General features: G+C 40.2%; 3 protein-coding genes across 4 annotated transcripts in view; 2 read left to right on the top strand and 1 right to left on the bottom strand.

Annotated features, from left to right (window-relative positions):
* The window catches only part of LOC121975553 (G-type lectin S-receptor-like serine/threonine-protein kinase RKS1), an 80,489-nt gene extending 38,701 nt beyond the window's left edge, over positions 1 to 41,788 (top strand). The window contains exons 3-8 of one of the 2 annotated variants that reach the window (XM_042527269.1): positions 39,964 to 40,095; positions 40,184 to 40,314; positions 40,408 to 40,618; positions 40,842 to 41,079; positions 41,188 to 41,338; positions 41,440 to 41,788. In XM_042527269.1, the coding sequence (XP_042383203.1) occupies positions 39,964 to 40,095; positions 40,184 to 40,314; positions 40,408 to 40,618; positions 40,842 to 41,079; positions 41,188 to 41,338; positions 41,440 to 41,781 (1,205 nt within the window). In that variant the 3' untranslated portion in view covers positions 41,782 to 41,788. The remainder of the gene's footprint in view (positions 1 to 39,963; positions 40,096 to 40,183; positions 40,315 to 40,407; positions 40,619 to 40,841; positions 41,080 to 41,187; positions 41,339 to 41,439) is intronic. The other variant, XM_042527270.1, reaches the window with a different exon arrangement.
* Positions 41,789 to 73,358: 31,570 nt separating this feature from the next.
* LOC121975551 (receptor-like serine/threonine-protein kinase SD1-7) lies at positions 73,359 to 97,124 on the bottom strand. Its single transcript, XM_042527266.1, has 9 exons — positions 96,904 to 97,124; positions 75,409 to 76,202; positions 75,133 to 75,330; positions 74,939 to 75,055; positions 74,742 to 74,860; positions 74,453 to 74,663; positions 74,128 to 74,368; positions 73,896 to 74,046; positions 73,359 to 73,807 (listed from the first exon to the last, which is right to left on the bottom strand). The coding sequence occupies exons 2-9, from the start codon at positions 76,151 to 76,153 to the stop codon at positions 73,532 to 73,534; spliced, it is 2,058 nt and encodes a 685-aa protein (XP_042383200.1). The 5' UTR covers positions 76,154 to 76,202; positions 96,904 to 97,124; the 3' UTR covers positions 73,359 to 73,531.
* On the top strand, positions 96,811 to 128,815 carry LOC121978401 (G-type lectin S-receptor-like serine/threonine-protein kinase At4g27290). The gene is made up of 7 exons (XM_042530752.1): positions 96,811 to 97,034; positions 125,567 to 126,768; positions 127,221 to 127,351; positions 127,445 to 127,655; positions 127,879 to 128,116; positions 128,225 to 128,375; positions 128,474 to 128,815. Exons 1-7 carry the CDS (start codon positions 96,811 to 96,813, stop codon positions 128,813 to 128,815), a joined length of 2,499 nt encoding a protein of 832 aa, XP_042386686.1.
* The last annotated feature ends 15,364 nt before the right edge of the window (positions 128,816 to 144,179 follow it).

The following is a 144,179-nucleotide window of genomic DNA, read 5'->3' as shown; positions in this document are numbered from 1 at the left end:
TACTTCACACTAGGATTAAAGAAATTTTGAATGGACTAACAAGTGTAGGTGAGAAACTCTCAAACTGAGATATCTTGATGAAAGCTATCAATGTTTTCCCAAGAACCACAACTTGGAGCTCCATTATAGATTTATTCTACATTTTAAATGATCTAGAGAAGAGCTCTCTAGATGAATTCTTTTCAACCATGGAGCTTCACGAGACTCGAGTTAAAGGATTAGATGGAGAAGCCAATAGATCAAGAGGAGTAGCCCTTGTGGCAAACAAGGGAAAGGATAAGAAGAAGAAGTCTTCATCCCTACCATCCTCCGACTCCGAAGAATCAAGTGCCTCAATGGATAGCGATCAAGAGGCGTATATGGTAAGGAAAATAAGAAGGGCATTTAAAAGGTTTTCAACTAACAAATCTCATGCTATGAAAATCTCAAGAAGCAAAAGTAGAACAAGGAAGGTTATTTGCTACAATTGCCAAGGAGAATGGCACATGAGGGATGAATGCCCTCTCTTGAAGAAGAAAGAAGAAAGGAAGAAGGAAGAGAAGAGGAAGTCAAAAGAAAAGGGGAAGAATGTCAAAAATCTAAAAGCAACATGGGATGATCCATCGTCATCGGAGGAAGAAGAGCACCCTGTGTCCCATTTTTCTCTAATGGGAATTGACAATGTAGCCTCCACCTCATCCGAACAAGAAGGAGGAAGGAGCTCAAGTGAAGATGAAGAAGGGAGCTCAAGTGAAGGGGGAGGTCAAACATCGGATTCAGACATCTCAGTAAGTGAGGTACATTATCTTCCTCCCCATGTTTTAATTAAAATTATTGAAAGTATAAATGATGATTTGTTTAAGGCTAAAAACAAAAATAAATCCTTGAAATATGATATTTGCATGCTTAAGAAAAAATTAGAATCCATGCCTATTAGGGATAATGATATGCATGCTTCTTCTACAAATTCAAATTATTCATGTTTAGAAGAAGAAAATAAGGCTTTAAGGGAAAAGATAACATACCTTACCAATACCATCAGAAAATTTGAAATTGAATCCAAAACCCTAAACATGATAATTGGGAGCCAAAGTGCAAGTTTCAACAAAAAAGATTTAGGGTATAAGGAATCCAATAATGAAAAAGTCTATCATTGTCTAATTGCTAGGGGACAACTCAAGACAAAGACCATAGATAGGAAATGGATTCCTAAGGAGTATTTGGTAAACCCAATTAAGAAGAACCTCTATTGGGTACCAAAATTAATCCTCAAGGGTTAGAGGATTTTAGGTCAAGTCAACCATGGAAATCATAATTCCAATTTTTTATGGTTGACTTGAGACCTTAAGGGGGAGCACTTAGCCTTGATAGAAATTCATGATAAAGAAGGCTAAGTAGAGGCTACCTTTATTATATCTCACAATGAATTACATTCTATTTCTAAATATAAATATGAGATGATAGGATGATACTAATAATTCACTTATGCTTATGGTATTTTGATGAGTTATAAAATATATCAAACGTTTGAGTAATCATAGACTAACTATGAGAAAAGAAAATGTTTAATTAATGGGCATCTTGCCCATAGATCATATTTAGACATTTCAAAAGTTTTGAAAATAATTCTATGTTTCATTTATAGTGAATAGTTATTTTGAAATATATGATTGCAAAACTGGTTTTAAAATTGATACATAATTGCATGTTTTTGAGATTTGGCCAAAATTTCAAAAAAACTTTGAATTTTCATGAAAATATATTTTTCCTAGTTAAAAGACATTTCAAGAAATATGTTTCCAAATTTTATGATTTTTTGAAAATTTTTATGTATTTATGAAGTTACTGCAGAAGGCTGAAATTAGATTTCAGAATGTACTAGTCGACTGTGTCAGCTACCAGTCGACTGGTACCAACTTTTTAGCATACTGTTTCTTTATGAAATCAAATTTTTTGGTTAAAATTTGGTCAGATTTGATGCCATAGAATGTATGATTGTTTGGTACAATTTTTTTTGATGGTTTCAAAGGGGGAGAAATGGATAGGTTTTAGTTAGAAACCTTTATTTCCATACTTGTGTCCAAAACTTGAAAATTAAGGTTGAGAGCATATGTTTAGAGGGAGCTTGGTTTTATGCTTCATGTTTACATATTGCTTATAATTTTCATCTTGTTATTTATGTCTAACTTAAACATATTACCACACATAAAAAAGGGAGAGATTGTTGGTGCAATCAACGTAGGTTTGATCGGTACGATCATGGTTTTGATGTGTGTGTCAAAGAGTTTAAGTTAGAATTTCATATGTATTTGATATGTGTTTGAGTCTTGCAGGACTTGGTGAAACACACATGAGGAGCTTGGTGCGGCTAAGATTGGGAAGCTCATCCTATAGCTCGGGTCCTTGAGATCGGTGAAGGATGGTGCATCTGAGGGACTGCGGATGAGGAGCAACGGAGTGAAATCAAAGGAAGCGGACTTCAATGCAATGTGAAGGATCACACGGAGAGGAGCCAGAGGCTTGGGTGCATCTGAGGGACGAAGGCCGAGGAAGAGGGCTTCAAAGGTGACTCTGGAGATGATGAGTATGAGTGAATATAAGGTACCAGTCGACTAGTACTTGGACCGGTCAACTGGTCCAAATTCACGAAGAGCACAGAATGCTTCTGTGCTTGTCAGCTACGGGGATCAGTCGACTGGTCTCGAGACCAATCGATTGGTACATAGTCGTTGGTAGGATCACGAATTCTACGGAGTGCTGTTGGCTGTGTCCAACGGTCACACCAGTCAACTGATGCATGGATCAGTCGACTGGTGTCGGGTTGAGTTGATTTGTTGATCAACTCTCTCCACTTATAAAAGAAGAGCTTTGGGGGCATAAAGGATGTTATTGATTATTGTTGAATCACTCCTTTGTTATTGTCCAAAGCTTCCAAGACCACTCTTTCTCTCCAAACCTAAGTTCCATCTTGTAAGAGGAAGAGAGCTTTGTGAGAGGTTGTACTCCACCGAGAAGGAGTAAGATCTAGCCGGAGATTGCCGGGGACTGATCCACCGAAGGATCAAGGTTTCGTCCACCTCAAGGACATGCCATGGAGTAGGAGCAAGCAATCTTCGAACCACGTAAAGGAATCGTGTTAGCTTTTGTATTCTCTTGTTTGCTCTCATTATTTTAGTTTTCGTATTTCTGCTATGCACTAACCTTTTGTAGAGAAGAAATCGAAGTTGGGGGTGACTTAGCTATCCAACCCCCCTTATAGCCGGCCACCGATCCCCTACAACTAATCCAAGGATCTGGCCCTCACTCAATCATCCACTATGAAAATACTCCTTTACGGTAACTACCAAAGGCAGAAAAGTCTTGTACAAGCTCACACACAAAGATATACAAGAAGAACAAAATACAAGCTAATACAATATCAAATCTTACAAGATTTACACGGCAGAAACCCTAGCTTGCTTTTCTTCTTGCTTGAATACACCTCTTGACTTGCTTGGAAGTGCAACAACATCCTCTCTAAGCCTCCAAGATCTGGTGTGTGTCGGTGAGCTTAGTGGAGAACAGATCGTGAAGATCGGGGAAGAAGCGCTCGAAGTCATGTTGAAGAAATCGCTCACAACAGCTTTAAACCTGCGCAACGGTCGGATCCCAATCGATTGAATGACTCTCAATCGATTGAGGAGGCTTTGAATCGATCGGTCGATCAATTCAGAGCACCTCTGTGCTCTCTTGAAATGGCTGAATCGATCAACCAATCGATACATCCTTTCTCGCGTCTGCGCGTGAGAAATCCAATCTCCAATTAATCAATCGATCTATTAGAGATGCCCAATTGATCGGTTGATAGATTTGGAATGGCTCTGTGCTCACGACAATTGTTCCCAATCGATCGACCGATCGATTGGGCCAAACCTTCTTCGCAGCATATATCCAATCGATCAACTGATCAATTGGACTATGGTTCAATCGATCGGTTGATCGATTGACCCACCTTTGACTTGCCTAAATCAAGTCCAAGGTTCTCAAACTCAACATCCGATTAACTGTGACATGTTGGAACCTCATGTCTAGCATCTGGTCAAACCTGATCTGCTAGGTCTCCTTCACAAAGTGTTCGGTCAATCCCTTTGACCCACTTGGACTTTTCTCCTCATGCCAAGTGTCCGATCAACCTTGACCCACTTGGACTTCCACCAGATGTCCGGTCACCCTTGACTCATTTGGATTTTCTCGTGCCATGTATCCGACCAATCCTTTGACCTACTTGGACTTCCACCAGATGTCCAGTCACCCTTGACCCATCTAGATTTCCTTGTGCCTGGCTTCAATCACGAGGACTTTCCATCTGCCTAGCTTCACTCACTAGGACTTCCCATCCGCTTAGCTTCACTTACCAAGACTTCTTATTTGTCTGACTTCACTCACCAGGACTTTCATCTAACTTCACTCACTAGGGTTTTCACCTGGCTTCACTCACCAGGATTTTTCCACTGCCCGACTTCACTCACCGGGACTTTCACCTGCCTGGCTTCACTCACCAGGACTTTCAACTGCTTAACCTCCAGTTAGGACTTTCCCAGTCAAGTATCCGGTCAACCCTTTGACCTACTTGACTCTTCTTCATATCTAATTGGTCAACCTTAACCAGAGGGGAATTGTATCAACAATATCCCCAATCAGACAATTTGCACCCACAATCTCCATGTATTGTTAAACATCGAAACCCAAAACATCAAGACTCAGGCGAGCCAACTCAAGCCTAGTCAACCTGGTCAACCTTGACTCAAGGGATATTGCACCAACACACCCAAGTATGATTAATCAAACATCTATCTTTTTTTCACTAATTTATCCATTAACTTGTTTATTCACTAACCCTTTAGCACTTTACAGTCAGTTTTTTTTTCTTTTGGAAGATGATCTAGTCCAAAAATCATGAAGAAGACTGGTCGAGGATGTGACTTCTGGGTTGACTGCATGTAGACCTTGCTTCACTGTGCAACACAAGAATCATTAGTGCCGGGTCGGGGAAGGAGTCTCCAACGTTGATCCTCTGACGCTCAAGTTAATCACTGAAAAAATGAAAATGGTTGGAGCAACAATAAGCGCAGGCGTGAATACTGAATAACACGTACCTTCACCAGTGCTTGGACTCCCCTTTATATAGAACTCCTATAGCTTACGTGCTCGCTTCCCAAGGTAGGTATGCTTTCCCAAGATTCTTATGAAAAGACTTGTTCTGAAGGTGCCTTTGAAACTATACCTTAACAAGGCGTGCAAATATCTGATGAGATAGTGGAAGCTTTCATCGTATGATCCGCTTGTTGAACATGCTTGGTGTTAGTAGCCCCATCTCCCAAAAGAATATTAGAAGATACAACAATGATTCTGCTACTCGGCTGAGTGGGGTAGCCGCTCCGCTGAGGGCTCACCCACTCTGTCAACTCCGACTGCTCTTCCTTGCGGTAATTAGGTACAGTAGATTGTCTCCTCCTGACCAGACAAGCATTCCAGCCTGCTTAATGTTTTGTTGATCTGTATTGAGAGTCTGACAATTCTTCCATATGGTCCCAACTATTTATCGATAGGGCATTGCCTTCCTGGTCGGCAATTGTAGCCGACCTCCGTTCGACCACCATGGGTGAGCTCGTTGACTTTCTAGCGTTGACTTCCTTGACTTTGACCTCCACGTTACCAGCTAACCCCACTTTTAACCCGAACTGGACGGGCCCTCCTTTACCACCGCATCACAAGCCTTTCCCTCAAATCTAGTCGAAGGAGGCTATAAGTTCGACTGACTGGACGTGTAGTGCCTCAGGTGACTTCCGCCGATCGGGCATTCTCTATGCTCTGGTCATCGGTCAACCCATATCTTCTAATCGCCATTCGGACTTCTCTTATTAGCTTGAGCTCCAAGCATCGTTCGGCTATAATGAGCATCAAAGTTTTATTGTCGACTCGGAGATCTCATATGCTGATCGACTCTTTCTATGCTAAGCTGACCGAGATGGTTAGTGACAACACTTGGTAAAATTTTCCACATCTCTATGCTTTCTTGGATGAGCACCCAATGATAGTGACTGACGTCATCTCCATCTCTAGAAGACCGTGCAAATCTTTGATCATTATGACTGGGCACACCGCCCTTGTCCCTTAATTAAGGCCCATTAATGCTTTCCTGTAGCAAGTTGCCATGTGTCCCACTTTCTGGCTCCGCACACTCAACGTGACATGCGGATATCCGTTGATGATGTGACAGGTGCCTTTTCAAATTCCACGGCCGGATCTCCTCCTGATTTTTTGTACCCCTTGATCTGAAAGTTTGGAGCGACCGTCCGTGAGGTTTATAAACCCTCGTTTGTGCGCCGTCATCTTCACTCATTCTTTTGCTTTCATTTTTGAGCACGTTCTGTGACTCTTCTCCTTCTCATCTTTGCAGGCGACATTTCTTAGTAAGATTCTCCTTTCTTTCCTTCACTAAATCTGTTCTTCGCTTCTTCTCGATTTCTTTGTTTTCGATGGCCAATTCTCCGCAACCTCTTGTGTCCATCTCCAAGCCCTGGTATACTTTTACCGAGTTGAAGTTCAATGGGGATGAGATAGACCAAATGAGATCCACCTACCATTTTTCCTCTGATTATCAGCTTGCCATTTCGTCCACCTATGACCGGTCCTATAAAACTCTCGCTGGCTTCATACCCTTCTTCAAGGACTAATTCTGTGCCGATCTTCAATTTCCTGTCCATCCTTTCTATTTTACCATCTACAAATATTTTCACATCTCCTTGCATCGTTGTCGTGTGATTTCATCTGCACGACATCCCTTTAGTGCCTCGGGTCTTCTATTATTTTTATTATGCTAAGTTGTCCGAGTTGGGGATCTTTTTGTTCTAAGCCCGAGTGAGCTCAGTCTTTTTTTGACAAAATGTCGACCTCCAATAAGCACTGGAAAGAGCACTATTTTTTCATTTGCTTTCCCACTCGACCAGACTTCCCGACCAGCTGGTAGATGGAAGTGATGACACCTCTGTCGCTGAATAGATATCGTAGCTGGTCGGACTATCTCCAAGCAGCCGCTAGTTTGACCGGTCAGAAGCATCATATCCACTGGCTACTATTGGAGAGCGTCTTATACATGTTCGGACTAAGCCTGATCTGAACGCGATTGCCGTCCAGCCTAGGTATGCTCTTTCTTCTACTCATCATTGAATCTAACTGATTTTTCTTTCTTTTTTGCAGCTCAAATCATGCCGAGGGCGTGCTTGAGAGGCAAGAGTAGGCTTGCGGATGCAGAGATCAATGTCGTGGGCACGACCGAGTTAGAGAATCGAGGGTTACAGCCGATCAACCACTCTAATGATCCGTTCGGCGAGGTTGGAGGAACACATGTGCTGACCAGCAGGGTGGAATGAGTCGGACAGCGATGTCTTTAGAGTCAGCCACCTCCGGTGAGCCTTTAATACACCTTAAAAGGCACTGCAGGGAAGCCTCTTCTCGATCGGCAGCCTCAGCCTTACAGACCCCAATGCTTACTGGTTTGCGCCCTTCCTCCGAGCCAGGGGAGACTTCATAACCCACCTTTCCCGAACCGACGGCTGTTGACATCCCCACATCTGTTTCATCCGATCAGACACTATCATTGTCCGAGCTACCGCCGAGGACTATATGCCAGCTACCCGTTGCCTTTATACCTCCCTACTCCTCTTTGTTGGCTGCCTAGGTGTCTTCCGTCTAGCCATCATCGATGCCCAAGTCCATCGACAAGGCAACCTCCGAGCCCTTCGGTCCGAGCGGCCATAGGCACATAACGGCCATCATACACTTGCCCACTAATAAATGGCGCCTACCGGAATACACAGATCATTATTCCCCCGAGCATCAAATTCGGATCCAAGGGTCGCTAGCATAGGTGTGGGCGGATGCTAGGGCCCACATGGCGATCGTCTCTCTGGGGGAGCTCGCGGATAACCATACTCAGATGGCTACTAGGGTGTGTATGTTGATCTTATGTTCACTTGAAAATTCATGCTTGTCACTTACTAACTTAGTGTCGCTATAGTTCTGGATCGAGAGTTTGGCCATGTGCCAAAGGTAGCTTTCTTGGAGCATGAAGTCCAACAACTGCGCGATTTGAGCGGCCAGTCAGAGGCCTCCTACGTGCATATAGAGGAGTTGACTTCAGAGGTGTCTTGTCTACAGGCCGATCTGGCTAAAACCTTCCAGCATCTGATAGAGTCCGAGCGGGCGCTAAATGCATAGAGAGGCAAGAGTAGCGAGCATGCCTTGTAGATTGATCCGCTACTCAAGCAGGCCAGCAGCTTTGAGTCCAAGATCAATAACGCCAACACTAGAAAATTTCAAGCCATCAAAAACTTAGACCTCAAGAACAAAGAGGCTCTAGTCTTGGACAAAAACTTAAAGGAGGCAGAAGCTAATCTTGTGACTGAACGGACTGTCCAATAGGAGGAGCAATCAGCTGCTAAACTTCAACTCGACGTCAAAGATGCTGAACTGGCTTCTTTGAAGACCGAATTGGAGGCCTCCCGAACGGCCTTCCAGAAATTTCAAGAGGAAGAGTCTGGACGACTAGAAATTTTTAGGCACAACTATGTTCTCTCCGATCCCTTTAATGACAAGCTCACCGATCAGGCTCTTCGCCTCTTCAGCTGCACTATTGATGGGACCCTCCAGTAACTAAAGGACGGTGGCTATCTCTCTCCCATGTTGACCAACAAGATCATCAATAGGATGAAGCTGATCGAGTCACTGCCGGATGACATGCTGGATTATCTCGAGTGACCTCCCATTCTGCTTCACCTACTTCCTTTTGTACTCCTCCCCTCTATTATGTATAAGCGTTTGTGTTAATGAATGAACGTCCGTCTAATACTTTTTTCTTCCTGTCAGATTTCGCAAGTGTTAATGAATGTATTGCCGTTTGACTTAATTGGGGCTAGGCACCACTTAGTGTTTTGTGAAACTTTTCTAAGTATATTTCCCCGCCTTCTAGATCGGCGATGTAAATAGTCACTGAGATGTCTAAGTGATCACCTTAATAGTGTTGAATGGACACATTTTAGCAAAGAGCTGTTGCTTCTAGCCATGGCTTGACTTCTTGTCAGCTTTAATCGTCGCTTTTGTAGCCGTCGCTAGGCTTTATTTGTCATAGACTTGGGTTTATAGCCGTCGCTCAGCTGTTATTGTAGACATGGGTTTATAGCCGCCGCTTGATTGTTGATGTAGACAATGATTTATAGTCCTCGCTCGACTGTTGACATAGACAAAGGTTTATAGTCGCCACTCGACTGTTGACGTAGACAAGGGTTTATAGTGGCAACTTGACTTTTAACTTGGTCGATCGACGCAAGAGTCTGGAACACTTGTATTTTTATTTATCCGCCCCTGCACTTACAGGATACACACATATATTTACACAAGTGTATCAAAATTGAATCACGCACCTCTCATCCGACCCTATAGGGATGGAGATGGTTTGCACTCCAGGACCACTCTAACTTTGTCCCATCTTCGTCCTACAGGTAGTAGGCTCCTGAGTGGAGCTTCTGGATGATTCTGTTAGGCCCTCCCCATGGGGCTTCTAGCTTGGTAACATCGCCAACTGGCTTCACTCTCTTCCACACCAAGTCGCTGACCTGGAATGATCTTGGGATCACCCTCCAGTTGTAGTTCTACTTCATGCGTTACTTGTACACCATGAGCCAGATGGCGGCCTTATCTTGTGCTTCATCTACCAAGATGAGCTCCATGAGTCTCCGTTCGACGTTTCCATCATCGTAGAGCTGCACCCGGTTGGACTCTAGCCCGACCTCCACTGGAACTACCGCTTCACCCTCGTATACCAGATGGGACGATGTGACGCTGATCGCCTCTCTTGGTGTGGTGAGTGGGCCCATAATACGCTGGGAAGCTCATCGACCCAACTGCCTCCAGTGTGATCGAGCCGAGCCCGTAATCCTCTAAGAATTTCCCTGTTGGTGACTTCCAATAAGCTATTGCTCTACGGGTAGGCCACTGAAGTGAAGGCCTGCGCAATGCCATAGCCTACGCACCACTCCTGAGCCTCCGTCCTGCGAACTGTCTTCCATTATCTGAGATGAGCCGACGGAGGATGCCGAACCGACATAGGATATTTTGGCATATAAATTTGATAACCATATACTCAGTTATCTCAGCTAGCACCTCGGCTTCTATGCATTTTGAAAAATAATCTACTGCAATGAGTAGAAATCTTTGCTAACCGATTGCTATTGGAAATGACCCAACAATGTCCATGCCCCATTGGTCGAACGGACAAGACACCGTAGATCCTTTCATCTCCTCGATAGGTCAGTGTAGGATGTTATGATATTTTTGACAGGACAAGCAGGTGGCTACTGTCCGATCGACGTCATCTTGCAATGTGGGTCAAAAATATCCCGCCAACAGGATCTTTCGTTCTAGTGATTTGCCACTTGGATGACTTCCGCAAGAGCCCTAATGTACTTCTTGAATGATGTATTCAATGTCCTCCGATCCGTCACATTTGAGCAGCGGCCTTAAGACAGCTCTTTTATATAGCTGATCCCCGATCAGGGTGAATTGCCCGGTTCTCTTTTTCAACAAGTGAGCTTCCTCTTGATCGGCTAGTGCGACGCCCGATCAAAGAAACTCTACCAGTGGCATCTGCCAATCGCTTGGGAAGGTTATTCCTTCCATGCCATCTATGTGTGCTACTAGTGAGACTTGTTCAATCGGCTGATTTATCACGATCGACAATAATGAACTGGCAAACTCAGCCAGCTCATCCGCGACCTGGTTGTCCGATTGAGGGATCTTTTATATAACCACTTCTTGAAAGTTTGACTTCAACTTCTTGAAATCTTTAGCGTATAGATTGAGTCAGGAGTTGTTTATCTCGAACGTGCCCAATAGCTGTTGAGCTGCCAGCTGGGAATCTGAGTCGATGAGGACTCTTGTAGCTCCCACATGTTGGGCTGCCTGCAAGCCAACTATCAGGGCCTCATATTTAACTTTGTTGTTCGTAGCCCGATAATTATTCCATACGGGCAACTGCATCCTGTCTTCCCATAGTGAAATTAAGAGAATGTCGATCCCGCTAACTCGGCAAATGGATGAACCATCTATATATATTTTCCAAGTAGCATCCGTCTTGGTGTTCTGGACTTCGGTGACAAAATCAGCTAAGGCCTGGGCCTTGATCGTCATTCGTAGTTGATATTGTATGTCAAATTTACTCAGCTCGGTGATTCATTTGATCAACTGTCTGGAGGCTTCTGGGTTAAGGAGGGCCCTTCCCAGTGCACTGTTGGTCATCACCACGATCGGATGTGATAAGAAATACGACTGGAGTCTCAAGGATCAAGTCAAAATGGCACAGAAATGCTTCATTAGCAGAAATTCTGGAAGTTTTTTCTTTTATGATCTTCTTTGAATTTCTGGACAAACATTGAGCTTTAACCTTCAAAAGACTATCTTTTTTATCATCCAATCATCGTTAGTTTTCCCTTCAATTCCTTCCAATCGAAAAGATCATTATGCCCATTTCTGCAATTCTACAAAATTCAGCACAGAATTCACTTTCATCATTTGTTTTCTTCTTTGCATTATGATATATAACTATAATACCTTTGATCCTGTCCGAAAGTTGAAGAGACGGATGCTGCGGACGTGGTGCTCTAGCTGACCTCCGGTGGACTTCACTCCTACTTACAACACAAGCAGCGTTAGTGCCGAGCCAGGGAAGAGTTCCTCGGCGATGGCCCTCTGACGCTCAAGTCAGTCTTCGGTGAAGCAAGAAGAAGCAAAGAGAACTGTCGCGCAACAGTAGCAAGCGTGTAAAACATACCTCCGCCGATGCCTAGACCCCCTTTATATAGGGCTCCTGTCACGTGCATGCACACTTCTTAAAGCGATCACGTTACCTCAAGCTTTCCCTGAAGAGACATGTCAGTAAAGTGCCCTGACACAGTACCTTAATGGCCCGAGCATATCTCTGAAGCGATAGTGAAAGCTTCCGTTATACAATCCTTTGTCTGACCATGCCACCTATAGCGGCCAAAAGGATGTCCAAAGATATCCTACTGTGTCTGTTGCTTGGTCGAGCGAAATGACCGCTCGACCAGAACTCTGATACCCTTGCGTCTGCTGTCACACTGAGAGGGATAGTCGCTCAGTTGAAAGTCCTCTATCCAAGTGTCATTCATTGCTGGACCGAGCGAGATGGTCACTCGGCCGGATGTCCACTATCGCGCTGAGCGGGAGAGTCGTTCGGCCGAAAGTCCTTGTTCCATGTCGGCAATCAGTTGGCCGAGCGGGAGAGCCACTCGGCTCGGCTTCTACGCGTCCCTTGAGTGTCAGTTTGATTACTCTGTGTCGGAGTTAGTGGATCAGTGCTTATCCACAGTCAGAATATGTCTTACCTGACCAGCTAAGACCGTCCATCTTGACTTTGACCTCCACCGTGGCAGCGGGATGGGGCCCCTCATCATCATCGTATCACAAGCCTCCCCTTCAAGTCTAGTCGAAGGAGGTTGTAGTCTGACTGACTAGACCATTGTGTGAGCAGATTCCCTACCAATTGGCCTTCATCTCTGTATAGACTCCGATCAGGATAGGCCCTATCCTTGCTGATCGACCTTTTGAAGCTTGTCGCTCGGTCATAAGCACGCTCCCTCGATCCGATAGTGCAGACAAAGGTTTACACTTGTAGAACTTTTTCCTCGAGCTATCTCGGCTGAGTGCGGGCTAGGCTGACGTCACTCTGATTTCTTGGGAATCATGCAAATCCCCTCTCATTAAGGTAAAATAGGTTCCCATTCCTGCATTAATTGTCGACCCGTGGTAGCATGCCACGTGTCATTCCCACTGCCACCTCACGCTTGACGTGATAGGCATTAATTGCGACGTTTAGTGGTTTAAATTCGACGGTCGGATTCTGGCCTAGGTTTCTGTGGCCTAGATCTGACGGTTCTAGTTGGCCAAGCTCGGGGTTTATAAACCCGCTTTGTCACCGCTTCTTCACGCATCCTTGTTCTCGTGTTCTCCGGCTGTGCTGCTTCGATGTTTTCCCAGTGACCTTCCCCGACGATCCTTCGTTCCCTTTCTCTGGTGACCTCCTCTCCTTTCCAGTAAGCTCTCTCCCCATCATGTATGCTTTTGGGCATTTTGACTCATCTTCAGGTTCCGATGAAACCCCTAGCAGTTCTTTCCTCCGCCAGTTGTATTTCTTTCCTTCGACTGCCCCTTTTTTCCTGTGTTTTTGCTATGACCAGCTCTTCACAGCTGTCGGCTCCCATCTCTTGACTCTGGTATACCACCATGGAGTCTAGATTTGATGGGGGTGACGATGAGGGCCTTAGAAATGCTTTCAAAATTCTGCCTGACCACAAGATTATTCTGCCTTCTTCATCTGATCAGCCAAATACCCCACTGACTGGATGCATCTGTTTATTCAGGGACTATTTCACCGCCGGTATGCGGTTCCCTATCCACCCTTTCATCATCGCAGTTTGTAAATACTTCTACATCTCTTTTACTCAACTCGTGCCAAACTCCTTCCGTCTTCTATACGACGACGTCATCTTGTTTCACCTGCACGACATCCCTCTTACACCTCAGGTCTTCCATTATTTTTACTACCCGAAGCTTCCCGAGCTGGGGACCTTCCTCTTCTAGTCTGGGTTCGGTTTAGTATTTTTTGATAAAATGCTGACCTCCAATAAACTTGGAGGGAGTACTTCTTTTTCATGCATCTTCCCGAGCGGCCGGAATTCTCGACCTGCTGGCAGCTCGAAGTGGCACCTCAACCCTCACTGAAAAGCTACAAGAGCCGATCGGACTATCTGAATGCTACAGGAATGCTGGCCGGTCAGAAGTACGACATCCACAAGTTGCTATTTGAGGGTGTCCTCTACATCTTTCGCCTCAGTCCAATCCGCACCCGGCTCCCGACCAGCCTAGGTATGCAACTACTTTACCTTTTCCCTTTGATGCTAACTGATTTTTCTTTTTCTCCTGCAATCGAAGTCATGATGCGAGCGTGGATGACCGGTAAGACGAAGCTTACAGACTCCGCAATTGAGGCGACGACTACCGAAGAGCTGACGAGCCGAGGTCTGCAACCGATCGGCTCGCATAAAGATCCGTTCGGCTTGAGCGAGGAGGCGCCCATGGAAGTGGGTGAAGGTAAGGCCAGCCATGCGCCGAGCGAAGGAGCTACCCCGGGCTCACAGCCTCCGGCCGTGCAGCGCCCCATAATTCCTGTTGAGGAGCCATCGGGCTCGGCCTCCTCGGACGTGTCGCTGACTCGACGCAAGAGGCGAAGGGCCGAGCCTTCTGCTACGTCAGTAGCACAGTTGGCCAAGCAGGTCGGCACTTCGACTCTGGCTCCACTTCTAGCAACTGCGGAGGCTTCCTCATCCAATTGGACGCCTTCCTTAGCCGAGCTACCGCAGGGGGCCATCGCTTCATCACCCATGGCCTTCATGCCGCCACCACTGAAACCACTAAAACCTTTGAAGGTTAAGTGGTCTGGCATTTTACCGGCTTCGAGTCGGGAGGCCTCAGCTCACTCGGCCCCGAGAGGCCGACGGTCTATTACGACGATCCTCTATCTGCTAATGGAGGACTACAGTGAGTCGAGCGCCTAGTCCCGGACCCCTGAGCACCATATCCTCATCCGGGGGTCGCTCGCTGAAGTCTGGGAGGATACACGAGCCCGTGCGGCAATATTACCTCCAGGCACCCTCGCCAACAGTCACACCCAAATAGCCATCGGCGTAAGTATCTCAATGTAAATCCATGGCTTACCTCCGTTTTGGCGCTAACCCTTTTCCTGTTCATCCGCAGTTCTGGGTGGAGAGCCTAGCCATATGCCACAGGCTCGCATTCTTGGAAAATGAGTTCAAGAAGCTCCAAGTCTTGAGTGACCCATCCTCCGTTGCTCAGATGAAGACAGATGCTGAGGTGGCTAGGCTCCAGGCCGCTTTGGAGAAGAGCGAGAAGTTGTTCGAGGCTGAACGGGCCAAGAGCGCCGGCCAAGCCACCATCTTGGAGTGACTCAACAAACAAGTCACCACTTTTGACAACAAAATTGAGTTAGCAAATTGAGGAAGAACCAAGCTATCGTCGATCTGGATGAGAAGAATAAGGAGGCTCGGGCCCTTGCCAACAGATGACACCAAATATGATTCTATCCGAAAGACGAATAGACAGATGCTGGGGACGTGGCGCTCCCGCTGACCTCTGCAAGAGCCTTGGTGCACCTCATTCAGGATGTAATCGACGTCTTTTGGTCCGACGCACTTGAGTAGGGGCCGGGAGAAGGCTTTCTTATAGAGCTGGTTGTCGATCAACGTGAACTGACTGACTGACTCTCTTTATCAAGTGAGCATCCTCCGAATTGGCAGATGCAGTTCTCGAATGCAATAACTCTGTCAGGTCCGTCCTCTAGTCATTCGAGAAGGTGATTCCCTCCATACGATCGATGTGGGCCACCAGTGAGACTTGCTTGATCGACTAACCTATGACGATTGGTGTTAACGAACTGGCCAACGTCGCTAGCTCATCCGCCACTTGGTTCTTTGATCAGGGGATCTTCTGTATAACCACTTCTTAGAAGTTGGTCTTCAGCTTTTCAAAAGCCTCTGCATAGAGCCTTAGTCATGCGCTACTTATTTCAAAGGCCCCGGATAGTTGCTGGGCGGCAAGCTGGGAATCCGAGTGAATGAGGACTTTATCCGCTCCCACATGCCGAGCTGCTTGCAGGACAACTATCAATACCTCATACTCTGCTTCGTTGTTAGTATCTCGGTAGTCTAGCCAGATGGATAGCTGCATCCGGTCTTCTCGAGATGGGATGTGGATTAAGCCGATCCCGCTGCCCTGCCGAGTGGACGAGCCATCCACATATATCTTCCACGTTGCTGGCGGCTTGTTACTCTGAACTTCTATAACAAAATCTGCCAGGGCTTGAGCCTTGATCGCCGCTCGAGGTTGATATTGGATGTCGAACTTGCTAAGTTCGGTCGTTCACTTGATTAGCCATCTAGACGCCTTTGGATTGAGGAGAACTCTTCCCAGAGCATTGTTAGTCATCACTATTATTGAGTGCACTAGGAATTATGGGCGAAGTCTCTGCGCAGTGAGTACCAGTGCATAGGCCAACTTTTAGAGATTGGTGTAGCGAGATTTAGCATCCTTCAATATATGACTCGAAAAATATACTGATTGCTGATCCTGGCCGTTCTGCCTTACCAAAGCTGATCCAACGACATGTTCATTGGATGACAAATATATCCAGAGTGACTCACCCGCGATTGGCTTGACTAACACAGGCAGTGAGCTCAGATACTCCTTCAGCTCATCCAGCACCCGGTCACACTCGACGTTCCATTGGAATTTCATGGCTTAGTGTAGTATCTTAAAAAAGGCAAGCTTCGATCGGATGATTTGGATATGAACCGGGACAACGCCGTGATCCGACTGGTCAACCTCTAAGCTTCCTTCAAATTCTGAGGTGGATGCATGTTCTGTAAAGTGTGGACCTTGCTAGGATTGGCTTCGATGCCTCGCTAGGTGATGATGTAGCCTAGGAAGCGACCACTCTTTGCGCCGAACAGACACTTGCTCGGGTTCAACTTTATTTCGTATGCCCTTAGCGTCCGACAGGTTTCGTTGATATCTGCGCATAAGTCAGCAGCTCAGAGGGATTGATGAGTATGTCATCAACGTATACCTCCATATTATGGCCGATCTGCCGATGGAACACTTTATTCATTAGCCTCTAGTAGGTGGCTACGACGTTCTTCAGTCCGAACGGCATGACATTGTAGCAGTATATTCCATCGGCCGTGATGAAGCTGACCTTCTCTTGATCTTAGTGGGTGAACGACACTTGATGGTATCCTTGATACGCGTTGAACATATAAATCAGCTCGTAGCCCACCGTTGAGTCCACCAATTGATCTATCCTGGGCAGTGGATAGAAGTCCTTCGAGCACGCCTTGTTTAAGTCACGGAAGTCGATGTAGACCCACCATTTGTTGTCCGGATTAGAGACTAGTACCACATTGGCTAGCCAGCTCGGGAATTGGACTTCCCTGATGTGGCCGACCTCCAATAACTTTTCTATCTTTGCCCGGATGATCATGTTCTGCTCCGCGCTAAAATCCCTTTTTCTTTGTTTGATCAGGAGAGCGTCCGGTCGGATGTGAAGCTCCTGGTGGGCCATGCTTGGGGAGATGCCAGGCAACTCATGTGTCGACCACACGAACACATCGTGATTCTGTTTGAGGCAGGTGATCAATTCTGCCTTCTTCTCTTCCTCCAGGTCGGCGACAACGAAGGTCATAGCTTCCAACCGACTTAGGTGGATCTGAACCTCCTCCTTTTCTTCATATACAAAGGTGGGAGGTTTCTCGATAATAGCATTTACCTCTAACCGTGGCGCCTTTCGCGCTGCTTTGGCCTCGACTTTGACCATCTCCACGTAGCAGCCCCGAGCAATTAGTTGGTAGCCCTTGATCTCGCACACCTGGTCATCTACTGGGAACTTTATCTTCAAGCAGTAGGTGGATACTGCAGGCCAAAATTTGTTGAGGGTCGGTCAGCCCAAATAACAGTGTAGGCTGATGGTGCATCCACAACTATGCAGTTGGTGGTCCGGGTCCTCCTCAACGGCTCCTCTCCCAGCGAGATAGCTAATCTTGCTTGGCCGATCGGTAAGACTTCATTGCCTGTGAACCTGTACAATGGGGTTGCCATGGGCAGCAGTTCACTGCGATCGATCTGCAGCTGATCAAATGCCTTCTTAAAAATGATGTTCACCGAACTCCCCATGTCGACGAAGGTCCGGTGAATGGTGTAGTTGGCAATCACCGCCCGGATGATCAAAGCATCATCATGAGGGATTTCGACCCCTTCTAGATCACTGGGGCTGAAGCTGATCTGAGGCCTTTCAACCTTCTCCATGATCCACCCTACGGTATGGATCTCCAACCGCTGAACGTACGACTTTCTAACCTGGTTGGAGTCGCCGTGGTCGGCCCTCCGGCGATCATGCCTATCTCTAACCAAGAAGCGTTGTTCCTATTTTCCTCTTCCCAGGCAGACGACCTATTTCGCTCGACCAGGATCCTAGAGGGATTGGTTTCCTCCTTCCGCTGATGGTGATGGTGCTCGGGCTCCCTCCTTTCTTCTCGTCGCTCGATCGAGCGGTGATAATCTCGTCGATCAGGGGATGGGGAGCGACAGTGATATCCCCTAGAGGTCGGTTGGCTGACGATTAATGTTAGTCCTCGACAGTCCCGTGTGTTGTGCATCACTGATTGGTGGAATGAAGAAAACATAGGCGTCCATACCTTGCCCTTCGACGCCTTGGGTTGATCGGACACCACATGTTGTACGGCGTGCACCTTGGTCTCTTGGTGCAGCCGTGCTCCTTTAGCCCTCGACCCCTTGGGTGGCAGATGGCTGCTAGTAGGCCAACACTCGGTTGGCACCGAATGTTCGGTCGACACCTCCTTTCTTTTGGATGCGTGGGTCTTTTCCACGTTGATGTATTCGTTGGCCTTTTTGAGCATGTGGTTGAAGTCCCGAGGTGACTTTCTGATGAGCGACCGAAAGAAGTCCCTGTCGGCGAGCCCCTGGGTGAAGGCATTCATCATGGTCTCAGACGAGACCTAGAGGATATCAATGGGCACTTAGTTGAAGCGCTGGATGTTTGCTTAGAGCACTTCCTTGGGCCCTTGTTTCAGGGCGAAGAGGCTGACACTTGTCTTCTGGTAGCGTCGGCTGTTGGCGAAGTGGTGCTAGAAGGCTGCTCGGAAGTCTTTGAAACTTTGTATCGAGATGTCCGGCAGTCTTCTGAACCAGTGTTGTGTCGATCCAGAGAGAGTCGTGAGAAAGACTCTGCACTTTACTCCATCCGTGTACTGGTGTAGCATAGCCTCACTGTCGAACTGAACCAGATGATCATTTGGGTCGGTCATCCCGTTGTACGTCCCAATCTCCAACGGGGTGTAGTGCCAAGGCAGAGGGTCTTGTAAAATCTCCTCTGAGAACTACCTGTTGATCTGTTCAGGGGACGCGGTGCTTCGGGCCACTTTTCCTTTTCACGCGTCATGAACAAGCGCCTCGTCAGAAGATGATCCCCGCTCCTGATGCGCTTGGGCTATCTCCGAAGGGGTTTAGAACAGAGCCCGATGGAAGGGGATTGACGCAGGCAGTGCTTCCCCTTGGGAGCCGGTCATCCTTTGATTCTGCCCCATATGGAGAGTTGCTCCGCTCGGTCTTCTTGCCCCACTCACCTATCGACCGCTGAAGTTACAGGTTGCGGTGCTAGCTGATCGGCTATCGCTTGTTGTTGTTGCTGCTCCATCATTTTTGCTGCCCGTGCTTGCACGAGCATCTCCAGCTCCTCTTGAGTGAGCGTTACGGTGGTTAGTCGTCCAGCTTCTTCCATTTCCTCGGCTTGGATTCAGGTGACGTTCTCACAGATGACGCCAAATATGATCCTGTCTAAAAGTAGAAGAGACGGATGATAGGGACGTGGTGCTCTGGCTGACCTCCGGTGGACTTTGCTCCTACTTGCAACATAAGCAGCGTCAGTGCCGAGTTAGGGAAGGGTTCCCGGTGATGACCCACCGACACTCAAGTCAGTCTCCGGTGAAGCAAGAAGAAGCAAAGAGAACTGTAGCGCAACAGTAGCAAGAACATAAAACATACCTCCGCCGATGCCTGAACCCCTTTTATATAGGGCTCCTGTAGCCTGTGTGCACACTTCTTAAAGTGAGCACATTACCCCAAGCTTTCCCTGAAGAGACATGCCAGTAAAGTGTCCCTGACACAATACCTTAACGGGCCGAGCATATCTCTGAAGCGACAGTGGAAGCTTCCGCCGTACGATCCTTTGTCTGACCATGCCGCCTGTCAGCGGCGCTAGCTCCCAAAAGGATGTCCAAAGATATCCTGCTGTGTCTGTTGCTTGGCCGAGCAGAATGACCACTCGGCTGAAAGTCTCCTGTCCAAGTGTCGTTCGTTGCTAGACCGAGCGGGATGGTCACTCGGCCGGAAGTCCACTATCGCACCGAGAGGGAGAGTCGTTCGACCGAAAGTCCTTATTCCATGTCGGTCGTCGTTTGGCCGCTCAGAATATGTCTTGTCCGACCGGCCAAGACCGTCCATCCATTAACCATCTTGACTTTAACCTCCATTGACCTCTATTGTGGCAGTGAGGCGGGGTCCCCTCATCATCACCGCATCACCTTCTATTCAAAAGCACTCATCACATTTCATTCACTCAACACTTGTATGAATTGAAGGAGGCAAATTCAATGCACGAGCAGCATTTAGCTTTTGTTTTTAAATTTCTACCCATGAATTTCCAAATTTCAGCATTTCTTCAATTTTCTTTTGTAGTTCAAATCTTAGATTATGCTCTGGAGTTCTTCTTGAATGGAATAGTACTTCACCTATCCATTTGCCTTCATTCCTGCAGACTTATCACTACCCTTCATTCACTGTTTTCACTGTTTCTGAGTTTCTACATCTTGTAAGACTTCTGAATTTTGGCACACCATTGATACAAAATTCTGCATTTTTAATTTTCCATCTTCTACACCAATTCAATCTGTTTCCTAGTAACTATCAGTAACTTCTTTCATTTCTGCATTCTTCTTCAACTTTAACTCATTCTATTTATCCAGTAGATCCCATAATCACTCAATGACATAAATTATTTGAGCTTTAGCAATGATCAGATTTCAGCATTTCTGAATTTCCCAGCATTGATGAATCTTCCAGCACTGATTAGATTCAATCATGCTCACTTCCTAGCTGCTGATATAAATTCCATTCTTCACCTTCTCTACTTCAATTTACGTTCTTGAACTAGCCAAGCATTTTCATAACCCTATAACAGTATCAATTTCCGAAATTCATTAGCATTATCATTCCACATTTTGCTCATAAAATTACTGCTAAAAGAATGTTTCAGATTCAATCAGTTTCATAAATTCAGCTCTTGATTAGCATTCCATCAGTAACATTCCAAGATAACTGCACAACAGTAATGTTCAGATTTAGCATTTTCAAAACCTTCTCCCAACATATGTCTCCGAGAATTTTAAGTGTATCACCATAGTATCAAATCCCACAATTTAAAGCTAATTGGAGCTTGTTCTAGACATGATCAAGCTCAGGTAATGGTTAAGTTTAGCATAGAATGATAAAAGTCATTCATTCTCAATAGATTTTTCAGCATCAGAATTGTATCAACATTTTTGCAAAACTTCAAAAACCCCTCCAGAAACAGTCAAAACAGCCATGTTAATCCATTGCACTGCCAAATCTTGAACAATTCCTGAATTATAACTTGTGCACACTTAATCTAACATTTAACTCCAATGCACTCAAACTTAAATTTGAACATGAACCATATAAAATTTTGTCCATTAAAGAAATGCATCCAATTACTCCGAAAACTCAAAAACACTAAACTCTTCCCCCACACTTAATCCTTTGTCTATCTCGGCCAAAATAAAATCATCACATAACATCCGAAGTATCCACATCCAAAAAAAATACAACATGAGAAAAGATAAAGGATATGATGATTCATGAAAAGAAAATTAGCAAATGCAAGTGGGGAAAATGTAAAAATGGAATAACCTTTATAAAAATAACTCAATCTTTGATTGAGTGGTTCTTAAAGGACTTAAAGAAATTTCTAGAATGACAAAAACCACAAGTACATCACACAATAAGGCTCAAACCTCACTAGGTAAGCAAAAGTCATCATCTCAATTATCAATCTAGAATCCATCACTAAGTGGTAACTCTAGCAATCCAAGAATCCATTCATGCAACAAAGTCCCAAAACTTAACGCTCAAATTTAACTTGTTTTTAAAATATCTAAAATGATATAAAGAAGTGTAAAAGGGGTACAATTTATTCCTAATCCCGAAATTAACAAGTTCTATGTGAAGATATTTACAATGAAATGATCAAGCATAAAGAAGCAATAATTACAATGAAAAATTTATTCTCAAAATCCAAATTATTATTTGTGAAAACAAAATGATTTCTAAGAAAACTAAGAAGTTATTCATGCCAGCAAATAAAGATATGATATTCACAATGACCGACGTCATTATTTGCAAACATAAAGACTACCGAAATGAACTAGAGAATTATTCATGCAAGAAGTAAAGAAATGGATATCTACAATGACAAATAAGTATGAGAAAGAACAAAACTCCCTTTCAAATTGGGTAAGTAGCTCCAATGTTGCTCACTCTTTGCATCACCATTCCATTGCCACTTTCAAGGAATATTTTAAGCCGATGCCCATTAACTTTGAAAATCTGATCAGTAGACTCCTCTTTTATTTCAATCACTCCACAGGGAAAAATGTTAGTTACACTAAAGGGTCCTTCACAACGTGATCTCAACGTACCTTTCATCAGTTTAAGGCGAGACCTATATAAGAGAACTTTATCACCAATATGAAATTTCTTACCCACAATGCGCTTATCATGGAAATTCTTGGTCCTCTCCTTGTAAATCCGTGAGTTCTCATATGCCTCCAGTCTAATCTTCTCAAGATCTTGAAGTTGTAGCTTCCTCTCCTCTCCAGCTGTACTAGCATCAAAATTGCAAACTTTGACTGCCCAATAAGCCCTATGTTCAATTTCCACTAGAAGATGACAAGCTTTTCCATACACCATCCTGTATGGAGACATCCCTATATGGTTCTTGAAAGTAGTCCTGTACGCCCACCATGCATCATTGAATCTCTCCCTCCAGTCTTTCCTATCAGGTATCACAGTCTTTCCAAGAATTGCCTTTACTTCTCTATTGGACACCTCAGCTTGCCCATTTGTTTGGAGGTGATAAGGAGTGGCAACTCTATGTGTAACCCCCTACTTGCTCAACAAAGCTTTCATGTGGCTGTTACAAAAATGAAACCCTTGATCACTAATGATTGCCCTGGGTACTCTAAACCTGCAAAAAATATGTGACCTTATAAATCTAACAACAACTGAAGAATCATCAGTCCTGGTGGGAATAGCCTCCACCCATTTGGAAACATAATCAACTGCCAATAAAATATAAGTAAATCCAAAAGAGACAGGAAATGAGCCCATAAAGTCAATACCCCAAACATAAAAAATCTCACAAAATAATATGAAATGTTGAGGCATTTTATTTTTAGGTCCTATGTTCCAGTTCATTGACACCTATCACATGATCTATAAAAAAACATAAGCATCACGAAAAAGGGTAGGCCAATATAAACCACACTCTAATACTTTTCTATCAGTCCTTTGTGATCCAAAATATTCTCCACACTCAAATGAATGACGACAAGTAAATACAGACTGAAATTCATAATCTAGTATGCATCTTCTAATGATCTAGTCACTACAAAATTTCCACAAGTAAGGATCATCCCACACATAAAATTTTGCATCACTTTTTAATTTCTTCTTTTGAGTTTTTGAAATTTGTGCAGGAAAAACATGAGCTACTAAAGAGTTTACCAGATTTGCATACCAACGTGACTCACCATGCAGCTGAAAAAGCTGCTCATCTTGAAAATCATCATCCATAGTTGTATGATCCACATCTCCTTCAATCCTGCTCAAGTGACCTGCAACTAAATTCTCTTTTCCGCTCCTATTACATATCTCCAAATCAAATTCTTGAAGAAGCAACATCTATCTAATCAATCTAGGCTTGGCATCTGGCTTCTTAAGGAGGAACTTCAAAGCTGCATGATCAAAAACTATATACACATGAGAACAAAGTAAATATAATCTGAATTTATCCATAGTAAAAACAATAGCAAGAAGCTCTTTTTATGTCGTGGTATAGTTTGCTTGAGCTGAATCCAAGGTCTTTGAAGCATAATAGATCACATGTGGTGCTCCATTACTCTTTGTGCAAGTATAGCTCCTAAAGCAAAATTTGAAGCATTACACATCAGCTCAAAAGGAAGGGTCCAATCTGGTGTCCTAATGATAGGTGCTGAAATCAAAGCTTCCTTCAATCTCTCGAATGCCTCCTTCCAACTCTTGTCAAAATGAAAATCCACATCTTTCTGAAGCAACTTAAACAATGGAAGAGCTATCTTACTAAAGTCTCTTATAAGTCTACTGTAGAAATTTGTATGTCCAAGAAAAGCTCGAACATCCCACACACATGCGGGTTAAGATAAAGAAGATATAACACTAACTTTAGCAGGATTTACCTCAATACCTCTCCAAGAGATTATGTGACCTAAAATAATACCATGCTCTACCATGAAATGACATTTTTCAAAATTCAGAACCAACTCAGTCTCAATGCATCTATGTAAAATCCTAGATAAATTTTCTAGACAAGCATCAAATGATGAACCATATACAGAAAAATCATCCATGAACACTTCCATGTAATGCTCTAATAAATCACCCAAATAACTTACCATGCATCGCTGAAAAGTCCCTGGAGCGTTGCAAAGTTCAAATGACATGCATCTATATGCAAATGCAATGAAAGGATAAGTGAAATTGGTCTTTTCCTGATCCTTCGAGTCGATGTAAATATGAAAATAGCCTGCATAGCTGTCCTAGAAACAATAATGTGACTTACCCGCTAGCCTCTCTAACATCTGATCAATAAAAGGCAAGGGATAATGGTCCTTCCTTCTTGCTTGGTTCAATTTCTTGTAGTCCACACAAGCTCTCCAAGAATTCTTAATTCTAGTGGGCACCAACTCATTGTCTTCATTTTCTACCACTGTCACTCTTGATTTTTTTGGAACCACATGGATGGGACTTATCCATTTACTATCAGAAATAGGGTATATAATGTCTGCCTATAGAAGTCTAGTCACCTCTTTCTTTACTACATCAAGGATCAGTGGATTAAGTCTCTTTTGTGACTGTCTCACTGGTTTCACATCCTCCTCTAAATAAATCCTATGCGTACAAATAGAAGGACTATCCCAGGAATGTCAAAAGGTGTTCATCCAATGCTCTTCTGTGCTGCCTCAGAATCTCTAATAATCTCCTCTCCTACTTTGGCTCCAAATCCTAGGCTATAATAGCAGGTAGTTGCTTATCTTCTTCCAAATAAGCATACTTCAAATGTTTAGGCAATGATTTCAACTCAAGCTGTGCTTGGTCAATAGATAATGTGCCTAGGGGTAATGCTTTTACTAAGCAATCCCCTTCACATAAATCATCCCCTCTTGGCGATCCTAGAGGTAGTGCTTCTACTAAGCAATCCCCTAAGTCTAATTCATCTCTCTCATCTGAAAATAAACCACAAGAAATTGTTGGGAGATCAGTGACCGGCTTGAAGGGGGGTTGGATAGACGGTGCCCCCAAATCGTTCGCTTCCTACGTTGTTAGCTTGCGCAGCGAAATAATACAAAATAAACAAGCTAAACAAAATACAAGACAAGAAATGCAAACCAAGCTACACGATCATTTACGTGGTTCGGAGATAAAGCTCCTACTCCACGGCGTGCCCGTAAGGTGGACGATCCCTATCCGTCGGTGGATTACTTCCCGGAAGATCTCCGGCTAGCTCAAACCTCCTTGTGGGTGGAGAAACCTCACCACAAACTCACCAAGACCTCTTGGACACAAGGGAAACTCTTGAGCACTTGTAGACTACTAATTAGACCTTAACCAAGTCTAATTTCGTCAGGGATAACCAAGCTTCCAAGCCTTGGTTATATAGGCCGCGGGTTGGAAAACCCCGCCTACCAGTCGACTGCTAAAACATGCAGTCGACTGTGTTGGATCGAGACCGCGCTAGAGGGGGGGGGGGTGAATAGCGCTCGTGGCTAAAATCGTTCGATTATCGGAATCATAAAACGTAAGAGTTAATGCAGCGGAAATTAAGTAAAGAGACACAGACACGAAGGAGTTACTTCGTTCGGAGCCTAAGGCGACTCCTACTCGAAGGCCCGCGATCCTTGATCACTTTCGGTGGGCAACAACTATAAATCCGTTTAATAGTTACAGATTGCAAGTACAATAACTAATAAAATATACCAACAACAATGTAGAATCGAAAAGACTGAGCTCCGGGTCATTGGGGTGTACTTGCAGCACTTCAGGATGGTCGTATTCGCAGCACGTTGCAGAAGATCGCTTTTAGAAGGTTGTTCTCTTTGAAGCTGCACCTCAACCCTCCTTTTATATGCGGTTCCGGGCGCCTGGATCCCTTCCAGGCGCCTGGAGTGTGACGTGGCCAACCAACCAGGATGCTCCACGTGGCGAAGTCGCGCAGGGGATAAACTTTGGTCCCGGGCGCCCGGACAGCCTTTTTCCAGCAGGTTCCTCACCTGCAAACAAAGGTTAGTCCGAGCAAAATACCCTGCAAGACAGTGTTAGAATATGATAAAACATAGTAAGGAATAAACGACAGTCTTCGGACTGTCCGAGTCTGACTTTGGATTTCCAGCCGGAAACCCTAGGTCGACCCGACGCCTACTGTTCCCTTTGCGGGGAACGCATCCTCACCTACTCCACTCAGGAGATTTACCTGTTGCCAGCCGATCCTCCAGATCGACTGGACTTTTGCTCAGCACCCGATGCTTCCGGACTTTCTGCTGGACATCCGCTTCCTCGGCTAGTCCAGTCTTTCACCTGGTTCGCGACACTAGGACTTTTCACCTAGGGTTACCACCCCCTAGGACTTTTGCCTGAAGCCCTCGACCTGCCAAGACTTTTCGCATAGGGTTACCACCCCCTATGACCTAGGGTTACCGCCCCCTAGGGTTTTCCCTTTGCCTAACCGCAGCTAGGACTTTCCTGAAATCCTCAAGTAGACTTGTTAGACTAAAAAACATCTTAACTTTGAATTCTTTGCCGTTATCAAAACACGAGTTTGATCGTCGGATGCTTCCCGCACCAACAGATTGCCATCTATGAAAATTCGACCGTTACATCCCAACAGCTCGATTCAACACTAACCGAGCGAACAGAGACATTCTGTTCGCTGTCAGTCGACTGCACCAGTCGACTGCACCAGTCGACTGCACCAGTATTGCTACAGTAGCGCTACAATACTGCTACAGTAAAACCCTAAAACTAGGATTTTACTCCGAGTACAATCTCTCATGCACTCGTACCCTCACCCTTATGACTCATTTGATGCTTCATTTGCAGCTTTGACCTCTTGCCTTCAAGCCTACTTCCTTTGGCTCTCGTCCCTCGGATGCATTCAAGCCCACAGCTTGTCCCCAATGCCATCCTTCGCATATGCCTCGAAGTCGCTTCCCTCGGCCCTTGTCCTCGCTGCCTTGTCCACGGTCCCTCGGATGCATACAAGCCCGCGGCTCATCCCCAATGTCATCCTTCACCGGACCCGAAGCCATCAACCTGAGTCACATGTGTATCCTGCAGTCCTGCACAACTCAAGTACACATATCAAATACAAGGGTGAACCTAACTTAAACCCTTTGCCCAAACACCAAAACACATGGTCCCACGGACCATTGGGATTGCTCCAACAATCTCCCCCTTTTTGGTGTTTGACAATACGTTTAAGTTAGGGAAAACATATAGCAAATAAACATGCTAATACAATGGACTTACGATGCCAAGGCTACACACTTGGACTTACTCCGCCGAGTGGACTTACGATGCCAAGGTTACACACTCGGACTTACTCCGCCGAATGGACTTACGATGCCAATGCTACACACTTGGACTTACGATGCCAATGCTACACACTTGGACTTACGTTGCCAAGGCTATACACTTGGCAACCGCCGAATGGACTTACGTTGCTAAGGTTACACACTCGGCAACCGCCGTAACAATGCATCATGCATTTGAACCTATCCCAAGGCTCCCCCTACACCTACGCTCCCCATGAGCTAGGATTTTTACAACGGACTTTTTAAGAACCTATTCCAAGGCTCCCCCTACACAAAGGTACTTTCAGGTTTTCCCAACTAAACCTTACTTCTCCCCCTTTGCCTAACATCCAAAAAGTTCTCCAACAATATCCTAATTATTGAAAACTTGTCATACAAATGACCCTAAACTCATATATGTATCCCCCATGGAACTCATACATCTATATGAGCTTGACCGGTCAAAATCCAGTGCTGAAAACACTTTCAGACTGGTATCAGTCGACTGCAAGAAGTACCAGTCGACTGCCCCCATGAAAACGAGCTTACAGAGACATTCTGTGCTCATGAACAGTGTTACCAGTCGACTGGTAACTGTACCAGTCGACTGGTACACTATTCATGAAAAAAATCAACCTTTTCTGGCCAACTTCAGAAATGCGCCAGAAATTCCACAGACCTCCAAAATATCTCAAATTTTGTGGAGAGGTCTATTAAATCAATGTCTACTTGGGAAAAATATATATAAAAATATATCTATCACCAATCCCAAGATTGACATAAAACACAAAACTAACTAAAAAGTTCAATTGAACCTTGACCTAAAGTCCTAGTTTTAGCTTCCTCTTGATGTATTTGCCCATACTAATCTACAATGCATCCCTAGCATTGATTTATATGGCATCTATACATCCAAAACCAATCATCATGCTATATGACCCCAATTTCATATTTCTTGCATGAAATACAATCCAATTGTGCCAAATCCCTAGGTTTGAGACTCAATTCCGTCTCCAAATCACTTGACACAGTCCATGACCCAACCTAAACTCCCAAGTAAAACCCACCTGAGATCCATTGGCCATGGGTCCCAAATTGACTCTTAGAGCTCCCCCTAGAGCTCTTAGCCTTAGCCACCTCCTTAGGTGACTCATCCACAATGGCTAGGCCATATCGGTCCACCCCCGGTGACACTTGGCCTACAAACGTAACTTTCTTAACCTTGGACACCTTGTCCTTGGTTAATTTCTTCTTACCATTAAATGGCTTTCCCTTGCCATTTATTGACTTCTCCTTGCTATAGTCATATGCAACCCTAGCATAAGACTTTCCCTTAGCCTTGGAGACCTATCCCTTGCCATGATCATTTGCCACCCTAGCATATGAACTCTCATTGGCCTTGGAGGGACTAGATCGGTATCCCAAGCCCGATCTATCATTGTTGGGTCTTTGGCTACCCAACATCATCCTTAATTCCTTAGATCCAACATTGAATCTCTTAAGGAATTGTTCTAACTTATCAAGCTTTCCCCTTAAAGCTTGATTCTCCTTCTCTAGGTTTCTAACCCTAGAGTTAATTTGTCCAAATTGGACATTCCTAGACCTACCCTTCCTAGGCATGTGTCTCCCCTTCTTGGGATTAATGCCTTGGGTCTCCCTAGGTCTATTGTTTCTAGATTTTTCATGCATAGATTTCCTAGGGTTTTGATCTACATTAACCCTATTCCTATCATGATATCTAAATCCAAAATTTTGCATGGGTAAATAATAACAATTATTCCTAGCATGCATAGAGGAATTTAAATTTGATTTCAAATTTACATTTGGTTTTACCTTACCCTTTACCTTTGGAGCTCCCCCTTGACATGAGCCTCCATTCTTCCTCCACTTCTTCTCCTCCTTCTTCAAATGTGCCAACTTTTTTATCTCTTTCTTCTTTGGGCATTTGGTGTGGTAATGACCCCGCTCACCACACGTGAAGCACACTATGTGCTTTTTCTCCTTCTTCTTCCTACCACTCAAATTAGATTCAAAATGAATTGAATTGAGTTTAGGAGCTACCTTCTTCTTACCCATAGGACATCTACTCTTGTAGTGCCCCTTCTCATTGCACCCGAAGCAAGTGATATGGTCCTTTGACTTCACTTCAGTGGAGGTGCTTGCTAGGTTGACCACTTCCAAGACCTCTTCTTCATCCTCTTCACTTGTCTTGGATTCTTCTTCAATTCTTGAGGATGTTGATGATGACTCATCTTCCTCATCCACACTTGTGGATGACCTTTCTTCATCCTTCTTCTCCTCGGATGTTGAGTGCTCGTCACCTTCCGGTTGCTCCTCCTCTACTCGAGCTTCTTCATCCGTTTCTTCAGATTTTTCTTCTTCTTGTGTAGGCAAAGGTTCTTCCTATTGAACCTTCTTTATCTTGCTCCACAAATCATGAGCATTCTCGTATTTTCCTACATAGCTCATCATGTCATTAGGCACAATATCAATCAAAATGGATATTACCTTATCATTTGCCTTTGATAGTGTGGTTTTCTCCTCCGTCCAATGTCATGATCGGAGCTTCTTCCCTTTCTTGTCTTTAGGGACTTCAAACGGCTCTTTGACCACCATCATGGTGTCCCAATCCGTGTTGAAGAAGACCTCCATCTTCATCATCCAATACGTGATGTCCCACAAGCCTCTACCTTCAAGCTTTGGTAGTTCAATTAAGCCGGTCATCTTTGCTTCCTCGGCGGTTAGTCCAATGGAGAGCGGCCTCGCTCTGATACCACTTGTTGGGGATCGGACGACCGACTTGAAGGGGGGTTGGATAGACGGTGCCCCCAAATCGTTCGCTTCCTACGTTGTTAGCTTGTGTAGCGGAATAATGCAAAATAAACAAGCTAAACAAAATACAAGACAAGAAATGCAAACCAAGCTACACGATCATTTACGTGGTTCGGAGATAAAGCTCCTACTCCACGGTGTGTCCGTAAGGTGGACGATCCCTATCCGTCGGTGGATTACTCCCTGGAAGATCTCCGGCTAGCTCAAACCTCCTTGTGGGTGGAGAAACCTCACCACCAACTCACCAAGACCTCTTGGACACAAGGGAAACTCTTGAGCACTTGTAGACTACTAATTAGACCTTAACCAAGTCTAATTTCGTCAGGGATAACCAAGCTTCCAAGCCTTGGTTATATAGGCCGCGGGTTGGAAAACCCCGCCTACCAGTCGACTGCTAAAACATGCAGTCGACTGCCCTCTATGGAAATTCGACCGTTACATCCCAACGGCTCGATTCCACACTAACCGAGCGAACAGAGACATTCTGTTCGCTGCCAATCGACTGCCCCAGTCGACTGCACCAGTCTACTGCTAAAACATGCAGTCGACTGCTACAGTACTGCTACAGTAGCGCTACAATACTGCTACAGTAAAACCCTAAAACTAGGATTTTACTCCGAATACAATCTCTCATGCACTCGTACCCTCACCCTTATGACTCATTTGACGCTTCATTTGCATCTTTGACCTCTTGCCTTCAAGCCTACTTCCTTTGGCTCTCGTCCCTCGGATGCATTCAAACCCACAGCTCGTCCCCAATGCCATCCTTCGCATATGCCTCGAAGTCGCTTCCCTCGGCCCTTGTTCTCGCTGCCTTGTCCACGGTCCCTCGGATGCTCCATCCTTCACCGGACCCGAAGCCATCAACCTGAGTCACATGTGTATCCTGCAGTTCTGCACAACTCAAGTACACATATCAAATACAAGGGTGAACCTAACTTAAACCCTTTGCCCAAACACCAAAACACATGGTCCCACGGACCATTGGGATTGCTCCAACAGAAATGTCCATGATATCTACTCCCATAACCATAGCATCCTCTAAACCTTCAGAATATTCCCCACACTCACCAATATCATAAAAATTTCGAAATGAGTCAACATCAGAAAAGAAATCCATGCTAGTGGGCTCCTCTAAGATATTCATACTAAGAATAGAATGATCCTCCTTAGGATGCCTCATAGCATCGAAATGTTGAACTGGACCATTGTGTTTCCTATCTTCATAGAAAGTGTGGCCGCATGGACATCAATTTTTGTCCTTACAGCCTTCAAGAATGGTCTTCCAAGAATAAGTGGAGATCTATTGGCCAGAAAATCTCCCTCCATATCTAGGATATAAAAATCTATAGGAAAAATGAGTTTTCTCACCTTTACTAATACATCTTCAATAACTCCAACTGGATGAACTTAACTGCAGTCATCTAACTGAATTACTACTCTCATAGGCTGAAACGGTCCAATTCCTAGATTCTAAAAAACTGATCATGTTATAACATTAATTGAAGCTCCCAAATCCAACATGACATCCTCAAAAATATTGCTTCCAATCTCACAAGGTACAGCGAAAACTCCAGGATCTTCACATTTCTGAGGAACTGGTTGAATAAGTGTTGATACATTCTTGCCTATGCTAATCAACTCATTCCCCTTCAACTTCTTCTTATATACACACAGATCCTTTAGAAATTTTGCATACTTTGAAATTTGTTTAATTATAGTCAACAAAGGAACATTGACTTCCACCTTGCTAAATAGACTCACAAGATCTTGAAATTCATTGGCCTTCTCCTCTTCCACCTTCTTCTTTGATTGAACCTTGCTAGGCTCGACAACTTGTGCTGGAATTGCTATTGGAACTTTACTACTGGAATTTTCCAAACCAATACCAACCTCCTCTTGATCTTGGTCTCAAGTCATGGGATCAATGTAAATTGGATTTGAGTTTGAATTTGGAGAACAATGACCTGTTGGAAAGCTTATAATAGGGTTGTTTGAGCTGGTTGGAGTTGGAACTTGAGTCGCTATAAATTTCCAGAAAAATCTGCTCCACTTGATTCCACGTCTAAAATTATCTTCCCATTTCTTAGAGTTAATGCACTTGTGAAGGAAATTGACTTGATCCTTGAGCCTGCATATGGTTAATGCTGGAATCCAATTGCTCAATCTGCCTCACAATGTTTTGTAAGGCTGAATCTATTCTTTGCTGATGTTGCTGCTGCTGTAACATGTTTTGCATGATCTCCTCTAATCTTGATTGTTGTCCATCTATTATAGAAGAGTTATTGAAACTTCCTTGAGTCAAACTTAGTCTCGAGTAAGTTGGCAAAATAGTATGTTGTTGCTGATTCTCTGAATGCTGGAAATTCTGAAAATTCTGCTAGAATGACTGTTGATGCTGATTTTGCTAGAAATTTTGTTGAGAATGCTAGAAATTCTGCTGGAATGGTTGTTGATACTGATTTTGCTAAAAATTTTGTTGAGAATGCTGGAAATTCTAGAAATTCTGCTGGAATGGTTGTTGATACTGATTTTGAGGAAATTTTATTTTGAAGGTGGTTATTGATAAAATGAATTATCATACTTCAAATTAAGATGATCCCTCCAACCTGAATTGTATGTAGATGAATATGGGTCATATTTTTGTTGGAATTGAGCTCTAGAACATGCTGCCAGGGATTCATCTTGATGAAGATTTTGACATAATTTTGAAGTGTGATCTTGACTTGAACAAATACTACAAACTACCCTTGATTGACATGGAAATTGGACATTCAGAAAAGTGGAAGTTTGGATAGCATTGTTCAATGCCAATTGCTTCACCAAAGAAGTTAACTCCAACAATGAGCTCCTTATTTCCTTTTGCTCATTAGAAACCATTTGAACCTCTCCAACTCCTCTTGTAGTAAGTGATCTACTCCTAAATTGTTATGAGTTTTTTGCCATATTCGAAATAAGCTCTCTAGCTTGTTCTAGAGTCTTGTTCACTAAAGCTCCTCCAACTGTTGCATTTATCATACTTCTATCCATAGGTAACAAACCTTCATAGAAGTATTGGACAAGTAACTCCTCACTGATTTTGTGTTGAGGACAAGTTGAACACAACTTTTTGAATCTCTCCCAATAGTCATAAAGTGTCTCTCCCACCACTTGTTGAATCCCACAGATGCTCTTCCTGATAGTATCAGTCCTTGATGCTGGAAAAAATTTCTCTAAGAAATCCTTCTCCATATCAATCCAACCAGTAGTATATCCAGGGGCAAATAATATAACCAATCCTTTCCTACTCCTGATAAAGAAAATCGAAAAGCTCTTAGCTTGATATCCTCTTCTGAAATATCTTGTGGCTTCATGGTAGAACAAACAACATGGAACTCATGTAAATGTCTATTAGGATGTGTCTATTAGGATCTTCTCTAGATGATCCTTGAAATTTGGATGCCTCATCAAGAGTTGCAAGCTCCTTCATAGTCCTATTGTGCTCTGTCATAGGAGTGTCTATATGTGAAGATCTACTCTCAGAAACTTCTGATGATCTTTCCTAAATTCTCAAAGTCCTAAAAGTTCTATCAATTTCTGAATCAAGTTCAAATAGTTTGTCTCTCAAAGTCCTAATCATAAAAAAAAATCCAAGTGAGAATATAAATAGATAGACAATAAAATCAAGAAAGATGCAAAATAAAGAAAATTAAACTATGCACAATCTCGAAACAAACACACTACTAGTTTTAGTTTTCCCGACAATGACACCATAATTTGGTGTTGAGTCATATGCATGTAATGTGACACTTCATATTATTATTCATTGAAAACCCTTATTAATTCAAGAGAAGAGATGTAATATAGGCCCCGAGTCATATTTTCCCAAGGAAAACTAATAAGTGTGTGTAAATTCTAGATTCAAAACTATTTTTGGATTTTCTAATGGAAGTGGTTGTGAATAAACCTGAATTATTGATCTATTGGAATTAAAGTTCCAAATTGAAAACAGGAAAAGAAATGTAATTCGTGGATTTCACTGAATTTTAAACTAAGACAAAATAGATTTATTCCAATTGTAAATTCAAAGCTACAGAGTATAGATTGAATGCAAATTTCAACACTCAAATTGTAGCTACTTATAGAACATAAATTGAACTCGAATTTCATCTACCCAAGTGCAGAAATAAAATAGTAAACTGAAACTACAATGAGGGAAGTGTGCAACTTGCAGTAAGAAATGCATAAAAAGCTAACCAATCAATCTATTGTAGTAAAAAGAAACTAAGCATTCGATTTAACAATTAAATTCTAAATCTAAATGAAGAAAACATTCCACAAACTCAGATCACTGATCTAATTACTTCTCCCTGTCATCACACAGATATGCCTTTGGGAAACGCCCTTCACGCAATCGACGAAGAAGATCTTAACTCCTAGCTAGTAATAGATGACACTCATAGCTCCTAGGAACCACCCTTCAAGCTTGCGAACAACTAAAACTCTTGACGCATGATGAACAGAGGGTTGAAATCTAGAATCGCTAGTTCTGATCGATTGATCTGATCGATTCAGAAGTTGTGGATGGATTCGGAGATGAAATGGAGTTGAAGATACTGATAAAATGCCACTGGCACCTCTGTTGGATGACAGAAGCTCAGATCGGGGAAACACCCTCTAATCTGTGCAGGCAGTGGAACAAAGAAATCAAGATCTTGGACAGGGAAAACGCCTCCTATCACACTATGATCCTTGGACGTCGGTTGCTGGTTGCTCAAATTTCACCATCGACGAAGGCTGGATCTCAGATTTGGAAGTGGAAAGGAGCTTGTGACCACGCCTGGAACAACGATGGCAAAGTGAAGAGTAGCGTAAGCCACTGTTCATCCATGATTTCTTTGGGTTTTATAGCATGGTTTGAACCAGGAATTGTAGTTGGTTTAGGTTTGGCTAAATGGAGAATTTATGGATTTAATGTAGGGGTTTGACTTGGGTTGAGTACAATGGATTTGCTCCTTTAGACGAGTTGCATCAATTTGATAGAACTTCTTTTGGAATTGGGTTGCTCCCTCTTGACTTGACTTGACTCAATCAAATCATGTATCAATTCAACATCCTGCAAGACCAAATTCTAATTATGAGGACTAAATCATGAATTAAGAGATACAAATCATCATAAAGCACATATCGGTCCTTTCTTTGTAAACATGATAAAATTATAATTTAAACCACACAAATGTATAGAGAACACCAAATAAAAACCCAAAAATAATATGTCTAATCATTTCTTATTATCGATCTACCGTTGAAATACTTTGTTCATTAGTCGCTGATAAGTGGCGCTGACGTTCTTTAGCCCGAATGGCATGACATTGTAGCAGTATGTCCCATCGGCTGTGATGAAGCTGACCTTCGCTTGATCTCCCAAGGTGAGCGGCACTTGGTGGTAACCTTGATATACATCGAGCATGTAAATCAGCTCGTAACCCACCGTAGAGTCCACCATCTAATCTATCCAGGGCAATGGGTAGAAGTCTTTGTGGCAAGCCTTGTTTAGATCACGGGAGTCGATGTAGAGTCGTCACTTGTTGCCCGGCTTGCAAACCAGCACAACATTGGCCAACTTGCTAGGGAACTGTACCTCGTAGATGTGGCTTGCTTCTAGTAACTTTGTTATCTCCGGTCGAATGATCAGATTCTGTTCTGAGCTGAAGTCCCTCTTCCGCTGCTTCATTGGTCGAGTGTTCGACCAGACATCAAGCTCATTCTCAGCCACGCTCGGTGAGATGCTTGGGAGCTCATGTGTCGAACAAGCGAACCCATCATGGTTTCGCCCAAGGTAGGCGACCAACTCTGTCTTCTTTTCCTCAGCTAGGTCGGTAGCAACAAATGTAGTGGCTTCCAATCATCTAGGGTGGATCCAAACCTCCTCCTTTTCTTCATAACTAGCGTGGGAGGCTCTTCCATGATCGCATTCACTTCCATGCGCGACCCTCACTTCGGACTTGACCATCTTGACATAGCACCCCGAGTGGCCAACTGGTCGCCTTTTAGTTCACCCACTTCATTGTCCACTGGAAACTTGATCTTCTAGCATAAAGTGGATATCACCGCTTAGAACTCCTTCAGGGTTGGTCAGCTCAATATGACATTGTAGGCGGATGACACATCCACCACAATGAAATTTGTAGTTCTTGTTCTATTGAGCAGCTCCTCTCCGAGCAATATGGCCAGCCACCCCTGGCTGATCGGCAATACTTCATTGTCTGTGAACCTATAGAGCGGGGTCGTCATTAGCTACAACTCGCTTCAATCCATTTGCAGTTGGTTGAATGCCTTCTTGAATATAATATTCATCGAACTACCTATATCAATAAAAGTCTGATGAATAGTTTAATTAGCTATCACTACCTGGATGACCAAGGGGTCATCGTATGAAATCTCTACTTCCTCCAAATCTTGGGGCCGAAACTGATTTCGGGTCCCTTTGCCTTCTCCTTGCTGCATCCGACGACATGTAATTTTAGTCGTTGGGTGTGCGACTGCCTCGCTCGGTTGGAATCACCATCGATCAGCCTACCAGCGATCATTCTAATCTCTCCCTGAGCGGCGTTGCTTCTGTTCTCCTCTTCTCGCGTCAAGGGTTTTCTCCGTTTAGCAGAAGCTTGGGCGGGACTTGTGTTGTTCCTCCGTTGAGGCTGATGCTATTGTAACTCAGTCGCCTCTCTCTCGTCATCTTGTCTCCCTGCTGACCGGTGCCTCTGATGCCGATCGGGTGATGGTGACTGACGGTAATATCGTTGAGGTGCCGACCGGCTTTCAATTAGTGTCAAATCATAGCAATCACATGTGTTATGCGTTGCCGACTGATGGAATGAGAAAAACAATAGCATCCATAACTTTCCCTTCGCAGCCTTTGGGCGATTAGCTACCACATGCTGCATGACATCTGTTCTTAGGTCTTGGTGTTGCTGGGCTACTCCCGATCGGGGTCCCTTGGGTGACTGATGGCTAGTCGGTGGTCACCGCTCAGGCGTTGATGTGGGCTCGGTAGGCGCCTCATTCCTTCTCACCTCTTGGGTTTCTTTCACGTTTATGTATTTCGTGGCCCTCCTGAGCAGGTGGTTGAAGTCCTTCGGCGGGCTCCGAATGAGGGAGTGAAAGAAATCCCCTTTGGTGAGTACTTGGGCAAAGACATTAATCAATATCTCCGAGGAGACCGATGGGATATTCATGACCACCTGGTTGAACCGCTTGATGTAGGCCCTTAGCACCTCCTTAGGCCCTTTCCTCAATGCGAACAGATTGACGCTTGTTTTTTTGGTGGCAGTGGCTGCTAGTGAAGTGGTGCAAGAATGCCGCTCGGAAGTCTTTGAAGCTGCGAATTAACCTGATAGGCAACTGTTTGAACCAACGTTGCGCTGATCCAGAAAGGGTGGTGAGGAAGATCTTGCACTTCACTTTGTCGGTGTACTAGTGGAGTGTGACCGCATTATTGAACTTGGTTAGGTGGTCGTCCGGATTGGTTATCCCATTATATTCCCCGATCGTCAATGGTGCGTAATGTCGGGGTAGGAGGTCGTCTAGGATTTCCCAAGAGAACTGGCGGTTGATCCAATCGGGCAAATAATCAAATATTGGTGCTTTTCCTTTTTTAGCATCTCGAACGGGAGCGTCGTTTGAAGAGGATCCTGTCTCTTTGTCCACTCGGCCTTGCTCCTCTGATGGAGTCTGGAACAAAGCTTGATGAAAGGGATAGGCGCATTGGGTGTGTCCCTGTACTTGTCGATCGACTTCTAATTTTGTGCCCGAACGGATGTAGGTTCAGCTCGAGCTCTGTATCTATCCTGCTGCCCTGCCAATGATGCCACGGGCTCATGTATCTGGCGTTCGGCCAACTCCTATTGCTGTTGTTGTCCACTATTTTTGCTGCTCGGACTTCTATCAGCATATCCAGCTCCTCTTTTGTTAAAGTCAAGATGGTGAGTCGTCCGACGTCCTCTATCTTTGCACTTCGGTTACAGGCTACGTTCCCACAAATGGCGTCAATGTAATCATGTTCAAAAATTGTGAAGAAGGCTGGCCGGGGATGTGACTTCTGGGTTGACTGCACGTAAACCTTGCTCCACTTTGCAACACAAGAATCGTTAGTGCAGGCTGAGGAAAGGGTCCCTGTCATTTGCCCTTCGACGCTCAAGTCAGTTATCGAAAAAATGAAAATGGCTGGAGCAACAGTGAATAGTGGATAATGCGTACCTCCGCCAGTGTTTGAATTAGGGGTGTAATCGAGCCGAGCCGAGCTGAGCCGAACTCTTGGATGTTTGAGTTTGGCTCATTTATAATCGAGCCGAGCTCGAGCTTTATTTAACGAATATATTCATGGCTCACGAGCTTATTCAAACTTTTATCGAGCCTAAACGAGCTTAATAAATATAAATTATAAATTTAAATATTCGTTAAAAACTAAATTATATATTTTTTAAAAAATTATAATATTCTTGTTAAAATTTATAATTTTATTTTAATAAATAAATTTAATATATTTGTCTATGTTTTTCATAAGTAGAGTGTAAAATCTATAAATTCAATATCAAAACTACTATTTTTTTATTTAAAAGTTGATTCATGAGCTTAACAAACATGTTCACGAGCTAACGAGCCGAATATTGTGAAGCTTGAGCTTAGTTTGTTTATCTTAACGAGCCTCATTAAACGAGCTCAAACGAGTTTTTATCGAATCGAGTTTCGAATAACTCACGAGCGGCTTGGCTCATTTACACCCCTTTTTTGAACCCTCCCCTTTATATAGAACTCTTGTAGCTCACGTGCTCGCTTCCCAAGGCTGGCACACTTTCCTAAGTTTCCTATGAAAAGACTTGTCCTGAAGGTGTCTCTGACATCATACTTTAACAGAGTATGCAAATCTTTGATGAGATAGTGGAAGATTCCACTATACTATCTGCATGTTGACTATGCTTGGTGTCAGCGGCCCCATCTCCCAAAAGGATATTAGGAGATACAACAATGATTCTGCTACTTACTTGGCCGAGCGGGGTAGCCGCTCGGCTGAAGACTCGTCCGCTCGGTCAGCTCCGGCTGCTCTTCTTTGCGTAATTGGGTACAGTAGATTATATCCTCCTGACCGGACAAGCGCTCCGGCCTGCTTAATGTTCTGTTGATCCATGTTGAGCATCTGACGATCCTGTCGTATGGTCCCAACTGTTTGCCGATCGGGCATTGCCTGTCCGGTCGACAATTGTAGCCGACTTCCATTCGGCCACTATGGGTGAGTTCGTTGACTATCTGACATTGACTATTTGACTTTGACCTTTACGTTAGCAGCTGACCCCACTTTTGACTCGAATTGGGCGGGCTCCTCTTTACCACCATATCAGAAGACAAATCAAATAATAAACTTGCTTTATTATCTGCCATTAACTTGTACCATGTTACAATTTCTCTTTGAGACATCTAATGAAATTTGTATCTATTTTCCATGTTTGCTTAGGAAAAAACAACACTGGGAGAAGAATTCTATTTATTGTCATCCCTATTGCTGCAACACTGTTATTCCTTTGTGCCTTTTTTATTTACCGTCAAAGAATAAAAGCAACAACACAAAGACAGAAACGACATGCAGGTATGGCTACTGAACTATTATTATATGGTGTTTGAACATATATATATACCTGCTTATTCTTTACTATGGAAAATATTTTTTTTAACAGATCATACAGATCAACATGAAATAAGAGGTACAGAATCACTATTGTTTGATTTGGAGGCTATTAGGATAGCTACAGACAACTTCTCTGATAGAAATAAGTTGGGAGAAGGAGGATTTGGGTCTGTTTATAAGGTCAATCCTAAGATTTAAGGAATGCATTATATAACTGTGAATGATTCTTCCACTTGATAAATGAGTAATAATTCTGGTGACACTTGACAACAGGGAACACTGGAGAACGGAGAGCATGTAGCAGTAAAAAGACTTTCAAGAAGCTCTGGACAAGGACTAGATGAGTTGAAAAATGAAGTGTTTTTGGTTGCCAAACTTCGACACAGAAACCTTGTGCGGCTGTTGGGCTGTTGCTTAGATTCTGAGGAGAAACTACTTGTTTACAATTACCTTGCTAATACAAGTCTTGACAAATTTTTGTTTGGTATAGTTTCAGTCTTTGATTTTGCATGGCAATATCCTCAATTGATGGTTATCTAAGAGTTTGCTAATCTAATGCCCTATTGTTCAATTCCATTATCTAATATATGTTCTGAGATTGATTGTGTTATATACAATGGGTTAAGATTACATGAATAGTTGGTCCTTCATTGCACACACCATGATTGTTGAAATTAGTAACCAAATATTACATATGAATGGTGCAGATAATTCAAAGAGAGAACAGTTGGATTGGGCAAGAAGATTTAAGATCATTGAGGGCATCAGTCGAGGACTTCTTTATCTTCATGAAGATTCGCCAGTGAAGATCATTCATCGGGATTTAAAAGCCAGTAACATATTGTTAGATGCAAATATGGATCCCAAAATTTCAGATTTCGGTCTTGCGAAACTTTTTGGTGCAGATGAAACCCATGGAAACACTAAAAGAATTGCTGGAACATTGTACGCAAACACTCTATTTATCATTGTTGACCAAATTTAGCACTTCAAATAAACAGAAAGTTTCTTAGAATAGTGAAAGTCTCAATGTGTTTTTCTTGTTAATGACAGTGGATATATGTCACCGGAATATGCCACTCATGGGCTATTCTCAGTTAAATCAGATGTGTATAGCTATGGTGTGTTGGTCTTAGAGATCCTAATTGGTCGGAAGAATATTGGTTACCGAGGATCTGAACATCCAATTGAACTTGTTACTCATGTAAGTATTAATCCTCCCTTTGATTGAGTGATATGAATTTGATACACAATTTATATATTAAAATGAAGTTCTTAACTACACATGCTATCATCTCATTTTAGGTGGTCTGGCGACATTGGACCCAAGGAAGTGCCTTGCAAGTGGTTGATCAAGATCTAGTTGAACAATGTCAAGCTCAACAAATATTAAGGTGCATACATATAGGGTTACTATGCGTGCAAGATGATCCAATTCAAAGACCCACCATGGCCAATGTTGTGCTTATGCTCAACAATCACTTTGTCGGCCTTCCCACACCTTTAGCACCAGCATTTCTCGGTAGCTGTAATACCACCATTGAATCAAATGGCGTTCCAAGGAGAGAGAATTCCAACGGAAGCAAGGGAATTCTAATGAAAAATTCTGAAAATAATGTCTCAATCTCTGAGTTGGAGCCTAGATAGTAGGAAAGTTCACTTCATTTATATATATATATATATATATATATATATATATATATATATATATATATATATATATATATATATATATATATATATATATATATATAATAACTGAGTCTTGATTGATTTGCCAAGATTATGTTTCAAGTTTATGCTTATTTATGTAAAGTTTAACTGAATGTTTAGCTTTAGGTTTATTCTAATATGTATTTGATCTAGTTTATATAGTGATTCGTGGTTAAAAGGCCAGACGAAACTATTTTGCTTGCTTAACCTAATTGAAGATCAAATGTCAGCATTCAATGCCTAGATTGCATCAGAATCCAGCACAAGGACACATTAGGTAGCTAAGGTGTCGACCAAAGATATTCTTTGAGGACACATGATCTCCACCGCAAAGGCAGGTAAGGTTATCTCTGAAGGAGGAGAAGCCACTTTGAAAGGCTATCAGTGAAGTGATCAGCTGCCTTTGAATGAGTAATGCACTTGATTAGTCATGATAAAGAATACTAGTTTTACAGCTTTGACAAGAAATTATCTAATCTATTCTTTGTTTAAAGTTCTAATAACTAGATTGTATATATTGAATTACTCAAACCAAATAATTGAAAATGCCAAGCTAGAAAGATCCTATCATTTTTATGGTTTAATTATGATTAATTAAGATTTCTTTTAGATACATACCAGATGAAGACTGACGAAGAACAACCCAAGCTGTTGTTGCTATAATTTCTAGCAACTGGTAAAGAAAGAGCTGCATCTTGGCCATGGAAATTTAATGATTTGCATTGCTTGCACCTGCAATCTACTACTGCATTTGTTTGACAAAGTTCCTCTAGTTCTATAAATATATTTCAATTTTTAACACCTTTAAGTTTGTTGATAAACCAGGAAGTCTCTAATCCACAGACTTGTCTACATCACTGTGGAAATAGAATTTCTTAAGTCAATAGTATATTTTTCGCATAACGTTGGCTCAAAATAATTATTATCAGATTTAAAAATTGAAATGAAAAGTTCTTGTCAATCCTTTTCAATAATTATGACCATGCGTTCACCTTGTTTAGAGATAGCATAGCAAGATTTAAAACGGTTCAGCACTAACCATTCAAAACTCGAATATACAGTTGTCGGATTGACCATCTAAAAATAGAACAGAAAAGGCAAATAAAACTAAATCAAATCAAATAAAAGAACTATGAAAAAATTGGTTTCTTTTCCATTTTAGATCGATTTAGGTGTAAAATGCATATATGTCAAAATGGTAAACCAATTAATATATCATTTGATGAGTCTTTTGTATGAAAAATTAAAATACATTTTATTTTCATATTAAGTTTGGTTTTGAAAGCCTAAGATTTTTGGTTCAGATCAACTTGGGTTTGAAATTTTTTACAATGCCAATTCAATTTGGTATAAACTTGTTTAGTAAATAGATAAATGAATCATGTCGACTCAAGTACTATGAATTAAAGTTAATTAAGCGTGTGATACCTAGCGGAAAAAAATTGTTTTTTCAATCGAGCAAAGTATAACCAAATTTGGATTTGCAATACAATTTAACATTAGTTTCACAGAAGCGAGGAATTGATGCTTTGCGGCAATACGTGTTCTTGTAAACCTTTAAAGAGATACAGAAGAAGAGCTGCAAGAAAATTTAATAATTTGATCTAAAACAGAGTTTTAAGAGGAGATAAAAGAAGAAGAGGAAGAAAATAAGGTACTTTTGCAGAGGTAGGTGAAGTGCTGGCTGATGATAAGACTCTCTCTTTTCTATTTATTTATTTTTTTAAAAAGTCTGTTTTTCTTCATAAAAATATTTTAATTAAATCAATTATTCTTGGCGTTACATGAATTGGGTCGTCGACTCCATATTCGTTCTATAATTACGACAATTTACCAAAGGACACATATAGAGATCTAAATTTATCAAAAGACGTACACTACTTTGATATTTATCAAAGAATACACTTTTTAAATGCATTTCCTATTTTACCCTCCTGATAATTTGATTTTTTCTACCGTTTTTCTTTTCCACTATATTTCTCTCTCTTCTTTTTTTTTTATATCTACACAAAACATATGAATAACAATAGTCTATTTTTTAATAACATTTTAATATATTTGAAAAAACAAAAATAAACAATGAATAACATATTTGAACTCCTTGCAATTTCAGAAATCCACTGGAACTAAAATAAGTGTAATCGGAGCTCTCTAGGTTAATCAATGAGTTTCGATCAAAACCCAAAAACGGACCTAGAGAGCTCCGATTGCACCCATTTTAGTTTCTATGAATTTCTGAAATTGCAAAGAGTTCACACATTGTGTCCATTATTTATTTTGACTTTTCATAGATGTTAACATGCAAAATGAAAGAATCGTCAAAAACACCAACGTTAGGCCTGATATGGAATCATATCAAGCCTAACGTGGGCCTGATATGATTCCATATCAGGCCCAACGTGAGCCTGATATGAAATCATATTAAGCCTAACTTGGAAAGCCAAGTTATGGTACATTGGTACAAAGCATACTTTGAACTGTATATTGGATCAGTCATTGTGGAAGCCGAAAAAGGAAATTTCCAACCGAAGTTACAAAAATGTATTGATTTTTTCAGTATTGCAATACATTTATCACAAGATAATAAACTTTTCAAGGAATTCCATTATTTAAAGGCTGATTTACCTAATAGAAGAACTACATATTGAACCATGAAAATGCTTTATAGAATGACTATCTAGTGTTTCAAATGATTAAAATGAAACACAGATTTAATGATTTACCATATATATATCAAATTTTTAGAAAAAGTTCAACAAGCATGACAAAAGCAAAGATCTTTACCGTTCAAATATCATATAATACCATAGAAAATAAACAGAACATGGAAATCCATGTTTTCCAATAAAAAAAAGATAATTCTGAGGGGGGGGTTGCACATCTAATGGCAGGTATAGAATAATTCGGAGTGGATAAAGTCATAATTAACATCATTCCTATATATCATCAAGACAAACTTGCAACATTTCCACCATCTACTTATGATACAGTACAAAATCCATTTCCAAACTAACAATTAAGTGTGAATTGCTGCCAATATGTTACATGATAACTAACAATTTTATATTATCCAGGATGCAGCAATAGAGCAAATTGCTGCAAGTTTCTTTCATACAGCTTCACTCTTTAAGTGTGAATATCAACATATGACTTTAACTCAATAATTATATACTGCAATATTGCATCAGCACCAATAGATGCCTGAGTCTCTGACTAACTAGATATTAGAATAGAACCCCCAATAGCTGATTACATTAGAGCGACCATTTTCAAGAATGAGATTAAGATCCACGTGGGTCTGATATGAAATCATATCAGGCCCAACTTTCATCAACGCTGGAGAAGTTTTATAGGTCCACCCAGAATTGGTTGATCATCATAGGTATTTATTTTGTTAATGGTTCTATTGACTGCTACATTGACCTAATTTTTAGGACTAGTGCAAATTATAAACAATTTAGCAAAAAATGATGATATTGCAGTCAGAAGGTCTAGTTTCTTAATATGATATTTTCTAAATCTTGTGGATCACTTGAATGTTACCTTCTTATAGGCATTGTGCTATGGAGTTTGAAATCAAGTATTCTTGGTCATTCTCTCACTTGTGGTCTACCTCTATGTCCCTGTGTGCATGCCAATGACTTTTATTTTAGGTTTAGGGAGAAATAAGCTTTTGAAAGCGGTCTGTTTTCATGTTCTGATGATAACTTTCATATTTACATGGCTAACTTCATTGTTCTTCCATACATATAACTTCTCCTGTGTTGATGAAAGTTGGGCCTGATATGATTCCATATTAGTTCCAATGTGGGATTTTTTGATGATTATTTGATTTTATATATTAATATCTATTAAAAGTTGAAATAAATAATTGACATCATATTTGAACTCCTTGCAACATCAGAAATCCATAAGAACTAAAATGGGTGCAATCGGAGCTCCCTAGGTCCATCAGTGGGTTTCGGTCAAAACCCACTAATGGACCTAGGGAGCTCCGATTGCACACATTTCAATTCCTATGGATTTCTGATGTTGCAAGGAGTTCAAATATGATGTCCATTATTTATTTTAGCTTTTTATAGATGTTAATATATAAAATCAAAGAATCGACAAAAAAATCCATGTTGGGCCTGATATCGACTTATATCGGGTCCAACGTGGGCCTGATATGGAATGATATCAGGCCCAACGTGGGTGTTTTGATGATTCTTTTATTTTATATGTTAATATCTATGAAAACCCAAAATAAATAATGGACATCATATTTGAACTCCTTGTAATTTCAGAAATCCATAAAAATTGAAATGAGTGCAATCGGAGCTCTCTAGGTCCATCAGTGGGTTTTGACCGAAACACACTGATCGACCTAGAGAGCTCCGATTACACTCATTTTAGTTCCAGTGGATTTCTGAAATTGCAAGGAATTCAAATATGGTATTCATTATTTATTTTTACTTTTTCAAATATATTAAAATATTATTAAAAAATAGACTAATGTTATTCATATATTCTGCGTGCTGATATAAAAAAGAGAAGAGAGAGGAGAGAGAAAAATATAGTGGAAAAAAGGAAAACGATAGAAAAAGTCAAATTGTCAGAAGGGTAAAATAGGAAATACATTTAAAAAAGTACGTTCTTTGGTAAATACTAAAATAGCGTATATCTTTTGGTGAATTTAAATCTCTAGACGCGTCCTTTAATAAATTACCGTTTATTTTTCTAATCGATGTTGAATTACTCAACAATTCTCAAACTTTCCAAATTAGCCACGCACAAAGTTCTCTCAAGCTTCCAAACATTTTTGAATATATGAATTAATGATAAACTTGTACCATCAGAATTTTATTTTATTTTATATTTTAAAATTTAAATTATCAAATTAGTGTCTAACAAAGATTAATGACATTTTTAAACCGAGCTTGGCGTAAGCTCATATAGAGTCGTTTCTGGTCAAACATGATATATACGTAGATATAGATATAGATTGAATTAACATATTAATTAAAATGTCTATATTAAATTCCATTTTATACTTTTTTGTTTTTTTCCCCAAACGAAAAAATGAAACAGTATACATAATATGTAAATAATGAACCGTAGTTATAAAATAAATAAATAAATAAATATAGTGTCTTATTTCGATTGATTTGGAACATAAGAGCTTTTGCTTTTTGATTTTTGCATACCCATAATTTTTTTCAAACACAGGCAAGTCAATTAACTACACTTTCTGTTCTGTTATCCAATTTTGAAAATTAAGATGTTAAATCGAGGCTTTTGTCACGACTTGTAGCAAATCTAAAAGGCAATACAACATATTAGATTGTAGGTGGAAGTAGGGTTGGTAGTTGTATTAGTTGCAACGTTAATTAGATGATGAAGGGATATCTTTTCATCTTCATCTTCATCTTCATCTTCTTTCATAATGTGTCATCAAAGTATCGATTTGTAATCGATGCTTTTTTTCTTATATAATGAAGCGTCCGAAAACAATCGGAGAGAGAGGAAGAGGGTGATCAATGTGTGTTCAGTTGAAGCGACAGTGGGCAAAGGAGAACATTAGGACGAAAGAGATTTGATTTGTAGAGAATCTGAGGAGGTTCCAAACGGTGATCTTCTCAGCGACAGAAGCAACATATTCATCTGCGTCTTCTTCGATTTCTTCTCAGGAGATCACTGAGTTGTTAGCATTTTTACATTGTGTTTGTTTCATGCTATAAAAAACTATATTGGTATCAGAGCAAATTAGTTTTTTTGAAAGCATGATGATCCTGTCCGGAATCTGAGTTAGACGGATCTCCGAGTGAGGTGGATGAAATGTTGACCAAATCACGACGTCCCGGAGGGGGGAGGGGTATGCTGAGATGACTTCTAAGTACCCTGGCCCCGGGGGGGGGGGGGGGCACCCTTGGATGGATCAGTGAGGTGGTTGAGACGCTGCTTGAGTTGTCGTGACTCGGAAGAGCAGGTGATCTGAGCCGAATGAAGAGTTGGATCTGACAACACAGAGCCGGACGCGATGTCACAAAATCGGATGCGACCTCAGCACGCAGGCCGAGATATAACATCAGCACATAGGCCGACATAAGACATCATCACGCAAATCAGGGTTAGACATCGACACGCAGGCCGGGAGATGATAGCGGCACATAGGCCAGGCTGTGACAACGGAAAGCAAGTCCGAACATGACACGCAAATCAGATTAGTGCGAAGGTCAGGACATAGCACACACAAATTGGCGCGAAGGCCGGAACACAACGGAAGTGGAACGCCATCAGATCGGCCACAATAGGGCCTACGACCGCAGTAGCCGAATTTGTGCTTGGGAGCAATGGTAGGAGAGGGGGTTCCGGCGAAGCCGAAAGCGAGGGTGTAGGTCCGGAAATGGGGGCAGCTAATGTTGGTGTGCGGGGAGGAGACGGTGCCCCTTGGGTTGGCGCCTACGTTATCCGGAAGAGGGGAAAGCAGTAGGCCTTAGTGCTCTCTACAACGTCGGCGCTGTCCAGAAGGGGAGAGGGCAGTGTGCATGAGAGGAAAAGGCCGGAAAGGATGGCGCGGCCATTGGCTGGCAAGGCTGCAATGGCAGTGAGGCGTGTGTGACACCGGGGCTGTGGCGCATCTCAAGTGAGTGAAGAGATAAGAAGAGGGTGCAGCTTCAGCGCGAAGAGGCAATGTGAGGAGGCGTTGGACGGAGAGACGGCGTGAACTTAGCCTCATGACAGAGGCGTGCATGAGGTCCTGGCGACAACGTCTTCCTGCAAGAGAGCGAGGTGGAGATAGAGAAGAGGAGGGGCAGAGGTGGCGTCGAATGGTGGCACCCCCCCCCCCCCTTTCCGGCCAATGGTTAAGGGGAGTACATGAGAAGGAGGAAGTTAGGCCCTCCCCTTGGCAGTGGAAGCAAACACGAAGAAGACCCCTTTTACATGGGTGAACAGTTTCCTAAGAGGGATGCTATAGTGCAATGACCAAAATGCACCCCTTCCCCCTCCTAATTCCTCCTCTACCCTTAAGTTATATCCGTATCACAAGCCTCCCCTTCAAGTCTAGTCGAAGGATATGCAAGTCTGATTGACTTGATCAAGCCTAACATAAAGCAGAATCGTTCCTGCATGCAGAGTCAGATCGGTGGGCCTGTCGTATAATGTCGAACGAATAGTGAATGCAATATCGAGCAAGTGACTGAAGTAATACCTAGTGAGCGACGAAAAATGGTACCGAGCGTATGCCAAGTAAGCGATCGATTGAATGTCATTCGGGAAACCAAGCGATATCGAGAAGACGGTCGGGCGATGCTGAGCAGAGCAATCGGGCTATTATGCAAATGCCAAGCGAGAAGTAAAAAATAGGTACTGATCGGGTGGCGAATGTGGGGCAAAGTGATGAGTGAGACACGAGTGATGAATGAGATGAATGTCAACCAAGTTACAAGTGTCAAATAAAACAGCCACTGAGACCAACACCTGACCAAGGAGAGAACCCAGCCGGCTAGTCGTTGTGCCCAACCGAGAGGTCGTTGGCCATGAGAGCCATACTCGTTTATAACTCACTCTCGAGTGAGAGTCTGGCAAGCTGACCGAGAGAATTTGATCAAACGTCCAAATGGTACCAAGTGAATACCCAACGAATTAAAGGATGTTGAGCGTGCGTATAAGCAAAACAAAGCGAAAGACCAAGTAGTGTCGAGCGGGAGATCGAAGAAATACCGACCAAGCACTCAGGAGAATGCCTGAGTGAATGGAAAGATGATGGGCGCACGGTATGGACTGCATGACCGAGAAAATGTCGATCGAGCCACAATAAACTGTAACCTGACGACTAAAAAATGTCTACCAAGTGATCAGAGAATGCGACCAAGCGACCCAAAAATGCCGACTAGGCAATAGGGAGAATGTCAAGCGGGCAACAAGATGATGGGCGAGCGGTGTCGAATGATCGAGAAAACGTTAAGAATGGACAACCAAGTGATACTGATCGGTTGACTAAGAGAAGGTTGACCGTACAATGCCGAGCGGGTGGCAAGACGATGGGCAAGCGGTGTCGAACGAGCGACCGAGAAAATGTATAGCGGTGCAAAGCGAACGACCGAACAGATGACCAAGCGATACTAATCGGTCGTCTAAGAGAAGGCTGACCGGGCAATGCCGAGCGGGCGTGAAGCTTGTGTGCCGGATAGACATGGAGCCTATGAGACCAAATGAGAATGGGAGCAGAGCCCGTGGATTGAGCGCGAATGGGAGAAAAGGCTCTGTGAGTCGAGTCGAGCAAGGATCCCAAGAGTATGAAAGCGACCGAGAGTAGAGCCTTTGGATCGGGCATGAACGTGAGCAGAGTGATCAGGCGGTTATGCGAATGCCAAACAAGGAGGACAGTGGGTATCGACCGAGCAGCAAATGCGGGGCAAAGCAATGAGTGAGACGCGAGATCCGGGCAAAGAGGCAAGTGAGGCAAAAATGGTGAGTGTCGGGCAGAGCGGCGATTAAGGCAAGCCCTGAGTGCTGGGCAGAGTGGCAAGTAAGATGAGAGCAGTGAGTGTTGGGCAGAGCGACGCGTGGGGAGAGCAATGAGTGTTGGGTAGAGCGGTGAGTAAGATGAGAGCACTGAGTGTCAGGCAAAGGAGCAAACCCGACCGACTAGTCATGCTCCACTGAGAGGTTGTTGGTCGCAAGAGCATGCTCGCTTATAACTCACGCTGGGGCGAGAGTCTGGAGCCTAACCGAGAGGTCGTTGGTCGTGAGAGTATGCTCATTTATAACTCGCCCTCGGGCGAGAGTCTGGAGGCGTGAGAATATCTCACTTATAACTTGCACTGGGGCGAGAGTCTGGAAGCGTGAGAGCATGCACACTTATAACTCGCGCTGGGGCGAGAGTCTGGAGCCCGACCGGGAGGTCGTTGGTCGTGAGAGTATGCTCACTTCTAACTCGTGCTAGTGTGAGAGTTGGGAGCCCGACCGGGAGGTTGTTGGTCGTGAGAGTATGCTCGCTTATAACTCACACTGGGGCGAGAGTCTGGAGCCCGATCGAGAGATCGTTGGTCGCGAGAGCATGCATGCTTATAACTCACGTTGGGGAGAGAGTCTGGAGCCTGACCAAGAGGTCGTTGGTCATGAGAGCATCCTCACTTATAACTCCTGTTGGGGCGAGAGTCTGGAGTCCGACCGGTAGGTCGTTGGTCGCGAGAGCATGCTAGCTTATAACTCGTGCTTGGGTGAGAGTCTGGAGCCAGACCGAGAGGTCGTTGGTCGTGAGAGCATGCTCGCTTATAACTCACACAGGGGTGAGAGTCTGGAGCCGATTGGGAGGTCGTTGGTTGCGAGAGCATGCTCGCTTATAACTCACGCGGGGGCGAGAGTCTGGAGCCCGACCGATAGGTTATTGGTCGTGAGAGCATACTCACTTATAACTCGCACTCGGGCCGAAGTCTGGAGGCGTGAAAGTATGCTCACTTATAACTCGCACTAGGGGTAGAGTCTGGAAGCGTGAGAGCATATTCACGTATAACTCGCGCTGGGGCGAGAGTTTGGAGCCTGATCAGGAGGTCGTTGGTTGCGAGAGCATGCTCGCTTCTAACTCACGCTGGGGCGAGGGTTTGGAGCCCGACCGGGAGGTCGTTGGTCACAAGAGCATGCTTGCTTATAACTCGCGCTGGGTTGAGAGTCTAAAGCCTGACCGAGAGGTTATTGGTCGCGAGAGCATGCTCGCTTATAACTCGCACTAGGGCGAGAGTTTGGAGCCAGACTAGCAGGTAGTTGGTCAAGAGAGCATGCTCACTTATAACTCGCGTTGGGGTGAGAGTTTGGAGGCGTGAGAGCATGCTCACTTATAATTCGTGCTGGGGAGAGAGTCTGGAGGTGTGAGAGCATGCTCACTTATAACTCACGCTGGGGTGAGAGTCTGGAGGCGTGAGAGCATGCTCACTTATAACACGCTGGGCCAGAGTCTGGAGGTGTAAGAGCATGCTCACTTATAACTCGTGTTGGGGCAAGAGTCTGGAGGCGTGAGATCATGCTCACTTATAACTCAGCTGGGGTGAGAGTCTGGAGCTCAACCGGGATGTCGTTGGTCGTGAAAGCATGCTCACTTATAACTCGCACTTGGGTGAGAGTCTGGAGGCCTGACCGAGAGGTCGTTGGCGATAATCTCGTCTGAGACCAATGGTGATACTCTAGTCTGAGACCAGTGGCGATACTCTGGTCCAAGATCGGTGGCGATACTCTGGTCTGAGACCAGTGGCGATACTCCAGTTCGAGACCGATGGTGATACTCTAGTCCGAGACCAGTGGCGACAACTCGACTCAGAACGGGAGAGATAAGAGATCCGATAAGCTAGTCTGAGACCAGTGAAGATCGCTCGACCCCGAATGAGGTAGATAAGCCCTGATGTTCGTAGAAGTAGAGCCCGTAGCAATATGAGGGAGCAAAGCCTTTATCATACCTGATCATGGAGTGGTGTCGACCGACTGAGGATCTATCTCAGTCCCTCAACTCCCGAATACCCATGGAGCGAGGAGAGAAGATAATAATCTGAGTCTTGACCGTTAAAGGGAGTGAAGCCCAGGGTAATATAAGATAGCAGATTTCATAGCAATAGAAGGAAGCAGAGAACTGTGGGTGAAGGGAGAAGAGTCTATAGACGTAAGAGGATGCAAAATAGGTGGAGGATACAGAGCATATAGTAGTAATAGAGTGTAGCACCAAAAGCAGTAAGAGGATGCAGAGCCCCATGGTGAAAGGTGCAGAGCCTGTAGCAGTAAGAGGATGTAGAGCCCTATAGTGAAGGTGCAAAGCCTATAGTAGTAAGAGAATGCAGAGCCCTATAGTGAAGAGTGCATAGCCTATTGTAGTAAGAGGATGCAGAGCCGCATGGTGAAAGGTGCAAAGCCTATAACACACCTGACTGGGGAGCTAGGCCCCTAGTCCCTGATCGGAGAGTAAGGCCCCTAGCTTGTAATCAAAGAATAAGACCCCTAGATCCTGATTGGGAAGCTATACTATGAGTCACTGATCGGGAAGCTGTGTCCCTAGTATCTGATCGGGGAGCTGTGCCCCTAATATCTGATCGGGGAGCTAGGCCCTTAGTGTCCGATCAAAATTTGAAGGCTCTAGTCTTTGATCAAGAAACTAGGATCTTACTCTCTTATCAGGGAGCTATAGCAGATCCTATAACTGTAAAAAGGGAGCAGAGCCCGTAACATACCTGATCAAGGAGCCATGTCAACCGGCTGAGGGTTTGTCTCGGTCCCGAATACCCGTGGAGTCAGGGAAAAAATATAATGGAAAAGCTAACATGTCGGCCAACTAAAACTCCAACTCAATCCCTTGACTCCTGAATACCCGTGGAGTGAGGGTATACTGTGATAATGGCAGAGAACCTCCCGACATCATCCATCTTCATGTTCTGGAACAAGTGGAGAAGATTCCCACAGATGATGCCAAATTATCCTGTTCGGAATCTGAGTCAGACGGACCGCCAGATGAGGTGGATGAAATGTTGACCGAATCGCGATGTTCTAGAGTGGGGGGGGGGGGGTATGCTAAGATGACTTTTATGTTGACTAAGTCATCAGAAGTCCTCTGGTCAACGCTACCTATAGCTAGCGATCGGGTTGCCCCGATCCCTAGTAACCCGATGCTCGAAGCAGATCCAACGAATATATAAGTAATAGACTAAGACATAAAATAATGAAATGCGTATAGAATATGAACGAAGAACGTACCCTGGCCCAGGGGGCACCCTCGGATGGATCGGTGAGTTGGACGGGACGTTGTTCGAGTTGTCGTGACCTGGAAGAGTAGGTGACTCTAAGCAGGATGAAGAGTTGGATTTGACGACGTGGAGCTAGACGCGGTGGCACGAAATCGGATGCGACCTCAGCACGCAGACCGAGATATAACATCGACATGTAGGACGGGATAAGACATCGGCACACAGGCCGGGAGATGATAGCGGCATGCAGGTCGGGCTGTGACAACGACACGCAGGCCGGAACATGACACACAAATCAGATCAATGCGAAGATCAGGACATATCACACACAAATTGGCGCGAAGATCGGAACACAACAGAAGTGGAACGCCATTAGATTGGCCACAATAGAGCTCTTTTCCACGGGTGAACAGTGCCCTAAAAGGGATGCTATAGTGCAATGACCAAAATGCTCCCTTCCCCTTCCTAATTCCTCGGGGGCATAGCTACATGGGGCCGAGGGGGTGTGACCGCCCCCCTTGAAATTTTTGGGGGAAAAATTAATACAATGATTTAAAAAAAAAGATTTAGTTATAAATTCTAAAACTTTTAGGATTTTTTCATAAAATATTCAATTAAAACAATCAAGAACCCAAATCTTTTTTTTCTCTCTTTCCGCAAACCTTTTTTTTCTCTCTCAATATTTTTTTCTCTCTCCCATTGTCCGTACTTTTTCCCCCCTCTCCCCTCTTGTGTTTTCTTCCTCCTCCTAATCTCCTCTCCTTTTTTCTCTCCCGTGGTCATCTTCCTCTCATAATCCCCTTATTATTCTTTCCCTAACCTTAATTTTACTCTCAAAATTCTTCACCGCACATTGATGTCATTGTCATCCATGTTGCTATCGCCGCTATCACCAGCACAGCTGTCATTTGCTACCAGCGTTGCCCTCGTCGCTTTACCGACTCTCCACGGCAAATGCATTTTGATTGAGGTAAAGTTTTCTTGCTTTATCTCTTTCGATTACGAATTTAAGTGTTGGAAAAACATATAGTGTTAATTTTTCATATATTTATAATTTTATTTGCTAGTTAAGTATGTCAAATATGTATAGATATTGAGATCTTCTATGCATTAAATGTTTGATTTGTTATATGAAGGTGATCAATTTCATTGACGATCGTTTAAAATTTGATCAATTAAATCATATCATTTATTGCTTCTCATCATATAATTCACTACAAGAAAATCTACCATTAATGATGGAATTTAATTTTCATCACTAATTATCGATCGAAATAAATTATAGTTAGTAATTTAGCGACAAAAATTAAATGTCGTTGTCAATTCCATCTCTATACCTATTTAAGCTATTTAATTCCATCTCCATCACTATTTTAGCGACTCAATTAAGTTTTCACTAATTAACTTTCTAATTAACGTTTTTACTCTCGATTTTTCTTCCCAGCGCCCTAAAATCTTCCTCTATGATCGACCTTCTCTTCGATCTCTGGCACGCTCCTCTTCGATCTCCAGTACTAGCATACATCTCATCGGTATGCACGATCTTCTCCCGTTCCCTCTCCTCTTTTAGTGACTGCTTGGCGGTGGCCTCACAGCGAGGTCTCGCTTTGGCCATAGCCTTGCAGTGAGGTCTTTCCTTGGTTGCGGTCTTGCAGTAAGGTGGCGAGGTTAGGCGTGACCTCAATAGTGTGATGTGGTCAGCTTGAATTCGCTCCTCCTGAATGCAAATTCTAGCTACGCCTCTAATTCCTTCTCTACTCTTAAGTCATATCTGTATCATATGAATTTCACTGCATGAAACTGAGAAATTGTGACGTTGCGATTTCCACGATCTTGCAAGAATTGGCAATCCTATCAACATCCTAAAATCATGATTTTCCACCTGGCTTCATTGAAATCTCATAGTTCACGGCGGCATAGAGTTACTATAGAGGAGCGCCGGTTATCTTTTTTAAAATACAGGTGAATGTCGGCTGTGACAAATGCAATAAATCGCAATAAAGAAGATGAACAAGAATATGTCAAACCGTATTTTGAGAACTTTTTTTATTTTATTAAATAAAAAGGAAAAGGAAATTCCTTTCGCAAAACACGTGTAAGAAAAAAAAACAAACAAAATAAAACAGGTATATAATGTCTCTGCTTCCCAGCATGAAAACAAAATCAAAATTTAAATTTTTTTGAAAATTTATATTTGTTTTTCTTTGCTTGGATTTACATGTGTATTGGTCCAATTCACCCGTTTGAGTTCAAACTATTAATTAGTTTAAATAAACTAGTTTAATCCAAACCAAATCAATTTAGGTTGATTATTGGGCTTAGTCCAAATATGATCAAAGGACCAAATTAATTCTAATATGTTAGATTTGATAAAAAAAAAATTAAATTTGTTTTAATGGGTCAGACTTAATCCAATGAACATTGGATTAATCAAATGAACCTGAGTTTGATCGATAAGTCTGAGATTGATTTAAATGGGCTTGATTAAACAATAACAAAACATAAATAGCACATCTTTGTCCAAATTAGATTAGTTCTAACAACGACAATGGACTAAGCTTAGAATCTGGATTCCTGATCAATCGATCCCATGTGTCAATCAAATGAGACTCCCCACATAAAGAAAATTTATTTTTCTTATTTGTTTATCTATTCTGTATATATTTGTTCTATGCATATATGGGAATTGAATTTGACCAAATTTTGTTATCGATTTGTCGGTGATCCTGTTCAAAAGTCGATGGGACAAAAAGCTGTGGATGTGGCACTCCAGCTGACTGCACGTAGACTCCATTCCGCCCTGCAAAACAGATGGCGTCAGTGTTGGCCAGGGAAGGGGTCCCCGGCGTTAGCCCGCCGACGCTCAAGTCAGTCACCGGCGATGATGTAGAAGGCAGAGCAACAAGAATGAAGACTAGCACCAATAGTGTATATTGCATACCTCCGCCGATACTTGGACCCTCCTTTATATAGAGTTCTTGTAGAGCGTGTGCATGCTTTCCTAAGCATGCTTCTCGAAGTTTTTTCTAAAAAGACTTGTCAGTAAAGTGTCTCCAACACAATACCTTAACAAATCGAGTATATCTCTGATGTGACAGTGAAAGCTTCCGTCGTACGATCTTCCTGGCGATCATGCTTGATGTCAGTGACACTAACTCCCAAAATGATGTTGAGAAACAACAGTGGATCCGCCACTAGGCCGAGCGGGTTAGCCGCTCGGCCAGACCTTTGTTGTGCCTATGTCCCATTCACTTGGGTGCAATTTCGTTGCGACTGTGATGCGTCCGATCGGTCGGAACTCTACTATGCCTGCTAAGCCATGTTGCTGGGCTGATCGGGGTAGTTGCTTGGCCAGGATTCCATCTATGGTCTTCTCCTCCATTGGCGTCCAACAATAAACTTGAGCTGTTTGACATACCTCCCCAAGTCAAAGGTGGGGTCGGACCGAACACCTCCTCCTCCCGGTCGGGGGCGTGCCCGCCCGACCGACCAATACAATTATCATTCGTGTGGCCATCTGATACCTGAGTGTTGACTACCTTGAATTTGACCTCCACCGTGGCAACTGACCTACGGCCTGGTGGGCCCCTCCTTATCACTGCATCACATGCCTCCCCTTCAAGTCTAGTAGAAGGAGGCTGCAAGTCCAACTGACTAGACAAATGGTGTCAGTGGCGCCTTTCACCTGATCAGCCTATGACGCTTCTTAGACTCTGATCGGATTGATGTATCCCGTCGGTCGGCTATATGGCTGCTTCCTCGTAAACGAGTGAATGTGCTAACACCTTTCTCGGTCGATCGACCCCTCGACGACTGTCGTTCGGCCATACGTCGCTTCCCTACTTCGATCATCCCAATGAATATTCACACTTCACCTTGCTCTTTCAAAGTTGAGCGTGAGCTGGGCTGACGTCATCTGTATTTATAAGATAGCGTGCAAATCCCTCCTCATTATGGATGAGCACACTGCCATGCCTCTTAATTGTTCGCATTAAATGCCATCCCATGGCCAAGCGCCATGTGTCTCGCCCGCAGCCACCGCACACCTGACGTGACAGGCAGATATTCCCTGACGATGTGAGCTTTGCCACTTCCAATTCAACGACCCAATTTCTACCTAGGTTTCCATTGTTGGAATGTATACTAAAAACCTAGCTTTTTATATAAACATTTATTTAGAAATAAGAATCACATTGATCAAATGTCTACATTTATGGTAAGTATAGTTGTTCAATTAATTTATATTGTAGATAACATGGTGTGTGGTGTCACACACAGAAGATCATGTTATTAGTTCCTTATAAATTATAAACAGTTTCTCACAACAAAGATGGAATGGGACAAACCATTGGAGTGGTCGTAGTGTAATTAGGTATTAGTTTATCTTGACTAATAAATTACACTAGTACACTATGAGTGTATTAAGCAGGACCAATTGAGGTAGTATCTTTTTATACTGATTATATAAAAGAGCAACACCTCTGTTATTATGGAAGTGTGTCCTCTTAATCATGATATAATAACAAGCACATATATTTAATATTTATTTTTTTAATTTATCAAAGGGTACGATTTAGCTCGATAAATCAATAGGCCCGATAAGTTAGGAAATGATATTATTTATATGGTGTGTTGTTAATTATAGAATGAAACTGTGTCCTAGTAATCTAGGTTGATAATGTCCCCTTGAGGAGCTCATAAAGATTGTCATGTAAACCCTACAGGTGGACTTAGTCCGACATGACAATAAGGTTGAGTGGTACTACTCTTGGAGCTAGATATTAATTAAGTGAGTTGTCAGTAACTCATTTAATTAGTGGGCATTCGATATCTTAAACACATGGAGATTAACACACTCATGATAAGAAGGAGCCCATATAGTAATATGAGATTGGTGTGGTAGTTCAATAATAACTCTTTAGTGGTATGAGTTATTATTGATGAACTCGAGTTGGATGTTCGGGGCGAACACGGGAAGCTCAAGTTCATCGGGAGACCAAAACCAATTCCTCCTCTCGGTCCCTGTCGTAGCCTCTTAATTATAAAGTATTATATCCACTCATACCCACCTTCTTACCCACCTAAAGGTGGCCGGCCAAGCTTAGCTTGGAGCCCAAGATAGGGTCGGCTAAACCAAGGTTAGATGGGTCAAGTAGGTGGCCGGCCCTAGCTTGAACCCAAGCTTAGGTGGTCGGCCACAATTAAATTAAAAGGGATTTTAATTTTTAAAAATTTTCCTTATGTGGAAGCCAAGATTTTAAAAGAGAGTTTAAAATTTAAATCTTTCCTTTTATACCTTTCTACAAAAGATTAAGAGAAATGTTTGATATCTTTCCTTATTTGTAGTTAAAAGGAAGATTTTAATTTTTTATAAAACTTTCCTTTTTGTAACCATCTCATGATTTTAAAAGAGAGTTTTAAAATTAAATATTTCCTTTTATAGTTTCTACAAGAGATTAAGAGAAAAGATTTGATATCTTTCCTTATTTGTAGATTGAAAGGAAGATTTTAATTTTGGAGAAAACTTTCCTTATTGTAATCATCCACATGTTTTAATAGAGAGATTTTAATTTGTAAAATTTCTCTTTTATAACCAACCATGAAGGGAATTTTAAAGAGAAAATTTTATTTTAAAAATTTCTGGAAACAAATTAGGAAGTTTTAATTTTGTGTTTAAAACTTTCCTTGTTTGGAGGAATTGAGGTGGTTGGCCACATTAATAGAAGAAAAGGAAATTTTTTTTATCAATTAAAATTTCCTTTTTATGGCAAAGAAAATAAGGAAGTTTTTATTAAAACTTTCCTTATTTACCAAGACCAAGGAATATAAAAGAGAGGGTAGAGGTGCCTCACCTCAAGACAACATATGTTCTAGTATTCCTTTCTTCTCTTCCATGGTGTGGCCAACCCTCATCCTCTTCCCCTTTTCTTCTTCTTTGGTCGGCGGCATCAACTCTCTAGGAGACCCTTGGTGGCCGGATTTTGCTTGGAGAAGAAGTAGAGAAAGGAGGCTTTGTTTCTTAGCATCCCTTAGAGCTTGGTTGGTGGCCGAAGTTCTTCATCTCAAGGAGTTTGTTGATTGGCCGAAACTTCCTTGAAGAAGAAGGAAGCTTGGGTGGATTCTCGTTTCGGTAGATTGTCGCCCACACGTTATCCGAGATAAGAAGAGGAATAGGGCATAAGATCGTGAGGTTTATAAGCTATAAAAGGTATAACTAGTTATTAGTTTTCGTATTATAACTAGTTCATCCTTTTATTTAGATCTTGAAATACCAAACACAAGAGGCTAATGAATCTAAGTAATCGAATTTATGTTTTTGATTTTGTGTTTCTTTTGTTTTTCGAACTTGTGATTCGATTGTTCTTTTTGGTTAAACCTAGGGTTACTATAAGGAAATTAAATTTTGAATTTCGTTGAAAGGCTTTGTCTAGGAAGTGGTGGATGCTCTCATACCCAAGAAGGTCTAGTGCCTAGCCATGTTTAACCTGGAAGCCGATCTCTGAAATTAATATTTAATTGAATTTGTAACATGGGTGGATTTGGATCAATAATGTTAAGCATCGTTTGCGATCCAAGTCTAAACCACTAAGAACAGATAAGTTTAATTTGGAATCAATAATGTTAAGTTCTATTTGCGATTCCAAATTTAATTTCTAAAGAACACAATAGGTTATTAGGAATGGTTCAGGACTTGTACAAAATTTTTGTACAGGGGAACTGGTACGATATTCCGAGTAGCAACCAACATCCATGACCTAGATCAAACGGTTCCGGCCGGCTGGCCCTGATGTTTATGAACCCAAGCTTGTCACTACCTTCCTTTGTGCATTTCTGTCTACGAGTTCTCCAACAACCCTCTGTCTTTGCTCCTACACAATTTTCTTCCTCCGTTGCTCTCCGACGACATTTCAGTAAGCTTTTCTCCCTTCCAATCACATCTTTTCACTGCCTTCCTCATTTTTTACGATGGAAAGTTCTTCCCAGCTCCTTGTCGCTGTCCCTGGGCTTTGGTACACCTCTACCGAGTCCAGGTTTGATGCCAGCGACGCTGAGAGCCTGACAGCCATCTACGAGTTTCCTTTCGATTACCAAGTTTTTCTTCCTTCTCCTTCTGATCGACCGAATACTCTATCGCCCGGCTGTCTTTGTTTCTTTAGGGATCAGTTTACCGCTGATCTGTAGTTTCTCATCCACCCCTTCTTTCTCTCCGTATGTAAATATTTTTGAATCTCCCTCATCAACTAGTGTCTAACTCCTTTCGGCTGTTGTGCGTGGTGATTCTGTTCCGCCTACACGACATTCCTCTCACTCTCAGCTTTTTTCACTATTTTTATTATCCTAAATTATCCGAGCTGGGGACTTTTCTTTTCCAAGCCCGAGTGGACTTAGTTTTCTTCGATAAAATACCAACCTACAACAAGCATTGGATGGAGTATTTCTTTTTTGTGCATTTTCCCGAGCGGCCAGACTTCCTGACCAACTGGCAGCTTGAAGTGGCGGGTCAACTTCCATTAAAAATGTACAAGAGTCGATCAAACTACCTCAATGTAGCGTAAATGTTGGTCGGTCAGAAATATGACATCCACAAGCTGCTGCTGGAGGGTGTCCTCTACGCTTTTGGCCTGAGTCTGATTCGCACAAGGTTTCCGTCTAGCCTAGGTATGCAACTTCTTCACTTATTCCTTTGATTCTAACTGATTTCTCTTCCTCTCTTACAGCTGACATCATGATGCGTGCATGTCTGGCCGGAAAGACCAAACTTGTAGATGCTGCGATCAACGCGATGACCATGGCTGAGTTGGAGAGTCACGACCTGCAGCTGGTCGGCTCACAAGACGACCCGCATGGCGAGAGCGACCAAACGAACTTAATGACCATATGCTCAATTATTCTCGCAAGCAGCTCGGCTTCCACCCACTTCAAGAAGTAGTCCACCGGGATGATCAGGAATCTCCACTAACCTGTCGCCGTGGGTAATGACCCATCAATGTTCATGCCCCATTGGTCGAACGGGCAAGATACTGTGGACGTCTTTATCACCTCGATTGGTCGGTGAGGAATATTTTAATATTTTTGGCATGACAGGCAAGTGGCTACCATCCGAGTGGCATCCTCTTGGAGGTTTGGTCAAAAATATCCGGCTAGAAGTATCCTTCGAGCCAACGAACGACCGCCCGGATGACCTCCGCAGGAACCTTGGTGCACTTCCCATAGAATGTATTCGACATCTTCCTATCCAAGGCACTTGAGTAGAGGCCTGGAGAAGGCTCTCTTATAAAGTTGGTCCCCGACCAAGGTGTACCGCCCGACCCTCTTCATCAGCAAGTGAGCTTCTTCCTGATTAGCGGGTGTAACTCCCAACCGCAAGAATTCTATCAGTGTTGTCCTCCAGTCATTAGGGAAGGTTATTCCTTCCATTCAGTCAATATGTGCCACGAGTGAGACCTGTTCGATCGGTTGCCCTATGACGATCGGTGACAACGAACTTGCTAATTTCGCCAAATCATCCACCGCCTGATTTTTCGATCGGGGGATCTTTTGTATAATCACTTCCTAAAAGTTAGTCTTCAGCTTCTCGAAGGCTTCCGCATAGAGCATGAGTCCGGCATTGCTTATCTCAAACGTCCCTGATAGCTGCTGAGCGACTAACTAAGAGTCTGAGTGAATGAGGACTCTAACGGCTCCCACATGTCGGGCTGCCTGTAAGCCGACTATCAATGCGTCATACTTAGCTTTATTATTGGTGGAATGATAGTCAAGTCTAATGGAAAGCTGCGTCCGGTCTTCCCGTGGTGGAATGATCAAGATGTCGATTTCGCTACTTTGTCGAGTGGAAGAACCATCCACATATATCCTCCAGGTTGCCTCCGGCTTGACATTCTGGACCTCTGTGATGAAATCAGCCAAGACTTGAGCCTTGATTGCCATTCGGGGTTGATATTCTATGTTAAATTTGCTTAGCTCAGTCGTCCATTTGATTAGTCTTCCCGAGGCCTCGGGGTTGAGAAGGACCCGTCCCAAGGTGCTGTTAGTCAACACGATGATTGAGTGTGCTAGAAAGTATGGACAAAGCCTCCGAGTGGCAAGTATCAATGCATAAGCTAATTTTTCCAAACCGGTGTAGCGAGACTCTGCATCCTTCAATATATGACTTAAAAAGTATACAGGCTATTGTTCCTGGCCATTCTGTCTTACTAAAGCCAATCCAACTGTATGCTCATTGGATGATAGATAGATCCAGAGAGGCTCACCAACAAGCGGTTTGGCTAATACAGGTAAAGAATTAAAATACTCCTTGAGCTCTTCTAGGGCCCGATCACACTCGGCGTCCCATTGGAATTTTGTAGCTCGGCGAAACACCTTAAATAATGGCAAACTCCGATAAGATGACTTGGATATGAATCTAGATAGTGCTGTAATCTGACCGGTCAGCCTTTGGGCTTCCTTTAGGCTCCGGGAGGAGGCATGTCTTGTAGCGCCTTCACCTTGTTGGGATTGGCCTCAATGCCCTGCTCGGTGATGATGTAACCCAGGAAACAACCACTTTTTGTACCGAATAGACATTTGTTCAGGTTCAGCTTTATCCCATAAGCTCTCATAGTTTGGTAGGTCTCCTCAATATCTGCGCATAAGTCAGCAGCACTGAGAGATTTTATCAATATGTCGTCCACATATACCTCCATGTTATGGTCGATCTGCCTCCGGAACACCTTGTTCATGACTCGTTGGTAGTTGGCGCTCGCGTTCTTGAGTCCGAACGGCATTACGTTGTAGCATAACATTCCATCAGCCGTGATAAAGCTGACCTTCTCCTAGTCTTCTTGGGCAAGCGACACTTGATGATAGCCCTAATAAGCATCAAGCATGTAGATCTGCTTGCAGCCCGCAGTGGAATTCATCATTTGGTCTATCCGAGGTAGCGGATAAAAATCCTTTGGGCATGTCTTATTCAGGTCACGGAAGTCAATGCAGACCCACCATTTATTTCTTGGCTTGGAGACTAGCACGACGTTAGCGAGCCAGCTAGGAAATTGGACTTCTCTTATATGGTCGGCCTCTAGTAGTTTTTCTGTTTTCGCCCGAATGATCAAGTTTTGTTCCGAGCTGAAGTCTCTTTTCCTTTGCTTTACCAGCTGAGCATCCAGTCGGAGGTGAAGCTCATGCTGAGCGACGCTCGGTGAGATTCCGAGAAGCTCTTGCATCGATCATGCGAACACATCATGATTTTGTCTAAGGTAGGTGACCAACTCTGCCTTCTTTTCCACCTTCAGGCCGGCTGCAATAAAGGTGGTTGCTTCCGTTTAGTTGGGGTGGATCTGGACCTCCTCCTTTTCTTCGTATACCAATGTAGGAGGTTTTTCAGTGATTACGTTCACCTCCAGGCATGGATTCTTCTGAGCGTTCTTGGCTTCCGACTTGACCATTTCGAATCGCCGAGTGACCAGCTGATCACCCTTGACTTCTCTCACCTGGTCGTCCACCAGGAACATGATCTTTTGATAGTATGTAGATAACACCGCTCAAAATTCGTTGAGGGCTAGTCAGCCCAAGATGACGTTGTAGGCTGATGGTCCATCCACCATGATGAAGTTTGTGGTCTTGGTTCTCCTCAGCGACTCTTCTCCGAGCGAGATGGCCAGTCTAGCCTGTCCGAGCGGTAATACTTCCTTGCCCGTGAAACCATAGAGAGGGGTTGTCGTAGGCAACAACTTGCTTCGATCGATTTGTAGTTGATTGAACACCTTCTTGAAGATGATGTTCACCAAACTCCCTGTATCAACAAAAGTTCAGTGAATAGTATAATTAGCAATTACCGCTCGGATTATTAGCGCATTGTCGTGAGGGATCTCCACTCCCACCAAATCTCTGGGACTGAAGCTGATCTTGGGCCCTTCGGCCCTTTCCCAGCTACACCCCACGCCGTGGATTTTAAGCTAGTGAGTGTGCGCTTTCCTAGCTCTGTTGGCATCGCCACCGATCTGCACCTCAGTGATCATGCCAATTTCTCCTTGGGTGGCATTGCTCTTGTTTTCTTCTTCCCGAGCTGAGGGTCTATTCTGATCAGTGGGGGGTCGAGAGGGACCCGCGTTATCCCTCCTTTAGTGTTGATGGCGCCCCTCGGGCACCCTTCTTTCATTTTCTCGCCGCTCAATACATCAATGTCTATGTCACTGATCGGGAGATGGAGATCGATGGTGATATCCTATCGGTGCTGATCGATTGATGATCGATGTCAGATCATAACCGTCGCGCATGTTATATGCCACCAAATGATGAAAGGAGTAGAACATTGACGTCCATACTTTGCCTTTCGCCGTCTTCTATCGACTGGAGGCCACATGCTTCACGGCGTGTGTCCTGGTCTCCTGGTGTGGCCGCACTCCCTCTACCCTAGGACCTTTAGGCGACCGGTGGCTGTTCGATGTCTGACGCTCGAACGTCGCCGGGGGTTCGGTCGGCGTTTCTTTTTTCCTTTGCGCTTGGGCTTCTTCCACATTTATATATTCATTGGCCTTCTTGAGCAAGTGGTCGAAGTCCCTGGGCGGCGTACTGATGAGAGATCGGAAGAAATCTCCTTCGACGAGCCCTTGAGTGAAGGCGTTCATCATCGTTTCGGATGAGACCAAAGGGATGTCCATGGCCACCTGATTGAAGCGCTTGATGTAGGCTCGGAGTGTTTCCTTCGATCCTTGCTTCAGGGAGAAGAGACTGTCGCTCGTCTTTTGATAGAGTCGGCTGCTGGCGAAATGATGTAAGAAAGTAGCTCAGAAGTCCTTGAAGCTGCGTATAGATCCGTCTGACAATTGTCTGAACCAACGTTGCACCGATCTGGAGAGTGTGGTGATGAAGACTTGGCATTTCACCCTGTTTGTGTATTGATGGAGTGTGACCGTGTTGTCGAATTTATCCAAATGGTCATCGAGGTCAATCGCTCTACTGTATTCTCCGATCGCCAACAGAGTATAGTACCTTGGCAGAGGGTCCTACAGGATCTCCTCAGAGAACTGTCGATTGATCCACTCAGGCGAAGCGTGGCTTTTGGGTCCCTTGCCATTTCGTGCATCCCAAATGGGTGTGTCATCCGAAGATGATCCTCGTTCTTGGGTCGCCTGGGCTATTTCTGAGGGGGTTTGGAACAAGGTGTGATGGAAGGGGATAGGTGTGGGCGGTGGTTCCCCCTGTGTGCCGGTCGACCTTCTATTCTGCCCCTATACGGAAACTTGGTCTACTCGATCTTCTACTCCCGCTCGCCCTCCTGCTGCCGACATCATCGGTTGTTGTACTTGTCAATCGGCTAACGCCTGTTGTTGTTGCTACTCGACTATTTTTACTGCTCGGGTTAGCACAAGTATGTCGAGCTCCTCCTTGGTGAGTGTCACGATAGTGAGTCGTCCAACGCCCTCCATCTTCTCGATTCAGATGTAGGTTAAGTTCCCACAGACGACGTCAATATGATCCTATCTGAAAGGTAATGGGACAAAAAGCTAGGGATGTGGCACTCCTGCTGACCACATGTAGACTCTGTTTTGCCCTGCAAAATAGATGACATCAGTGCCAAGCTAGGGAAGGGGTCCTTGACGTTGGCCCTCCGACGCTCAAGTCAGTTACCGACAATGATGTAAAAGGCGGAGAAACAAGAATAAAGACTAGCACCAACAATGTATATTATGTACCTCTGCCGATACTTGTACCCCCCTTTATATAGATTTCCTGTAGCACGTGTGCACTCTTCCCCAAGCATACTTCTCGAAGTTTTTTCTAAAAAGACTTGTCAGTAAAGTATCCTTGACACAATACCTTAACAAGCCGAGCATATCTCTGATGTGACAGTGGAAGCTTCTGTCGTATGATCTTCTTGTCGACCATGCCTAGTGTCAACGACACTAACTCCCAAAAGGATATCGAGAAACAACAGTGGATCCGTCGCTAGGCCGAGCGGGTTTGCCGCTCGGCTAGACCTTTGTTGTTCCTACGTCTCGTTCGCTCGGCTTCAATTTCGCTGCCACTGTGGTGCGTCTGGTCGGCCGGAACTCTGTTGTGCCTTCTAAGTCCTGTTGCCAGGCCGAGCGGGGTAGCTGCTCAGCCATGATTCCACGTATGGTCTTCTTCTCCGTTTGACGCCCGACAATAAACTCGAGCTATTTGACATACCTCCCCAAGTCAAAGGTGAGGTCAGACTGGCCATCTCCTCCTCCGAGTTGAGGGCATGCCCGTCCAACTGGCCAATACGATTATCATCCGTGTGGCCATCTGATACCTGAGTGTTGACCGCCTTGACTTTGACCTCCACCGTGGCAACTAATCTACACCCAAGTGGGCACCTCCTTATAGCCGCATCAGTCGAATTTATATTGACATCATTATTTTCAATTCTAGATACCACGACCAATATTCACGATGGCAAGTCGATATGAACAACAACATGAGCTTTAGGAGGAGATCAAGAAGCTAAAAGGGTATATTGGTCTGTTGGCTTATTGGTCGACTCGATCGGATATTCTGGAAACTCAAGCGAGAAGAGTACCCAGTCCAAGACAAACAGAAGATGTGCTCTTGTTCAGTCAATGCCAGAATATCTCAGTGATATAGCACAACAACTATGGGATTATTCTGAAGGGAGCATCTTATATTTAGAGATGTGTCAGCAGTTACTTCAATTAGAATGGAATCCTGAAGAATCTGAAGAGGATTCAGATCCTAAAGAAATGGATCCTACGCAATCTGAGGAGGACTCAGAAATGAGTCTCGAAGAATTTGAAGAGGATTCAGAAATGGATCTCGAAGTATTTGAAAATGATCTAGAGATGGATCCTGAAGAATCAGAGGAATATCTGGAAGAGTGTGTAGTAGATCTAGAAATGGATCTAAACATGGATCTAAAGGATGATTCTGAGGTTGATGATGCCATCGTAGAGCCTGGGATGAACAGGATAGAATTGCTCATTGTACTAGTATTTTTCCTAGTGGGAGTGGTGCTAGCTTATCTACTGCTAGTGTTCTGTTTATTGTCGTTATGTATAAATAGTATTAGGCCATTTAATTTTTTTTAGTCATGTAATAATTCCTGTCGTTATGTAAGAACAAAGTTATGTTATGAAAAGTTATGTTATGTGTTAACAAACTTAAAAATGATTAGTTCATTTCATGATTCGTTCATGTTCAATTCAATGATCAGTTCATTTCATGATTAGTTCATGTTTATTTTATGATTCATTCATATTCAATGATTAGATCATGTAAAAATGATTAGTTCATTTTAATATACGATTCGTTCATATTCAGTGATTAGTTCATTTTAATATATGATTAGTTCATATGAAAATGATTAATTCATTAAATGAGATGTGTGTGATATAAATGATCAATGTTGATTAGATTGACACATACAAATGATAAGTGGAAACATAGTTATTACTTGATTTTGTAAATCAATTCTAATTTACACTGAGTAAATAATTAATTACATACACATAAAATACATTGAAATAATAAATAATGTGTTTATTTATGTAGATTATGACAACTAAAAACATCATAACTGAACTCAATAAAGGAGAAAAATTATATGGGGATAACTACAAAATATGACCCCTCAAGATATAATATGTTCTTGAAGAACAAGAAGTTATAGGGGATGTAAATCAATTCATGGATGAACCGACTGATGGTTCTACAGCACAGTACAGACGTGACCTTGATGCCTAAAAACATGGAAAAGGAAGAACTCTACTGCTAAGGGTATATTGATTAGTTCAATGGTGGATGACCTAGTATTTTAGTATGAGTCATTACCATCGGCATATGTTGTCTGGGCAACCCTTAGAGAGAAATACAGTGGAGTAAGTCTAAGTAAGCTCTGTTAGCTAACAATCAAGTTTGGTAGCTATAAAAAATGGTCGAATGATACCATGACCCAACATTTCAGGAAGATGAGTAACATGATTTAAGACTTAAAAGCTGTCGGTCATGAGTTGACCAATGAACAATAGGTTTAGAAAGTTATCCGTTCCCTTCCTGATTCTTGGGAAACGATGAAATAGAATCTAGCTCATAGTGAAAATATCAAGACTTTCACTGATGTCTCACTCTATGTTGAGCTTGAGGCGAAGAGGATTGAATCTGCAATGACTTCTGGTCAAGCTTTTATAGCTGAAGGTTCTGGTTCCAAGAATAAGAAAAAATGATTTAAGAAAGGAAAGGGACAAGGAAAGGAGGCTAGTGTTGTTGCTGCTAAAAACCAAATCAAGAAGAAATGAAAGAAATATGGACAAAGACCTAAGAGTAAGTTGACTTCCAGTAACTGTGGCAAGAAAGATCATTTTGCTCGGGATTGTACTGAGCCTAAAAAGGTAGATCCATCTTTATCTTCTTTCCATGAGCATTATGTTACAAATACAGTGTTGTTAGCTGATTCTTATCCTTTGTGGATTGTAGATTCAGGAGCAACGAACCATGTAGCTCATGATCGAGCTACATATGTGAAGTACCATTGGATACCAACTGACAACAAATGGATATATGTGGGAAACAACGCAAGAATTAAAGTCAAAGGAATTGACACTTGCAAGTTCAACCTATGTAGTGGACGAACTTTGTTTCTACATGATGTCCTGTATGCTCCTGAGATTCGATGGAATCTGGTTTCCGTCACTTGTCTTCTTCATTTAGATCATCGTGAAATTTTTTATAGCCGTTGTGTGGAACTTCGAATTAACTCTGTGTTAATTAGGCATGGTTATATAACAAATGGTTTATGATTCTTGGTGTAGAATCAAATAATAATGATGGTTGTTTTTCAAACATTGCTCTTACTAGTAATACTGATGTTAATGATGAAATTTGGCATGCTAGACTAGGACATATAGGACAAGAACGAATGAATAGATTAGCTAAGGAGTGCCTTTTAGACACTCATGCTAATATTAACTTGTTTATATGTGAGCATTGTCTTATTGGAAAGGCAACTAGAAAACCATTTGGTAAGATTATAAGGATTGAATCACCATTGCAATTAATTCATTTGGATATTTGTGATCTAATGAATGTGAAGGCTATAAATGAGACTTCTTATTTCATTACATTTATTGATGATTTCACACATTTTGATCATGTGTATTTGATTTCTCTCAAATCTGAAGCATTAGATTGCTTCATTTGTTACTTGAACGAAGTTGAGAATCAATTGGAATGTAAGGTTAAAACCTTGCGCACTGACCGTGGAGGTAATATATGTCTGATCAGTTCAAGACAATGTGTAATGAGAAAGGATTATTAGATAACTAACTATCCTTGAAACTCCACAACAAAATGGGGTTGTTAAAAGAAGAAATAGGACTCTTCTTGAAATGATTAAGTCTATGATGGCGCAGGTTAATTTGTCAATCTCCTATTGGGGAGATGCATTATTAGTTGTGACCTATATATTTAACAAAGTGTCTTTAAAGTCAATTCCATCCACCTCATATGAACGTTGGATAGGTAGAAAGTTGGATTTAAGTAATCTGAGACTTTGAGGGTCAGCTGCCTATATTCATGAGAAGATTCATAAATGTGAAAAATTAGGACCCAGAGGTAAGAAGTATATCTTTATAAAATATTCTGATATTTTTAAGAGTTATATCTTTATTCATGAATAATAAAATAAAATCATCTCTGAAATAGAATCAAAAATTCTACAATTTCTTTTTAAAATTGAATTTCCAACCCGAGCTGAAAGGGAAAAGTACAATCCTAGTTCAGTATGCAGCAGCTCTTTCTTGTTTTTTGGTTCCTGAAAACAGTAGCAGTAATGCTAGCTCTCCGTACTCCTCGGCTGCCAGTCCTCATCTTCAGGTACGTTTAACAAGGAATTAATCCTAGTCCAGTATTGTGGATTGTATTAATTTATTTTAATAATCTAATAATATTTTGGACTTTAAATATGCATCCCTTTTGTTCCTTAAATCCTCTCTTTTCACTCGACTTGCTTCATTTCATTCATTATTATTGCTTAAATCGGCACTGGAATAAGCAAGGTCTTTTGGGTTGAAAATATTTGACAATAGTATAAAATAAAAATTAATAAAATTGAGCATAAAAATATTAGACCGTCAATATCATTATATATTTTTAGTTAAAATATATAATTAATGATCAAAATCAATAAAAATGAATATGTTTGGGTTATTCAGTTTACTGAAAAATCAAATCAAAAATAAATTTGATTTGATTATCAATTGATCAAAGTACAATCAATTTGGATTTGATTTTCATTTGGCTATCCGAAGCAACTATTGAATATTTAAAATAATAATAATAATAATAATTTAAGTTTAAAAAAAGTATTGTTCATATGAATATTATCATTATACTAATAAAAGTAATTTAACCTTCCTAAAGTAACTTATCAAATTGAAATCATTAGCAATTCAATCAAACTAATCTTCTATATCACTATTCAACTATATAATTATTCGAGGAATTAATTATGAAAACCAATTTCAAGCATAATTAAAGGAATCTTCTATATCACTATTAAACTAATCTTCTTTTCATTTCCTGAAAATTGTTGTAGCGGAAGCATTCTTCATTCTTGATCAGGACTAGGCTTTGGGTATCTTTAAGCAAGAAATCTAATTAAGTCCAGAAATAAATTATAAGCCCATATTTATAGGATTTTATTCATATTTATTTATTGACTTTAATTTGTGTAGAATGATCCGGAACAGTTCAGTTATGTAATATCAACATGAAGCTTGTTCTAGCTGGGCGTCTTCGATTTTATTACAGTTCAGTGAATCGATACATAGGAATCAGGCATGACAATCTCCTACTTAGAGAACGAACTGTAGTATGGATCGCCAATAGGACCAAGTGCTTCAACACATCTACAGAATCCTTGATCCTGATCCCCAATGGAAATGTAATCTTTTTTGACGAAGAAACGATTGTTTGGTGGACAAGAACACCCACACAATTCAATTGTGTGATCGGCATGTACGTGTAAGGAATTAAGACGCTAAACACGCTTAAGCACAACGAAAAACTTCTAGTTCCACCAGAAGATTCATATGAAGGGAAAGACATGTTACAATTTATACTAAGTTTATATCATGATAGTATATACATTTGATGCGTACACACGAACTCCAGACAGCTTGGATCTCAGTATGATCATACGTTCGCGCCTCTATGGTATTCACACGAACAAGTGTTCGTTTGTCTCACAAACTCGCAAAATGAAGAAGACAACCACATAAGGTTGTGCTTGCAACCTTGATAGGAGGTCTCGGACTAGAGGAGAAGTGAAGAGGAAGGAGAATGAAGAAGTTCATGAAAATGAGAGAAAAAAATACTTAATTGTTTTCATCTAATTAAAATATTTAATGAGCATTAATTCAATTAATGAGCATTAATGAATATTTAAACTCCATTAAGGACCACATTTGAACCTCTTCATTTTGAATTCAATTTCAAAATTTGGATGATTCATTGAATTTCGAAATTCAATAAATTAATCTCCATTAATTCTCTTAGTGAATGAATTCACTTGAGTCTAACTTAAGTCTAATCCACTTGAGTCTAACTCAAGTATAATTCAATCAGTCTTACTCGATTGATCGCATGCAATTTCAAATATAATGAATCACTATTTCATTAATTCGTATTGACTCCTTGAGTCTAGTTTGAATTGGACTCAATCCAATAATTAGATTCAATTGAGTCTAACTCAATAAGTCCAATTCGGATTAGACTTAATCTAATGATTCATCATATATGAACTCATCTCCAAATCTACTTGTTCTTTATGTGTGACCCAATAAGTTCTCGTAACGTTGGCAATGTATCCAAATCAATATTTAGATATATAAGGAATGAGTGACATCTAATAAGACATCATTTCTACCCAAGTGACGAGAAAATCGAGATCCGACCTAACCTGTCCGTGGCTATTATCTTGTATGACTTGGTCTCTCTATTTTTGATATCTAGATTGTTCAATGAGGCATAAATTGTGTCATCCTCTTATCAACCTTTTGTGTTTCTTGATCTCTAAATAGACACATTCAATTAAATAAGCTCAATATTCATATTGACTCATTTGTGCATGGTCATGCTTTCTTGTGTCCTACTAATCAAGGGATCCACAAATATCGCTTCCGTCATATGGAAGGGATAGATCTCATCTACATCACTCACATCCCTCCGCATAATTCATTGCATACCTAGTGATCGACTTTATTGTCCACCATGTTACAGGTGACGTTTGCCGATACCAAAGTACACAACTCCTTATGTAAGGAACCGTAGTGACTTTAGGTCTAAGGATTATTCATACTAATAGTCACATGAGAATGTTTATGACACTCATATAACGATCTATGAAACATTCTCATGGCGGGTCATTCAGTATATATTCTCAAATATATACTCATGTGTCAACTTGATATCTCATATCCATGACTTGTGAGATCAAGTCATTCGTTGATCTATATGCTAGTCTCAACGCATTAATATTGTCTTTGTATATTAATGCTTGATTAGGAATAGTTAAGAGTAGTGATCCATGTATATCTACAATATCTCACTATCAATTCAACCAATTGATATGCTGTAGATAAAAACCTACTACCCAAGGACATTATTATACTTATTCAATCGGCACTGAACTGAAATAAATATAATAACCAACTTTGCCTTTTATTAATAATGAATATGATATAAAATGAGCTTTTACAATCATCTCATAATTGGTATTAGAGCTAATACTAACAGTACGTTCACAAATATGACTCCAAAGGAACATGACAAAAATCAATTGTTTTTAGCTTTGAGTAAGAAATAAATTTAGGGTGCTTGTGCAAGGGAATGCATATAAGTTTGATCAATATGACAAATTTTATATAGTGACTTAGTTAGAGAAGAGTGGCAACTTTATGAGAAAATGATACATGAAGTAAGTCTATTTTTGTAAGCGTAGATGATGAGAGATTTGGAACTTATCGTCCTGTAATTGAGTGACTTATTTCTTTAGTAGTAAAACCACCTTCACTACTCGCTGACGTTATTGTAGGTTGCTTGAGTGGCGTCAAAAGTTGATCCTCACTGGCCAACATCATTACCACCTTTGTCAATGTTGGTCTGTCTTCACAATTATCTTGTACGCACAAAAGACCTAGTCGGATGCAACGAAGGATTTCTGCAGTAGGATATGAATGATCAAGTGTATCATCAAGAATTTCTAAAGATCTGCCTTCCTTCCAAAGTTTATATGCCTGCAAATGAGAAAGGATCAAATTTTGAATTCTAAACAACATCTTGAGGAGATAAAAACATGTGTAAGAGTATGGAAGTTCTACTTACATGTCCTAAAAGGTTTAAACTAGCATCTGTGTTACTGAATATTTTGTTCCTCTTACCGCTTAAGATTTCTAATACTATCACACCAAAGCTAAATACATCAGTTTTAAATGAAAATACTCCTTCAGTTAAGTATTCTGGCGCCATGTAACCACTGCATTTGAGGGATAAAATATTAATTAGTACTCTATATTTATGTGATGATAACAATGGTTTATATATTTGAAGAACTTACAATGTCCCAACTGGTCTTGTAGTTACATTTTCTAAAACTCCATCGCCTTCAAATATCCTTGCGATGCCAAAATCTGAAATCTTTGGAATCATATCCTTGTCGAGGAGGATATTGCTCAACTTAAGATCTCTATGAATGACTCTCAATATAGAATCTTGATGCAGATAAAGTAACCCTCGAGCAATCCCATTTATAATCTCAAGACGCTTTTGCCAATTTAGCAATGAGCTCTTTGTTTTGTCTGACTCATGATGTGGACAAATTATTCATAAAAATTGCAACAACTTTTTTTATGAAGAAAATTAATGGAGAAACATATACTGACCAAAGATGAAGTTATCTAAGCTCTTGTTTTCCATATACTCCAAGACGATGAGTCGTTCATCTCCCTCAATGCATGAACCTAGAAGACGAACAAGATTTCTATGTTGTAGCTTGGCTATTAGTGACAGCTCGTTCTGGAACTCATTTGGGCCTTGTGAAGAGTATCTTGATACTTTCTTAACCGCAATCTTTTGTCCATCTTGCAACTCTCCCTGACTAAATCTTAAGTTTATTTCAGACTCGTAGTTTGGAAGAATAAGTATTTTCTTTTCTTATAATTGAAATTCTACCTTGTAGACAATACCAAATCCACCTTCCCCAAGTTTGTTTTCATTCGAGAAGTCGTTTGTTGCAGCTTTTATTGTACATAAATCATAGGAAGGTAGCACCCCTAATGTCAGGATCGAAACTGGAACAAAGATCACACAATCAATTATCAGAAATCTCTCAAACAAAGCAATAATGAACAAAGAGCGTCCGAACTCACCTACTTCTCTATACTCACAGTAACCAGAATGCTCAGAGTCTATCTTGTTTGACATCAGCTCTGATACATCATCATCAGCCATAGAATTAGAATGTCCAGGGAGGCTCTGCAAGTCACCTGTGAGAAAGAACACCATGGTTGATACAATCGACATTATTTCCAACCACATGAAGCATAGTGATGAAATCCATTACCGTTCTCCGCATTTGGATACTGCAATTTCAACCTGCTAGTTTCCTTGGCCGAGGACTCGATATGATTCCGAGTTCCTCGTTTCCGGGCTCTGTTTCTCCTCAACGTGACTACAAGTATACAACAAAGTAGCAGAAATCCAAGCATCACTGGTATTGTTATCGCCCACACATGCTTGTTACTCTTTGATGTTGATGATTCTGAAGAAACAAATTTTTTGAGAATTATGAACTAAACCCAATCATCCCTTATTCATTCACGAACAATTAGAGACTCACCTGCAAGCCGAATGTACAGATCATTTGCTCCATCGGTATAATATCTCAGATCCAATAGGTCACCCTGCCAAGTCACACACCCATTTGGCTCATCCAGCACAGCGTACGCCACGCAGGGGCAATTACCCAAACACAAGCGCTTGCATGCATCCAGACTGATCATGCCGTACGCCGTGGCATTCTCGGTGTCCGGCACCTTGACGTTCTGCGCCTTCCAAATCTGGTTTGAGGAGCAATTCAGGGGCCTCTCCCTCACGCACCCGTTACTAGCCTGAGCAAAGCCTTGGAGGCAGCTGCAGGAGAAAGCATAGTAGCCCCAAGAGCAAACGCTGCCGCTCCCACAGAGATTGTAATGATCGCAGTCATCCGCCGGAAATTGCCAAACGAATCTCCATTCTCCGTTGTCCCAACTCCACCGCTCGTAGTTTCCATCAGTGTTAACCACTGACCGCGATAGCACCGACCGATCGATGTATCCAGTCGTGTAATAGGTCTCATTTTCGTTGGATACGAATGTGAAGTTTACTTTCCTTGCCAAGGTGCTGTTCTTCATCTGAGGAAGGCCAACGAATCCACGTCCGCTCCATGGTCCGCTTCGATGGATTTTGGTGGTTCCGTTCCTCGCTATAAGCTCTGTAACCCCATGGGTCTCAATCGTGTAGTTCCCCAGAGAAGGGTCTACGTCGCTCCTCCATGACACGAGATGCCACGAAGTGTTTCTTCGGAGGTCAAATCCAAGCTTCATGCCAGGGAGAAGTGTATCACTTGGGTGGTCAAAGCTCTGCCATAGAGTCCTGTTGAAGTTTTCGGTGGTCAGCATAAGATTACCTGTGTCTAATAGTTGCAATCGTGCAGGATTAGATTCTGTGGATGCTCCCGTCGACCAAACAAGTGTTTCTCCGTCGAATAGGATTAGATTTCCGTCAGAGGTTAGGTTCAGTGAAGAGGAGGCACTGTTGAGAGACCTGTTCCTATTGGCAACCCATACTACTATATTTTGTCCTGTAAGCGGGCGATTGTAGTACCAAATTGCTAAATATCTATTCCCTGAATCTTTATCAGGACTGAAAAAGCCAAGCTGGAATATGCTTCCTGCTGATATCAAGGTCTGGTCATTGATAAGTGAGCTGTTCGGGGTCATTGTATCTCCTGCACAAAAGGTCAGGCTCTGGTTCAATTTCTCTTATCTTGTGGTGAAAGACGCATTTTCTTCAGGAAAGAGCATGAGCAGTTTGCATTTGAAGGATTAAGTCTTCATTTGATAGGCTAATATGAGATTAACAACACACATATAACAATTATCAGTAAAGAATTAAATTTTTATTAAGTGATCTAATATTTGATACATAAAAGGGATCGATAATAATAAGCTATTAATGGGTTATTATAGCAAGGTGGAATTCGTCACCCCAATGACCCCACACGGTCAATTTTACGACCATCTGTAAGGAGATAAATCGGAAAGTGGAGGATTTTTTTTCCCTGACTTTACCGAGATTTGAACCCTTGTCTTATGATAGCAAATATGTTCTGCACTAGCCAACTCAACTCGTCCCAGGGCCAACACGGAGGAGGTAAATCAGAGCGGCTACAACTAGCCTTTGAAATATTGACTAGCACATAAGGGAGGTATTTACCTCGACTTTACCGAGATTCGAACCCCAGATCTCATGGTGGCAACACCTCATACGCTAGCCACTAGATCCATCCGAGGGGATGCTATTAATGGATTATGAACTTTAAGATGGATGATTTCTACAAAATGGGTCTTGGTATACAAGGAAGAATGCTTGATTGATTTAGACATTGTGGAATCAAGAGCTTTTTCTTTTTAACTCGCTCTCTTCTACATTGAAAAGGACTGATATAATTAAGGTTGTTTCTCAATCCTTGCAGCAAGGCTCCCGCTGTATTGCAGAAGTTGTACGGCGACAACTAATGATCAATGGCTTTTGTGATTTTAGCCTTAAATTATTGTAAATTATAGCAAAGGATGATTATACTCACACCAGACATTTCTTACAATTCGTTCTAAGTTACGTGAAAAAAAAATAAATTATGAGATCAACTTATAATCAACCGTCAAGTGATTAGAAGGTTGACGGAATTTCCCCCTTAGAACATGCACCCCGCAGCCTTCAAGATGATAGATAACTAGATTCTTAGATGCATCATATGGTTTGTATTCGATGCATCTATAATACTTTTAATATTTTATTTAATTCAGAAACTAGCTAGCAGACTTATTTCAGCAAAGAAAAAAATATTACAAACAAATAAATGAAGATGGCAAGCTAGAAAGATCCTATAATTTAATTATGGGCTAATTAAGATTTCTTTCCGATACATACCAGATGAAGATTGACCAAGAACAACCCAAGATGAAGAAGAAAGAGCTGCATCTTGGTCAGGGAAGTTTATTGATTTGTGTTGCTTGCACCTGCAATCTACGACTGTTTGTTTCACAAAGTTGCTCAAGTTCTATAAATAAGTTTAAATTTTTAACACCTTTAAGTTTGGTGGTGCATCAGTAAGCCTCTAATGCAGACTTTTCTCTGTTCAACCTAACTGTGAGAATAGAACTCTCAAGTCAATAGTTTTTTTCCTGCGCATTGTCAAAAGAGCTATTTTTTTTATTATTATTGAAATAATGTTTTATTTCATTCTCAGTCGAGTTTTATTTTTTTAAATAATTTTATTTTCAAATAATAGTTATGAGATATAGTTATAACCATTATAGTACTGTAACTAATAAATATAAAATACCATTATAGTACTGTAACCATTATAGTACTGGAACAATTCTCAATGAATATAAAATACCTTGTTAATATCTAATCTCTCCCATATAAATGATCTGTTAGGATAAATAAAATACTCCCATGATGCTACTAAATCACTTCAAAGTAAATGATATCATCTTTTATTCATAAATGACTTTTATAATTATTTAATCGCAGGTCGCGTTAGCACACAATGAAGTTTTCTTCGTTTGCACCACGTTTTCCATTAACATTTTTAACCAGTGTAACCAAATTTTGATTTGATTTTCATTTGGCTTTCAAATGCAACTAAACATTAGTTTCACGGAAGCGAGGAATTGATGCTTTGTGGCAATACGTGTTCTCGAAAACCTTTAAAGAGATAAAGAAGAAGAGCTGCAAGAAAAAAATTTAATAATTTTATCTAAAATAGAGTGTTAAGAGATAAAAGGAAAAATAAATTTAATAATTTGATTTAAAAGAATAAGGGTACTTTCGTAGAAGTAGGTGAAGGGTTGGCTGACGAAAAGATTTTTTTTTTTTTAAAAAAAGGTGTTTTTCTCCATAAAAATATTTTAATCAAATCAGTTATTATTCTCATCGACGTCTGGGTCGTCGATTCCATATTGTTTCCATTTATTTTTTTCTAATCGGATGTTGACAATTTATTTAATTACTCAGTCAATCTCAAACGGTCCAAATTAATCACGCACACACAATTCGCTCAAACTTCCAAACACAGTCAAATCCGTCGACTAGTGTGAAGTCTCCCAGTAAGATTGAAAATATCTCTCTATTAATTCAAGAGTTTGAATAAAAAAATATATATAGATCCGTTATAGAATTTGAATAAAGCTTATATGAAAGGTTTCGATAGGGAAATCTTGTTAGTTGATCCTGTTTAAAAATGACAGGGATGATATATCGGATATAGTGGATTGATAGAGAACTTTTTGCTCTATGAAAAAACTTCCTTCTTATACTGTGCATAGGGAGACGATCCAACAAAACGTCAGTACATAAAAATCAGGATGAGTCCATGGTAAAGACCCTCCGACGCTCAAGTCAGTACGAATCTGAACGAATGGATGAACAAGAATGTATGCGCAAGAGTGAAGTTCTAGGTGTAAGTGAGTGTACTTTTATCACAGAAAGGACTCCCGTAATCATGAGGTGGCAAATTATGTTAGAGGTTGTTAGGTAAACCTAGGTGATACACCGTAGTCGTCCAAGGAATCTTCCACTTACCCAGATATATACCTCTTTTGTTGTTTATAGCTTCTGTTATCACTGAGGTGGCCGAAGGAATATGCTGTTATAATTGGTCTGCTGATGGGAGATACGATGATTCCTGAAGAAGTTTCCAAAAGAATATTCTTTGATACCGAGTTGTTATTATGATAAGTCGTCGGGATATTGTCTATTGAGCATAATTCGATCGATCCTTAAGTCAGCTATTTTGTTAGAATGACATTGCCGACTAGGCGTAATCCAGCCGGTCCTTGAGTCGGCCGTCCTGTTAGGATGATATTATTGGCTGAGAATAATTCGGTCGGTCCTTGAGCCGGTCATCCTATTAGGATGATGTTGTTGGCTGAGCATAATTCGGTCAGTCCTTAAGTTGGCTGTCTTGTTAGGATGATGTTGTTGGCTGAGCATAATTCGGTCGGTCCTTAAGCCGACCACCCTATTAGGATGATGTTGTTGGATGAACATAATTCGACCGACCCTTGAATCGATCGCCCTGTTAGGATGATATTATTGGCTGAGCATAATTCGGCCGGTCCTTGAGCCAACTGGCCTATTAGGATGATGTAGTGTCTTGATCATATTGGAAATCAGTTCGAGACGTAGTATAGTGCATCATGCCCCCTAGAATCTCTTTGATAATCTATGTTTCAGTGAAATTCTGTTCGGGCGTCAATATAAGGATAAGTACTACAGGCTGGTCGCCCTTTTACCCAACCAGCCATATAATGGGCCTCCCAAAGAAACCTGCTCCGTTCTGAGAGATTTGGTTCATATATTAGGCTGGGTTGTATTTATCCTAGCCGGATTTCTGTATGGCCGGGGCATATAAACTTGTCCGATTTTGTGACCGAATGAGTATACATGTCCCCTACAATTGATCTATTATGGAGTGAGTCAGACGTTCCGGTCTGCTAATAAGACCCACCGACCTTAATCTTGGTCACCTTAAGATCTGGTCATCCTTAAAATAGCCAGCTTCTTGATTTGCTGAGCTTAAGGACTGACTATCTTCACCCGGCCGGGTTACGACCCAGTCTGGTTAAACTAAAGAACCTTATCACTAGACGATTAATCAAGACTAGATGAGGGAATGTTTTCCTTTCTCCTAGATGATTGTCGCACACCTTGACTTTGACCACCCCCTTACCTTAACTTTGACTTCCATGTCATATCCAGGGCTCGCTCATCATAACCCGTATCACTAGCCTCCCCTTCAAGTCTAGTCAAAGGAGGTGTAGTCCATTAACTAGACCTAAATTCTACTTTCACCCTCCTATCCTTTTAGCTATAACTAGCCAATGATTTGTGCTTCTTTTTGCGCCTTAAAGACCTAGCAATTTTTTCAAAGACTACTTGTCTACAACCAATCAATTAGGATAGATTATCGAGGAAGCGTGGAGAAGTTCAAGGTCAGAAGAATGATATGGTTATTACCTCTATCATAAATGCTCATTTATGGGTTGATGCCAAGTGACTCTTCTTTTTGTTTTCTAAAACAACTTTTGATGCATGCTACTCTATACGATTTAACAGCAATCCCCTCCCTACAGATCAATGGTTCTCTAAAGTGCATGTCGTTTTGATCAAATGGCCACAATTAAACTAGTTTTTATAATAATCCTAGGCAATTGATACTCTCAGTACTTCGCACTTCATATTCTTCGATTTCTTTTCTCGCGAACCTTTCTCCCCGATCTTTTCTTCTCTCGTGCCTTGAGTAATCTAATAAGTTGTTCACCTCCCATCAGCTCTTTTTATTGCTCAAGAATCATTCGTCCCTTGGTATACCCTTTACTTATTTCACCTTTGATGATTCTAATAGGGCTTACATCCAATCTAGGTATGAAATCCCTAAAGGATATCCCATCGTCCTCCCTTCTCCAGACGATCTTCCTCATCATCCTCCTAACCACATCACCTTCCTTTCTGACCAGTTAGCAGCCGATCTATGCTTTCTTGTCCATCCCTTTTTGTCAAAAGTAAGTTAATATTTCTATATACTTTTATAATAGTTCATCCCGAACGCCTTTAGCTATATATGTGAGATGTTCATGTTGTTTTGTCTATTCGGCATCTCTCCTACTCCCCGCAATCTCTATCTATTTTCCTAACCCAAGAAATCAGAACCTGGGGCTTTCCTCTTCCAGTATTGACCAAAGACGGTCTTCTTTGAGGACATGTCATCATTGAACAAAGGCTGAAAATCTCATTTCTTCATTATGGAAATGCTTGATCTTGCTGCATGGCCCACTGAGTGACAATCTTCCTTTCCTCCTCTTGCTAACCATGAAAAGTTTAAACATGATCCAATCTATGTTTCTTACCTTCCTAGATTAAGCAACCTGCACTTCAAAATTCACAAGTGGTTGCGGGAAAGCTTTTTGTACCTATTTGGTTTAAGCCCTATCCAGAAGAGGCTATCCGGTCCTTTTGGTAAGTTCTAGCAGTTTTAATTCTTACATTATTGCTAACTGATATATTTTTTATTTTGTGCAGTGGATGCTATCTTAAAATCCATGGTTGATGAAGAAATCAACCTAACCAAGGAAAAGCTTCTTGCCAAGGAATGAGAACTATTGGTCGAACGAGCTCTACCCCAGACTTTCCTTTTCGATCGGGCATCTCAAAGTCATGCAGCTGAGTCCAACACAGCCACCGCTTCTTGAGAGTTGCCTTCTGAGTCACTTCCCATAGCGGAAATCATTCCTTCAAAGAAAGATGTATCCCCAGAGCGAAAATGCAAAGGGCACAAACTTACTCTTACTCCATCTCCAAAGAGGCAAGCCCTCTCCTTGGAAATACCTTCTCTGCCTCCATATTAACCCAGGAAGAGCCCGCTCGAGAGGAGGCACAATCTTATGAATGAATGCTATCTATTCGTCCCTCTACCGATCCAACCCTAGGAGCCAGCCCAACACAGGAGGGTCTTTCTCAACTGGGCAATTCTCCATAGCAAACCTTTTTTGCATCTCCCCGCACAAAGACCACTACCACTATCGCGAATTAGCCTTATCAATCATCGATCACCTTCATTCTGTCGTCTACCCAGGATGTGGTTGTTTCGACAGCCACCTCTTCGCTTGCCGTCCCAATACTGATGGAGGGTCGTCTTACAGATGCCTAGGCACATGTAGGAAATTAGATCAACAATCTCACGCCTACTAATTTGACAGACGAGTATTCCTATGAACAAACCAAAGTCATTAATTTACTTGATTATTTTTTACATCTATTGGGTACTCATATTGATGCCTATCTTTTAACACTGGATGATAAGTATGGGCGTGGCTCAATAATTATATACCCTAGCATGAGAAAACAACTCGCTGAAGTAGCAAGCTTCTGAAGCAATTGCCACACGTGCTTCTAGACGAATAAAGGAGTTGGACACTCAAGTTCAAGAGGCTCAAAGCTAGCCAAAGTTGAACTGGAGAAAGCGACCAAGCTGAAAAGTGCCTTGGACACTTCAGAAGCAACTTCACTCTGAAACAACTCTCTGAACAGACATAAAGACAAAATTGGACGAGAAGACTGTAGAAATCTCCCAACTATTCGCTCAACTATAGGAATTAAAGGCTACACACGTCACCAAGCTAGCTTCCAAAGAGCCTGAATTGACAGCTCAACGTGCTAAGTGAGATTTCCTATGCTCGGATCTAGCAACTGTAGGGATTTAAAAGTGCAGCAAAAAATTTACTAGATCCTCTTCAGAAGATCCATGCGAAAAAGAAAAAAACACATATACTAAGTTTGATGAGATTTATAATTTTGTTGTGTGCCCTTCACAATTCCGACAACAACTTTTTCTTTGGATGTAGATCTTAGCGCAATCAAGTATTTGCGCCTCTATGGTATCCACACGAGCATGTTTCATCCATCTCATGAACTTACTATTTAGAGAAGAAAGACCAATCAAGGGTGTGCTAGCAACCACAAGATAGTTTCAACCAAAACCAAGACTTCGACCAAGGAGGAAGAAGGGAAGATCAAGAGTCTCATTTTTCATCTCTCTTGAAAAATCTAATCAAAAACCTATTTATATTCATTAATGAATACTAAGGGTTTTTTATCTCTTTGTATTCCTCTTAATGGGTTGGATTATTATATTGGATTAACAATTAATCTAATAATCCAATGAGTCTAACCCAGTAATCCAATAACCCAATGAGTCTAACCTATTAATTCAATGTGTCTAATTCGGATTGGACTCAATCCAATGAGTGCTCAATCCAATGAGGGATTCATTTGAGTCTAACTCAATAAGTAACCCAAAAAGCCTAATCATCTCATAATTGGCTCTTAGGGCTAATACCAATAATCTCCCACTAGTACTAGTACCAATAACTACAAAGTTGACACCAAGACTTTGGATTAACCTATTATGCTTAAGGTTCATAGTATTTTAGTCAAACTAAAATAAACTCATCTCCAAATCTACATGTTCTTTGTATGTGACCCAATATGCTCTCGTAACGTTGGCAATATATCTAAAACCATTTTACATACATAAACAATGAGTGACATCTAACAAGTCTCATTGCTACCCAAGTGACGAGAATGTCAAGTTCTGACTTAATCTTTCCATGTCTATTATCTTGTAAAACTTGGTCCTTCTATCTTTGATATCTAAATTAATCAATGAGGCATAGAATGTGTCATCATCTTATCAATCTTTGTGTTTCTTAAACTCTTAGTAGACACACTCATACAAATAAGCTCAATATCTTGTATGGACTCATTTGAGCATGACCATGCATTCTTGTGTCCTACTAATCAAGGGACCCACAGATATCACTTTCATCATATGCAAGGGATAGATCTCATCTATATCACTCACATCCCTCCACATAATTTATTGCATATCCAATGATCGACTTTATAGTCCACCCTGTTACAGATGACATTTGACGATACCAAAGTACACAACTCCTTATGTAAGGAATCATAGTGACTTCAGGTCTAAGGACTATTCATACCAATAGTCACATAAGAATGCTTATGACACTCATATAACGATCCATAAAATATTGTCATGGCGGGACATTCAGTATATATTCTCTAATATATACCTATGTGTCAACCTGATATCTTATATCCATGACTTATGAGATTAAGTCATCCGTTGACCTACATGCTAGTCTCATCGTATTAATATTGTCCTTGTATATTGATGCTTTACTGGTAATAGTTAAGAGTAGTGCCTATATGTACTACAGGCTCCCACTATCAATTCAACCAATTGATATGCTGTAAACTAGAACCTACTATTATAGAACATTATTATACTTATTCATTTGGCACTAAACTGAAATAAATATAATAACCAACTATGCCTTTTATCTTTTATTAATAATGAAATATGATATAATAATGTCCTATCAATCATCTCATAATTGGTACTAGGGCTAATACTAACAATCTCCTTATGTCACTAGTGTCAATTATTAAAATATCTAATATCTATTGACATAGTGTGACGATCATGCTTTCTCAGTGCCAAAACATTAGTTAAAGGATCTGCAATATTAGTATCAGTCAATATTTTGTAAAGTCTCGCATCTCCTTTATCGATTATCACTTGAATGATATGGAACCGCTGTAATATATAATAACCATCACCACCATTTAAGTAAAATATATACTCTGATTGCGATCTGGAATCATCTTTGTTAGTTTAGAAGTTAGCATCGGTGTAACCCTTTACAGTAAGTTCTTCATCGCCTCTAAAGATCAAGAATAATTTTGAGTTCTTCTCAAGTACTTAAGAATATTCTTGACAACTATCCAATGACCTTCATCTAGATCTGACTGGTATCTACTCGCTATGCTTAATGCATATGAGACATTTGGGCGAGTACAAAGCATGGCGTACATGAGAGACTCTATAGCAGATGCATAAGGAATCTGCTCCATGCGGTCCCTTTCTTCCTTAGAACAAGGGGATTGAGTCTTCGAAAGACTCACATCATCTGACATCGGCAGGAATCCCTTCTTGGAATTATGCACGGAGAAACGATTAAGCACCTTGTCAATATATGTACTCTGACTTAGACCAAGCATTTTCTTAGATCTATCTCTATAGATCTTGATGCCTAAAATATAGGCTGCTTCTCCTAAGTCTATTATAGAAAAATAATTCCTAAGCCAAGTTTTCAATGACTGAAGAGTAGGGATATCATTTCCAATGAGAAGTATGTCATCTATATACAATATGAGAAAGATGAGTATGTTCCCACTAACCTTCTTGTAGACACAAGATTCATCTTCATTCTTGATGAAACCAAACACTTTGATCAATCATCGAATCAAAGATTCTAGCTTCTAGAAGCTTGCTTTAAACCATATTACCTTTCTAGCATGCTCTAGATCTACAAAACCCTCAGGTTGTGCCATGTACACATCCTTGAGGAGATTTTCATTAAGAAATATAGTTTTGATATCTATCTGCCAGAACTCATAATCATAGTAAGCTGTAATAGCAAGTATGATCTGAATAGACTTTAGCATCGCAACTGGTGAAAAGGTTTCATCATAGTGTATACCATGAATCTACTTGAATCCTTTAGCCACTAATATACCTTTATAGGTATACATATGACCATCCATGTCAGTCTTCACCTTGAAGATCCACTTACATCCAATGGGGTTGATCCCTTCAAGTGGATCAACCAAGGTCCATACTTGGTTAGTGTACATGGATTCCATTTCAGATCTCATAGCCTCTAACCATTTATCAGAATCTGGGCCCTGTATAGGTTCCTAATAAGATGTAGGCTGGTTGAGACCAATAAGAATTACATCACCATGGTCATAAAAGAGAAAAGAATATCTCTCAGGTTGACGATGGGTCTTATCAGATATGCGTAAAGCTTGTGCTACTTAAACAGGTTATTACTCCACAAATTCTTGTGATTAACAAAATCATGATTCACAACATCTTGTGGTGCCTGTTCAACTTCCATCAAGGCTTCAGTGGTAAATTATGTATCTTGAATTTCTTCAAGATCGACTTTAATCCCACTAGTTTTTCTAAAAATAAACTCCCTTTCTAGAAAGACACCATCTCTGGCAATAAATACTTTACCTTGTGTGAGATTATAAAAGTAATTTCCCTTTATTTCCTTGGGATATCCTATAAAATAGTACTTGTCTGATTTGGGTCTTAATTTATCTGAGACTTGTCGTCGAATGTAAGTCTCACAACCCCAAATCTTCATAAAAGACATCTTGGAACACTTCCCAGTCTATATCATATATGGTATCTTTATGACTGCCTTAGATGGAATGCAGTTAAGTGTGAAAGTTACCGTCTCTAGAGTATGTTCCCAGAAGGAAATAGGAAGATCTGTTTGACTCATCATCAATCGTACGATATTTAATTAAGTATGATTTCTCCTTTCTGATACACCATTCTAATGTAGTTTTCCAGGTGAAGACAGTTGAGATATTATCCCACACTCAATGAGATGGTCATGAAACTCTTGGCTAAGTTATTCCCCAGTTTGATCTGATCGAAGCATCTTAATACGTTTACCAAGTTGATTTTGTACTTTATTCTTGAATTCTTTGAACTTTTCAAAGGATTCTGACTTGTATCTTATCAGATACGCATAGTCGTACCTGCTGAAATTATCAGTAAAAGTAATGAACTAATGGCAGCCTCCTCTAGTTGCTATTCTGAAAGGACCATATATATTAGTATGTATGAGTCCTAACAAGTACTTTGCTCTTTCATTATGTCCACTAAATGGAGTCTTTGTCATCTTACCTTGAAAACAAGATTCACATACCTCATAAAGTCAAATGAGTCCAAAAGTCCATCCTTATAGAGTTGGGATATGCAACTCTCATTTATGTGACCTAAGAGACAATGCCAAAAATATATTTGGTTCAAATCATTAGACTTGAACTATTTGATATTTATATTATAGATTGGATTGTCAAAGTCTAGAACATAGAGTCTATTCACAAGATGTGCACTACAATAGAACATTTCATTGAAATAAACATAATAATATTTGTCCTTTATTACAAATGAAAAACTTTTCATGTCCAAATAAGAAACAAAGATAACATTCTTAGTCAAGGCAGACACATAACAACACTCTTCAAGTTCTAAAACAAACCTAGTGGGTAAAGATAAGGAATATGTTCCTACAGCTATAACAGCGTCTTTTGTGCCTTTGCCTACTCGTAGATCCACTTCACCCTTTGTCAAAAATCTACTATTTCTCAGCCCCTGCACATTAGTAAAAATGTGAGATGTACACCCGGTATCTTATACCCATGGAGAAGAAATCGATAGATTGACTTCTATAACATATATACCTGAGGCAGAAGTCTCACTTCTCTTCCTTTTCGGTTCCTCTAGGTACTCTTGCAGTTACTCTTCCAGTGTATGGTCTCACCATAATGGAAGAAGGTTCCTTTCGTAGCAACCCCATCTTTGGATTTCAATATATGAGTTTTGCCCTTGCCTATGGTTTGGGTCTTACCCTTACCTTTGGGCGTCTATTTGCCTTTGTCCTTTTGCACCATCAAAATGGCACTAGGACTTGCCTTCTTAAGGTTGAGTTCAGCAGTTCTCAAAATGCTCAACATCTCAGGTAATGGTTTGTCAATTTCATTCATGTTATAATTCATGATAAATTGACTGTAGCTCTCGGGCAATGACTGCAGAATAAGGTCAATGGTCAATTCTTGGCCTAGTGGAAATCCCAACCTTTGTAGATTCTCCACATACTCGATCATTTTGAGCACATAAGGCCCTACGGAACTTCCTTCTTGCATTTTATATTGAAATAGAATCTTAGAGATCTCAAATCACTCATGCATTGCTTGTTCTTATATAGTTGTCTAAGATGTTCAACCATATCATAGACATTCATGTTCTCATGTTACTTCTGAAGCTCAGAGTTCATGGTAGCAAGCATAAGACATGATACATCTAATGCATCATCTTGATACTTCTTAAAAGCATCCTTATAAGCTCTAGTGGCAATAGTAGGGGGTGTTTCAAGAATGGGTTGCTCTACGATGTATAGTTTTCTTTCTTTCTTGAGAACTATTCTTAAGCTCCTATACCAGTCTACGAAATTAGCTCCATTAAGCTTGTCTTTAGCGAGGATAGATCGCAAAGAGAGTGTATTTGACATACTAGATGACATCGTGATATACAACAATAAAATATGGAAAAAATATTATATTCAGATCATTTAATTATGCCTTTAATTAAATGATTCTTCCACTGAATTCTAAAACTTGGTAGGGACAAGTCACTACTATCTCTAAACCTAGGAGCAAATACATTCAAGTGGGACAAGATCCATATTATACCTCATCTTGAGTTAGTTTTGACTAATCACCCAAGACTTGTATAACTTAGGTAGGCAACGTGTATCAATTGAACAAGATCCATATTATACCTTATCTTGAATTAGGTTTGGCTAATCGCCCAAGATTTGTATAACTTAAGTAGACAATGTTTATCAATTACATCCTATGTAACTCTTGTATAATTGGATGAACAAGACCATTTATTCATTTACCCATCTTATGAAATCCATATTACAACTCATCTTGAGTTAGCTTTGGCTAATCACCCAAGACTAGTATAATTTGAATTACATTGGATAGGATATGCCTCTAAGTTCTCAATCCAATTGAGATAACTTAGTTAAGTCACATCCAAAGTCCAATAGTCAGACATCACAATTGTCATGTCATACTCTACTAAAATAAAACGAGTCACTTTTCTTTGGCAAAACCTGACTACAAATGATCGAGGTAGTAGTGAGTACCAAATTTTGGTAGGCATATGAAAGGGACCTAATTACGATAGCTACACATGCATCACATACATTTATGGCATATCATGACATACATCAACATATATACTAAATAAAATATGACATGGCTATGACCCCATTATCTACAATCTTCTCAAGCCAACGAGAAAATCAAAAAGACAACCTAGGTCAAAGATTCTTCTCCAAGTGCTTCATTGGTCATCGTGTATTGTTGTCCTTCTTCCTTTTTCACCATCGTCCAATAGACTAATTCTCTCTAATTTGTACATAATAAAACCTAAAGAAATTTCGAGTTACATTCGAAGGTAGTCTAAATTTACAACAAGAGTGATAAAAGATTGAAGGCACGATATGCAGACCGTATTATGAATTACAACATCACACACACATCTAATCACATTGGGGTAGAGGATCATAACCATGTACTATGTCATATATATTCACAATATCCTTATGACATAAAATCTACTATGATTTCAACAAAGAGTTATGAGCTGCAACGCCACGGCGGTCCCGAGACCTTGCTACCCACCAAACCTTTGGCCGAAACCTTGCTCTTCACAACAATGTCCAAGCCGAGACCTTTAGCCGAAATCTAACTCATAATCATGCAAATCATAGTAAATATCTTATACAATTTCTATATCACATATAAAAATCTAACTATAATTTAGTATATGCCTTCGCAAGTGACTCTGACACCACTGTAGGGATCTATATACGCTAAACATGTGAAAAGCGCAGTGGAAAATTTACTAGATCCTCTCTAGAAGATCCATGCGAAGGAGAAAAAAAATACATATACTAAGTTTGATGAGATTTATACCTTTGTTCGTGCCCTTCGCAATCCTGATAACAATTTTTTCTTTGGATACAAATCTCAGTATAATCAAGTGTTTGCCCGGTAATCCTTTTACCTAGCTAGTCATATAATGGGCCTCCCAAAGAAACCCCACTTCGTTTTGAGAGGTTTGTTTAATTTATTAGGTTGGGCTATATTTATCCTAGCCGGATTTCTGTATGGTCGGGACATCTAAACCTATCCGACTTTGTGACCAGACAGGTATACATGTCCCCTATAGTTGATCCATTGTGGAGTGAGGCAATCGTTCAGATCGGCCCATAAGATCGATCGACCTCAATCTTGGTCACCTTAAGATCTAGCCATCCTTAAAACGTCCAACTTCTCGATTCACTCGGCTTAAGGACCGATTGTCTTCACCCGGTCGGGTTACGATTAATCAAGACTAGATGAGAGAATGTTTTCCTTTCTCCTAGGTGATTGCCACATCATCTTAAATTTGACCACCCCCTCACCTTAACTTTGACTTTGATACTAATGTTTGCTCTAATAGGTCTTGAGGATCAATTCCAAACAGATATAAAATGCTTCATTGATGTCTGACCTCCCCCATATAAAAAGTCATTGTGTTAGAACAAAATACCCCTTGACGATACTAGGTCACTCGAAATGAGCGATATCATCTTTTGCTCAGATATGACTTTTATAGTTATTTAGCTGCAAGTCGTTTTAGCACACAATGGTGTTTTCTTCCTTTCCATCACGTTCCATTAACATTTTTAACCACCATAACCAAATTTTGATTTGATTTTCATTTGGCTATCAAATGCAACTTACCATTTGTTTCACGGAAGCGAGGAATCGATGCTTTGTGGCAATACGTGTTCTCGAAGAAGAGATGCAAGAAAAAAAATTAATAATTTGATCTAAAATAGAGTTTTAAGATATGAAGAAGAATAAATTTAATAATTTGATTTAAAAGAATAAGGGTACTTTCGTAGAAGTAGGTGAAAGGTTGGCTGATGAAAAGATTTTTGCTTTTTTGAAAAAAAAAGGTGTTTTTCTCCATAAAAATAGTTTAATCGAATCAGTTATTATTCTCAGGGACGTCTGGGTCGTCGACTCCATATTGTTTCCATTTTTTTTTCTAATCGGATGTTCACAATTTATTTAATTACTCAGTCAATCTCAACGCTCCAAATTAATCACGCACGCACAATTCGCTCAAATTTCCAACACAGTCAAATCCGTCGACTAGTGAAGTCTGCTAGTAAGTAAGATTGAAAATATCTCTCTATTAATTCAAGAGTTTGAATAAAGCTTATATGAAAGGTTTCGATAGGGAAATCGTGTTTGTTGATCCTGTTTAAAAATGATAGAGATGGCATGCCGGGTATAATAGATTAGTAGTTGATTGATAGAGGATCTTTTGTCTACGGAAAAAATTCCTTCTGATCCTGTGCATAAGGAGACGATCAAATAAAATATCAGTGTCTAAAAATCAAGAGGGAATCTCTGGCAAAGATCCTCAGACGATCAAATCAGTACAAATCCAGACGAGTGGATAAATAACCGTAAGAGCATATGCACAAGAGTGAAGTTGTAGATGTAAGTGAACGTACCTTCGTTACAGAGAGGACTTTTCTTTTATATACCACCTCCCATAACCTCCACAATCATGAGGTGACAAAATATGTCAGAGGTTGTTAAGTAAAGAAGAGAGGGTACAACCTAGGCGATACGCCATAGTCGTCCAAGGATCTTCCACTTATCAAGATGTATACCTTTTATGATTCCTGAATATGTTTCCAGAATAATATTATCTGACACAGAGTTGTTATTATGACAAGTCGTCGGGATATTGTCTGCTGAGCATAATTTGAAAGGTCCTTAAGTCAGCTACCCTGTTAGGATGACGTTGCCGACTGAATGTAATTCAGCTGGTCCTTGAGTCAGCCGCCGTATTAGGATGATGTTATTGATTGAGCATAATTTAGCCGGTCCTTGAGTCGGCCGCCCTATTAGAATGATGTTGTTGGTTGAGCATAATTCGACCAGTCCTTGAGTCGATCGCCCTGTTAGGATGATGTTGTTGGCTGAGCATAATTCGACTGGTCCTTGAGTTGACCACCCTGTTGTATGACCTTTGACGACTGGCTAGAGGAGGTGAATAGCCTTGCAAAATAAAATGAACCTTCCTCAAACTTTTGCAGCTTAATTAAAATAAAACTTGCATAAACAAAATAAAAGACTGAAAAAGAAGTAAACTAAGAGTTCAGGCACGAAGGGATTATTTGGTTACAACCAGGAGGTTGTTAATCTAAGAAAGTTAAAAGTTCAATAAACAATCTCCTTCAGGCGGAAAAAGCTTTTACACGTTAATGGCTCACAAACAAATAGTAAAACAAACTAAAAGCATTAACAAGTGTTGTTATGAATCATTACGACCAGGGCTGTATTTATAGCCCAGGTCGGGGTGCCAAGAAGGGTTCCAGGTGCTTCAGAGGGGATAAACTTTTATTCCCGTCAGAACAGAACGTGTCACGTCACGTTCCGGATAATTTTTATCTGCTCCGGGCGCTCTGAAGGGTTCCGAGCGCCCCAGATCGAAAAATCAACTTTTGTAGATTTTTTGGTCTCGGCCTTCCACTCCGTTTCCACTCGCCATGGTTCGGGTCTTCCATTCCAGCTCTGCTAGCATGAGTGATCTCGGCAATCCGAAAGAGGGCTCACCCGAACCCAACTTCCTTCCTTTTCGAGCAATCTTCCGCTCCAGTTTTTCGTCCCTTAGAAACGTCACGCGCCTCCTTCTCGTCTGCCTGCGTACTCTTCCGTAGTACCTCATTTCTCAGACGCATCAAGCTCGTCGGCTCTCTCTTCTGTGTCGTCCTTCTCGCTAGCTGCGTCTTTCGCTCGACTTCCTATGTTCCTATGTTCCTGCACACTTAGACACAGGGATTAAATACCAACAGAACCTAACCTGACTTGGTTGATCACATCAAAATCATCTTGAGGCACTTACAATCTCCCCCTTTTTGATGTGATCAAACTCAAGTTAAGTTAGTGTAAATCATAAACAAATAACAATTATAATTTTTGCAAAAAAAAAAATCCAAGTATAAAAATTTGTATTAACTACCCTCCCTCTAAACTTAATCTTTACTACTCTCCCTTTTGTTCACATTAAAAATGGGGTACTTTTAAAATGACTTTGGAAAAACTAACTTTAAAGTCTAAGGGGAAAAAAAAATGAAATGTGAAGTTTTAAAAACTTTGATTTAAAAAAAAAACTTCTTTTTTAATTGTTGAATTTTAGGCCGAATAAAAAGTTTGCATTTTCATAATTGTAAACAGTTGCTAACAAAAAAATTTTCAACATATTGTTTAAATCAAAATTTCACAAAAGTTAAATTTTAGGCAAAAATAAAAAAAAACATTTTGATAATTAATTCATAAAAATTTTCTAATGGAAAAAAAAATCAACAGATTGTTTAGATTAAAGTTTTAAAAAAATAACTTGAACAAATTTTAATGATCAGACCTAAATAAATTTTTCTAACAAAAATTTAAAGCATTAGTTAAATGTTTCATAGTAAGTCAATTAAATATTTATTTCAATAATTGACTTACAGGCTGTGGCGAGGCACTCGGTCTTCTTGGTTATTGGATCAACAACCACTTTCTAAACAAAGTCTTTTAAAGAAATTAAACATTTAATTTTCTTTCTGAAAGCTCTAAGTTTAGAAAAACAGTTAACCTAAATATGATTATGGAACCCAGTACAGGTTCCTACCTACTAGATTTACTAAAAATTTAGGAGGTACGTAACTTCCGGGAACTTTTCTATTGACCTTGGTGTTTTCTAATGTACCAATTTAGCCTACCATACTTTGGTTTTTGAAAGTTATTCAGTTTCAAACATGCATAATCAATTTTCAAACTTTCAATTTATCGTTTTTTAATTTTAAACTATCAAACAAATTTAAGAGGCATGCATTGGCTAATTGTGTTTTCAAGTCTAATTTTTTTTTTTTAATTTTACTAAATCCTTGGAAAGAATCTTAATAAATTGAAATGATTTTTCAGGAGATAAGGCATGTACCTGACTTACCTCATATTCTGATGCTTCCCCTTCATTGTAGTTTTCCTCTAATGATCACCTCCCTTCATCGATGCTCATCTCTGAGTAACTTTCATCTTCTTTTTGATGGTCTCCCATTAGGACTAGTGAGGCGTAGGCTTCGATTTCGGATTCGGATGACGTGTCGTCCCACGTCGCCTTTAGATTATCCTTGGGACGGGCTGACTTCTTGTTCTTCTCCTTGTCCTTCTTCTTCAATTTTGGGCAGTGGTAGCATATCACTTTCCTTTTCTTTTTGTGCCCCGCACTTGATTGAATTTTTAAGTTTTAAATAATGTTTTAAATTTTCTTACCATGAGTGACATTTCGTCATCGTCAAGTGATGTCTCGAAATCTGGTTCGTCTATTTTTGCTTTGAAGGCAATGTTTTGCTTTGATTCTTTCTTTATACCTGCACATAATTTCAAAGGTTGAAAAAAGTTCTTCTAAAATGCTTACCTCTAAATCCTTAGAGATGAAATACGCATCTACTATGGTCGACCATTTCGGAGTTCTAGGAAATGTATTAACCACGTACCTTAGCGAATCTCGGTTGGTTACCTTTTATTCAAGATTCATGAGTCCGGTGATGAGCTCCTTGATTCTTGAATGGAGGTGTGCGACGGTTTCGCCTTTTTCTAACCGGAGGTTGCTGATCTGGTTCTGGAGTAGGTCCTGTCTCGCTAGTTTTGGCTCCAAGGTCCCTTCATGTAATTCTAAGAATTTTTCCCAGAGCTCCTTGCTGACTCGTAGGCTCCGATATGGTTGACTTCTTAAGGTGGTAAAATACTAAGTAGATGAAACTCTGCTTTGCCGTTAGTCACAAAGTCGGTTTGCTCCTTTGTCTACTGATATTCTGCCTTATCTTTCAGGGTTACAAAACCATATTTCATAATTATTAATAATTCAAAATCTATTTAAAAAATACCTCCATCTTTTTCTTCCACTCAGGAATTCCCCCTCGAATTTCGATAGATAGATGCTCGGTCCGACCATCTCGTGTGCTTTGTTCAGCGATTAATCCTCCTGAAGCAAACCCGCTCTAATACCAATTGTAGGACCTTGAGCGGCCGGCTAGAGAGGACTGAATATCCCTGCAAAATAAAATGAATCTTTCTCGAACTTTTGTAGCTTAATTAAACTAACACTTGCATAAACAAAAGAAAGACTGAAAAAGAAGTAAACTAAGAGTAGAAGCACGAAGGGTTTATTTGATTACAACCAGGGAGGTTGTTAATACAATGAAGTTGAAAGCTCAGTAAACAGTCTCCTTCAGGCAAAGAAGTCTCTTACTGCATTGATGACTCACAAACAAATAGTAGAACAAAGTAAAAGCGTTTACAAGTGTTGTTCTGAACCATTGGGACATGGCTATATTTATAACCCTGGTTGGAGCGCTTGGAAAGGTTCTAGGCGCTTGAGAGGGAATAAACTTTTATCCCTATCGCAATGGAACGTGCCACATCACGTTCCGGATAATTTTCTGCTCCTGTCACCCGGAAGGGTTCCGAGCTCCTGGAGTTCGGGCGCCCCGACCAACTCAGGGCGCCCTGGACCAAAAAATCAGCTTTTGTTGATTTTTTGGTCCCGGTCTTCCGCTCCATTTTCGCTCACTTTGGTCCGGGTCTTTCTCTCTAGGTCCGCTCGCATGGGTGATCTCGACCATCCGGAATAAGGCTCACCCGAACCCAACTTCCGTCCTTCTTGAGCAATCTTCCGTTCAGACTTCTTGTCCCTCGGAAACGTCGCATGCCTCCTTCTCGTCTGTCCGCGTACTCTTCCGCAACACCTCGTCACTCAGACGTACTGAGCCCATCGGCTCTCTTCCGTGTTGTCCTTCTCACTAGCTGCGTCTTTCGCTTGACTTCTTGTACTCCTAAGTTCTTGCACATTTAGATACAAGGGTTAAATACTAATAGAACCTAACCTGACTATGTTGATTACATCAAAACCACCTCAGCTATATTATCAGTAGCAAAACTAGAAATTTGCAAAATGGTTATGGCACACTCATTACAGCCACGTACTGCCTCCCCAATTCTACTTTTAACTTGTGTTTCATATCTCAATTCCTTCACAATCTCACCACCCCTCCCAATGATGCTCTCTATCTTCTTTCCTAGACACAAATAACGAAAAAGTGTCCTCAGGCCCAGGAACGTAGGTGTCTCTTTCTTCACTGGGATTTCTTCTCATTTTCAGAATGATCAGAGTGAGAATAAGATCTTTTCTCGTTGTTGTTTCTTTGTGTAGCCATCGCTTTTAAAAGTAAAGGTTTATCTTTTAGAACAAATATCCAGTGTAGAACAATATTCGCATTTGAATCAAATAACATGAAAGGTATGACAGATCTAATGGCAAACAATTTCCTTTTCTAAAAGAGAATTTCTTTGCATAAAAAGTGTGGATGAACAGAAGAAATTCGATCTAATTTTGCAAAATGAACAGACTATAGAAGTATCTACATCACAGGGATCGATTTAATTCATGCGAACATACACATATACTACATGAATACCAGAACTCAACTACTAAGTCATAACCAACATATACCGCTATCATAGAACAAATATTCATATTTATTGAACTTGAACGGGCAAGATGATCCTCGCTCTTCGTGCAAAAGAGAACCCCCAAAAAAAAAAAAAAAAATCCAGAATGGAAGCGATTGAAGTTTGCTCCAAGAATGGAAAGAAAGAGATCTGCAGATATGAAGGAACCAGTTTGGTAGAAGCAAAAGAAATCGCATACCTGGAGATCTTTGTCGCCGCCGAGCCTGGATTTCAGTATCGAGGACGCGAGGGTTTGGTCTACTTGTGCGCCTCGTCGATGAGATCCCCCGCGACGAGGATTAGATCTTCATCGACGAAGAACCCGCGATGGTCTCGACCAGAGAGAAGAAAGTGTAAGTGAAAGGGATTTGGGGATTTAGAGAGCATTGAGGTTTCGGTGGTGAGAAAAAATAAAGTGAAAGGGACAAGTGGGTGTGAATATATCTGAATCCCTAAACTTTCTAGATTATTAACAGCGTGTAAAAATTTATTTTCAAAGACATATTTTTAACGGTGAATAAAAGTCCACTGTTAATATTTAATATTAACCGCATATAATATGTACCGTCAAAAAGTATATTTGACAATATATTTTTCCACTGTTATTTATTAAAATATAATATTATCCATTAAATATTGAAAACGTCATAAAAATTATTATTAATGACGTACTCCAACCATGTGTTGATGATACACCGTAGAAAGTCATATTTGTTATAGTGACTATTAACGACGCACATTGCACGTTGTTAAAATTTTATAATATTTTTTGGTAGCGTGCATTTTTGAATGTCATCATTTATATATGTGTAATACGTATTAAGAGCGCGCTTCGTACGCTGTTAATATTAACTTTTAACAGTGCACTCAGCACGTTATAAAAAAAGTTTATTGATAGTGTATTTTTTTTGCACACCGTTGTTTGTATAAATATTATACTATGCGCAGCCCATATAATTGGATATGCCGTAAAAATTATTATTAATGGCACACTTTAATCGTGTATCATTGATGATGTGCTACAGAAAGTCACTTTTGTTGTAGTGTCCGTTTTGAGAAATAATATAGTGCATCATGCCCCCGGAATCTCTTTAATAATCTATGTTTCGGTGAAATTTTGTTCGAGCGGCAATATGAGGATAAGTATTGTAGGTCCGATCGTCCTTTTACCCAACCAGCCATATAATGGGCCTCCCAATGAAACCTCGCTCCGTTCTGAGATATTTGGTCAATATATTAGGATGGGTTGTATTTATCCTGTCCGGATTTCTATATGGTCGGGCCATATAAACTTGGTTGACTTTGTGACCGGACGGGTATACATGTCCTCTATAGTTGATCTATTATGGAGTGAGTTAGTCATTCAAGTCAGCCAATAAGACCGACCGATCTTAATCTTGGTCACCTTAAGAACTGGTTGTCCTTAAATGGCCAGCTTCTTGATTTGCTCAGCTTAAGGACGGACTATCTTCACCCGGTCGAGTTAAAGAACCTTATGATGGATCGAAAGCGCTAGAGGGGGAGTGAATAGCGCTCGAGGCTATTTTGTTTTTTGAAATCGTAAAAGCTTATTCAGAAATAACGCAGCGGAAAGTAAATAAAGTGGACACGAAGGATTTACTTCGTTCGGAGCCTGTGACGACTCCTACTCGAAGGCCCGCTATCCTTGACCACTTCCGGTGGGCAACAACTATAATTCGTAAAAGCTATTACAAGCTAAGTACAATTTAAGCAGAAAAGAATATTGTACCGACAATAAAAAGACTAAAACTGAAGCTCCGGGTTGTCGTTGCAGCACTTCTGAGTCGAGACGTTAGCAGCTTGTCGCACGGAGAATGCTTAGAAGATTGTTGTCTTTAAAAGCTGCACCTCAACCCTCCTTTTATATGAGGTTCCGGGCGTCTGGGACCTTTCCGGGCGCCTGGAGTGTGACGTGGCCAGGAGATTTACCTGATGCCAGTCCGGTCCTCCAAACCGACTGGACTTTTCGCCTAGGATTACCCCTCCCTAGGACCTAGGGTTACCTCCCCCTAGGGTTTTTCTCCACCTAGGGTTATCGCCCCCTAGGACCTAAGGTTACCGCCCCTTAGGGTTTTCCTCCACCTAGGGTTACCGCCCCCTAGGACCTAAGGTTACCACCCCTTAAGGTTTTTCACCTACCTAACCGCAGCTAGGACATTCCTGAAACACTCATTCAAACATGTTAGATCACACACTAACTTAACTTTGAATCCTTTGCCATTATCAAAACTAAGGTTCGATCGTCAGATGCTTCCCACACCAACAATCTCCCCCTTTTTGATAATGGCAACCGAAATTCAATGTTAAGTAAAAAATATGCAGTTATGTATAAGCACAAGAAACAAGATAAGCAAGATAAGCATAAACACAGCTCCCCCTTAATATAAGTTATTCTCTTTGAATTTTTTACTAATAGTCATAGCTCCCCCTTAATACACGCTCCTTTTAAAATATTTTCTTTGAATTTTTCTACTCTCCCCCTTTGCCATATATAAAAAATGAGCTAGTTTTGAAAAACTTAACTTTTCAAGATAGAGTTTAGCAGAAAACACTTTAACTTAGGCAAGGAGCAAGTGAAAGGCAACACCTTAGAATAGCAACATTTTTCAAAATTGATTTTGCTTGAAGAGATTTTGTGATATGGAAAAAAAAAGGAGCTCTTTTTAACTTAGTGTATTTTGAGGAGTTTCCAAAATTTTCACAGAAAAATTTTCAAAACACAATTTTCAACTTCAGAAATTTTCCGGGAAAGAAAAAAATATTCAGGTTTTTAAAGAAAATTTCCAAGGAAAATTTTCAACTTAAAGAAGTTAATTGCAGCTTAAAATTTTTTTTTCAAACTTTAAGGATTTTTCTAACTTAAGAAATTTTTAACTTAACGAATCTTCGAAAAAGTTTCAGCTTAAACAAAATTCCAAAAAAAAATTTCAAAATAGAGGACACTTGAAAGTTTTAAATTTGGAGAAAGTTTTTGAAAAGCTGCTTAAGGTATCTTTTTGTAATGAATATCAAGAATACTTAAGGAAAAGGAGAAGCGATAACCTTAATGTTTAATAGCTTACCATTTTGTTTTAGTAAGGTATCAGAGCCCTAAAGACCAAGCATGAGTCAAGATTTATTTTGATCAGGTGTCAGATCCCTTAAGTACAGACATGCTTAAACTTATTGTTTTCTTCACCAACTGTCTAACCGTTTAGCTACTTGCTGATTGCCTAGAGGGCAACAGTGTTCACTTGGTTAGTCAAGTCAAGTCAATTGATCCAGTTAGATTTGACTAAGGCTGGAAGACTTGATTTGATTCCTGTTAATCACGTATTTAACGCCCAGACTCATATTGATGCACAGAAATAAGCATTCTTGAGTCCAGTCTGTACCCTATGCATCTCACACCGTTCTATGTTTTACAAACACAATCAAGATAAACCTAGGTGCTTGTGAGATGCTCTGGCTGAGTCCTGGGGGAACATGATTTCTAGGGGAAATCCTAGGCTAAATCCAACTTTTGAAAGTCTAGTAAAGTAGGGATTGAAAAATCAAAAGTTTGCCTAGAAGTTATGAAAATGAAAAAAATATTTTTTGAAACACCTTGGTCTATTACGGCAGAATCAATCAAGTCTGAAGTGATAGTCAACATAAATAAAGGTGCTGTTATATGCTGTTATAATATCAACATAGATAAAGGTGCTGCTACATGCTGTCATAATGTCAACATAGATAAAGGTGCTGCTACATGCTGTCATAATGGAGCTACAGTCGAGCTATTGAGATGATGAGGGTGGTGGTCCAGAACCCAGCGACCGGAGTAGTGTCAGGAGCTCAGTGTGACGAGCCCGATCATCCTCTCGTAGATCTCGGCGCAGGTCGGAGATCTCCTGCCGTATGTCACGTCGTAAGTCGGAGACCTCCTTTCGTACCTCTCGTCGTAGATCGGAGACCTCTCGCCGTATGTCTCGATGAAACTTGGAGCTCTCGTGTTGGAGGCTCGACATAGCCCTCTCTAGTCCAGATACTCGATCGGCTAGAGTGCGGGGAGCTGGGCATGGTGCTCGAGCTGGTGGTGGGGCAGGGGCGGCGTCCTCAGGAAATAGTGCCAACATGAACTCATCCTGCTCTGCCTCCTCCTCCTGCTGGTGCTGTGCCCCCTCTGCCAGGACATGGTACCCTCATCGTCTATATGGATACTAGCTAGGGAGAAGTTCCTAGCTCCTATAATGTCAAATTCAGTCATGTAGCGGGTGTCACCTCTGGTGACATCAATGTGCAAGGAGGACATGTAAGCTGTCAGAATGTGACAGTAGGGCATATGTATCCGTCCGCTGGTCTCGAATCCAGCCGCGTAGATAATAGTGGAAAAGATGTGTAGGCTGAAGTCTATGTCTAACCTATGACACAGGGCATAAAGAAGAAAGGAGTGGAATGGACGCATTACCGCTACGTCGCGGGTGGTTAGCGGTAGAATGCAACACACTAGGACTCTATAAAGGGCATAGTCCTGGACTCTAAGGGTAACTGATCTAAACTGGGTTACAGTGGGATCACGCTGGTCCTCAAAAAAATATGAATAGATTGTATCAAGGGTAATATGTGAGTAGGGATTTTCAAAAGGTAGCTCCCTGGGAGGATAGCACAGAAAGGTGCAGGGTGACTCTCGTAAACCTAGAAACTCACGAATGGTAGTGGGGGATAGTGAGATATCCGTCCTAGCTGCCCTAGTGGTATAGGTAAAGTCGTCTATTTTTACTAGGTTGTTGTAGAATTCGGCATGTTTATCGAGCTGGTACACTCAATAAGGTTCCGCAACCTATAGTGGTTTATAGCCTCGACGGCTGGAACACAAGAGCGTAGAAAGAACGCTCTATCTATACATTTGGTTCTAATGGCCATGTAAATCGTTGACTCAAACTTAAGCCTAAGTTCGTCGGTGGGAAACCTAGGGTCAATGCTAGGTGTAGAGGGCCCAGCACCAGATTTAGAACGCTTCCTAAATTTCAAACTAATATTACACTAAGAAATAAACAATCATTATAAGTTTGGAAATAAAGTTTAGGAAGGGATAGAAATTTTACCGAGGAGTCATTGTAAGAAATTTTAGAACGGACGACCTCGGTTGATCCGTACTAATCGCGAAAAATTTTAATTTTGAAAGTTTTCGCAGGGAAGCCGAAAAGGCTTAGGGAAAACTTGGAGGTGCAAGGGTAGGGGGCGCCCCCTGCCCCCTATTTATAAGGGAGTCCGGGCGCCCAGACCTGTTCCGGGCGCCCGGGATCGTGTGAGGCGGGGCACCCGGGTTCTCTGCGGGCGCCCTGGGTCCGAATACCGGGGGCGCCCGCCCCCGGTTTTTCACCCCTGTTTGTTCATTTTTTTTTTATGTTTTAAGTTAATTTATTAAGTTAATTTGAAAAATGTTCAAGTTAATTTAATTTTGAAAATATTTAAGTTAAGTAATTTGGAAGAATATTTAAATTTTAATTTGCTTAGTCATCTCACCCGATGTATGTTTTCAATCAGGGGATCCTATTATTTTGTGAGATGAATTAGTTCAATTTATAGGGTTTTGTTTAACTTTATGTTAGATTCGGGTTTAGCTTTGGGTTCAACAAGTAAGCGTTCTTTGGATAAACTTCTGGGCTATGGTGAGTCACAAGGAGCTCATTAAAGTAACCATGCCTTCGAGGTTTCCCAAATAGTCCTACCCATTGAGCTTAATACTAAACCTTGGTCTAACTAGTTAGGATCCATTTAAGGGTAGCTTCGCTCAGTTCCACTTGGCCAAATGCATCAGGTTGAAGCCATATCTTCCTAGACATGCGATGCCCAAGCTTCCCTAATGTACTATCATCTAAAAACTTCACCAGTACTGTGGGTCAAGTTAAACCTCACCCTTTTAATCTATCCTAACTTACCCTGCCGGGTAATTTACTCTTGTTTACCCATTTCGGGTAGATAGGTTTCGGAGTTGCCAGCTATTCTGGACCCTCCTTCTATTTTGAATTAATTTTGAATAACTGATTTTGAATTTTGAATTTTCAATTTTAAATTAATTTCGAATTTTGAATTTTTAGATTAATTTCGAATTTTGAATTTTAAATTAAATTAATTTCGAATTTTGAGTTTTAAATTAATTTCAAATTTTGAATTTTGAGTTTTAAATTAATTTCAAATTTTGAATTTTGAGTTTTAAATTAATTTCGAATTTTGAATTTTAAATTAATTTCAAATTTTTAATTTTGAGTTTTGAATTTTAAATTAATTTCAAATTTTTAATTTTGAGTTTTAGATTAATTTCAAATTTTGAATTTTGAATTTTAATTTCGATTTTTTATTGTTTTAGCTCTCCCTGGATCATAACCTCGATAAGGTCTATTGAGGTAATGTATTTGATCCTTAGGGACCCAATACTGTCCAAGTCCAACTTGATTGATCAGGTTGGACTTGGCAACCCATGCTTGGACCATTTTTCTATTTGGTTTGTTTATTAAGGATAGGTAAGATTTATATTTCTTTTTATATCCTAGTCCAGTTCGATTGTAGATTGCCCTTTGTGTTCCAAGAATCAAGTCAAGATTCTTGGATCCCAAGGAAAATCGTTCTAGGGTTGTTTTCAAATCCTTTACCTGACTTTTCAGATTGAATTTCCAAGTTTTGAACTTGATTCATTTAAGGATTCGTTGTTAAGCGCTTTAAGGAGTGTTACCTCCTTTAGAAGCGATTTGATTCGAATCTTGGACTTAGCTACTTTATGCATTAAATAATTAATTAAGCTATATAAACGATTTTTACTTACAGAGGGGTTCAGTCCTTCGGAAACGGATGCGGATCCGTGGCTTCTCTCAGAATCGGCTTCCGATTCGTCCTCACTTCCGGATCCGTTGGTGTAGTCCCGGGCTGTCAAGGCGAGAAAGTTCGTCTGTTCTAGTTCTTCGTCGTCGGATTCCTCGGAAGAAGACTCGTCCCATGTTGCCTTCAATGCCTTCTTTCTTTTGGGTTTCTTTAGATCCTTCTGGTTCGGGCAATTTGCCTTGATGTGACCCTTCTGATTGCATCCGTAGCAGGTCACTTCGAATTTAACCTTCTAGCTTGGTTGGGCTTCTTTAGACTGGATGGCCTTTCTGAGATCCTTTTTGTTGAAGCTCTTCTTTTTGCAGAGCTTCTTTACTAAGTTGACTATCTCAGTTGTAAGTTCATCGTCGTCTTCCGAATCTGGGTCTTCTTCTGACTCAGGTTCGGTTCTCCGCTTGATTTTTGACTCACGCGATCTCCCTGTTCCTGCAACTAAAGCCAACCCTTTCTCGGTCGGGCGTGCATTAGTCTGTTCATGAAGTTCGAGTTCTGCAAAAAGTTCATCTAGTTTAATGGTAGATAAGTCCTTGGAGACCTTGTAGGCATCTACCATGGATGCCCACAAGGTGTTCCTTGGAAAGGCGTTTAGAGAATACCTTATGATGTCCCGGTTGTCTACCTTTTGTCCAATTGCATGAAGACCATTGAGCAGATCTTGAATCCGGGCATGGAGTTGGGCAGCTGTTTCACCTTCCTGCAATTTGATGTTAAATAATTTATTAAAAATTAGGTCTCTTTTACTTACTTTGGTGTCGGATGTCCCTTCATGAAGTTCAATTAGCTTCTCCCACAACTCTTCGGCCGTTGAAGGGCCGACGCGGCCGAGTTCTTCTTTTGATAGGCCACCCTGGAGGGTGCAAGTTGCCTTGGCATTAGCTTCCACCTTCTTGATCAAAGATGCATCCCCTCTCGCATTTGTGAGTGGTTTCACGGCTATGTCGGATGGTAGTTGGAATCGGTTTGACAATCATCCGTACTTCAGTGAGTCGGAGATATGCCCATCCGACCCTTCCAGACCAAGTCGCCTCCTGAATAGCGGAGGTCAGATTGTAGCCTTTGAAGGGCCATTTCGGATTTACCTAAAATGAAAACAACTAACAAAATGTCCTGTGACTTGGTCCCGGCTTAGTAGTGAAGGAAAAAATGGATCACGAACTCGTGGTGTTGTACCAATTTCGAGAAAACCAATTCGAGGGAAAAGAATTAGAATATAGCTATGAGGCTAAATTCTAATCGACTCAAAATCTAAAAATACCACGAAAAATATTTTGAATGGTGGTTGCACCGATTCAAAATCACCCCGCCTGATACCAATTGATGGATCGAAAGCGCCAGAGGGAGGTGAATAGCGCGCTTTTTTGTTTTCAAATCGTAAAAGCTTGATCAGAAATAACGCAATGGAAAGTAAATAAAGTGGACACGGAGGATTTACTTCGTTCGAGCTACGACTACTCGAAGGCCCGCGATCCTGATCGCCTGGCAGCAACTATAATTCGTAAAAGCTATTATGTACAATTTAAGCAGAAAAGAATATTGTACCGACAATAAAAGACTAAAATGAAGCTCCGGGTTGTCAAGACTTCTGAGTCGAGACGTTAGCCTTGTCGCACGGAGAATGCTTAGAAGATTGTTGTCTTTAAAAGCCGCACCTCAACCTCCTTTTATGAGGTTCCGCCACCGGACCTTCCGGCTTTGAGTGTGACGTGGCTACCAACCGTGTCGCCCACGTCACTAAGTCACAAGGTGAATGCATAAAATTTATTTTATCAAATCCGATATCTCTAAATCCATATATACGTCCCATTTTGTTTTTCTTTAAAGATATTTAAATTTTTGGACGAATCTCTGGATTCGTCCCAAATTTTGGGATTTAATCGAGATTCGTCCCAAACTTTGGGACGAATCTCTGGATTCGTCCCAAATTTTGGGACGAACCCAGGATTCGTCCCAAAACTTAAAATAATTTAAAAAAAATTAAATCAAAGACCGAAAGCTTATATCTTGACCTAGAGACATCAGAATTTGATGAAACAAGTTTCTATGCGTTCGTATCGTTGACCTGATCGTAAATATGTCACAAAACATATTTTTTAAATAATATTTTAAGTTATTCAAATTTTTAATACCTAATTAGGTTAAATTGGAATTAAAAATTCCAAAAATAAAAATATTTGGTAAAAAATATTTTTATGGATATATTTACGATCAGGACAATGATACGAATGCTTAGAAATTTGTTGCATCAAATTCTGATGTCTCTAGGTAGATATTTTTTAATACATATATAGGTTTCTATTAGCTAAAAAGGTGTTGTGTAGTGAACGGTTGTAAATTAATGTCTGAAAGCTTATATCTTGACCTATAGACATCGGAATTTGATGAAACAAGTTTCTATGCGTTCGTATCATTGCCTTGATCATATATATGTCACTAAACATATTTTTTAAATAATATTTTAAGTGATTCAAATTTTTAATACCAAATTAGGTCAAATTGGAATTAAAAAATTCCAAAAATAAAAATATTTGGTAAAAAATATTTTTATGGATATATTTACGATAAGGACAATGATACGAACGCATAGAAATTTATTACATCAAATTCCGATGTCTCTAGGTCCGTATATAAGGCGTCCCATTTTGTTTTTTTTTTAAAGATATTTAAATTTTTGGGACGAATCTCTGGATTCGTCTCAAATTTTGGGACGAATCCAGAGATTCGTCCCAAACTTTGGGATGAATTCCTGGATTCATCCCAAATTTTGGGACGAATCCAGGATTCATCCCAAAACTTAAATTAATTTAAAATAAATTAAATCAAAGACCGAAAGCTTATATCTTGAACTAAAGACATCGGAATTTGATGAAACAAGTTTCTATGCGTTCGTATCATTGCCCTGATCCTAAATATGTCACCAAACATATTTTTTAAATAATATTTTAAGTGATTCAAATTTTTAATACCAAATTAGGTCAAATTGGAATTAAAAAATTCCAAAAATAAAAATATTTGGTAAAAAATATTTTTATGGATATATTTACGATTAGGACAACGCATAGAAATTTATTTCATCAAATTCTGATGTCTCTAGGTCTGTATATAAGGCGTCCCATTTTGTTTTTTTTAAAGATATTTAAATTTTTGGGACGAATCCAGAGATTCGTCCCAAAACTTAAATTAATTTAAAATAAATTAAATCAAAGACCGAAAGCTTATATCTTGACCTAGAGATATCAGAATTTGATGAAATAAGTTTCTATGCGTTCGTATTGTTGCCCTGAACGTAAATATATCACAAAACATATTTTTTAAATAATATTTTAAGTGATTCAAATTTTTATTACCAAATTAGGTCAAATTAGAATTAAAAAATTCTGAAAATAAAAATATTTGGTAAAAATTATTTTTATGGATATATTTACGATCAGGACAATGATACGAACACAAACAAATTTATTTTATCAAATTCCGATGTCTCTACGTCCGTATATAAGGCGTCCAATTTTGTTTTTTTTGCTTTTTTATAATTAAATTGTTGGGACGAATCTCTGGATTCGTCCCAAAACTAAAAATAATTTTAAAAAATAAAATTAAAGACCGAAAGCTTATATCTTGACCTTGAGACATCAGAATTTGATAAAACAAATTTCTATGCATTCGTATCATTGTCCTGATCATAAATATATCCATAAAAATATTTTTTACCAAATATATTAATTTTTGGAATTTTTTAATTCCAATTTGACCTAATTTAGTATTAAAAATTTGAATCACTTAAAATATTATTTAAAAAATATGGATGGTGACATATTTACAATCAAGTTAATGATACGAATGCATAGAAACTTGTTTCATCAAATTTTGATGTCTCTAGGTCAAGATATAAGCCTTCGATATTTGATTGTCTTTTTTTAAAAATAATACCATTTTTGGAACAAATCCTGGATTCGTCCCAGATTTTGGGACGAATTCTGAATTCGTCCCAAAATTTGGGACGAATGCAGTATTTGTCTCAAAATCTGGGACGAATTCTGAATTCGTTCCAGATTTGGCGACGAATTTAGCAACGAAATTTTTTCTTGTTGCAAATTTGAAACAAATTTTTTTTGTTGCAATTTTCGTTGGTTATTTGGGTCGAAATTTGTTTTCAACCCTAAATTTGTCGCAATTTTGGGACGAATAATTTTCGTTCCAAATATTTGTCCCCAAATTTATGATTTTTTGTTGTGTTTCTTTATTGTCGTTAGCCAATATTTTGGCATTTTGTTCATCAACTTATTCCTCAATCCTTTCACATCTTAAGTGGTGATGTTGTTGTTTTTCGTTTGTTTAATGTCCCTCTTTCTCCTCGTCTATTCCACCATGATTTCTTTCTCCAACAAATAGCAAATGGTTTATTTCGTTTTCAAGCCTGCCCTAAGGCGATTCTATTTAGCAAGGTTCTAGCCTAGGAGGAGTGGAGAGATAAATATTTTTTCATTCACCTTCCAGACTCTTTGCTCTGTCTCGTAACCTAGCAACCAAATCTTCCCCCTATCCTTAATTTAGGTAATATTTGCACAGATCTGATCCTTCACCAAACCCTAGATTAACTAAGAGGTTTAAAGTTTAGTCTTCCCGAGTTGGCCATAGAAGGTTTATTATATGTTTTTGGGCTCACTCCGATTGACCTTGAGCTAAGTGCCTCTTTTGGTAAGAAGAAATTCTTATCTTCTCCTTAGTTATTCTCTATCTCTTAATCACTTGTTACAAAAGCTTCTAATCATTCACTTATTTTTGCAGCAGAAGCCATTACTCCTGCTTTTCTTTTCAAAATCACTCGACTAACCAAAGAGGCTTTAAACCGGATAGACGAGAACTTATGAAAAGGGCGTCAGCTTGAGCAGGACTCCGCCTCTGGTGATCCCCGCCCTTCGGTAGAACCTTCCCCTAATTCCTCCTCAAGTTCTTCAAACTCGGGTACCCCTCTTATAATTAAGTGTAAGTGCATGAGGTGCCAATCTATGACTTTGGAGCTACCATAGTGCACTCTGATTGGTCAAGCTTCCCTGCATTTGATTAAGGATCCTTCTATTCAAGGAAAAGGGCCCAGATCCCCGGTACATTGTCGATACCCCACCTACTTCAAGATTGCATGATGCGGCCAACAAAACTTATCTTTGTACCTTGTGGGGCAACACAAGCGTTGGACCCATGCAAGCGAGTGGTCCTTAGAGCCGATCGGACTGTTATCAAAACCAGCCAATACAATTTTTGGGTCTTCCCGTTCAACGACTTTGGATTTAAATTTGCCTAAAGCTCTCTTTTTAAGGCTTGCGAAGCATCCCCGGTCCCATTCGAAACCAACTGGACTATAGTTGGTCAGTATTGTATGCACGACTAGTGATTCTGAGCGGTCCTCTGGGTTAATTGACAAGCTCCCCGAGCATTCTTGCGCTCTTTCCTTGAGGCCAACTTCTCCAACCATTTCCCGATGTCTTTTCAAGTAGTCCTATGGGTTATCATCCCAACAAGGGTTGGATACAAATTCTTCCCCACCCTATGGGATACTTAAGTTGAAGGTTTCATTAGTAGAGTCGTGGGTGCAAGCACATGTACAAATACAAGGTACCATAATATCAAGTGTGTTGACAAGCACACCTGAAATGCTACTGCGGTGAGTCCGTGATTAAGTCTTCTTTTTTAAATTACCTTTGTGAATTATAATTTTATCGTTATTCCATTTAGTTCTACGCTTTTGGACTGCATTTAGGCCAACTAGTCATAGACGTAGAGCGAGCAAGATTCTAAAAGGACGAGTAAAGGAATTAGAGGCAACCACCTCCATTCCTAATACTGCAATGATCAACTTGTAGGACAGACTTTGAAGGAGTCCTAACAATTAGTAGATTCTCAATAGCTAGATAAGAAAAAAACTGGAACTCCTATTGCAGTCCAGTGAGTCTAGTCTTCAAGTAGAGAGCTCACTAAAAGCCAAAGCCCTTTCTGACCTGGCTCAAAAACTACTCTACTAGAGGAATTGACACTTTCACTCACATCTAGATCCCTTGTTGATACTAGAGCAATAAGGGGATCTAAGTGCATGAGAAGCCCAAATAGGATCACTATAGGTTGAGTTAAACTCTGCAAAAACTGAACTAGCCAACTACAAATTAGAGGAATTGATCTAGGAGCTATCCTTGAAGAACTTGTTGATACTAGAGCAGCAAGGGGAACTAGACATGCAAGAAACCCAGATAGGATCCCTACAAGCTCAACTAAACTCCATACAAACCGAGCTGGCCAACTACATGGTAGGGGAAGTTGACCTCCTTGAAGTTGGAAGGAGAGCATATCTAGATTTTGTTGGGTTTAAAAGGAAATTAGCCAAGTGACTTTCAGGCACGCTCAACCATGCAATTGAAGGAATTGTTCAACAACTACAGGAGGGTGGTTATCTATCAATAGAACCTTCTAGATTATTTATATACCAACATCGACTTCCTAATGAGCTTCCGATATATTTTTTAGCAAATTTGACTGATACTTTTCATGTTATGCTCCCTAGTATGTAATTGTATGCAATTATTGGAAGGAACCAAAATTAACCGCTAAGATATGCTAAAATGTGAATTTAAGTTGTGTTAAGATATACCTTAAATAAGGTTAAATAGCACTTATTTTTATTACATATCTTCAGAACCACCAGTACTCCTTGCAGAATAAACTCCCGTGTGCGTTTCATATTGGTTAGCATAATAAGTCAGGCAAGGCACTAAATGATTTTTCATAATGCACTTTTGAGCTGAATAATATACCGGATGACTTAATTACACTGATAAAAATAATCATGTCAGATAATGTAATGAAACCCTTACACTTGAAATCCATCTAGAACATATGCTCGCTTATATCCCAGCCAACGACTCAGGAACTTAAGATATAAGAACAAATAATTTTCCTCCTCGCTTATTATACCAAATTATAATAATGAGCAAGATACTAATACCGAACGGGAATTCAAGAATCTAAAATATGGAAATGCGAGAGCATGCTTACTTATAACCTAGTCGGTGGCTTGGGAGTTTGGGACTAACTTGATCTTTAAGTCGGGAGCTATAATCTCTGAGTTTCTCTGAGCCGCTAGAGCATGCTCACATATAACCCGACCAAACAGTTCAAGAGTCTAGGACCAGCCCGATCTATAAGACGAGGGTTATAATCTCTAGATTTTTCTGAGCTGCAAGTGCATGCTCCCTTATAACCCGACTTAACGGTTCGGGAGTCTGGGACCAGCCTAGTTTTTAAGTTGGAGGCTATAATCTATGGATTTCTCTGAGTCGTGAGAGCATGCTCGCTTATAATAATTTGCAAGAATCTTCGAACAAATTCGCCTACATTCTTATTAATTGTAAAAAACTTTACATAATACACGAGTAAATTGCAGGTGTACTTGGCAAGCCCGATAGGGATGTAAATGATTTGCACTCCAAAGTCGGTCCAATCTTTTACCCTCTACATCTTCAAGGTAATAAAACCCGAGATGAGCTTTTGCACCCTCTGTAGGGTCCTCTCCACTGTGGCTCTTGGTTGTTCACGTCGCGGATCGGCTTGACCCGCTTCCAGACCAAATCTCCAACGTGAAATAATTGAGGGTTAACTCTTCGATTATAGTTTTACCCCATCCTTTGACGATAGGCCATTAACCGAGCTACCGCCTTGTCTCTAACTTCCTCTATCAGATCGAGCTCCATTCCACACCAACCTCTATTGACACCACTGCCTCACCATCGTAAACTAGGTGAAAAGGGGTGATACATGTTACTTCTCGAGGGGTCCTACGATATGCTCATAGCACACTAGGGAGTTCATCGACCTAGCTTCCTTCGATATGGTCCAACTTTGTTTTAAGGCCTCTAATGATCTCTTTGTTGATTATCTCTGCTTGGCCATTACTCTGACGGTATGTCACAAATGTAAAGGCCTGTGTGATACTATATCCTAAATACCATTTTATGATCCTCCTACCCTGGAATTGCTTTCGGTTATCTAAAACTAATTTGTGTAGAATTCTGAACCTGCAAATAATATGTTGCCACAAGGAACCCTAATGCATTTCTTATAAAATGTATTGTATGTTGTTCAGCCCGATGCACTTGACCAAAGGACATGAGAAAGCTCGCTTATAAAGCTGATCACCAATCAAAGTGAACTGACTGGCTCTCTTCTTAATCAAACGTGCTTGCCCGCTGTCGACTGGCAACCTACCTTGATGTATAAATAAAATATGGGGTGTTCTCCAGTCATTTTAAAACTCCAGGTCGCCTTTTCTTTCAATGCAACCTACTAACAGTGTCTGCTCTACCGACCTGTATATGTTCCAGGAAACTATGGTGGAAGCCAACTTGGCCAGGTCATTCTCCATTTAATTCTCTGACCAGGGGACCTTTTTGATAATTAGCTCCTGGAACTCTGCTCTAAGTTTTTCGAAGGCTTTTGTATAGAGCTTGTGCCACTCATTGTTAATCTCAAACTTGCCTAATAACTATTGTGTGGCTAGCAGGGAGTTGGAGTAAATTAAAACTTGAGTGGCACCCACATGTCATGTGGCCTGAAGGCCAACTATTAATGCCTCATATTCGGCCTCATTATTGGTGGCTCCGTAATTCAGTCAAACGGACAATTGCATTCTATCTTCTTAGGGGAATATCATAAGAATACCTATCCCACCACCCTATCAAGTGAAGGATCCATCCATATATATTTTCCAGGTCTCCTCTAGCTTAGGATTTTGAATCTCCAATAAGAAATCTACTAAAGATTGAACCTTAGCTTGATGACTACTTGGGATTGATATTGAATGCTATACTCACTGAGCTAAATAGTTCACTTGATCAATCTCCCAGAGGCTTTGGGGTTGACAAGTACTCGACCTAAAGTGTTATTAGTAAGTACTAGGATTGGATGAGAAAGGAAATAAGGGCGTAACCTCTAAGCTGCCAAAACCAATTTGTGTGCTAACTTCTTGAGTGTGGTATAATGACACTCGGTTCCTTTCATTAAATGACTTAAAAAGTATATAGACTTTTGTTCATTTTCCTCTTGTCTTACTAATACTGATCCGACTGCATGATCATTTGCTGATAAATACACCCACAATATTTTACCTACTATTGGTTTGGCAAGTATAGCAGGGCGGAGAAATAATTCTTTAGCTCCTTGAAGGCTTTGTCGCAGCTGACAACCCATTAGAATTTAGTTGCTTGACAAAGTATCTTGAAAAAAGGTAGGCTCCGATTGGCCGACCGAGATATGAAGAGAGAAAGAATAGTAATTCGGCCGATCAGTATTTACACCTCCTTCAAATTGCATGGAAGAGCCACGTCTTGCAACACCCACACCTTACTTGGATTCGCTTCAATCCCCTGTTCGATCATAATATATCCCAGAAATTTCCCACTCATGGCTCCAAACAGGCACTTATTGGGGTTGAGCTTCAATCCATATTGCCTTAGAGTTTTGCAAGTTTCTTCCATGTCTGCACATAGATCGGTGGCTCAGAGGGACTTGATGAGGATGTTATCCACATATACTTCCATATTCCGCCCGATCTATTTCCGAAAGACCTTGTTCATGAGTTGTTGGTACGTAGCCCCTGTATTCTTTAGTTTGAACGACATAACATTATAATAATAAGTACCTTCAGAAGTTATGAAACTGACCTTCTCCAGGTTGTCCTTGGTGAGCGGAACCTGGTGATATCCCTAGTACTCATCTAGCATATAGATAAACTCGCACCCGAAAGTGGAATCCACCACTTAATCGATGCAAGGGAGCGGATAATAATCTTTTAGATAAATCTTGTTAAGATCTCTGAAATTGATGTAGACCCACCATATATTTCCTGCCTTTGATAACAAGGCCACATTGGCCAGCTAGCTTGGAAATTGAACTTCGCGAATGTAGCCTACCTCTAGCAATTTGTCCACCTCATCCTTGATGATCTTATTCTGCTCAGCCCTAAAATATCATTTTCTTTGCTTGACTGGTCAAGCGTCTGGATAAACATGAAGCACATGCTCTATCACTATTGGTGATACCCTGGTTACTTCTTCAAGCGCCCAGGCAAAAGTGGCATTGTTACGTGTAAGACACACAACCAACTCCTCTTTAAGTTCTTTAGGTAGGTCGGCCGCCACTTGCATAACAACCTTTGGTCGGCCTGCTCGAATATAGATTTATTATTTTTCTTCATAGACTAGGGTAGGCAGAACCTCTTGGATGGCGTTGACTTCCATCCGCTATATCTTCCGTGCGGATATCAACGTAGCACTTGCATGTCATTAGTTGATCTCCTCTAACTTCTCCAACTTAATGATCCATGGGGAATTTTGTTTCTTGACAGAAAGTAGAGACTACTGCCCAAAACTCATTTAGGGTTGGGCTGCCCAAAATGATATTATAAGCCGAGAAATTTGATCTGTGCGTCCTCACTAGGGGCTCCTCCCCTAAAGATATGACCAATTTTATTTGGCCAAGTAGTTGAAGTTTGTTATCCGTGAATTCATACAAAGGAGTCACCATAGGCTGGAGGTCGCTCGGGTTGATTTGCAGCTGCTCGAATGCTTGTTTGAAAATGAAGTTGACAAAGCGACCTGTATCAACAAAAGTACAAGAAATATTATAATTGGCTATAACAACCTTGATTATTAATGCATCATCATGGGATATTTCCTCCCCCTCTAGGTCCTTGGGCCCAAAACTGATTGCAAGTCTGGTCGTCTGATCAGTGCTACAACCGGCTGCATGAATCTCTAACCGTCAAGAATGTGACTTTCTAGCTTGGTTGGAGTCTCCATCAGTCGGACCCCTTGCTATCATATTGATGTTGCCCCGAGCAACATTATTGCGGTCCTCCTCTTGCCAGGTTGGAGGCTCCAATTGGTTTTGAGTGGAAGTTGGCGTCTGGTCCATAGGTGGTGGTGGCGTCCTTTGATGTCGCTCGGCCTCGCATTGATTTCTTCTGGGTGAGCCATTCAGATTTCAGTAGGGTTGGCGGTTGGGCGACGGAGTGCGCTAGAGAAATCTCTGATTGCCGCCCTGGCGATTGGCCAGAGTGTAGCAATCCTGCGTGTCATGGGTAGTCGGCCAATGGAGAGTACACCATCGTCTTGGAGCTTCTTGAGGAGGCTCAGGGCACTTCTCTTGCTCAATCCCCACATGCTGCATGGCCTGTGGTCGCGGTTTTTGATGGTGAGGTTGAGGAGCAGCTCGGGGTCCTCTAGGTGGAGGAGCGAGCAATGCCTAATGCTCAGGTGCTGGAGCCTGTGTCGGTGCAGTGGTATCTTTCCTCTGGGTGGACTGCGCCTCTTCGATGTTGATGAATTCGGTCACCCGGTTGAGCAGATGATTGACATTCCTTGGAGGTCGTTTGACCAAGGAGTTGAAGAAATCAATATTGGAAAGCATTTGAGAGAAGACACTCACCAGGAGCTCAGTAGTGGCTGAAGGGATATCCATAGACACTTGATTGAATTTTTTAATATAAGCTCTTGGTGACTCCTTGGACCCTTGCCTATGCGAGAAGAGGCTTAGGGAAGTTTTTTGGTAGCACCTATTGCTGGCGAAATGGTGAAGAGGAAAGGAAAACCCTGCAGAAATCCTTCAAACAGCAAATAGATTTGGCTAGTAGTTGCTTTCCACCTTTACGTAGAATCGCCGAAGGTGGTGAGGAACACCTAGCATTTGACCCATCAGTAATTGGTGAAGGAGGGCAGCATGCTCAAACTTAACAAAATGATCCTCAAGGTCACTCAACGCTGAAGATTCCCCTATTGCCAGGGTCTGATAATGCTTTGGCAACTTATCTTCTAGCAACTTTTAAGCGAATGGGGTGCTAATTTCTGCAGGGGAACTGTAGCGTACCGGAGCCTTTCCCCTTCGCCTATCTTGGATAGGTGCTTCCCCAGAAGACTCCCAATGTAATCCTTCTTGCTCTAAATGCTTAGGCGATGTGCGAAAAAGAGCTTGGTGGCGGGGAGTCGATGAGTGAGATGCTCGCACCAAGTGAACCATGGCTTCCTCCATGGCCACTCTCTCCCTCTGATGAGTCGTTGTAGATGCGACAGGATTAGGTGGTGGTAGAGTACCACCAATGGCTCCTTGTTGTTGTTGTTGCTATTGCAGTGATCTATGGACTCGGGCATTGATGAGTAGCTCCAGGTCCTCTTGCATTAACGTAACGGTAGTGAATCTTCCAGCTTCCTCTATCTCTAATTTTCAGATTCAAGAGAAAGTTTCGACAAACAACGCCAAATTTGATCTTGTCTGAAAGCTGCAGAGATGACACATCGGGTACAGTGGATTAGTAGTTAACTAATAGAGAAGCTTTTGCACCACAAAAAAGATTCCTTTTGATCCTATCCAAGGGTGATTGGACATCTAGTGAAAGTCTAAGTGGGTTATGGAGGACCGGACACTTGGCATGAGACGGTAAATCTAAGTGGGTCAAGGAGGACCATACTTGGTGATCACAAGTCCAACGAGAAGATGGCAAAGAGAAAGTCCATATGGGTCAAAAGTTGACTCAATTCTTAGCGGTCGTAAATCCAATAGGGAGTTGGCATGGAACTAGGAAGTTCGGACGTAGTAAACTTCCGAAGGCCATAACTTTTGACTCGTATATCAGAATAAGGTGATCTCAGATGCGAAACGAAGCTAATTTCAAGCTCTATCCAATTTTCTACTTTCCAATCAATTGGGGGGGTTCAATCAATTGGTTAATCGATTGGTTGACGCGAATTCGTGCAGAAATGGGCTGAATCGATTGGGTAATCGATTGAAACTTCCCCAATCGATTGGTCAATCGATTGGAAGAGTTTTTGAGCGAATAGTGAGCTTCTGAATCGATCCATTGATCGATTGAAACCTCCAATCGATCAGGTAATCAATTGGGAGGCTGGAAAATCACGTGATAGCTCTAGAAATCGCGCGAGACACGTTGAATTGATTGGGCAATCGATTCAAGTGTTTTCCAAGAGCACAGAGGCGCTCTAGATCGATCAACCGATCGATCCAAAGCCTCCCCAATCGATTGGGAGAAATCCAATCGATTGAGATTCGACAGTTGGCGCAGATAAAGCCGTTGGCGAGCGTTTTTCTGCGTACTTCTTCGATTCTTCTCCACAGGTGATCACTGCAGCTCTCCACAGCGATCTTTTCTTCCTCACCGCCAGTTCTTGAAGGTTCTTGGAGACTCATCCAAGTCAAGAGGCGAGTTGCAACAAGAAGAAAAAGCTAGGGTTTTCATTGTAATCTTGTAAAATTCATTTGTATTTTGCTTCTTTCTTTCTCATTGTTGTATTGTGAGGTTGTAAGGCTTCTCCGCCTTCGGTAGTTACCAAGAAGGAGTGTTTTTATAGTGGAGGGTGCGTGAGTGTGTGGATCCTTGGACTAGTCACCTCTTCTTGAGGTGGATACCAAGTAAATCCCTAGAGTTAGCGTTGTTGTTTGTGTTTCTTGTATTTCCGCTGCACATCATCCCAAGAAGTGAGCAACGACGAGCACGACGACCACGACAAGCTATTCATCCCCCCTCCCTCTAGCTACATTTCGGCCCCAACAAATTCGACCTGTCCGTAAGGTAGCCGCCATATTAGGATGATGTTGCCGACAGAGCGTAATCCGGCCAGTCCTTGAGTCGGCCGCCCTGTTAGGATGATGTTGTTAGCTTAACATAATTTGGCATGTCCTTGAGTCCACTGCCCTGTTAGGATGATGTTGTTGGCTGAGCATAATTCGGGCGGTCCTTGAGCCAGCCGCCTTGTTAGGATGATGTTGTTAGATGATGATAATTCGGTCGGTCCTTGAGCCAGCCTCCTTGTTACGATGATGTTGTTAGATGATGATAATTCGGTCGATCCTTGAGCCAGCCGACTTGTTAGGATGATGTTGTTTGTTGAGCATAATTCGGTCGATTCTTGAGTTGGCCGCCCTATTAGGATGATGTAGTGTGTTGATCATATTAGAAATCCGTTCGAGAAATAGTATAGTACATCATGCCCCGTGGAAATCTTTTTGATAATCTATGTTTCGATGAAATTCTATCCAGGCGGCAATATGAGAATAAGTACTATAGGCTCGATCATCCTTTTACCTAACCAGTCATATAATGGGCCTCCCAGAGAAACTCCGCTCTGTTCTAAGAGGTTTGGTTGATATATTAGGTTGGGCTATATTTATCCTAGCCATATTTTTGTATAGTCAGAGCATATAAACTTGTCCGACTCTGTGACTGGATAGATATACATGTCCCCTACGGTTGATCTATTGTGGAGTGAGATAGTCATTCCGGTCGGACCATAAGATCGATCGGCCTTAATCTTGGTCACCTTAAGATCTAGTCGTCCTTAAACGTCCAACTGCTCAATTCTCTCGGCTTAAGGACTGACTATCTTCATCCAATCGGGTTACGACCCGATCTAGTTAAATTAAAGAACCTTATCACTAAACGATTAATCAAGGCCAGATGAGGGGATGTTATCCTTTCTATTAACTGATTGTCATATCATCTTGACTTTGACCACTCCCTCAACTTAACTTTGACTTCGATACTAATGTTTGTTCTAATAGGTCTTATGGATCTCCCAATGGGTATAAAATGTCTCATTGATGTCTGACCTCCTCCATGTAAAAAGTCATTGTGTTATGATAAATATTCCTGTGACGATACTAAGTCATTTGGAGTGTACGATATCACCCTTTAGTCTTTTACTCAGATGACTTTTATAATTATTTAGCCATCGTCAGCACTCAATCAAGTTTTCTTCGTTTGCACCACGTTTTCGATTAACATTTTTAACCAGTATAAACAAATTTTGATTTGATTTTCATTTGGCTTTCAAATGCAACTTAACATTAGTTTCACGGAAGCGAGGAATTGATGCTTTGTGGCAATACGTGTTCTCGAAAACCTTTAAAGAGATAAAGAAGAAGAGCTGCAAGAAAAAAATTTAATAATTTTATCTAAAATAGAGTGTTAAGAGATAAAAGAAAAATAAATTTAATAATTTGATTTAAAAGAATAAGGGTACTTTCGCAGAAGTAGGTGAAGGGTTGGCTGACGAAAAGATTTTTTTTTTTTAAAAAAAGGTGTTTTTCTCCATAAAAATATTTTAATCAAATCAGTTATTATTCTCATCGACGTCTGGGTCGTCGATTCCATATTGCTTCCATTTATTTTTTTTTTCTAATCGGATGCTGACAATTTATTTAATTACTCAGTCAATCTCAACGCTCCAAATTAATCACGCACACACAATTCGCTCAAACTTCCAAACGCAGTCAAATCCGTCGACTAGTGTGAAGTCTCCCAGTAAGTAAGATTGAAAATATCTCTCAATTAATTCAAGAGTTTGAATAAAACATGTCTGAAGTTTAAAAAGATGGAGTGTTGGTTTAGATGAATAGTTTGTTGATCAATGGAAGACTTTTTAATTGACAATAGAGTTCCTCAATCATTCTACGTATAATTTGGCAATCTAATAAAGTATTAGTGACTCAAGATTAGGGAAGGGGTCCCTAACAAGGTTTTTCGACACTCAACTCAGTACAATTTCCGATGAGTGGGCAAAGAAGAAGAACAGTAGACGATATGCATGATAATAAGACTTGGATGATGCTAATTACGTACCTTGTTAATGGAGAGGATCTCCCTTTATATACCACCTCTTACAACCTCCATGATCGTGAGATGACCCTTTGCGTCAGAATTTGTTTAGTGATGGAAAAAAATATAACCTGAGTGTTCCATAATGATAGTCCGAGGATCTTTGTCCTACTCATAAATGTACCTATTTTGTCGTTTATACTTCGCCATTATTGAGGCGGTTAAGAGAATATGCTGTCGTGATTAATTGGCTTATAAGAGACATAATAACTTTCGAAGAAGGTCTCAAAGGAATATTCTCCGACAAGTTCTGGCAGGTTGTTATAATGTTGTCTGTTACTTGTCTGCTAAATATATCTCGGTCGATCCCTAAGATTGACTGTAGTATCAATCTGCTCTGTCATATGTTAAATACTGTCAAGATCTGTTCAGAGGCTAATATTGTACTCACAGTATGCCAAAGATCCATTTAAGGAGTCATATGATAAATTATGGATGTTAAAGCCTTATTTTAGGGACAATATAACATTAAGTAACTTAAACCTGGTCGACCTTTGTCTGACCGACCGTATATGCAGAGTTTTCTACGAATGAGTATCTTTATGTCTGTCCGATCTTTGCTCGACCGAGTGTACATAAAGAGTCTTATGTTTGACTGACCTTTATCCAGCCGCCCATATATTAAGATCCTTGTGAGGCTGTCTTTGGGCTCGGCCGGACTCTGCCCTGTTGGGTGTGTAAAGAGCCTTATGTTCGACTGGCATTTATCCGTATGATCGCATATTAAGATCTCTATAAGGCTGCCTTTGGGCCCAGTTGGACTTTGCCTGGCTGGGCATATAGAGAGCCTTATATTTGACTAGCCTTTATCCAGCCTATCGTATATTAAGATCTCTGTGAGGCTATCTTTGGGCCCGACTGGACTTTGCTCGGCCAGGCGTACAAAGAGTCTTATATTCAATCGGTCTTTATCCTGTTGATCATATATTAAGATCTCTGTGAGGATATCTTTGGGTCTGGCCGGACGTATAGAGAGCCTTATGTTTGACCGACGTTTATCTGGTCGATCATATATTAAGATCTCTGTGAGGTTGACTTTGGCCTCAACCGAACTTTGCCCGGTCGAGCATACAGAGAGTCTTATGTTTGGCTGTCTTTTATCTGGTTGATCATATATTAAGATCTTGGCGAGAATATTTTTGGGCCCGGATGGACTTTGCCCGACCGGGTGTACAGGAGCCTTATATTCGACCAGTCTTTATTTGGTTGATCATATATTAAGATCTTGGTGGGGCTTAAGTTCCTAGAGCCCGGACGACCTTTCATTCGACCGGGCTCCTTTAAACTCAGTCGGTCATTTATTGACCGAGCGTATTATTTCTTTAGTTTCAATCATAATAGTCTTAGAGTCTTTATATCTGATCGGTTTTACAACCGGTCGACCTTATACGAGCGCCCTACTTTAGGGCTATGTGTGTAGCACCTGCGAACTTTGAAACTGGGCGATCAATAGAATCAAGTGTGGAATGTTCCTCTAACCTGGTTTTGACCGCCACATCACCTTGACTTTGACTACCACGTTATCTTCTGGATTCGCATGTTATATCCTGTATCACTAGCTTCCCCTTTATGTCTAGTCGAAGGAGATGTAGGCAACTAACTAGACTCGAGTTTTAGTCTTGTTCACTCACCTTCTATACTTGGTGATTTTCAAGACTCATGCTCTCGATCGTGCCTTAGGTACTTGATGTTTTTTTTCAAAAATGATCTACCCTCTACTAGGGCTAGTACTGAGGACATGAAAAAAGGTATTTTTGGATACAAAATGCATCATTTGTCATGTCCATCATAAATGTCCATTTATGGGTGAGTGCCACGTGGTATCACTACTTGTTCTCTGCAACGCCTTCTAACACTCTCCACTTCGCATAATATAATGGTACATCCCACTTTGCAAATCAATGAACCTCCTTAGTTCTGCTGTTTGAATCTAATGGTGTCAATTAAATTGTCTTTTATAAAACCCTAGACGTAGTGGGTTCTTCGCACTTCGTCCTTCATCTTTTCGGGCTCATTTTCTCCGACAACCTTTCTTCTTCCATCTATTCTCTCTAGTGGCCTTCCTTCCTCTGCATCCCTTTTTTCTCAAATCCCACATAACCTAGTAAGTTACGCATCCTTTGTCTAAGTTTCGATCTATCATGGCTCAGGAATTTTTTGCTCCTTGGTACACCTCGACCTCTTCGAGTTTTGATGTCGCTGATCGGGCTTACCTCTACTCTAGATATGAAATCCCTCACAATTTTCGTATTCATCTTTCCTTCCCCAAATGATCATCCTCACCTTACCCCTAATAATCATATCATTTTCTTTTTTGATTAAGTAGTGGCTGGTTTGTTCCTCGATTCATTCTTTTTTGTCAACAGTAAATCAATATTTTCGCATCCCATCGCAACAGTTTGTGCCAAACGCTTTCCAGTACTACACATGCAGGATGTTTATGTTGTTTCGTGTATTCGGGATTCCTCCCACTCCTCGCAACCTTTACCTATTTGCTTACACTAAAAAAAATCAAAACTCGAGGTTTTCCTTTTACAGTCTTGAAGCTTCAGATTCAGACGAAGATTTTCACAGACACTGCCAAATTTAATCCTGTCTAAAGGCTAAGAAGATGGTGCACTGGCTTAGGTGGATAGTTTGTTGACAAGCAGAAGACTTCTTTAACTGTTGATGGAGCTCCTCAATGATCCTACGCATAATCTAATAATCCAACAAAGTATTAGTGGCCCAAGACCAGGGAAGGGGTCACAGGCAAGGCCCTTTGACGCTTAAGTCAGTACACTTTCCGGCGAGTGGGCGAAGAAGAAGAAGAATAGTAGAGCATATGCGTGAGAGTAAGGCTTGGATGATGCTAATTGTGTACCTTGCTAACGGAGAAGATCCCCCTTTTTTATACCACCTGTCACAACCCCCGTGATGGTGAAGTGGCCTCTTCCATCGGAATTTATTAGGTGATGGAAAAAGTACAACCTGGGTATTTCATAATGATAGTCCGAGAAATCTTTTTCCTACCCACAGATGTACATCTTTTGTCGTTTATGTTTCACACCATTATTGAGGCGGTTAAGAGAATATGCTGCCACGATTAACTAGTTTATGAGAGACATAATAACCTTCGAAGAATGCCTCAAAGGAATATTCCCCGACAAGTTCTGATAGATTGCTATAATGTTGTCTGTTGCTTGTTTGCTGAATATATCTCGGTCAATCCTTAAGGTCGGTTGTAGTATCAATCTACTATATCATATGTTAAATACTGCCAAGATCTGTTCAAAGGCTAATATAGTACCCACAATATACTAAAGATCCATTTAAGGAGTCATATAATAAATCATGCATGTTAGAGCTTTATTTTAGGGATAATATGACATCAAGTAACTTAAACCTTGTTGACCTTTGCCGGGTCGATTGTATATGTGGAGTTTTCTATGGATGAGTGTCTTTAAGCTCACCCAGTCTTTGCCCGACCAAGCATACATAAAAAGCCTTATGTTTGACCGGCCTTTATTCTGTCGCTCGTATATTAAGATCCTTGTAAGGTTGCCTTTGGGCCAGATCAGACTTTGCCTGGCCGGGGGTGCAAATTAAGAGCCTTATGTTTAATCGGTCTTTATCTGGTCGATCATATATTAAGTTCTCAATGAGGTTGTCTTTGGGGCCGAGCGAACTTTGCCTGGTCGGGCGTACAAAGAGCCTTATGTTCGACCGGCCTTTATCAAGTCTATCATATATTAAGATCTCTATGAAGTTGTCTTTGGGCCCGGTTGGACTTTGTCCAGGCGGGTGTACAAAGAGCCTTATGTTCAACCGACTTTTATCCAGCTGATCGTATATTAAATCTCTGTGAGGCTGTCTTTAGGCCCGGCCAGACTTTGGTCGGCTGGGCGTACAGAGAGCCTTATGTTCGATCGGCCTTTATTTGACGGATTGTATATTAAGATCTCTATGAGGCTGACTATGGGTTCGACCGGACTTTGCCCGGCCGGGCGTACAGAGAACCTTATGTTTGATCGGTCTTTATCTGACCGATTATATATTAAGATCTTGGCGAGGCTATTTTTGGACCTGGTTGGACTTTGCCCGGCCAAGTGTATACGGAGCCTTATGTTTGACTGGCTTTTATCTGGTCAATCATATATTAAGATCTTGGTGGGGCTTAAGTGCCTAGAGCCTGGACGTCTTTTCATCTGACCAGGCTCCTTTGAACCCGGCTGGCTATTTATTGACCGAGCATATTATTTTTTTAGTTTCAATCGTAATAGTCCTAGAATCCTTATATCCAACTGGTTTTACAACCGGTTGGCCTTATACGAGCGTTCTACTTTAGGGCCCCGTGCAGGACTCGCGAACTTTGAAACTATGCGATTAACATAACTAAGTGTGGAATGTTCCTCTATCCTGACTTTGACCGCCATAATATCTTAACTTTGACTATCATGTCATCTTTTGAATGCACACGCTATAACCCGTATCAGCTTAATACGAAAGGTTTCGATAAGGAAATCTTGTTAGTCTTCTAGGATCATGCATCAAACTAAGTTGAGAAATGTTCTTGTTAATTTGAAGGCGATGACGAGCAACTAATTTTTTTTTTCGAATACATTGAAAATAAGTGGCTTGATGTCTAAATTTATAATTTGACGGCCTTCATAAATGTTTATACCTAATCAAAATATATATTCCTCTAATCAAGCAAAAACTAAAAGTTCATTGCTAAAAATTGGCAAAAACGTCTCAATAATATAGTTGGAATTACTTGAGGATTTCTATATCTGCATCAAAATTAAAGATTCTGTAAGGATATTTGACGGGGAAGGAACTCTTAAGAATGCAACAAAAAATAGTTGAAATATTATAAATCTTTTATGTTGGGTAAATTATGGTGTTATTAAGTTCGATATAGTTGAAATATTATAAGTCTTTTGACAGTGACTCCATGTTGTTAATTTTCAAACTGATCTTTGTCAAATTGTTGACTTGTTGCATACACACAATTATTTCCAAACTTAGGCAACTCAATTGACTAGACTTAATCAAAATTTGAAATTTAAGGCGTTAAATTGAGAGCTTTTGTTAGGACTTATAACAACTCTAAAAGGAAATACAACAGATTAGATTGCAGATGGAAGCAACGCAGGATTATTAAGGGCATAAGCTTCCACTGGACAGATGCAGCTCTTTCTTTCTCGGCTCCTGAAAACAGTAGCAGTAACTTTCTTCGTCGTCAACCAATCCTCATCTTCTGGTACGTTTAAGAAAGAATTAATCCTAGTCCAGTATTATGGATTTTATTAATTTATTTTATTAATCTATCACATTTAATTTTACTAAATATTAAAAATCAACTTATTTCACCAAATATGCATCCCTTCAATTTTTCCATATATTAAACTTTTAGATGATTAGCTAACTTATGCATTTACTAAATTTATATTTTATTAACCGTACTTTTCCAAATTTAGGAAATAAAATTTATTTTTAAAATATTAAAATATTATTTAATTTAGGAGAGAGAAAAAATTAAAAAATGAATTGGGTAATGAAAAGTAAATATAGAGAAAATAATAACAAAACGAAAGAGAGAAAAAAATAATAAAAAATAAAGATAATGAAAATTTTAGGATAATTAATATAATATGTAGTGAAAAATAATTATTTAAATTTAATAAAATGAATGATTTATTTTAAATTTTAAATATATTATGGAGAAATGTGTAAACCATACTTTAAAATAAATTTGAAACTTCTGACATCCAATACTGCTTATTAAAAATATTTAATAATCTATAATCAATTAGACATTATTCTATTAAAAACCTTTAAATATTTTTATGTGAAAGGTATTTATAACTCGGGAATATTATGCGTGCAATGAGGTTTATTTATCAAAACTCAAGAAAAAAATAAAAATATTTGATATAAATTTAAGATCTTTAGGTCAAATAATATTTTTGGATAATATTATTCCTCAAAAGTATACAAAATAATGAAAATTAATTATAGACAAATTTAGAGAACACTATTAGTTTGTCTCACTACTGTAAATTTCAAAATAAAAGAAAATAAATTTAAAATACAATAATATTTATTTGATATAAAATTATAATTTTTAAGATTGTAAAATAGAAAACTGTTTTTAAATCAATGTTCAACTAGTCAACCGACAGTAGGTTTGGGCGGACAAAAACTGGAACAAATCAACGTGGCCGATGGAGATTTAAAAAAATAAAAATAATAAGAATGTTATATGAGAAATATGTCGTTAGATATTTATTTATTTATGACGTTGGTACAGGAGATACAATGATCAGAACAGCTCACTTATACATGGACAGACCTTAACATCGACAGGAGACTTGTTTCAACTGAGCTTCTTCAGACTAGATAATAATAGTTCGGCGAAGGGATACTTGGGAATCTGGTACTGCAATCTCACACCGCAAGAAGGCACTGTAGTATGGATCGCCAATCGGAATAACTCTGTCAACACATCCATAGCATCCTTCAACCTCACTTCCGATGGAAATCTAATCTTATTTGAGGAGGACAAAGTCGTTTGGTCGACGGGAACAAGATCCACTGAACTCAATTCTGCACGCTTGCAGCTTTTAGATTCTGGAAACCTCGTTCTGAACGACTACAACTCGATTCTATGGCAGAGCTTTGAGGACTCGAACAACAGCGACACGTATCTCCCTGGAATGAAGCTCGGATTTGACAACCGGACCAACACTTCATGGCGGCAAGTGTCATGGAAGAACTCCATGGATCCTTCCCCGGGAGACTACATCCAAATGATTCGTGCTCTACCTATACTGGATTTGGTCACGTTGAAAGGATCCGCCAAATACCATCGCGGCGGCCTATGGAACGGATATTGGTTCGTGGGGCATCCATTGACGGCGAGCAGCCAGGTGGCCAACTCAGTAAATATCACATTTGTGTCCAACGAGAATGAGAGCTATTTTATGACTAATTACAAAACCTCGCCGACGCCGGTGCTGATACGCTCAATGTTGTGGGCCAACGGAACCTTCCAGCGTTGGTTTCTTGACAGTAGCAAGAGAGAGTGGCAATTTCTGTCGTCGACTCCGGCGGACGAGTGCGATGAGTACAATCGCTGCGGCCGCAACAGAGTGTGCACCCAGATATACGTTGCTGTCGAGTGCCAGTGCTTGGACGGGTTTATAAATATTACGGAGAACGGAAGCGAGGTTGGATGCGAGAGGAAGAAGCCTTTGAATTGCTCGTCGAATCAATTTTCCAAGGTGCAGAACGTGAAAGTGCCCGACACTGAGAACGCTACACCACGAGGAAACATGAGTCACGATGACTGCCAGAATTTGTGCTTGAATGATTGCTCCTGCATGGCATATGCGGTGATCAGTGGGTCTTATGGATGCATAACTTGGCCTGGTGATCTGTTAGATCTCAGAACATTCGTCAATAAAGGAGATGATTTATACGTTCGGCTCGCAGGAGAATTGGATCACCCAAGTACGAATAATAATCAAACATCTGTCTTTTTTTCACTACTTTATCCATTAACTTATTTATTCACTAACCCTTTAGCACTTAGCAGTCAGTTTTTTTTTTCTTTTGCAATACAAATCAAATAAGAAAGAAATTTGCTTTATTATCTGCTATTTACTCGTACCATGTTACAATTTCTCTTTGAGACCTCCAATGAAATTTGTATCTATTTTTCATGTTTGCATAGGAAAAACCAGCACTGGGAGAAGAATTCTATTTATTATCATCTCTATTGCTGCAACACTGTTATTCCTTTGTGTCATTTTTATTTACCGTCAAAGAATAAAATCAACAACACAGAGACGGAAACGACTTGCAAAAACATTCAGTATGGCTACTGAACTATTATTATATGGTGTTTAATTTGAACATATATACCTGCTTATTCTTTACTATGAAAAATATCTTTTGAACAGACCAAAAAGATCAAGATGAAATAAGAGGAGCAGAATCTCTATTGTTTGATCTGGAGGCTATTAGGATAGCTACGGACAACTTCTCTGATAGAAACAAACTAGGAGAAGGAGGATTTGGGCCTGTTTATAAGGTCAATCTCAAGATTTGACGAATGTTATATATAACTGTGAAGGATTCTTCAACTCGATAAATGAGTAATAATTTTGGTGACACTTGAAAACAGGGGACACTGGAGAACGGAGAGGATGTAGCAGTAAAAAGACTTTCAAGAGGCTCAGGACAAGGACTGGATGAATTAAAAAATGAAGTGTTTCTGGTATCCAAACTTCGGCACAAAAACCTTGTGAGGCTGTTGGGTTGTTGCTTGGAATCAGAGGAGAAACTACTCGTTTACAATTATCTTGCTAATACAAGTCTTGACAAGTTTTTGTTTGGTATAGTTTCAGTCTTTGTTTTTGCATGACAAATATCCTCAATTGATGGTTATCTAGAGTTTGGTAATCTAATGCCGTATTGTTCAATTCCATTATCTAATATATGTTCTGAGATTGATTGTGTTATATACAATTGGTTATGATTACATGAATAGTTTGTCCTTCATTGCACACACCATGATTGATAAAATTAGTAACCAAATATTACGTACGAATGGTGCAGATAATTCAAAGAGAGAACAGTTGGATTGGGCAAAAAGATTTAAGATCATTGAAGGCATCAGTCGAGGACTTCTTTATCTTCATGAAGATTCGCCGGTGAAGATTATTCATCGGGACTTAAAAGCTAGTAACATATTGTTAGATGCAAATATGGATCCTAAAATTTCAGATTTTGGTCTTGCGAAGCTTTTTGGTGCAGATGAAACACATGGAAATACTAAAAGAATTGCTGGAACATTGTACGCCAACACTCTATTTATCATTGTGGACCAAATTTAACACTTCAAATAAACAGAAAGTTACTTAGAATAGAGAAAGTTTCAATGTGTTTTTCTTGTTAATGACAGTGGATATATGGTACCAGAATATGTTATTCATGGGTTATTCTCAGTTAAATCAGATGTGTATAGCTATGGTGTGTTAATCTTGGAGATCCTAATTGGTCGGAAGAATAGTGGTTACCGAGGATCCGAATATCCAATTGAACCTGTTACTCATGTAAGTATTACTGCAACTTTTTGATTGAGTGATATGAATTTGATACATAATTTATTCGAATGAAGTTCTTAACTACACATGCTATCATCTCATTTTAGATGGTCTGGCGCCATTGGACCCAAGGAAATGCCTTGCAAGTAGTTGATCAAGATCTAGTTGAACAATGTCAAGCTCAACAAATATTAAGGTGCATACATATAGGGTTACTATGCGTGCAAGATGATCCAATTCAAAGACCCACCATGGCCAATGTTGTGCTTATGCTCAACAATCACTTTGTCAGCCTTCCCACACCTTTAGCACCAGCATTTCTCAGTAACTGTAATACCACCATTGAATCAAATGGCGCTCCAAGGAGAGATAATTCCAACGGAAGCAAGGGAATTCTAATAAAAATTTCTGAAAATAATGTCTCAATATCTGTGTTGGAGCCTAGATAGTAGGAAAGTTCACTTCATGTTCATATATATAAAACGAGTCTTGATTGAATTGTCAATATTATGTTTCAAGTTTATTCTTATTTATGTAAAGTTTAACTGAATGTTTAGTTTCAGGTTTATTCTAATATGTATTTGATCTAGTTTAGATAGTGATTCGTAGTTAAAAGGCCAAAATAAACTATTTTGCTTAAACTAATTGAGGATCAAATGTCAGCATTAAAATGCCTAGATTGTATCAGAATCTAGTACAAGGACACATCAGTTAGCTAAGGAGTTGACCAAAAATATTCTCAATGTTAAGGAACCAACCAATAAGAAAGATTAACCCTATTTTATACATGATCTCCACCTCAAAGGCAGGTAAGGTCATGTCTGAAGGAGGAGAAGCCACTTTGGAAGGCTATCAGTGAAGTGATCAGCTGCCTTTGATCGAGTAATGCACTTGATTAATCATGATAAAGAATACTAGTTTTGTAGCTTTGACAAGAAATTATCTAATCTATTCTTTATTTAAAGTTCTAATAACTGGATTGTGTTGAATGGCTCAAACCAAATAAATGAAAATGGCCAGCTACAAAGATCCTATCATTTTTATAGTTTAATTATAGATTAATTAAGATTTCTTTTCGATACATACCAGATGAAGACTGACGAAGAACAACACAAGTTGTTGCTGCTATAATTTCCAGCAACTAGAAAAGAAAGAGCTGCATCTTGGCCATGGAAGTTTAATGATGTTCGACAATCTACCAGAGATATTTGGGACTTAGCTGAATTTAAACTATAGTAAATTAAATTCAATTTATCTGTCGAGATGACTTAAACTGATAATCTCATACTGTCAGCGAAGATTGGTTTTCTGGCAAGTAATGAACGCAAACCGCAAATTGACAGAATGGGCATATCGGCAGAGCGAGCCCAATGTCCCGGTGGCTTAGATGTCGAGTGGTAGAGGTAGCCGAACGGGCGAAACGGCCGACCGGATAGTGCGGTCAAGCGAGCATAGCAGCAGAATTGATCAATCAGGTTAAGTGGCCGACTAGCAAAAAAGCCGACCAAGTAATGTGGTTGAGCAGGCAGATCAGCCTAGCGGACGAAGAGGTCGAGCGAGTAAGCACCCGAGCGAACGAAGAGTCTCAGCAGGTGAGCGGTCGAGCGAGCTTGTGGCCGATGGTCGTGCAAGTGAGCTGATGAAGAGGCGAAGCAAGCTTGCGACTGGATGGCGAGCAGCTGAGCGGATGAAGAGGCCGAGCGAGCTTGCGGCCAGATGTGTGAGCAGCTGAGCGGATGAAGAGGTCGAGCGAGCTTGAGGCCAGATGGGCATTCAGCTAAGAGGATGAAGAGGCCGGATGAGCTCACAGCCGGACGAGCGTGCAACCAAGTAGATTAAGAGGCCGAGCGGGTGAACGAGCCGAGGCATGCGATGATGTAGTTTCCTTGAAATAGATTCACCCACTTCCAGCTGTGCTTCGAGGTTTTCTCTGGTCGTCTGTTTCCCAGGATACAACGGTTAATCGCAATGTGAACCAATCACTAGATGTAGGATCGAAAAGCGCTAGAGGGGGGTGAATAGCGCTCGTGGCTTTCACTTATGTTTTGAGTAAATATGCAGTGGAAATAAAAACAATACAAAAGAAACATTAAGATTTACTTGATTCGGAGCTTGTGGCGACTCCTACTCCAAGGCCCACACGTAAGAGTGTTTTTGATGAAAAATCACTATAAATTTGAAATATTACAAAAGAGTACAGTTGATTGAATGCAGTAATCAAAATTATACCAACAACAGAATATCTGAAATTCAAGCTCTTGGTTGTCGGAGCAATGTTAGAACTTCACTAGATTGTCTTTTGAGTAGCACATAGAAGGAAGGATTGCGATTTCTTGATCTCCTAGCTACTGCCTGAGACTGGATTAAATAGCCTGCTGAAGGCGCCTTCAGCCTCCATAGAAGGCGCCTTTAGCCTCCATAGAAGGCGCCTTTACTGAAGTCTTATCCCTTGAATCTCGGTCGTCGATGAGCTCCACTATGGTCGCTGATTATCCACCCAAAGGCGCTTTCAAGCTCCATGGAAGGCGCCTTCCATCAGTTATCCAAGGCGCCTTCAGCTCCTTTGAAGGCGCCTTCATTCGTTGCCACGTGGATCCTTTGACCAGCGTGCTCAAGGCGCCTTCCAGCCCCACGAAGGCTCCTTTAGCACTATTTATCCTAGACAAAAGTGCCCAATTCTCTTCCTGCAAAATATGTTAGTCCAAGAAACTAACCATACCCTACAAAACAAAGTTATCACAGTATAGACATGAAAAATAAAGCATTTGACAGTCTTCAGACTATCCAATTCTGACTTTGGATTTCCCAGAAATCCTAGGTCGAACCGACGCCTACTATTCCCTCGCCTGGGAACACGTCCTCACCTACTCTTCTCAAGAGAGTTTACATGTTGTTAGATTGGTCCTCCTGACCAACTGGACTTTCTTCCTAGGGTTACCACCCCCTAGGGTTTTCCTCATCTTAGGGTTACCACCCCCTAGGGTTTTCCTCCTTCCTAACTGCAGCTAGGATTTTTCACCATCTAGGGTTACCGCCTCCTAAGACCTAGGGTTGCCACCCCCTAGGGTTTTCCACCTGCCTAGAATCCACTAGGACTTTTGCCTAAGACAACTTAGGAATTTCCTGCAAGCTTAATAAACCTTGTTAGATAACAAATAATCTTAACTTTGAATCCTTTGTCATTATCAAAACTCAGGTTCGATCGTCGGATGCTTCCCGCATCAACAATCGCCCCCTTTTTTATTATGACAATTAGATTCAAAGTTAAGTAAAACATAATTCGATTATAAGAATATAAATGCATACAAGTTAAAAAGATGCAATATCAAGCGCAATTAAAAAAAATGCAATATTTATAACAACTTAGAACACTTGTTGTAGCTCCCCCCTTAATCACTTATTCATTTTTTTTTAATTACTTAACTTTCACTTTTCTCTCCCCCTTTGCCATATATCAAAAAAAAAACTAAATAGAGAGAAAAAGAATTTTTAGCTCCCCCTTGAAATGTAGTACTTAAAAAACTTTGCTAATTTTTAAGCGTTTGAATGTGCTTTTGAAAAAGTTAATTTAGAAATACTTTGAAAAAATTTAGCTTTTTCAAAAATAACTTAGCTAAATATTAGGTTTGAAAATTACTTAGTACAAAAAAACTTAGTTAGTCTTAGGTTTTGAAGCTATCTTAGTTCAAAATACTCAACTTAAAAATGATTTTGATTAAAACTTTAGTTTAAAATTTTTTTTTGATAAAAACTAAGTTAAGTACTTAGCTTTGATAAGAACTTAGCTTAGCTTTATAAAGCTTTTGAAAAAGACTTAGTCAAGTACTTAGGTTTCAAAAGAAGTTGATAAGAACTTAGCTTTTGATAAAAAAAAAAATATTTGTAGCTTTAAAAGGATTTAGGTTTGAAGACAAATTTGATAAAACATTTAATTTTAAAATGAATTTCTTGTACAAATAAAAAGACTTTTAGCTTAAAAGTAATTTTATTTAAACACAAAGAGAAAACACTGAATTTTCTTTTTCAAAAATGAAGTTAAAAATATTTTAACTTTCAAATATATCTAACTTCACTCCCCCTTGATTAATGCAAAAAAAAAAGTCCTAGAGTCCAAGCATGAGTAACAATTTATTTTCAAGCATAAACATCTACTTTTAAACAAATGTCTAATCGTTAGCTACTAGTTGTTTACCATGAGATAGTAGCTTTCACTTGGTTAATCAAATTAAGTAAGAGTTCCAATTAATTTGACTAAGCATAGATAACTTAATTTGATTAATTTGAATTTGATATTTATTGCCCAGACTTATGTTGATACACAGACATAAGTATTTTGAAGTCCAAGCAGTATCCTATGCATCTCACACCATTCTAAGTGTTTTTCATACACAAGCAAGGTAATCCTAGTGTGCTTGTGAGATGCTTTGGCCGAGACCTAGGGGAACATGCTTTCTAGGGGTAAATACTTAGGCTAAGTCCAAATTTTGAAAGACTAATAAAATTAGAATTTTGAAAATATTTTTCCTAGAAGTTTAAAACTAAGATGTTTTTAAAATAATAAAGAGGAGTATTTTCAAAAATAAGCTCTATTCTACTAAGCATATTTATATTTGTCTTCTAAGTGCACTGAACTCAAGTTCAGGTAAGGGTTTTGTAAAAATATCAGTCAGGTTTGACTTAGACTCAACATAGTTAAGTATAATGTCACCCTTAGCTACATAATCCCTTATAAAGTGATATTTTACTTCTATGTGTTTAGTCCTTGAGTGTTGGATAGGATTTTTGGTTAAGTTAATAGAACTTACATTATCAATTGAAATTTTTATATTTTTTATATTCTAATTGATAGTCCTTTAAGGTATGTATCATCCATAATAGTTGAGATGCACATTCCCCCATGGCTATGTACTCTGCTTTAGTAGTGGATAAAGCAACACAGTGTTGATTTCTGCTTGACCAACTTACTAGGCACTGACCTAGAAATTGATAGCTTCCATTTGTGCTTTTTCTATCTAGTTTGCACCTGGCATAGTCTGAATCAGAATAGCCAATTAGGTCAAAGGTGTTAGTCCTAGGGTACCAAAGTCCTACATTTAAGGTTCCCTTAATGTATCTAAGTATTCTTTTAACATTTGTTAGGTGTGATTCTTTTGCACAACATTGGTACCTAGCACGCATACCTACTGCAAACAGAATATCAGGTCGACTTGTAGTTAGGTATAAGAGACTTTCTATAGCACTTTGGTAATATTTTAAATCTACTGGTTTTCCTTCTAAGTCAGAGCCAATTTTAACATTAATTGCCATTGGAGTATTGATATTTTTAGAATTTCAATGCCAAACTTTCTAATTATTTCCTTAGCATGTTTTATTTGAGAAATGTATATTCCTTCTTTGGTTTGTTTAATTTGTAAGCCTAAGAAAAAATTAAGTTCCCCAACTAAGGTCATTTCAAATTCACTTTCCATTAATTTGGTAAATTCTTTTAGAAATTTAGTATTGGTTGAGCCAAAAATTATATCATCTACGTAAATTTGGACTATAAAGATGTCTTTTCTAAGATTTTTGTAAATAGGAATTGATTTATTTGACCTTGTTTAAACCCTTTAGATATTAGATAAGTTGATAGGCATTCATACCAAGCCCTAGGTGCTTGTTTTAGTCTATATAGGACTTTCTTTAACCTAAAGACATGGTTTGGGTGGTCCAAATCCTCAAATCCTGGGGGTTGACTTACATACACCTCTTCCTTGATGAACCCATTTAAGAATGCAGATTTTACATCCATTTGGTATAATTTGAATCTTTTATGTGTTGCATAGGCTAGCAGCATCCTTATGGATTTAAGTCTAGATACGGGTGCATAGGTTTCATTATAGTCTAACACTTCTATTTGGCTTAACTCTTTTTCTACTAGTCTAGTTTTATTTCTTACTATTTCACCCTTATCATCCAATTTGTTTCTAAATACCCATTTGGTGTCAACTCTGGTTTTACTTATGGGTTTAGGTACAAGTTCCTAGACTTGGTTTCTTTCAAATTGAGCTAACTCCTCTTGCATTGCTAAGACCCAATCTAGATCAGGAAGGGCTTCTTCTATAGTCTTGGGTTCAATTTTAGAAATAAGGGCTATCTGACTTAGATTTCTATAGGATGATCTAGTTCGAACTCCTAGGGTTGGGTCACCCAAAATTTGGTCAGATGGGTGATTGGTACTTGTTATGGATGATCTTATATTAGTGTCAACAATTGGTTCTTGTGATTTACAAGATTTAATTTGAAAACTTTCATTGTTGTCTATGTTTCTTATATTAATCTTTTCTGTATTTTGATTTATATTTTCGTTTGTTAAATTAGTTAAGTTATTTTCTTCATCAAAAATCACATTGGTTATTTCTTCAACTTTTAGGGTATTTTTATTATAGACTCTATAATCCCTTCTGATTGTGGAGTATCCTAAAAAGATTCTTGGGGTTGATTTTGATGTAAATTTTCCTAAATAATCTTTAGTGTTTAGAATGTGGACTTTACATCCAAACACTTTTAATAATTTAAGTTAGGGATTTTATTATAGTATAATTCATATCGAGTTTTATTCTGCAATTTATTGATTAAGATTCTATTTTGAATGTAACAAGCAGTATTTATTGTCTCAGTCCAGAATTGATTATTTAGGTTATATTTATTTAATATGGTTCTAGCAGCTTCTTGTAGGGTTTTATTTTTCCGTTCTACTAAACCATTTTGTTGGAGAGTTCTCGAGCATGAGTACTCATATTTGTATCCATTAATTTCATAAAATTCAGTAAATTTATGGTTTTCAAATTCTCCTCCATGATCACTTCTAATTCTTTTAATTTAGTATCTTTTTCATTTTCTATCAACTTACAAAAGTTTTTAAATATTTCATAAGTTTCATCTTTAGTTTTTAGAAATTTTACCCAAGTAAATCTTGAGTAGTCATCAATTATAACTAAGCAATATTGGTTTTTGTTTAGTGACTTGGCTCCATGTGAATCAAACAGGACTAAGTGTAGGAGCTCAAGTATCGAGTTAGTTTTATTTAAATTGGTTAACTTGTGGGTTGACTTGGTTTGTTTACCATGTTGGCAAGCATTACTATATTTTCTATAATTTTTAATTTGGGTAAATCTCCAACTAAGCTATTTTGACTCATTTTTGAAATGAGTCTGGTATGAGTGTGACCCAGTCTTCTGTGCCACAACTTAGTTTCCTCTTGTAGTGTCAGGAGACACTTTAGTGAGGAGATTGGTAGGTCAATTGTATAGATGTTTTGTTTCCTAATTTCCTTAAGTGAAATTTCAGGATTTTTAACATTTTTAATTAAACACTTTGATTTTGAAAATGTGACTAAGTACCCAGAGTCACATAACTAACTAATGCTAAGTTAAAATTCAATTTATCAACCAATAGTATTTTTTGAATAATAAAATCGGAACTCGGTTCGATATTACTTGTTCCGAATACCTTAAATTTTTCGTCATTGTCGAACGCAACTGGCCCTAAATTCTTGAATTGTAGCTTAGTGAATTTCAATCTGTCTCCAGTCATGTGTCTGGAGCATCCACTATCTAACATCCATTGATCTAAATCTTTATGTTCCTACACATAAAGTATTTGATTTAGTTCAATTTAACGGATCAAAAGATAGTTTGATTGAAATTAGCTCCTTAATATTCCATATCATCTAGTCTAGATTGTCAAGCATGTTATTCCTACGGGTATTTGTGAGATGATTTTGTGTTTAATTAAATTTATTAAATTAAATTAAGTTATGAATTGATTAAACTTATTGAATAAGATTTATTAATAAAGATTTATTAAGATTTATAGATTTTTTAATTGATTAAGATTAAGATTTGTTAGGATTAAATTAGATTTATTAAAATTAGATTAGATTTATTAATATTTATTAGGTTTAAATTAGATTAGATTTATTTATTAAATTAGATTAGATTTATTAAGATTTATTAGGATTAAATTAGATTTATTAAAATTAGATTTATTAAGATTTATTAGGATTAAATTAGATTTATTAAAATTAGATTAGATTTAGTAAGATTTATTAGGATTAAATTAGATTAGATTTATTTATTAAATTAGATTTATTAAGATTTATTAGGATTAAAGTAGATTTATTAAAATTAGATTAGATTTAGTAAGATTTATTAGGATTAAATTAGATTTATTAAAATTAGATTAGATTTATTTATTAAATTAGATTTATTAGAATTTAAATTAAATTTATTAAATTTAGATTAGATTTATTAAAATTTATTAGAATTTAAAGTAAATTTATTAAAATGTGATTAGATTTATTAAGATTTATTAGAATTTAAATTAATTCTAAATTTACCTATGTCTATCTCACCCTTTTCTAAATTATCAATCAGGGAACCTTAAAGGTTTTTGTGAGATGATTAATTTTATCTTTGATTTAGATTATCATCTAGGGATTGATTTACATTTGAGTTAGACTCAGGTTTTGCAATCAGTCAATTAAATATTCATTTCAAAGATTGACTTCCAAGCTGTGGCGAGGCACTAGGCCTTCTTGGGTATAGGATCATCAACCACTTCTAGATAGAGTCTTTCAAAGAAATTGGATATTTAATTTCCTTTTTGAAACCCCTAGGTCTAACTAGTTAAGTGTAAATCACGCTTAAGTCCTTATCTAGCCTAGTCTAAGCATGTGTAATAAAGCAAAAAAAACAAGCATCAAACAAATTTATTTATCGATAAAGATGGTCTTTCTATTGGCTCCCCCTGGATCATAGCCTCGATAGGATTTATCAAGGTAATGGATCTGATCCTTGGAAATCCAATATTGACCAAGTCCAACTTGATTAACCAAGTTTGACTTGGGGGCCCATGCTTGAACTATTTTTCTATTAGTTCTATTTACAAGTGATAAGTAAGACTTGTATTTTCATTTAGCCTTAAATCCAAGTCTGGATCTGTTGTATACGGCTCTTTGTTTTCCAAGAATCAGATCGATATTCTTGGAACCCAAGGTAAACCGTTCCAACATGTCCTTAAGTTCTTTGACTTGAGTTTTCATATTGGAATTTTCTTCCTCAAGTTGTTGGACTTGAGTTGAACTTCCATTTTGAACTGGCTCAACCAAAGAACTTAGTTTAGTATCCTCCTTAAGGAGTGTTACCTCCTTTTGGAGTGACTTGACCCAGACATTGGATTTGGCTAACTTACACATAAGATAATTAACTAATTTATGCAGGTTAGTTATCTGAGAAGTAATTACAGCAGGGTTAGGCCCTTCGGAAACAGATATGGATCTGTGACTTCTCTCGGACTCTGTTTTCGACTCGCTCTCGGTTTTTGATTCATCGACTTGTTCCCAGGCCGTGAGCGCGAGGAAACTCGTCTATTTTAGCTCTTCGTCAGAATCTTCAAAGGAAGACTCATCCCACATCACCTGCAGTGCATCCTTCTTCTTTTGCTTCTTCACTTCCTTTTGATTTGGACAGTTGGCTTTGATATATCCCTTCTTGTTGCAGCCGTAACAGGTTACCTCAGTCTTTATTTTTGGACTTGCTTGCACCGTCTTGGACTGAATCATCTTATTGATGTCCTTCTTGGTGAATCCCTTCTTCTTCTTGTAGAGTTTTCGTACCAAATTCACCAACTCGACTGTGATTTCATCGTCGCATTCATCTGAGTCTGGTTCTTCTTCGGACTCGAGTTCAGTTCTATGCTTTGCTTTTGCTTCCTGTGTTCTGCTTGTACCTGCAATTAAATCAATACCTTTCTCAACCATAGGTGTATTAGTTTGTTCATATAATTCAAACTCTAAAAATAATTCATCTAATCTAATGGAGGAATGGTCCTTAGAGACCTTGTAAGCATCTACCATTGATACCCACAAGGTGTTCCTAGGAAATGCATACCTAATGATGTCGTGATTTTCTACCTTCTATCCGATTACGTGGAGACTGTTGAGAAGGTCTTGGATGTGTGCATGTAGTTGACTTGCAGATTTGTCATCCTGCATTTTTATGTTGTACAACTTATTTAAAATTAAGTCTCTTTTACTTACCTTAGTATCGGAGGTCCCTTCATGCAGCTCGATTACCTTCTCCCACAATTCTTTAGCGCTTAAAATGGGCCTACTCGGTTTAGCTCCTCCTTTGTTAAACCACATTGAAGAGTACATGTCACTTTAGCATTAGCCTCGACCTTCTTCATCAAACTTGCGTCCCAGTTCTCACAAGATACTAGTTTTCCACTACCATCGAGTGGGAGTGAGATGCCGATTTTGATGATCACCCACATCTCAAGTTGGGTTTGAAGGTACTACTCCTTTCGCCCCTTCCAGTAGCCAAAATCTTCGCTGGAAAAGAGAGGCAGGCGAGCTGTGTTGTAGCCTTCTTGGTAAGCCATTTAAAAAAATCTAGCACAATAGAAAAGCAAAAAAACTTGTTCCAAGATTTGGTCTTGGATTAGTAATGTGGAATAATGAAAAAGGCGAGCTCGAGTGGTGTTGCACCAACTTCGAGAAATGAAGGAACTCAGTCGAAAAAATAGATCGGAAGGCTACAACTTTACCGATTCTGATTGACTCTGAAAAATTAAAAATTATCACAAAAAAATTGCTTGAATGGTGGTTTCACTGATTCGAAGCGACCTCGCTCTGATACCAATTAAAGGATCGAAAACCGCTAGATGGGAGGTGAATAGCGCTTGTGGCTTTTACTTATGTTTTGAGTAAATATGCGATGGAAATAAAAACAATACAAATCAAAACACCAAGATTTACTTGGTTTAGAGTCTGTGACGATTCCTACTCTAAGGCCCGCATGTAAGAGTACTTTCAATGGGCAATCACTGTAAATTCGAAATATTACAAACGAGTACAGTTGATTATATGCAGTAATCAAAATTATATCGACAATAAAATATCTGAAATTCGAGCTCTAGGTTGTCAGAGAAATGTTAGAACTTCACTGGATTGTCTTATGAGCAACACACAGAAGGAAGGATTACGATTTCTTGATCTCCTAGTTGCTGCCCGAGACTGGCTTAAATAGCCTGCTGAAGGCGCCTTCAGCCTCCATAGGAGGCGCCTTCAGCCTCCATAGGAGGCGCCTTCAATGAAGTCTTATCCCTTGAATCTCTGTCGTCGATAAGCTCCACTATGGTCACTGATTATCCACCCAAAGGTGCCTTCAAGCTCCATGGAAGGCGCCTTCCATCAGCTGTCCAAGGTGCCTTCAGCTCCTTTGAAGGTGTCTTCGTTCGCTGCCGCGGGGATCCTTTGACCAGCGTGCTCAATGCACCTTCCAGCCCCACAAAGGCGCCTTGAGCACTGTTCATCTGAGACAAAAGTGCCCAATTCTCTTCTTGCAAAATACGTTAGTCCAAGAAGCCAATCATACCCTGTAACACAAAGTTAGCATAGTATAGACATGAAAAATAAAGCATTTGACAGTCTTCAAACTATCCAATTTTGACTTCGGATTTCCCGAAAATCCTAGGTTGAACCGACGACTACTGTTCCCTTGCCAGGGAATGCCTCTTCACCTACTCCTCTTAGGAGAGTTTATCTGTTGTCAGATCGGTCCTCCAGACCGACTGCACTTTCTTCCTAGGGTTACCACCCCCTAAGACCTAGGGTTACCACCCCCTAGGGTTTTCCTCAGTCTAGGGTTACCACCCCCTAGGATTTTCCTCCTGCCTAACCACAACTAGGACTTTCCACCACCTAGGGTTACCACCCCCTAGGACCTAGGGTTACCACCCCCTAGAGTTTTCCACCTGCCTAGAATCTACTAGGACTTTTGCCTAAGACAACTTTGGACTTTCCTGCAAGCTTAATGAACCTTGTTAGATAACAAATAACCTTAACTTTGAACCCTTTGCCATTATTAAAACTCAAGTTTGATCATCGGATGCTTCTCGCACCAACACTAGAGGTCACAACGAACTAAAAGGTACCCAACTGCTACCACAGGTAATCCACTGAGCAAGAGATGCATGACAGAGGAGGGAGAGAAACAGAGGTGGAGAGCTTCTGCTTGTGTGTACGTCAGTCATTTTTCCCACAATCGCAACCTCCTTATATAGGAGCTCAGATCAATGCCAATGTCAATGATCGATTAATGATCATTACTCACTGAGATATAAAATGCCAATGTTTCACTCGGTCATTTAAATTATGCATTTAATGTATCCGTTACACACTTAAATAAGCAACAAAAAGATGTACATGGTAAAATATTGGTTATTCTACTTGGGCAAATTTTACCCCGATCGGTCTGACATTCAGCGTGCACAGGTCATGCTCACACACGAATCAACTTGGTTAAGTGCAATCCGTGCCCTGAATTTGCACCCCCTTGTGCACCCACGCATGAGAGAGAGTCTCTCCCCAAGTATTTGTTCACATTATCAATACATGTGAATCAATATAAACACCAACTAATATACCTTGAAATTTCCCATGTGGGACTAAAGTCTCATTCACAATGGAGCTCCATGCCTCTTCCACCTCTTCTCCATTCATATATATTCAACAATCTCCCACATGAATGGAAATAGGGTATGTGATAACATTCGACAGTTGAGTCCAGTATAGGATAGGTATGTTTTACCCTTTCAACCTTTCCTTGTAAAGATCTGTTTGCTTACTAGCTAACAGTAGACTCGATGTGCTTGAATTATTCTGCCATATGTGTAAGCATTAACATTTCTCACCCTGGACTCTCCCTAATATTGTTGGGGTTGCAAGATTACAAACATAGTCCCACATTGAAAATACATGGGAAAGATCATGAGTTTATAAGAAAAAGATATCTCCATTGGCATGAGACCTTTTGGGTAGAGCCCAAGAGCAAACCCATGAGGGTTGAGACTCAAATTTGACAATATCATGTCATTATGAAGATATTTAAATTTTTTTCAATTCTTTAATTGGTATCAGAGCTAGGTTGCTCTTCACCGGACTAATCACCAGAAGAAGCATAAGCCAGAACCATGATCCAAGATTGAACCATGTGGGTGAAACCTTGAACAAAATAGGGGAGGCCCTAAGCTGGTCAAGGTGACCTGATGCTCGAGGGGAGACCTTGTGGAGGTCAAGAGTGACCCGATACTTGAGGGGGGACCCTGTGGTCCTTTGTTTGAGGGGGAATTGTTAGGGTTACAAAGTTGCAAACATAGTTTCACATTGAAAATACATGGGAAATATCATGAGTTATAAGAAAAAAATATCTTCGTTGGCATGAGGTCTTTTGGGTAGAGCTCAAGAGCAAAACCATGAGGACTTAGGCTCAAAGTGGACAATATCATATCATTGTGGAGATATCTAAATTCTTTTCGATCCTTCAGATACAACTTAGTTCTCATGAGTATATTCATTCTTAGCCATGAACATGCCTAGTTTTACGAGAGGTTATAAGAATTGTGCCTCCAATTCTCTTCAAAGCGGCCCCACTTCTTTCTCACATAGGTGATCTCTTAAGAATATTCCACATACTCTACTTGGATCATTAAAAGTTGTGTGCTCAACCTCCATCCTTCACTGATCCATTAGATCGTTCCCCCACAGTGAGCAACTTTGTCGGTACAATAAGGTTGTCCCTTTAAACCTAGTTCTTGGTATCTCTAGTCTGCATAGGTTGGGTTTTCTTTGCACTAACATTTTTCCTCGGCATCAAGCCCATCCCTCACGATGAGATTGCAATTAACTCTCTGTTTAACCCCTTGGTTAGCGGATTCGCTAAGTTATCCTTTGACTTCACATAGTCAACAGCGATAACTCCCGTTGAGAGTAATTTTCTAATAATATTATATTTACGACGTATATATATCTAGATTTACCATTATACAGATGGATCTATGCTCGATCGATTACTGATTGACTATCGCAATATATGAAAATTTTCGATATAGGTTTCAGCCATCTCAGAATATCTTCTAAGAATTATCATAATTATTTAGCCTCTTCACCACATTTGTCAAGAGCTACAAACTCAGATTCCATTGTGGATCTGGTTATTACGGTTTGTTTAGAAGATTTTCAGGAAATGGCTGCACCTTTAAGAGTGAAGACATATTCACTCATAGACTTAGAGTCTTTTATGTCAGATATCCAACTCACATCGCTGTATCCTTCGATCATAGTAGAATATCTCATATAGTGCAGTCCATATTCATGAGTATACCTCAAGTATCTCAGTACTCTTTTTATTCCTTTCCAATGCTCAACACCAGGATTACTTATCTATCTACTCAGTTTACTTACTCTGTAGGCTAAATCTGGTCGGGTATAACTCATCAAGTACATCAAACTTTCAATCACTTGAGAATACTCTATCTAAAAGATACTTTCACCTCAATTTTTTGATAGATGTTGACTCGTATCTATCGACATTCGTGCCAATGCAGTATCACCCTTAGTGAATTTCTCAAGAATCTTATATACGTAATAAAACTGATTAATAACAAGTCCTTCTATTATTCTAAGAATTTTGATTCCTAGAATCACATCAGCTAGGCTCATGTATTTCATGTCAAATATTCAGTTCAACATATCTTTAGTGGATTATATTATATGCACAAGATGACGTAGGCACAAGATGACGTAGTCATTCTCTGTGGCTTTCATGTAGACATATTTATCACACTTATTGATCTTAAATCCATATTCCTTCATGACATTGTCAAATTTCTCATGCCACTGCTTTAGTGCTTGTTTTAAGTCGTATAACGACTTTACCAATCTACAAATCTTATTTTTCTATCCTAGCATAGAAAACCATTTAGATTGCTCCATGTAGATTTCCTCTTTTAAAACCCTATTTAGAAAGGATGTCTTTACATCCATCTGATGTAATTCAAGATTCTATAGAGTAGCTATAGCTAACAATACTCTTATGGAAATTATTCTCGACACTAGAGAATACGTATCAAAGTAATCAAGATCTTCATGTTGTCAGTATCCTTTAATTACCAATCCGGCCTTGTATTTATCAATTGTGTCATCTAAGTTTATTTTCTTCTTGAAGATCCACTTGCAACCTAGTGGTTTACTTCTCGAGGAAGATCCACAAAGTTTCCAAGTGTGATTCTGCAAGATAGATTCTATCTCAGATGCAATTGCTTCTCTCCGATGAAGTCCGTCAGAAGAGCTTACTGCTTTTGAGTAAAGGACTCACTTTCCAATGTGAAAGTTATAAAATCTAATTTATAAGATTTTCTACCTAAGCTCTTTTGCTGCGTCTAAGCTCAACCAGTTCATCATCATCTTCTTCACCTTGTGTTTCATATGCCCATTTAGAGGAGCTAGCTTCCTCTCGAGTCTTATATAGAAACACATGTTCAAAGAATGAGGAATTTCTTGATTCTATTATTGAGTTCTGGTGTATATCTAGTATTTATGACTCATATACAAAAAATCGATACGCATTGTTGTTATATATATATCCAATAAATATACAATCTACAATTTTTGGTCATATCTTAATCCTTTTCAGATCAGGCACCAAAACTTTGGTAAGACACCCCCACATTCACAAATATTTGTAGGACGGTTGTCTTCCATTCCATAACTCATAAGGACTCTTATCTATTTTCTTCTAGGGCACCTTATTTAAAAGGTAATTCACTGTTAACACAACTTCCCCCCATATGAATTCTGGCAGTATAGAGCTCGATGTAAGAGCATTCATCATCTCCTTTAGAGTTTAATTCTTTCGCTCAGCAACTCCATTTTGCTGAGGAGTATAAGGAGCTATTAGTTCGTGTCTGATCCCATGTTCAACACATAACTCA

Source organism: Zingiber officinale, chromosome 4B, assembly GCF_018446385.1.
Source record: "Zingiber officinale cultivar Zhangliang chromosome 4B, Zo_v1.1, whole genome shotgun sequence".
In the NCBI taxonomy this organism is placed as follows: Eukaryota; Viridiplantae; Streptophyta; class Magnoliopsida; order Zingiberales; family Zingiberaceae; genus Zingiber; species Zingiber officinale.
This window is presented reverse-complemented; position numbering and strand designations above follow the sequence as displayed.

Excerpts from the sequence above, each read along its gene's own strand:
- LOC121975551 (XM_042527266.1), bottom strand. The coding sequence starts at position 76,153 with ATGAAGCTTGGATTTGACCTCCGAAGAAACACTTCGTGGCATCTCGTG. Across the intron at positions 74,664-74,741 it reads GATTTGGTATTGTCTACAAG|GGAGAGTTGCAAGATGGACA; the intron begins GTAGAATTTCAA and ends AGATTTAGTCAG. Across the intron at positions 73,808-73,895 it reads GTTTAAACCTTTTAGGACAT|GCATATAAACTTTGGAAGGA; the intron begins GTAAGTAGAACT and ends TCTCATTTGCAG.
- LOC121978401 (XM_042530752.1), top strand. The coding sequence starts at position 96,811 with ATGGAAGCGATTGAAGTTTGCTCCAAGAATGGAAAGAAAGAGATCTGC. Across the intron at positions 97,035-125,566 it reads TCGACGAAGAACCCGCGATG|GAGATACAATGATCAGAACA; the intron begins GTCTCGACCAGA and ends ACGTTGGTACAG. Across the intron at positions 127,352-127,444 it reads GATTTGGGCCTGTTTATAAG|GGGACACTGGAGAACGGAGA; the intron begins GTCAATCTCAAG and ends ACTTGAAAACAG.